General features: G+C 44.6%; 1 protein-coding gene, 1 long non-coding RNA gene and 2 pseudogenes across 2 annotated transcripts; 2 read left to right on the forward strand and 2 right to left on the reverse strand.

The window, feature by feature from the left end:
- The first annotated feature begins 19,322 nt into the window (after nt 1-19,322).
- Nucleotides 19,323-45,894, forward strand: LOC147186586 (uncharacterized). The gene is made up of 3 exons (XR_015098963.1): nt 19,323-19,409; nt 33,819-33,918; nt 45,775-45,894. It is a non-coding gene; the product is annotated as an uncharacterized LOC147186586 (long non-coding RNA).
- A 22,663-nt stretch (nt 45,895-68,557) lies between these two features.
- LOC147186587 (uncharacterized) lies at nt 68,558-69,298 on the reverse strand (annotated as a pseudogene).
- A 7,309-nt stretch (nt 69,299-76,607) lies between these two features.
- LOC147186588 (phospholipid-transporting ATPase ABCA1-like) lies at nt 76,608-119,976 on the forward strand. The gene is made up of 18 exons (XM_086102246.1): nt 76,608-76,778; nt 77,023-77,113; nt 80,688-80,830; nt 83,536-83,615; nt 83,912-84,086; nt 89,966-90,081; nt 90,233-90,377; nt 90,546-90,639; nt 94,494-94,659; nt 94,821-94,947; nt 95,094-95,156; nt 98,378-98,484; nt 103,382-103,523; nt 103,702-103,836; nt 114,878-114,981; nt 115,122-115,214; nt 116,949-117,195; nt 119,511-119,976. Exons 1-18 carry the CDS (start codon nt 76,632-76,634, stop codon nt 119,733-119,735), a joined length of 2,400 nt encoding a protein of 799 aa, XP_085958372.1. The 5' UTR covers nt 76,608-76,631; the 3' UTR covers nt 119,736-119,976.
- LOC147186589 (uncharacterized) lies at nt 107,597-111,920 on the reverse strand (annotated as a pseudogene).
- Nucleotides 119,977-130,495: the final 10,519 nt, after the last annotated feature.

Raw genomic sequence — 130,495 nt, forward strand, 5'->3', positions numbered from 1 at the left:
AAAGTTTTTATCCATTGAGTTAACAGGTGTATTTTTTGTTTTTGTTTTGTTGCGCAGTTATTTTTGAGACTGAAAAGCCCCGTGACTTCATCTATCCCTCCCGCAATACTGTGTTGCAGGTAATGCTTCTTTCCTTTTGGTTGTACTGTATATAGTTTTTCGTGTCGTTTTTCATTTGGCTATTAGTGTGGCTGGCGTGTAGCCCGCGCGGTTCGTCGCGGCCGCCATTATTGTACATTGCGCAGCCGTTCTGCTGCCTGTGATGCGTTCAGCGGCATCACATAAATACCAGTGGAAGTGTGTTTTTTTCCCCCTTTTTTTGTAAATAGTTAATATACGATCACCTATGTTGTATATTTTGTTTTGTTGTGCATTTAGTTTTCTTATGGATGATGTTTAGTTCAGGGAGAGCTACCAGGGAAGTCACAGATTATTTTTGAGACTGAAAAGCCCCGTGACTTCATCTATCCCTCCCGCCATACTGTGTTGCAGGCAATAAAAAAAAGAGAGAAAAGCCACATCCTAGTGTCTGGTATTCTTGAGGCGGCAGCGACGTGGAGCTCGAGACCATCATAGTTGTGACCTCGTCACACTAGTTTACCTTAGATGTGCACTTTATAATTTTATATTGCTCTGTTTTGATTCCCTAAAAAGACCTGCCAAAGGAGCTGTTGTGTGCCAAAATATTTTTTTCACTGTTGTTGATGGACAGTAATATGGTGTGAGAAATTATGTGTGAATAACTGCTCCAAGTGAAAAATGTTCATGTAAATTGAAAATCGAAATTGTTGTTTCAGTAAATATTAGCATTTTGCACACACACACACACACACACACACACACACACACACACACACACATATATATATATATATATATATATATATGGAGAGCAGTGGCGGATGCTGGTCTGTCAAGGAGGGGAAGCTCAATTTCGGCCTAAATCATAAAATGTGTCCGTTTATTTATCCATGAATTCTACTCTCCGTTCCTTTTCAAGAAAATGATCTGTGACCTGTGGTGATATAAGTCAGTCTGCGAACACAAGCAACTACAATAAAACTCACCAGAAATAAAAGATTAATTCATCGCTAGTCATTTTCAACAAAGAGAGTGTCGCTAAGACGATTTGAAGAAGGCTCCAGTTCAACTTAGAACAGAATGAGAATAGAAAGATGCTCCCACGGATGCCTCCACCAAAAGATCGGTGATTGGTTAATTTTGCTGTCAATCAAAAAGAGATTCAGCCTCAGACAGAGCATCCAATCATCATGCAGAATAGCTCAGCATCCGGGCCAGCCAATACACGCCCACTGTCCAAAGACTCCCAGAGGCGCTGAGCGTCCCATGGGCGGGACAAAACCAGCATTTATCCAATGACTCGTCTCGTTTCAATGCATTGGGACAACCTACACTGAACTCTCTAGACCAGGGGTGGCCAACCCGCGGCTCGCGAGCCGCATGCGGCTCTTTGGCTGGTTCAATGCGGCTCCCGGGCTCTCACACGACAAGCATCGAAACATTCAACCATTCAAATAAGGCGCCAACTTCACAGAACGTACTCCGTCAGCCTATCATCAATCCCGTTACTTGATTGACATAGAGAGCAACCAATCAGATGACTGCATCACCGCTCATGCGCAAACAACGGCGCTAAGTGCTAAGCTAGTCCGCGAATTACCTTAGATTTTAAGGCAGGGGTGCCCAATACGTCGATCAGAATCGACCGGGAGCCAGCGAACTGGTCCCAAGTCGACCGCAAGGGGTGGAAGGAGGAAATGTGTGTGGAAAAAAAAAGATTTGTTTGTTTGTATCTTGCGCTTTCATTCATTTTCGGCCCTTTCCGACTGTTGCTCATCGTGGTGTGCGTGCATATTTGCGTGAGTGCACTGGTGAGCACCTGCGTGAGTGCGTAGCGTGCGTGTGTGTGTGTGTGTGTGTGTGTGTGTGTGTGTGTGTGTGTGTGTGTGTGTGTGTGTCTATGCTTGCACGTGCACGATCGGGTTGTTCGTGAGAAGTTGGTCGCTTCAGAAGTCGATCTTTGGCCAAAAAGTGTGTGTGTGCACGCGCGTGCGCGAGGAAGAGTATGATGTGGCTCTTTGCAGTAACTCAGTAAAAAAAATTGGCTCTTCGTCTGTGACTGGTTGGCCACCCCTGCTCTAGACGCCCAGCGTCAGCGCGGTCGACGCTCAGCATCCACGCAGTTTAAAGCACAGTGAGGCTGCAGGAATGAATGAGAAGAGAGTCGCGTCATAACCAGTAATAAGAAGTGGATTTGGAACAAAAGTTCAGCGCGTTGTAGCGCATATTTAGTCAATGACATGTACACACAATTGTATGTACACACATATATTTGATCACTTACTTTTTGACATTTTAGGGCAAGCTGAGTGTCCCTTGCAGTCTGAGAGCAATCGCCTCTGATGGAGAGAGAGAGCGAGAGATCTACTCCTTAAGACCTTCTATGACTCTGTGGTGGCCTTGGCCATCCATTATAATAATAATAATAATAATAGATTTTATTTATAAGCGCCTTTCAAGACACCCAAGGACACTTTACAATAACAAAAAACACAAAACAATACGGGTTGAGCAGCGGCAGCCAAAACGCGCCAGCGTTCACTCAACCCGAAAGTCAGAAAGAAACAAGGGAGGGAGAGGGGGAGAAAAAAAACAACACGCTCGAACTACCCTCATTTGAGGATAATTTGAGTGAGGCAAAAAACTCCTGCACAAGCATATGACAGTTACAACAGGTCACAAGACATAAATAATTCGCGCATTAGTCAAGAAACAGCATCGTGAACAGATTTGAAATTATGGCATTGTCTGCCGGTCAGGCAGCATCTTGGCCCGGGACAGATAGAGACTGGAGCGACTGGTCAGGAAGGCCAGTTCTGTCCTGGGCTGCGACCTCGACACTCTGGAGGAGGTGGGCAACAGGAGGATGCTAGCTAGGCTAAAAGCTATGATGGACAGTCCCTCCCACACCCTCCAGCCCGGGCCTGACAGCACTGGGTAGCTCCTTCAGCCAGAGACTGTTACACCCATGCTGCAAGAAGGAGAGATACCGGCGCTCATTCTTACCGACTGCTGTCAGCCTGCTCAATAAACACACATGAAAACCCATCCATACATTGTAAATAGCACAGCCACCTTACGCAGCATACATGCATTTGCATATCTGCTTATATCTATATTTTATTTTATATTGCATTCTGTACTGTGTACAGTTCTTTTTTCTGGAACATTTATTTTGTGCATGCAATAGTTTGTTTTTCTTTCAACCCCCCCCCCCCCCCCCCCACCTTCAATTCTGCTGCTGAAGATTGCAAATTTCCACATTGTGGGACAAATAAAGGGTTTCTTATCTTATCTTATCTATACGAAGATATTCAGATTCAGAAAACTTTATTTATCCCCGTGGGCAATTAGAGTTCTGCGAGAGCGGCTTATTATAGAGACAGTCAGAAAACAGGATGAGAGTGGGCCTGGAAGCTTAGCACTTGAGGTCTTGAGGTAGTGGTTCTAGCAGCAAAATAGTATTGCACATCAAGCAGTATTGCACAGTAAAGACAGTATTGCACGGTGAAAAAAGTATTGCATCGTGATAAACAGTATTGCACTTCAAAGTATTGCACCGTAAACCCGTATTGCACAATGTATGGTTGGGGGGGTGGGGTGTCAGGGTTCCTTGGAATAAGAGTTTAAGAGTTTAAGAGGAGAACAGCCTGGGGGACGAAGGTGGATATCCTCCTCGTTTCCTGAGCAGGTTTCTCTGGTGGCATTTTTTCAGGATCACCTCGGTGTTGGAGGAGAACCTCAGGTTATTGTCCAGGATGGTCCCCAGGTACTTGTATTCGGATACAGTTTCCACTGGAGTCCCCTGGATGATGGTGGGGATTGTCGAGGCCAGCTCTCTCTGTTTTCTGGAGAAGGTCACCAGCATGTCCTTGGTCTTGCTGATGATCAGTTCCAGCCGGGAGGCGTCGCACCACTCGACGAACTGCTGCAGGGCGGGACCATGGTGGTGCGTGGAGCCGTAGAGCAGAGACAGTAGGAAAGTGTCGTCAGCGAACTTCACCAGGTGGCTGTTGGGGTGTGAGGACCTGCATTCATCCGTGTGCAGGATGAAGAGCAGTGGCGAGAGCACACAGCCCTGTGGGGAGCCTGTGGAGGTGGCGAGGAGGTCAGACAGGTTGTTGTTGATCCTGCCTCTCTGTGTTCTGTGTGTGAGGAAGTCCAAGATCCAGAGGATGAGTTGGTTGTTCAAGGAGAAGTTCTGGCCAGGGTGTTGGGGAATTCCATATGTTTGTGGATGGTGTCGATGATGAAGGCTTTGGCATCGTTGACACCTCTGCTTGCCTGGTATGCAATTTGGAGGGGGTCGAGGCGTGAGCTGGTCTTTGTGAGGATGTGCTGCTTGACAATCCTCTCCATGGCTTTCATCACATGGGAGGTGTGGTTCACATATAGATACACACTGATACCGCCATAGCCTCCAAAATGGTGGTTCATGACGTCACGATCACGCAGTGCAGGAGCCTTGTCGACGTGCTCAGTCAGTGTGATGAAACGCTTTTGTCATGTCCCCTTTTATTTGACAAAGCTCAAGAGTAATGTTGAAAGGACCAAGAGGATTTGAATGCACAAAATATTTTTTTCACTGTTGTTGATGGACAGTAATATTAAGTGAGAGATAATGTGTGAATAACTGCTCCAAATGAAAATGTTCGCATGTAAAATTGAAAATTTAAATTGTTGTTTCAGTAAATATTTGCATTTTGCACAAAGAAAACTGATCCATGATTCCATGTTGATGAGAGCATTAAAATGTGGAAAAATAGGACAAAAAAATATAAAAGGAAACTCAGAAACGATAAAAAATGTGTGAGTAATCAAGATTAATTAAGACAGTTGCATTTTTAATCACGATTAAATATTTTAATCGTTTGACAGCACTATAATAAACACATTTTTGTTTCTCGAACTTCTGTTGGTCTTCGTGTGTGGGATCCGCTCCAGTTCTGGACTAGTCTGGAACCTTAACAAGAAATGGTCAGATGGTTCAAGAAATATAAGATGGGGCCCTGAATCTTATCAATTTTGATTGCCTGAATGGAACACTGTCAGAGATTTTCTCGGACAAAGTTAAAGAAATGACTCGGCATACAGGAAAATTGTCTTCAATATCGGCGGAAGCGGAACATTCCCACCTCTTTATCATAATTAAAGTTTCGTCAAACGCCCAAGTGACATTGATATGCAATTGCACAGGTGGGAAGAAAAACTGTCATTGGGAGGGGGGGGGGGGGTGACAAATTCAGGACAGAAAACCCTTCCCGGGCAATGGCTATACATTAAATGAAAATCGAAATCTAATCTAAACATCAAACAGAGTAAGCCGACCCAAAACATCAAACATTCACATCTGCAATGCCTTTCTGTGAAGTCGTCATACGGGCTTACATAAGGTTCTCGTAAACCAATCATCGTCCTGTCAGTTTGTCGCCTCCTGCCTCCCAGCGTCGAATCCCATGAGGCAAGTTACTCCATTCGTGGGCCTGTGTGCCCACGGTGACCGCACCTAGGTCGATGATGTTGATGATGATGCTGATGATGCACAGGCAACGCGTGACTTCCTTCCTGTGGTCTTTCGGCGGCGCGCAAGGTCAGCGCACTGGTGTTTGGGTGCTGATTTTTCTTCCTGGGACTGGCGTCGCTAGGCCCCTCAACCTTGAACCAAAGGAGCTTGCACTGCGACTGGTGGATCCACCCGTTGCGTCCTTCGCCCTTGACCGCAGTTTTTGTTGCTGCAATCACTGGAAAGGGGCCATTCCAGCGTTCACTGTCCCAGAGAAGTCTTTTTACAGCACCTTGAAGAAGACCAGTCTCCAATTTGGACCTGGCAAGTCTGTGGAGCAGAACATCCTGGCAGGTCATTGTGCCTATGCATCACTTTCTGATCAGATAGTCTTTTCATGTGAGCCAAGGTGGAAGTGCCCATCGCCAGCAGCCAGAGAGCTTCCGCATAGCCATGTTGTTGCCTAGCAACCACCAGACGTGTTACGGGTATTTTACCGAAAATCGCGATCTAGTTCTGGGTTGTTATTCGAAACGAAACGTACCCGCGCCGAAGCAAACAATGACTATTATTTCGAACTGAAACAGTACGTACCCGCGCTGAGGTTTATATGGGATACGTTAACTGTCTTTTGGTATTCAACAACTCTTTGTTCCCAATTTGTTTATTCCCACTCTGTGATTGAATCTAGCCTTCGCCCCCCTTGCTTTGACGTGATTACTCAAGAAAAGGCCCTCCGCCCAAACGGCCGACACCTCTGCACTGAGCATGTCCAGACATGCCCAAATTAACCGAAACTTTAAACATGATACAATTTTGTTCGTAGATTTCTCTATCAAACACTCAAATTAATTGGTTAAAATGTTGGTTCAATAACCCAAATACAATCTGGTACTGTGTCACAAACGTTGCATTTAACAAAATACGTGGGTTAAAAATATTACTTCAATGTGATTTTGCAATGAACTGCCACTTAAATTGTCAGAGTTCCATCAGCAAATACCATTGTATTGGAAACGGTTTTATGTGCATAATTTATCACCACACTCCAATATAATATGGAACAGGTATCTACTCGACGGAAACAAGTCACTGTTCAATGCAGATTGGACGAATAAGAATGTCTGGTCGATTGTACATCTGATGAACACAGTGGGCTTCATGTTTTGAGCAATTCTGTGTCAAATATGACTTTTAATCCTCGTAGATCTGAATTTGAAAGAGTGTTTAAAGCACTGCCTAAAGAATGGATTTTTCTTACCAAAAATACAATTTAACACAAACCCATCAATCCACAATTGGGGAACATTGCTATTCAAGGGATTTCTCTCACTGACAAAAAAGTACCAGTAAATTAATTGTCTGACTGAGAATCTATTCTCTGGTAAAATAAAAAACAATAACATTAAAAAACAATCACTGACACGCTCAAAACAATTTATTTCAAACTTCCAATTCCACCAAAAGTCAAAGAGACATCCTACCAAAGAATGTAAACACCTTAAAATAGATGATACCGCATGCGCTTGTTGTGTGACTGAGGTAGAGACAAAGGACCACACCTTTTTTGAATGGACTAAAACTCAAATGTTTTGGAAGCGTGTGCAAGACTAGACATTTTAGGGGAAGCTGAGCTTCCCTTGCAGTCTGAGAACAATTGCCACTGATAGAGAGAGAAAGAGAGAGAGAGAGAGAGAGGGAGAGAGAGAGAGAGAGAGAGAGAGAGAGAGAGAGAGAGAGAGAGAGAGAGAGCGCTCTCTGTATATATATACTGTATATACACATTTCCCCCCCTCCCCCAAAAATTGTGTGGGGGGGGGGTGATTTAATAGTCTTTGTGAACAAAAACTTTGGCTGGACAGAATATCAAATGGTAACACAGTCCTTTGTTTTTTTTTGTGTGGAAGAAAAGTTCCAAATGTTACAATATGGGTGGGTATTCAAAATGTTTGTGAGTCTAGTCTTGCACACGCTTCCAAAACATTTGAGTTACATACAGTATACAGTATGCATATTAGAGAGCGAGCGAGAGAGAAGAGAGAGAGATCTATACGAAGATATTATCGATACCGCCATAGCCTCCAAAATGGTGGTTCATGACGTCACGATCACGCAATGCAGGAGGAGCCTTATTGACGTGCTCAGTCAGTGTGATGAAACGCTTTTGTCGCCTTTTATTTGACAAAGCTCAAGAGTAATGTCGAAAGGACCAAGAGGATTTGAATGCACCCACAGCTGATGAATTCTCTTGGGATCAGGAGCGTTTCGGGATAAACCGTAGGTATGTGCGTCAAACACCAACGATTAACATTCTTCGAAGCCAACATTATTAGACACACAATTTCAACACGAGCCCAGTGATATTAGGATTATTTTCCTGTTACAAATATTTATGTATTGTATATTGAAATATTCTGGCAAAATTAATACATCTGGAGATTTTATGTTTGACCTTTTTGTTGAATCCGAGAGTCAAATTTGCTTTCTCAATATATATGATCTGTATGGTTCCTTATTTTCCAAAGACCGCTGCTAATTGGAAATCTTGGTCACCATAGAAACAGACTACATACAACAATTTTGATCAGTAATTGGTGAGTTCAAGTAGTGGATCATATATAATTAGTCGACATTGGATTATAGTACAAACTGCCGAATTATATCGATTTTTCTAAATATTAATCATCCCGGACGAGATGACACGAGCAGCGGGATTTTGGGATTGTTGTCGGGTTTCGCGGACTCTTTAAGCGGCGGAGGTAATTTGAACAAGCGGGGCCACGAAAGCGGACGACGAAGCCGGCCGAATTGCCTCAGTTAAAAGCTAGCTACGCAGGACTACGCTTTCGAACCTCTCCCATGCCGGATCCGTAACAAACAAAACGGGTGATCTGGAAGTACAATTAGCGGGAAGCCGTTATATAGGGTTGTTGTATTTCCGAATAACAACATGGCTACGCTTCAGTGAACCTGTACCTGAGGCTAACCGCGACACAAGCTGAATTTTCGTCGCCAAATGAATATGCCCATTAATGTGCAGAATCCACCTTATGACAACTTAATTGAATGCTCGTGACCGTAGTTGTGTGAAACGTGCTTCAGAAAATTAATGGAAAACAAACATGACACTGAACTGTGTCATAATAATACTGTAGTCAATACATTTTGGAATACAAATGGCCACGGCTCGTTGAAGCGCAGCTATGGTGGTTGATCATTTGTTTTCATTTTGGTGCTTCAAAACATGCCATGAACAGTAAAATGTTCGGGGTTGTGCCTTTATTTTAAAAAAAATGTGTGCATGTTCAGTATGTGTGTGCAATTTGCAATGTATAAATGCCACTGCTTAACAAATTATTTTGCGAGTGATTTATTCTTGAAGCATTAATATTAAATATATATTCAGTGGGCGGCCCGGTGATCGAGTGAGTGGTGGTGGCGGACCCCAAAAAGCAGGCAAGATGGAGGAGCAGGGTGGACTCGACAAATTATATTGATAAAAAACACAGAAAACTACAGTAAATCCAAAACAAAGTAATAAGAACAAAAAAAGAATCCAATAGAAATTTTAAGATATGAAAGGTAAAAATACAGTATGGCCTGTTACTCGCAGCTTGTTGTTTTCTGAAAGCAACATACTCATAGCTGCTCTGCCATTGGCTATTACCAAGCAGCATCCTGGCATCCCTTTGGCTAAGAGGGACCTCTGACCGTATGTAGCGTCCTCGTCATTCGTCCCTCGGGCCATGAGGTGATCCGATGGTTTTACGAAAATGTGACTCACCCAGAAAAAGTGTTCACCAGTCGGGCGATCGCTCACTATGCTGATGCTTGCCTTGGACTTTTCGAAGGATTGTTAAAAGCCGATAAAAACAATACGGTATGCAAAAACCACTTCTGAGAGAGAACATGAACTAAAGAGGGCAAAAAAACGAGGACAAAGTTAAAAGTAAAATAACCATCAGGTTTTATTCTTTATTCTTAGTTTTTGATGATGCACAACTCTTAATTTATTTCTTACATATTTTGATGCATTTCTTTATGCTTCATAAAGCAGTTATGTCAGAATTTTCGGGGGCTTGGAACGGATAAGGACATTGACAGGGAAAACGCCTTTCTACTTCCAAAATGTTCGAAATAAGACATTTCTTCCAGAACATATCCATTTATAAGTAGAGGTACCGCTGTAATGTATGATACGTGTCTTCGGGCTGCATCTCTCACCATGTGTTCTGTTTTTAACAGTGATGGCTATTCCCCAGGCACTTTATGTCCTGCTCTGGAAGAAAATCACCCACTGCAAACGTAACAAGGTGCTGTTCTTTTTTGCTTTTGATTCTTCTGTTTAATTGTGTTCAGAAACAAGACTTTAACTCTCAAAGCTGATTTGCTGGGTTTCACACAGCAATTTTTTGGAACATTTTAAAATGTGATAGACCTCACATATCAAAGGGAAAAAGTCGACAATTTTGTGTGGTGTAAACCAGATGACCAACACACTTTGATTTTGCTCGCTGCGTGCGGTGGGGCCACTATGACCAAGCAGCTGCACAGGAAATGTTTAAAAAAAAAAACGGATGAGGGGGTGGGGACATGACAAACACAGCACACACAACACATATCTTCTCCGAGAACCATGAGGTGATACCCCTCTAAAAACACAATTCCAAAGAAGTTAATTACAAAAACATGGTATTTCATGTACAAACTAATGAAGATTATTGTTTTACGGGGAAGTTTTCTCATTGTGACGCTGCGAAAAAAAAGGGATGCCGGAAACAAAAGGCTGTGTAAGTTCAAGAATGCTTTGAAAACAAACAAAAAAACCCCCCAGCTGTTTGGAATGTTCTTTAGGTGAACAGGTTAATTAGAAACATGGATGGATGGGTATGAAAGGAGCATCCCCAAAAATCTTTGTTGGTTAGTTAAGTTAGCGTATTTTCACGACCATTCGACGCACCGTATGGTTGGGCGCAGTCTCATTAATGGGTGCTATTTCTGTATTTTACACATAGACAAAACGCACTGTATTATTGGGCGCAATTTTAAAGTGGTAAAACATACGCCAGCTTAAACATACGGCATGCATGCGTGCACGCTAAAAACACGTTAGCTTGTAGCATACGGTAGCATGCCAAGACATACAGATACAAGCTAAAAACACGTTTTTAAAAAGGCAACGGAAAACGGAGTTCCGTTGTATTTTATTTAGCCATCGTACAATGTACTCACGTTTTTCGATCAATCATCACCCAGAAATCCATCAAAGTCCTCATCCTCTGTATCAGAATTGAACAATTGTGCAAGTACCGGTAATCCATCAAAAACGCAGTGTTCCCTCTCGTTGTCAGTCCCTCTCATTGCCATGTGGCTCCACAGAAATGATGCCGGCTTTGCCAAAAACTCGAACAACAGTGCAAGCAGACACGTTCGTCCAAGCAGCCACAATCCATTCGCAAATTGTGGCGTAACTCGCCCGGCGCTGCCTCTCACTCTTTGTAAAGTTGTGTTTGCCATCGATCATTCATTGTTCCCACGCCGTTCGCAACTTTACTTTGAACGCCCGGTTGATGCCGATGTCCAGCGGTTGGAGTTCTTTAGTCAAGCCTCCGGGAATAACGGCAAGCTCAGAGTTCATTTGCTTGACTTGGTTTTTCACCGCTGCTGTGAGATGGGCACGCATGCCAAAAGCATAACCGATGGCTTGAAGTTTGAACTGAGCTTTGTAGGCGTGTCTCTTTGTAGAATTTATTTTCGGGGGTTCTTAGAAACCAAAACCGAAGTTGTTTTGCAACAATGCACATAGCCACACTCTATACAGGTGTTGGTACCTGCTTGTAGCGTCCCTTTAGCGTCCACTTACACGCCCACTCATTGGCGGACTTCTTCCCCGCATGCCTGTCACTCACGTCTTCCTTTTCGCTCTCTTTCTCTCCATATATGTATATATACACGCCCACCCTTCACTGATTGGCCGACTTCTTTGCCGCATGCCTGCCCACAGTCACTTCCGCCTTTTCTCTATATAAACAGCGTGTCGGCTGTCAGTCAGGTTTTGGAACTCAGCGCATAGACAAGACGCTCCGCATCATAAGGCGTCCTGTCCATTTTGGAGAAAATTTTTGACTTTTAATGGCGCCTTATAGTCGTGAAAATACGGTAGTTGTAGTTAAGATGGGGCCTGGGTCACCACAGTTTCAGAATTTTTTTTTCAAAGTAGAATTTGGAAGTCCTACATGGAGGTCAAAGTAGTCTGCGAAATTTATGGCAAGGTGCAGATTATTCCATTTCTATGCAATTTTTCATCCCGCATGCTAAATGTCATGGACGAACAGGCTTCCCTCACAGTGCAGCGCGTGATACCCAATTCAGATTTCTTTTTGTCTGATGTTTTGATGTTTTCTTTGACATTACACAAACAAATGCAACGTCAAATATTAACGGAATACATCTGTAATTTGCCACGCATGCGCACAAAGTCCGCCGTCATGTGACCTGCACAAAATAGATCACGCAGCAGTGTAGCTCTTTCATCCTTCTCTCATGGCCGCCTGCGACGTTTGGAGTAATTTATTCGGAATTTTTTTTATTATGGTTTGTATATATGTAAATGTAATTCAGAATTTGAAGATTACCACCATATCGAAATATTTAACTTTTTGACCCTTTCCTGGAAGGTAAATGAAGGATACATCCAAGAAAATATTTCTGACGACAACAGTACATTGTAATGCTAGATGAGCATTTTTAAAATGTTGCTTCCACCACTGATGAAACTTGTTTACCGGTGCGTGCGGGGGAACACAAAACAGATGGTGCATTTTGATTTGCATAATCAATTCAGTGCTGGTGGAGAATCTTGGGTTGACTGCACTATCCAGGATTACATGTAAAAAAATGATCAAACACAGAAGCGGGAGGGGATCTACGGAGGTGGTAGAATTGTTTTGTGGAAATGAGACGATGCGTTTCTCTTCAGACATCTACTATTGATGACATCACATTTCAGACATCACAAGACTCATCTCCCAAGGGAGGTTTTCCCTTTCAATGACTTGGATTTCGTCTGTCTGAATTGAAAATAATGCATAAAAACAGAAATGACAAAAATATTCTATGGCCCCCGTACAGAATTAATTTTGTTATTTCCTCGTTTGTGAATACAGTACACAACAATTTACTGACATCTGATCGTTGTTTTGCAGCTTCGCATCATACCCCTTCCTCGCGCGCGCCCCCCCCCCCCCCCCCCCACACACACACACACGCACACACATTTTTTTTGGCCAAAGATCGACTTTTGAAGCGGCCAACTTCCCACGAACTACCCGATCGCGCAAGTGCAAGCATACACACACATGCACACACACACGCACGCACACCTACACACACATACACACACACACACACACACACACACGTTCGCACGCACTCATGCCAGTCGGTGCCCACCAGTGCACGTGTGTGCGTATATATGCACACACGCCACGATGAGCAACAGTCGGAACGGGCTGAAAAAGAACAAAAGCAAAAGATACAAACAAACATCTTTTTTTCCCCCACCCATTTCTTCTTCCTACCCCTTGAGGTTGACTTGGGACCAGTTCGCTGGCTCCCAGTCGATTCTGATTGACGTATTGGCCACCTTTTAAAATCAGAGCTAATTCGCTGACTAGCATAGCGTCGTTGTTTGCGCATGAGTGGTGATGGAGTCATCTGATTGGTTGCCCTCTATGTCAATCAAGTAATGTGATTGATGATAGGCTGATGTAGTACATTCTGTGTAGTTAGCGCCTTCGTTTGAATGGCATCGCCACTGCCAAGGTGTTTTCGACGCTTGTCGTGTGAAAGCCCGGGAGCCGCATTGAACCAGCCCGAGTCGCATGCGGCTCGCGAGCCGCGGGTTGGCCATCCCTGATCTAATGGATGGATGCATTGTAGATTGCGCCTTATAGTCCAGTGCGTGCAATATATGAAAAAAATTACAAAATAGGCCATTCATTGAAGGTCAGTGTTGTGTCCAAGGACCGGGAAGCCAAGGCCAAGGACTTGGAAAATTTTCCGAGGCAAGGCCGAGGCCGAATTTCCCGCTCCCACACTCCGCCGAAATGAGGTGGTGCAGGGGGGTTAAAGTGGAACTTGATTTGTTGACGAGCAAGCCATTGCTGTAGAGTGGGTGCCATGTTGGCAAAGGCCTCTTGAAGTTCATGCTCCCCACCCTTGAACCACACCTCAGCAGGCGTTCCATGTTTGGCGATGAAACGGCGGAGAGCCATCAGGTATGCATCTGCGTCCATGGCTCTCAGGAGGTTATGAGACACTTGAAGATTATTCCCCAGTGTTTCTCATGACGTCGGGCCACCTTGATCAGAATTGGCCTGAAACAGTCCACCCCAGTGGAGTGGAAGGCTGGCTTGAATAATCGAAGGCGGGCAGCTGGTAGAGCCGCCATTTTGGGAATGGAAGGTTGAGCTCTCCAGCGTCGACAGTCTGCACAATGGTGCTGGTGTCTGCGGACTGCTTCTCTGCCTCTCAGGATCCAGAATGATCTTCGCAGTTCGGCATAGACCCGCTAGGGACCGGGGTGATGCAGGTCAATGTCGTACTTCTGGATGAGCAGCCGGGTTACCAAATGTGATGGGTCTCGGAAAACCGGCTACAAGGTGTAGTCGCTGAGTCTTTCTGAGCGTCACAACCGACCACCCACTCTTATTAGGTCAGCGGATCTATCAATTTCAGATGACAAGGTAAGTAAACAACTTTTGGACAAGACAGGTTTCCCTCTGGTTAGCAGCTTGTAGTCTTCGGGAAATGACTGTTGCTCTGCTTGCAACAACATTGCTATCTCCACTTTCTGATACTCTTCAGTGCTTGGAGAGGGGTTGGAGGAGCTTTGTCCCTGTAGTTCCTGTGCCTTGGCTTCAATTAAATCCTGCCTTGTGTCAAACACTGGATCCGTTGGGCTTGGAAGTGGGGCAACTGTCAGTGCACAGAAGATAGTCTTTCGTAGTTCAGCTGGGTCCTCAGCTGACTCGGTATTGGAATTCTCTGGCCACTTGCCTGGGCTTTGAAGTAGGAAGCAAGGTCCTTGGGACCATCTATTCGGGCCGGCAAGGTCTCTTAGGGATTTACCCTGTGTCAGGTTGTCAGCGAGATTGTTCACTGATCCTACGTAGCGCCAAGTACAGTTCTGGGTACGCTCTTGAATCTTGCCCACTCTGGTGGAAGATCTTGTAACAGCACGACTGTGATTGTAGCCAGGTCAAAACTGTCGTGGAGTCAGACCAGAACACCATTCAGGTTATTGGAAGGGTCAGTTCTTTCTTGAGGAACTGGGCAAGTTGTGCTGCTACGAGGGCAGCGCAGAGTTCCAGGCGTGGGATGGACTGCGCATGTTTGGGAGCTATACGTGAGCGGGCAAAGATAAAGGATACATGCACACGACCCTCATCGTCTTCGGTTCTTAGGTAAGCTACAGCCCCATAAGCTTTCTCCGAAGCGTCTGAGAAGATATGAACCTCGTACATAGCACTCTCCATCTGGGCACCTGTGAAAACAAGGGCAGGGGAGTGACCAGACAAACATTCTAATAATAATAAAATATCCTTTATTTGTCCCACACTGGGGAAATTTACAGTCTATTGCAGTCATTCTAGCTCTGCTTCCCAACTCGATCAGGCTTGCATCAGTTCTGAGGGGAGGTTCGTGTCATCCACCCACACTGCTTGTCCCACAGTTGTCTGACAATGAGCTTTGCTCGGGTGGTGAAGGGCAACCGGTAACCTCGGGGGTCGTATTGGGAGGCCAAGACTTTATAAATGTTCCTCAGGGTGGTTGCTTCATAGGCCACAGGTCTGTGTTTGTAGGTCAAGGAGTCGTTCTCCCAGTTCCAATTCAGGCCTCAAGTAGATTCTTGGGGAATGTATCACTCCTCCTGGTGGGGGGTCTCTAAGGTGACCTCATGCACTACATCTGACTCTATAAGTTACTGAATTTCTTTCTTGTAGGCATCAGCCTGTTCAGGATCTTTCAGGAGGCATCTCTTGGTGCTGCGCAGCAGCGGCATAACAGAATCCTTTGGGGCCATGTCTGGATGGCGAAGCAAGGGTGTAGCGTATCTTTGGGTGCCGCTCAGGTTTCACATTACTTTTCTTTCGGGACCGTGAGGGAGTCCATTTTCCACAGCCTCTCAACATGTTTGTGTTGAGCTCCTCAAGTTGTGGGGGAGAGAAGGTGATTAGGCACTGAACGGAGTTAGTAGGCCGCCACATGAACTGAACTGGGGCTTGGAGGGTCCACCCGAGTCTTGTGTGGACAGCGGCCGGACTACCTTGTGGACTGAGCCTGACATTTTCAACGGGTGTTACAAGGTGAGGCTGATTTGAGCCAATAAGGAGTGAAGGTTTCACAGCTTTTGTGAAGGCAGGGATGGGCAAGCCACGGAGGTGTCTGAACGTTTGCTGAAGACGTTCAATAGGATAGGTATACTTGACTAGGCTGAGACGGCTGGCTGTAAATGCACCTTCTATGTTGTAGCTCGTGCGAGGATTATTCACTGAGGAGACACGGAAGGTTACTGTGTAGCCAGGAAGTACTTCTATATCTTGTCTCACCATGTGCAGAGAAAGATCTTCGGGGATGCCTTTCATGCCCAAAGCTGGCTGCCTTTGGTCAGAGCATTGATCTTTCGTACCGATCATCAAGGATCGCGAAGGTTTTCAGTCTGTTCCCTACAGTAGATGATGATGGGAACGACCTTTCGCATAACTCTGTTCCTGATGCCTGGACGATCAAGGTAGAGAGAGTTGGTGGTCTGGCTGACTAAGCAACTCTCCTCCTTAACTGCTACTTTCTGGGGGGCCTTCCTTGTCCTCGTGTTCACCTCATGGAGGGCTAGGAGGTGCTTTTTGCAATTATGCGTATATAATATCTGTCGGGAAACAAAGACACATACCCCCAGTGGCACTCGGGGCCAACGGCGGCACCGATGCATTGATTTCCATGTTAGTACTCTTTTGAGGCCGCCATTGCTTCCTGACTCCAGAGTCTCCTAGGTTGTTTTTCTTCCATGGTCATGTCATGGGAATTTGACATCGTTCTTTAGTCCTGTTGAACTTCATGGCCCACAGAGCCAACCATAGCAACCAGGTCTCTCCATGTGGATCTGTTGTGGGCAAGATGTTGACCCTGTTCCAGGGTTACATTGCAGGCCCCAAGGTCCAAGGCTATTACGTCTAGCCAGCGAGTGCGGGGGGCACCTCTGGTCCACTGTGTCAAAAGCAGCCTTGAGGTCAATAAAAGCAATGAATAAGTTCTGAACTCCCAAGCCTTTTCTATCAGGAGTTGGAGAGCAGAGATGTGTTCGATGGTGGAAGTTTGGGCATGCTTGTTGTTGGCAGTGTCTGCTTCTGGTTAAGATAAGAAAACCTTTATTAGTCTCGCAATGGAGAAATTCCCGATTCACAGCAGGAAAGTTATAAGATAAGATAAGATATCCTTTATTTGTCCCACACTGGGGAAATTTACAGCCTCCAGCAGCAAATATGTAGGCAGAAAGAAGAAGAAAAAACAAACAAACACCGTTCAATTAAGTGCAATATAAATACAAAATAGATAAATCGCAGTGCTATTTACAGTCGTTTTCCACATCATTTAATTATTATTAATATTATTGTTGCAATTTTTTATTCAGCAGCCTGACAGCAGTTGGTAGGAACGAGCGTCGGTATCTCTCCTTCTTGCAGCGCGGGTGTAACAGTCTCTGGCTGAAGGAGCTACCTAGTGCTGTCAGGGCGGGCTGGAGAGGGTGGGAGGGACTGTCCATCATAGCTTTTAGCTTAGTTAGCATCCTTCTGTTGCCCACCTCCTCCAGAGTGTCAAGGGAGCAGCCCAGGACAGAACTGGCCCTCCTGACCAGTCGCTCCAGTCTCTTTCTGTCCCGGGCTGAGATGCTGCCTGACCAGCAGACAATGCCATAATGTATGGCCGAGGCCACCACCGAGTTCTAGAAAGTCTTAAGGAGCGACCCCTGAACCCCAAAATACCTCAGTTTCCTGAGTAGGAAGAGTCAGCTCTGTCCTTTCCTAATCAGGGTGTCCGTGTTTGTAGACCAGTCCAGTTTGTTGTTCAGAAGAACACCTAGGTACTTGTAGGAGGAGGTACTTCTATGTCCATACCCTGGATGTTCATTGGTGCTGGTGAGGACTGTTTCCTGCAGAAATCCACAACCAACTCCTTAGTTTTCCTAGGGTTGATCTGGAGGAGATTCTGCTGGCACCAGTCCACAAAGTGCTTTGTCATTCCCCTGTACTCCCCTCTGTAATGAGGCCAACAATTGCAGAGTCATCGGAGAACTTCTGAAGGTGGCAGTTTGGAGTGGCGTGTCTGAAGTCCGAGGTGTAGAGGATGAACAGGAATGGAGCCAGAACAGTCCCCTGCGGCGCTCCCCAAGAAATTCAAGAAGGAATGAGAGTGGCACAACCCAAGAAATTCAAGAAGGAATGAGAAAAATAGTGAATGAAATCCGTAGCAGTGATATGTCGCTAATGTATAATAATAATAATAATACATTTTATTTATAAGCGCCTTTCAAGACACCCAAGGACACTTTACAATAACAAAAAACACAAAACAATACGGGTTGAGCAGCGGCAGCCAAAACGCGCCAGCGTTCACTCAACCCGAAGGTCAGAAAGAAACCACAGGGGAGGGAGAGAGGGAGAAAAAAACCCCACGCTCGAACTACCCTCATTTTGAGGATAATTTGAGTGAGGCAAAAAAACTCCTGCACAAGCATATGACAGTTACAACAGGTCACAAGACATAAACAACGAAGACGGTGAATCAAGGGAATGTATGAGGGAGGGGGTGATGGTGGGGGACTAGCTTCCCTGCATATTTTCATTAGAGGAAGGTCAAGATAGCAGATGTTGTTTTGGTAGCAGGCTGCCCAAGAATTTAAGACAGCCTTGAGTCCATGGCTTATGTCTCTTTAGTGGCGTCGATCAGCCAAATCCATGATTTCAGTCAGTATTTGAGCATGGATTCCAGTTTTCTCCAAGTTGTTGTCCATCCTGCAGTGACGCTCCAAAACCGCAACAGTTTGTGGTTGAGCACAGTCTGAGTCTGAGTGTTGGACATCCGCGTTATGCCATCCTTAGACCGGCAGCCTCGTCCAATAGAGCCGCTCCCATCGGTTGAATTTTCGATAGATCAGGAAACTGCTCACACCAAACAGCAGCATACCTGTTATCGGAAGGCCAAAAATGTAGATGTCGTCCAAATCCTCAACGGACAGTGTTGACAGGCACACCATTCTCCGCTTCCTCCATGGATCTAGGGTGTACCCAGCAGCAAAAGTCCCCGAGGGGCAAGTAGGCTCCCCACTGCCTGCTCTTCTCATCGAGAAAATGTTGTCGATGGCATCGAGAGACCAGCCAACCAATTCCATGTTTGTTTTTAGGATGAAAATACGACAGGAGGCTAGGAAAAGTCAGACAAAGACAGCACAAGGACTGAGTGGCGAGCAGGGAAGGGTGGGGGTGGGGGACAGGAGCAGAAAGCAAAAGCGTCCGCCTTCGTCGAGAGCCAAGCAAGAAGAGAGATTATGAGAGAGAGAGTATGATTGCACATGCCTGATGCTGTACATTTATGTCGTGTTATTAAACTAGGTTTGGTGGAGGACACTCCTGCAGGTCACTCAGCATTCACCATTACCTATTTAGTCCTTCTTCTTTGCAGATTGGACTGTGTTTAGAGCTCTCCTGGCCACTCATCATCATTGGCGTCTTCACTTTGATTCTGCCTCAAGACCGATATCGATCAGGTGGGTCTTCGCATCAAAGTGATTATTTGGCCATCGCCTTGTGTTTTTTTTCATGACTAAAATACAACTTGCAAGTCGTGACACATCCATTAACACAGGTGTGGGCAAACTATTTGGCTCGGGGGCCACATTGATTTTCTAAAATTTGACAGGCGTGCCAGGTCAGCACAACATACGGTACATATAACATACTTTTTTTTAATGAGAACAGTGAAACAACTATATATCTGTCCTGTATGAACGTCCAAGTATGTTAACAACATACACGTGTGACAACACAAGCAACAAAGTGCAACAATATATTGCCCCAAAACTCTTTATAACGCAAAAAAACTGCAGTATACAGTACAGGTACAGTGAAATTCCTTTAGAACGAAACCTACATGGGCGAAAATACCCCCTTATGTGAAAAAATCCTCATGCATTCACACAATTCCCGTTCTCCTGCCCCCCATACGACGAAAACCCCCCTGATGCATTATACGAAATCCTTTTTCTCTGCTCCAGCCTCGCGAAGACATTCACAACAACAAAGTCTTATCCAACAGCGACCTCTACTGGTTCGTTCGGAAACGGCAACAGCCACCACCACACTGGTTTGCATAGTGAACGATGTTTATTTCGGTCACAGCTGCGAGTTTCCTGGACTCAACATACTCATAGCTGCTCTGCCATTGGCTTACTGAGCATCATCCTGGCCTCCGATTGGCAAAGAGGGACCTCACTGTCTATGTGTGTACATACTGAAGCTAGATCCGTAGCATCCGATTAGCTGCTTAGAGTAAATTGCTCATGGCTCAATGGACATTCAAATAAACTAACGTTTCCTCGAATGCTTTACTTGTTATCATGCTAAAAACAGCTACGGGACGCTTCGTAGTCTTCGATGGCCATAGTTAGCTCTCGAAGGCTAAAAACCTTACGCTAACTGGAGCGCTTCTCTCTCATTAGCGCTCCAGTTAGCGTAAGGTTTTGCATGCCAAACCCTGTCGAAGGCCTTCTTGAAATCGACGAATACGTGGTAGAGGTGTTGTTGGTGCTGAAAATATCTCGCAGATTATCCTCAGGTTGAAGATCTGTTCTGTGGTGCTTCTCTTCGCTCTGAAACCAGCCTGTTCTTCCGCAATGATGGTCTCAGCTTCGGGTTTCAGTCTGTTCAACAGTATCTTCTGCATCACTTTGCTTGAATGGCTGATCAAGCTGATGGTGCGGTAGTTGTTACAGTGCTGAAGGTTCCCTTTCTTGGGCAAAGTGATGATCAATGATGGTGTCCAAGAGGATGGCCATATCCCAGTGTTGCAGATGTTGCAAATGATGGTAAGAGCGGTGATGATTGCCTCTCCTCTTGCCTGCACTAATTCTGCAGGTATGTTGTCACTACCTGCTGATTTGCCTTGTTTCAGTGATTTTACTGCTGCTTCAACTTCTTCTCTAAGGATGGATTCTCTAAGGATGGATTGTGAGCCCTCTTCTGTTGTTGGCACAGGGCAATTCAGGACTGTTGGGTCTCTGTTTAGCTGGTGGGTATATATAAGGCATATACCTGCCTTGTCCTGGATACTCTTAGGTCTTCCTTGCTTCTCAGCGATAAGGTCTTTTATCACCTGGTAGGCCTTCTTGGTGTTGTTCCTTTTTAGGCCCTCCTCTATTTCCGTGCATTTTTGTTCAATCCAGGACTCCTTAGCTTTCTTCATCTCTCTCTTGACTTTATTGTTTGCTTCCCTGTGTTTCTTGGCTCCCTCTGGGTCTCTCTTCTCCTTCTTCAGTTCTCTTCTTTTGTCACACAATGCCAGGATCTCTGTTGTGACCCAGGGTTTCTTGGGGCACTGATGTTTTCCTAAGATTTTGCTTGCAGTTTCAACTACTACTGAGTTGAATGCCCCCACAGCTGCTTCTAGGTCGAGATCGTTCTCATAAAGGATCGTCAGTGGTGTGAACTTCCCTCCAATCATTGCCTGGTACTCCTCTTTTACTGTTGGGTCCTTCAGTTTCTCTACGTTGAACCGCAGCCTAGTGAATTTGGGCTTGTTGATCTTTTTCAAGCGCACTTTGAATGCCATCATCGCCAGATCGTGGTCGCTTCCAATATCAACACCAGGGAAAGTACGAGTGTGAGCAATGTTCACTCCAGCTCGAAAGCGTTTGGAGACCAGGATGTAGTAAATCTGGTTAAGATATTGGCCACCCGGGCTGTGCCAGGTCCACCTAGAAATCTTGTGCTCTCCAAGTGTGTTTGTTATGATCAGTTTGTTGGCAGCCGCAAACTCTAGGAGTTGGAGACCTCTGTCATTCGTCAGCTGGTTGCATGAGGGTCCGCATGTGCCCCTCCAGTTTATTTGTGCGTCTTCTCCAATTTGGGCATTCCAGTCACCTTGTACCACTAGGATGTCTTTTTTGGGTGTCTTATCAATGATATCCTGTAGCTGGTTGTAGAAGTTTTCAATAGGCTTGAATAAGTAGGCTTGAATAACCGTGATGTTAAAGGGGGATGCCTTTAGCCGGATGGTGATCAGTCTGCTTGAAACTGGGCGGCAACCCAAAACTATGTTCACAATGTCTTTGTGAACAAGGAAGCCGACGCCTTCTTTGTGTTTGTCTTGTTTTCCACTGTAGTACAGCTTGTTACCTTCCATTATAATTGTTTCGCCTATGCCTGTCCATCATGTTTTGCAGAGGCCCAGAAGGTTCCAGTGGTATCTGCTCATCTCATGAGTGAGCTCTTCAACTTTACCAGAGCGTTCTGGTGTTCCATGTGCCAATGACAATGTCCTCTCGGGCACATATCTTTGTCTTCACAGCACCAGTAGCATATTTGTCACCTCTGCCCTGGTGTACAGCAGCTGGCGCGGTCCTTGTTGACCCAGGCAATGACCGAGCCGGTATGGGGTCTCTGGTGGTCTTCTTCCTCATGACGAGCCTTGGGCATTCTGACCTGGCGGAGCCCATCCCTCTCCAGGTCGTAAGTCACGGCCGAGGTCACCTGTAACTGAGTGGACGCCCTGGCCCTGGAAACTTGGCCGTTGAGTTTGCTAGAAACCCTTCCGTCCTGGCCGTTGGCTGGAGATTCAGCTCATCCGCTCTGTATGGTGCAGTGACGACATCATCCCCTCACGTAGTTTAGCCCACCAGCTGAGACGGTGTGGCTGGGTGTGGCGCTTGGAGCCAGCACGCGAGAGCTTCAGGAGATAGATGAAGACCAGTGATGCCCGTCTACTCCTGAAGGAGCACCGCTGCAGACAACAAAGATAGTGCCTCTATCCAGACCCCCCTGAAATAAATAATAATCATCTTTGCTCTCATGAAGTTTATGCATGACACCACAACCTTCATGACAGAATCCCAAGTCAATACTTTGCAGCACAGTGCTTGCTGGTGTATTAGGCAGTGAATTTGAAACCCCGTTCTTCCATCTCCCAGTTCATGCACCCTATTAGACCCCCGAGATGCGCCCACCATACTCGGAGCCTCGTCAGTTGTGTTGCTGCCCAGCTTTGACCAGTCCAGGTCTAAGTCTTCCTTAGTTTGCCAAAAATATCCTCCCCCGTTTTAGTCCCTTTGAAATTTTGGAGGGCTGCCAGCTCCTCACACATCTCATAAGGGGTGTTCACACGGCAAGATTTGCTCCGGTGCTGCGCCAGCGCTGCCCCAGTTGAGCGTTCACACGTGCAAAGTTACGCCGGTGTAGCCCCGGAAAACAGCGTACTCCAGAGCAAATTTAACCCACTTCAGGGAGGTGGTTTAAATATTTGCTTTGGAGCAAATGCTCGTTCGCGGGGCAGCACCGATGTAAATTTGCACGTGTGAACTCTACAATTTGCTCCAGAGCAAATGCTCATTTGCGGGGGGGGGGGGGGGGGGGGGAGTAGCCTCTCTACGCATGAGAAGAGTTGATTACGTACAGCGAGAATGCATTGCTTTCGTGCTCTGTTGTACTTCCGTCATGTGTTTATACCCCTTGTATTACAATTTCTACAATTTTTGCATAGAATTTATTTTGTGATTTCCTCTCTTGATTTTTTGTTTGGCGCATTGTATGTTTGCTTTTCTGAGTGTCATTGAAGTCATCGTTGATTTACGTTTTTGGGGGCGGTCACTCTCAAGCAGAAGGTACGGAGACCGAGAAGGAGAAGGATGTGCCTGTACAGTAGTTGCTTGAGTCGTATGTTTTAAAAAGAACCAACACGACAGCTCTTTGTTTTCTATCGTTTTGCTCCGCTGCAGAAACTGCCGTGTGAACCCAACTGGGGCTGCACCAACGCTGCATCGGTACTAACACGCTCAGCGGCTTTGTACGTGTCACCGCTCCACAAAATTTGCTCCGGTGTAAAATATATCGCAACAAAATACATCGGTGCAGCACCGGAGCAAATGTGTGCCGTGTGAACACCCCTATAGTTTGGGCTAACTCCACAAATAAAAATTAGCAGTTGCGCCTTGTCCTGCACGTCCGTGATCAAATGTGTGCTGTGTGAACACCCCTATAGTTTGCGCTAACTCCACAAATAAAAATTAGCAGTTGCGCCTTGTCCTGCACATCCGTGATCTCATCCAGTGGTAATGAAAATAATTCTTTTGTCTTCTGCTGCAGCTGGGCATATTATACATTACCTACGATTTCTTCAACACGTCTGGTGATTGTGCTCACAGATAGACTCAAGCTATTGAAGACGTCTTTCTTCTCGGGACACACCTCCTCCGTGACAGCATTCATGCATTTCTTGACAAACACCATCAGTAAAAGGTTTACCGCTGCTTGCTATCAGTTGAGCAATATGAAAGCTAGCTCGAACAGATGACTGATTCAGCTAAGCTTGGCGTACAAGTGTATTTTGCTGAGCTAACATTCCACTTTTTAGTTTTGACAGTTTGCTCGCATTTGTCCTTGCAGTCTCTCGTATTTGTCGTTGTGTCGGAATTCATAGTGTCTCCACAGATTGTATTCTTTGAATGCGGCCATCGCCTCTTGACAGATGAGACAGACAGCCTTTTCTTTGCATTGAACAAAAAAATAACCGTTTGTCCACTTTGGGTTAAATACCCTGCATTCTGCATTGATTTTTCTTGTATCTAACCTTTTCGCCCTGATCCCGTTCTCTTCGAGAGGGGCGGTTTTAGGATTTGTTTCTGGGGTTGACCGATAACGGCTCAGACCGCAGAAAGATGCAACACATGTCACGTTATAGTATATGTATTTATGAACTAGTTACTAAGTAATAGTTAAAAATGAAAATAGTTCTAAGGAACATTTTATTGCAAAAGCCCAACTTTATTATCAAATACAATACATAGATGAAAAATAAATCAAAATACTCTGGTATTTTCAGGGGGGCCAGACCAAATGCAGAGACGGGCCGGATCCAGCCCACGGGCTGAAGTTTAGGGACCACTGTTTTACAGCATCCACATGAAGTTCTTCTACTTCATAATAATCTACTTCAGGGGTGGCCAACCTGCGGCTCGCGAGCTGCATGCGGCTCTTGCTGGTTCAAAGCGGCTCCCGAGCTTTCACATGACAAGCGTTGAAAACGCCTCAGCAGTGGCGATGCCATTCAAACAAGGCGCCAACTACACAGAACGTAATACGTTAGCCTGTCATCAATCCTGTTACTTGATTGACATAGAGGACAACCAATCAGATGACTGCATTACAACTCATGCGCAAAAAACGGCGCTAAGCTAGTCAGCGAATTACCTCTGATTTTAAGCACAAGATAATAATAATATAATAATAACAGATTTTATTTATAAGCGCCTTTCAAGACACCCAAGGACACTTTACAATAACAAATAACACAAAACAATACGGGTTGAGCAGCGGCAGCCAAAACGCGCCAGCGTTCACTCAACCCGAAGATGTCTGAATGGAGATCCTATTTTTGTTTGGTTGTCTCACTCCTTTCTTCACATCAGCGGTCTTGTCTTTGTAGAATCTGCATGCATCTTTTTCCACTGCATCCACATTGCAGCTAGCATCATTTAGCAACTCTTTAGCCTGTGATTTCATGGACTCAGTGACTCTACACAGGGCTAAAGCTTTCTCCAGGTCCAGATCTGATTCTCTGAGTAGTCTCTCTCTCAGATTATTATCTGTTATGCCACACACAATTCTTTCCTTGATCAGTGATTCTGTTAATCCACCAAACTCACGTGTCTTTGATCTGTTTCTGAGCTCATTTACATATTGGTCAATATTTTCTCCAACTGTCTGTACACATGTGAAGAACCTGTGCCTTTCAAACGTCACATTGCGTTTTGGAATGCAGCAAGCTTCAAACTTTTCCATTATTTTTGACAGCTTCATTTTATCATCGTCAGCAGCAAATGTGTAGTTGTTTTTAAACTCCCAAATGTCAAACTCCACATTTTAGAGCTTCATCTCCCACGATGTGTAAAAACACAGATTCTTTCATCTTTGCACTCCTTTCATCAGCTTCAATCGCAGACAAATACAGTTCAAAATGTTGCTTGAATCTCTTCCAGTTTTCAGCCACGTTACCTGTTAGCTGCAGAGCTGTGTGTTTTCAAAATAATTATTAAAATGTTTTTATTTTTTTATTTCATGCCCCAATCAGGTGCTGTCAGCCCCTGCATTCGACAGGAATATTTCTGTAATACGGCATTTGGAAAGAGGTCAAATATGACCTATGTGGGAAATTTGACTTGTGGATTTAGTATTAATTTGATTTTTATTCAAATTTGACATTAAAGACTGGTGTCTCAGCTTTTGTCTCTGTACTCAACTCGCAACTCAACTGTATTTGTAGAGCACTTTCAAACAGCCATCACTGCATATCCTCCTGACAACCAGGAAAAAAAAATGTTGTCCAATCACATTTATTTTGAAATTCCCCAATCTATGTGAAGTAATTGGACTACTGTAATCCCTCGTTTATCGCGGGGGTTACGTTCCGAAAACGACCCGCGATAAGTGAAATCCGCGAAATAGAAAACTTTTTTTTTTTTTTTACAATTAGCAACTATTACATGTATACAAATACAGTGACTCGCGTGTAGGCCGTTTCACTGCTCTTCAGACTGGGCCGCTGCATCCTGACTGCGCTCTGCAGTGTTCTCTTCTTCTGAAGCCCGCGGTGCAGGTGTGTTTGTTCGGGAGAAGAACATAGTGATAGGCAGTGTTGTCGCTCTTTTTTCTTCTTTGCAAAAAGATCCTTGTACACCGACATGCCACCATCGATTACGTTGGAGAACTGTAATGAACGGCTCATCAAAGGGTCCCATTCCTCAGCTACTCTCTTAAATTCAGTGGCCATTCGCACCATGGTTGCTAGGCGACCAAGCGTTAGTCCTTCCTCCTCATCTCTCGTGTCCTCTTCTCCCTCTTCTCTTTCATCGTCGCTTTGTGGCTTTGTCATTTCTGCCAGCTCTGCATCGGTCAACGGCTGTGCGTCTCCATCAATCAGGGCGTTTATGTCATCCGGACTCATGTCATTAAAGCCGTCTCCTCCAATCTGTTTAGCCAGATTCACAGCTGTTTCTACGGCAGAGTGGTGGACCTCGTCAAGCGAGCCTCCGGTTGCGTTTTGCACTGCCTCTGGCCATAGTTTTTTCCAGCAGGCCTTCAGAGTTTCCGTTTTCATTTCCTGAATGGCCCTCTGAATGTTTTGGAGACACGATGCGATGGTGTATCCACGCCAGTAGTCCTTCAGTGAGAAATCTTGATCCGAGTCCATAGCGTCAACAAGATGTTGCAGGGTGTTGCGCGTATAGAGAGCCTTGAAAGCACGGATGACTCCTTGGTCCATGGGCTGAATCAGGGATGTAGTGTTTGGCGGCAGAAATTCGATTTGCACACCATCATATGCCAAATCATTACCGTGACCTCCGGCGTTGTCAAGGAGCAGAAGCACTTTAAAGTCCAGTCCCTTTCCTCTCAAATAACACTTGACCTCCGAGATGAAACAGTTTTTGAACCAATCCAGATTGAGCGCTTTTGTCATCCAAGCCTTTGCATTGTACATCCAGTAAACAGGCAAATCATCGTTATTTTTGTTTTTCAGCGCCCTGGGATTTTTAGACCTGTAAATCAGCCCCGGTTTAATCATGAAACCTGCGGCATTTCTGCACATAGCCAGGGTCAAACGGTCTTTGTGAACTTTAAATCCTGGGGCTTTGGCTTCTTCCTGCATGATGAAGGTGCGGGAGGGCATTCGTTTCCAAAATAAGGCAGTCTCATCAATGTTAAAAACTTGTTCGGGCTTATATCCCCCCTCCTCAATGATCACCTTGAATTTATTGTTCACGAAGGCTTCTGCCTCAGCGGTATCCGCAGATGCCATCTCACCGTGCAGACAAACATTTTTAAGTCCAAAGCGTTTCTTAAACTTTTCAAACCAGCCCTTGCTTGCATTAAATGCACTTGGCACTTTGTCAGCAGCACTTGCTGGGCGCCCGGCATCCTCTCCCACTGTGTCAGCAGCACTTGCTGAGGGCCCGGCATCCTCTCCCTCTTCCCCGTCACTGACAGCAAAGTTTTCATACAGCATTCTCGCTTTTGTGCAGATAACGTTTGTATCCAGGGTTATGTTTTTTTTCCTGCAGTCATTAATCCACAGAGCTAATGCCGTCTCCATCCGTACCATGGTCTTGTTGCGGACAGTTACAACCCTTTTTGCATTCGTATTAAAATTGACTGCTGCTGTCGTCCTTATGTTTTTTTCCTCCTTCTTTATGTAACGAACGGAAGATTCATTGATTCCGTAATGGCGAGCAACGGCTGCATAGCTTTTACCTTCCCTTAGCATGTCCAGAAGTTTAACTTTATCTGAGATAGGTAGCATCTTCCGCCGTTTGGGCCCATCCGCAGGTGCTTTTGTCGGTCCAGGCCGTTTCGTCGACATTATGGGTTTAGGAGATGTTCGAAATTACAAGATAATTTGGCCAACTTAATGTAAATTTGCCAAGCTGTTTTATGTACGTACACATAACTGCACGAGACGACAAAATGATAGCACAATTCGTAGCATGTTTTGATACAAGAAGCGGGAGTGAGTTTTTAGCGAATCAGAATGCAGAACACAATGCACCCAAAAAAATAAATAAATAAAATAAAATAAAATAAAATAAAAAATAAAAAATGCATTATGAAAATCCGCGAAATAGCGAATCCGCGATAAGTGAACCGCGAAGTGGCGAGGGATCACTGTACTCCAAAAGACAGAAATTCTACTACATTTTTTAAACACTTGAATACTAGGCTCAAATACACTTAAAACAACACAAACAACACTTTAATGTGTTCATAATAGTCTTGTAAGTAAAATGCCAACAACATTTCAAGACAAAATGTGTTTGAAAAAAAGTATTAATTTTCCTCATACCATAAAAAGGGCTTGCACTGAGGGAAGCCATTTTCTTATATTGAGAAGTCAAAGTAACAAAGCCCCACCCCCTACAAATTTGGTATCATTGGAAAGCACTGAATGTCCTCTTTAGAGCACAAAAGGAGTTAATGCGATTGGATGCACTGGGTGGGAGATATTTAGGTTCACAAATGTCCTCTACAGAGGACAAATTTAAACTACTGGTAGTCAGGAGGATACAAAGTGCTGTACATGGAGCAAATAACATATAAAACAGTAAAGCAACAAATCGGTAACAAAGACGGTAGAACGCACCAAACAGCAAAAACCAAGAACAAATCTGAGTCATGCTGAGTCAAATGCCAAAGTGAGTTTTGAGGCGGCTTTTAAAGATGGGCAGCGAGGAGGCTTGCCGAATGTTCAGTGGGGGGCCATTCCAGAGAGGGACCAGGAACGGAAAAGATCCCCTCTGAACCTCCGTTTAGTTCTTGGTACTTCTAATAATGTCAGGTCCGCAGACCTGAGCCGCCGGGCAGGTGCGTAGGGGCGGATGAGCTCAGAGAGGTAAGGTGGCGCGAGGTCATTTAGAGATTTGAAAACAAATAATAGGATCTTGAAAATAACTCTAAAATGTATAGCGAGCCAGTGAAGGGATGCCAGAGTAGGAGTTATGTGCTCCCTCTTACGAGTACCAGTCAAGAGGCGAGCAGCGGCATTCTGTAAACTTTATTATAAAAGCAGAACAGGCGTTTGTCATTGTGAAGTCACTACAAGCCTCCTGGAGTAACTCTGTTAACTCATTGCTGCAGAGTGAGGTACAATACTTTCATTTACCTTTCTTTCCACCGCCAAAGCAAGGAGTCGTTTGGCTTCTGGTTGGACAATCTGTAATTTATAGAAGTTTGTACAATTACCACACTTTTATTTTTCTATTTTTTTATTGTTGCTTTCCACTTACATTTCAACATCTCTCACACACATACATTACATGCTCGCACACTGCTATTTACACCATTCATTCCACATTGTTCAGCATCCAATTGGAAATGAAATGGAATATGAATTCAACACTAGTGGTTTTAGCAGAGCTGAGCGGACCAAATGTGTCCTGTTTTTTTTTTTTTTTTTTTTAAACCTATGGCGACATGCAAGTCAGCGCATATTTTCATCCACATCTATGAGACGCATCAACCGTACATAAATGATTAGTGTTACTGGCAACTTCATAGTATAGCGGGGAATGTAGCGGTACATAAAAGTGACTGAGGAGGCATAAGAAGTGATGAAGTTTTGAATGGGAACTTGCAAGCGAGTCAGCAGTTACCTCCTCGTTCCAGCGGCTCTGGCGAGGACTCTCAGCTGCTTTCCGTTATGTCCGAAGGCACGTATTCGTCCGACATATCGGGATCCAAATCGCTCTCCAATTCATCGTCTTCGCCGTCGTCATTACGAGACGATTCCAGCGAATCGCTGACGTGTGCCCGGCGTCGGCCATGCGAAGCAATGCAGCCTCTTTGCCGTCATCGCTGGAAGTCGCCGGGGAGACGATTTGTGGGCGATGTGGGGCATCGGGAGGCACAAAATGCTCTGCCAAGCGATGGTCCCTGACGTGGAGCATGTTCATCTTCATCAGATGAACTCGAAACTCGGCATGAGCTATGCGGGCCGCGTGTAGCATGCCATGTTTGCGCAGGCTGACGTTCGTTTGACGGGTGCTGCTTTCGATTACGTGACCGAAGCGTCATCTTCTCTTCCACACAAACACCATCTCCTTTGTTGTTTTGTTTCGAGGACGCTTTTATACCGGAAAAAAAACAATCCTTTTTAGTTAGTTGTTTCCTTTTCTCCATCGTTGCTCGTTGCTAATGTTCCAATCCAGTATCCACATACGTCCCTCCTCCACTATAATAATAATAATAATAATACATTTTATTTATAAGCGCCTTTCAAGACACTCAAGGACACTTTACAAGAACAAAAAACACAAAACAATACGGGTTGAGCAGCGGCAGCCAAAACGCGCCAGCGTTCACTCAACCCGAAGGTCAGAAAGAAACCACAGGGGAGGGAGAGAGGGAGAAAAAAAAACACGCTCGAACTACCCTCATTTTGAGAATAATTTGAGTGAGGCAAAAAAACTCCTGCACAAGCATATGACAGTTACAACAGGTCACAAGACATAAACAACGAAGACGGTGAATCAAGGGAATGTATGAGGGAGGGGGTGATGGTGGGGGACTAGCTTCCGTGCATATTTTCATCAGGGGAAGGTCAAGATAGCGGATGTTGTTTTGGTAGCAGGCTGCCCAAGAATTTAAGACAGCCTTGAGTCCGTGGCTTATGTCTCTTTAGTGGCGTCGATCAGCCAAATCCATGATTTCAGTCAGTATTTGAGCACGGATTCCAGTTTTCTCCAAGTTGTTGTCCATCCTGCAGTGACGCTCCAAAACCGCAACAGTTTGTGGTTGAGCACAGTCTGAGTCTGAGTGTTGGACATCCGCGTTATGCCATCCTTAGACCGGCAGCCTCGTCCAATAGAGCGGCTCCCGTCGGTTGAATTTTCGATAGATCAGGAAACTGCTCACACCAAACAGCAGCATACCTGTTATCGGAAGGCCGAAAATGTAGATGTCGTCCAAATCCTCAACGGACAGTGTTGACAGGCACACCATTCTCCGCTTCCTCCAAGGATCTAGGGTGTACCCAGCAGCAAAAGTCCCCGAGGGGCAAGTAGGCTCCCCACTGCCTGCTCTTCTCATTGAGAAAATGTTGTCGATGGCATCGAGACCAGCCAACCAAGTTTGTTTTTAGGATGAAAATACGACAGGAGGCTAGGAAAAGTCAGACAAAGACAGCACAAGGACTGAGTGGCGAGCAGGGAAGGGTGGGGGTGGGGTGGGGGACAGGAGCAGAAAGCAAAAGCGTCCGCCTTCGTCGAGAGCCAAGCAAGAAAGCCCTTTCTACTACTTCTGCGGCGTGATCCTGGTGGATTTTTGCACCACTGCCACCTGATGGCCATTTTTTTGCTATTTAACATTGCCGTCAAGCCTAATCTTTTGGTGAGAAGTTGCATCGGACTCTCTTGCACCCTCTCCCATGAAAAAACGTGATTGACGTATTAATATGTCATGAGGAGGAAGCGGCTATGCGCTAATTGACGTATTTATACGTCAGGGTGTAAATGAGTTAATGGTGGGGGGCCCGCTTGTTCTTTGGCAAAATCCATACAATGGTAATTCTTAAATATGACATTTTTGTGTTTACATTGATAAATTAATCCATCCATCAATGTTCTACCGCTGATCTGGTGTTGTGTTACGGAGGCAACAACTTCAGCTGGGAAGCTCAGACTTCTCTTTCCCACATCATTCAACTCTTCCTGTAGGATGCCCAGGTGTTCCCATGTCAGCCGGCAGATATAGTCTTTTCAGCATGTCCTGGGTCATGCCCAGGGCCTCCTGCCAGTGGGACATGCACGGAATAACCCACCAGGGAATCTTTTGGGATCTTGCACATACTGAGAATGTGACTTCCAGAGTTGGCAGAGTGTAGGCATGTTTCATGGTTTGGGAGTTTAACTTCCTTGAATCAATGCAAATCCTTGTGGCACCATTCTTTTTTCAGTAAAACCATGGGCAAAATGAATGGAGAGACTGACTCTGTGATTGGATTAGATTGGATTGGATAAACTTTATTGTCAAATGTACTGTATGTGTAACATACAGCACAGATGAAATTTCTTCCCTCTCAACATGAAACAAGAGGAGCCGCTGCGGGTGTCCGCGCCGCCATCAAAAGAAGTTAACAAAAAATCACAAAATAATGAGACACAGACAATCGTACACTCTTAAGCACTTTCCTGCATACACTTTGTTGTCTGAAACAGTTATAGATGAAAGAGGAGCAAATCAAAGTGTCCTTTTCACCAGTGGATCAAAGACGCCATGCTGCAATGTGCACACGTCTGCTAAGCTAAGCTTGAAAGCAACAAGAAGCTGTAGCATCCATTAACGAAAAAGAGATTGGCTCTCTTCTGTCCAATGTAAGTCTGCTTCAATTCCAAGCCGCGACTCCCAGTTCCACATCTTTCCCAGTTTCACTCCTTTTTTCTCATCATCGGCTCCTCAATCCATGCATCCATCCAGCTGCAGACTGTCCATCAGCACCGACCTTTTCGCTGAACAAAGCGGGGCTGTGAAAATGCTGCCAACTTCAGGCGCAAGACACAAGCGCCCCGGGGATGTCCAGCAACGACAGTCAAATGGCGGCGACATTCCTCCCAATCAAGAAATCAGTGCTGGTACGCGTGTGCTGCCGAGAAGGCACAACCACCAAGCACAGATTCTTCTTTGATGAATGCCATGGCCAAAAATGCTGAAAACAGTCCACATCAGGTCCACACGATGTAACAACACCATGTGACAAAACAAGACAAAAACAACAAAAAACGCAAGGCTCTTGAAGCGCACTTGCCGATGGCTGCCTATCCGGGCGCCATCTTGAAAAAAAAATGATGATGCCTGAGTCCAATAATTCCTGTGGTGTTTGCTTCCTGACCACATCCACATCATGTGAATGAATGGACCTTGGAAGGGTGGTGAATAGAGTCTCATCACTCAGTCAGATTCAGTATTTTACTTCATAAGAGAGGCAGACTACATAGGGGCCTCCACGAAAACCTCCACCGTGACCCATTTCCTTTGGTGAACACAACTCGTATGGAAAAGCCCATCAACAACAGCAGTTTGACCAGCTGGTAACTCACTGGGATCATCGACGGGCACTCTCACATGGCCCAAGGTAGAAATGTCCGGTTCTCACTTTCTGCTTTTCCCTTCAAAGGTTGCCCCAGTGAATCAGGATTTAAACTAACGCACATTTCGACTTTTATGTGCAATCTGAAAGAGGGACACAGAATTGGAGCGCCTTAGCTGAATTTGCCCATGGGAGCATTAAAACATGCCCTCGCACTGTGCAACCGGTTAAAATTTTGATCAGCACACATTGATAAAATTAGAGCATTTGCTAGCATGATGTAAAATGTGGCATTCTATCATAATTGTCTATTTTTTTCTTTTATTTTTTCCAGATGATACCACAAGATCATCAACACCGCCCAGGATTCAAGTATTTAGCACCGACATCAGCAATCCCTATTTGAACGAAGTTGGCAACGTTGACAACTCTATGTAGGTTGACCAATTGCTTCAAGTGTGATTTTCCACATCTTCTACGAGTTCGCAACGAAGGCTCCTAGGCGCCTGTTCACCTTATACAAATCCAAGCATTCAGTGATCCATGTACGCGGCATCGAGTCATAGGCTTTCTTGTAATCAATCCAGGAAATGATGTTTGGCTCCTCTGGTATTTCTTCCAATGCCCTTCTGTGCTTTGCTCATGTATTGATCCATGTGTCTACTTAGCTGCAATGATGCCTGACATGAGCTTCCATGTTGTGGAGAGACAGGTTATTGGCCGATAGTTGGATGGGACTATACCCTTTGAGGGATCCTCCATGATCAGAACTGTTCACCCTTTGGCTAGCCATCCTGTTTTTGTTGCAGCTCCGAAAAAAAGAAATCTGCGGTGTTGTTGTTTTTTTTAAAACGCACTCTTTATGAATGTTTTTCACAGTCTCAACAAATACAGTATGTCTTTGTCCGTCTCCGTGCCTTCTCTTCTTCCGTTCGACTCGAGAGGCGTTCATGACCGCCTAAAAAAATTAACTATTCCTTCAATGAAACTACGAAAATTTAAAATAATGTATCAAAACAGAAAATCAAGCAAGGAAATCAGAAAATACATTCTATAGCCCCTCTGACCGAGTTTATATTGTGATTTCATCATTTGTGAATACACAAAGGAATAAATAACAAACACGACTGACAACTGATCGTTCTGTTGGTGCTACGCTCAAGGAAATGCCAATTCGTTTTTCAGAGGCGGTCATGAATGCCTCTCGAGTGGAAGGGAAGAAGAGAAGGCACGGAGACGGACAAAGACAGACCCGTATTTGTTGAAAAAAGGAGGGCTGTGGTGTTTTTTAAAATGCAGACTTTATTAATGATTTTCACAGTCTCAACAAATACAGCTACTGTACGTCTTTGTCCGTGCCTTCTCTTCCACTTGAGAGACGTTAATGGCCGCCTCCAAAAAAACATGAATTCAGAATCAGAATCAGAATCATCTTTATTGGCCAAGTATGTAGAACACACAAGGAATTTGTCTCCGGTATAACACGCTGCATTAGTATCATACAATACAATTCATGCTGATTTATAGAGCGCTTTTACAACAGTGGCAGCTGTAACAAAGCGCTTAAAAAACAGTTAACATAAAGTAAAATAATAAACACAACACACAACTTAAAACACGAACATAAAGTAAAATAATGAACACAACACATAACATAAAACACGGACAGTCGTGCAGTCCTAACCACTTTTCCCCTCATACGCTTTGTTTAAATCAGTTTGAGATGAAAGAGGAGATAATCAAAGTGTCCTTTATCCAGTGGATCAGAGACGTCATGCTCAAAATGTGCACACGTCGGCTACAAGCTAAGTTTCAAAGTCAACAAGAAGCTGTAGCATCCATTGACGAAAAAAGAGAATGGTTCACATCTCCTGTCCCATGTAAACCCATTCCAATTCCAAGCGGTGACTCTCAGTTCGCATCTGCGCCCCGCGCCGACGCTCCTCAGAGTAAGAATCGCTGAATGTTTTTCAAAGTCTCGTAGATTTGAGGCGTCTCCTGAATGTTTCGTACTTTGTTACCCGCTTCGTTTAATCAGATACATATAACTTTCCCTTCCGTGGTCATTACTCTCTCCCTCTTTCTTCGTCTTCCCCTCCCTCCTTGTGCTCTGCAACTTAAAGTAACTGCGCCACCTGGTGTTGAAATACCTGTCATTAGAAGTCCAAACGAAATGAATGCAATCAAACCTTAACTGTGCACCAATCTTCAGCGGGCCGGATTAAAAAGACCAACGGGCCGTAGTTTGCCCACCCCTGACCTAGGACCTCTGTATCGCTCTACTTCTACTGGTCTGATCACAACCCATCTGCAGCAATGCACAGGCTAAAATAGGTCAACAACACTGTTGTCATTTAAAAAAGTATATTAATACAGTACTTTCATGCTTTTGTTCTGTTGATGTTTGATATGGACTGTCAACAAATGCAGTTTTTTAATGTACCATAGCTCGTGCTGACCTGGCCCTTCTGTCAAATTTTAAAAGTCAATGCGGCCCCCGAGCCAAAAAGTTTGCCCACCCCTGATCTAGCCGCACCAACGCAGACTGTCCAACAGCGCCGACATCTCCACTGAACAAAACGGGGCTGTGAAAAATGCTGCCCATTACAGGCGCAAAAAACAAGCGCCCCCGGGGCTGTCCAGCACCTACAGTCAATGGCGCCGTCATTCCTCCCAATCAAAATCTGTGCTGGTACAAGCGTGCTGTCGAGAAGGCACAACCACCAAGCAAAGATTCTTCTCCTTTGACGAATGTTGTGGCCAAAAAACGCTGAAAACAGTCCACATCAGGTCCACACGACGAAACAACAAACAACATGTGACAAAACAAAAAGACGAAAACAACAAAAAAGAACAAAAAAGCAAGGCTCTTGAAGAGCACTTGCTGAAGGCTGCCTACTAAGGCGCCATCTTGGAAAGAAAAAAATAATCATAAACAAGGACACGACAAATAAGTGTGGAAGGACATTTCGTAATGTAAGTGAACCGTAGTGCGGTGGTACCACCCAGTGACAACTGTGAGACGATGTGCAAAGTATCAAGCAGAATTAAAGTGATCAGTGGTAGAATACCATACTATGACAGTTGTACAGTTGGTGTAGAAAATCATTGAACCATTTTAAAGTGACCAGTTGCAGTATTTGTTGTACAAGAAATGTGCAATAGTGTAGATGTCCTTGAGCGCTTTAAAGTGTCTGGTGCAGTGGAGTATACGTCAGTGACTGTTCAGGGAGTTAATGGCTAGAGAGAAGAAGCTGTTTAAGTGTCTGCTGGATTTGGTGCGCATGGATCTGTAGCGCCTGCCTGAGGGGAGTAGCTGGAAAAGGTGGTGGGCAGGGTGCGGTGGATCCAGTAGGATTTTCTGTGCCCTTGTTTTTATTCTTGCAGTGTGTAAGTCCTCAAGAGTGGGTAGGGCGGTACCAATGATTTTTTCCGCCGTCCTAACTCTCCGTTGAAGTCAGATTTTGTCCTTTTTTGTGGCAGCCCCAAACCAAACTGTGAAGGAAGAACACAGGATTGATTCGATGACTGCCGTGTAGAACTGACGTAGCACCTCCTGTGGCAGGCCATGCTTCCTCAGCACCCTCAGGAAGTACATCCTCTGCTGGGCCCTTTTCAGGATGGAGTTGGTGTTGACCTCCCACTTCATGTCCTGGGAGACTGTGATTCCCAGGAACTTGAAGGTCTCCACGGTTGACACGGGGCAGTTGGATTGTGTGAGGGGCAACTGTGGTTGAGGATGTTTCCTGAAGTCCACGATCATCTCTACAGTCTTGAGCGTGTTCAGGTTGTGTCAGTTGCACCAGAGCTCCAGCTGCTCCACTTGTTGTCGGTACGCAGACTCGTCGCCGTCTTTGATGAGACCGATGACCGTGGTGGCGTCTGCGAACTTTATGAGTTTGACAGCTGGACTTGTTGAGGTGCAATCGTTTGTGTAGAAGGAGAAGAGCAGTGGAGACTGTCACGTATCGGGCAAGCCGAATAAAGTTGGGATCCCAGAAGTGTAGACACCAGACAAGGTCTCCGTAGCAAAAAGGGTTTAATATACAAAAATCGCACTGCCAAAGAAGTAACAAAGTGCTGGTCAAAACAAGGACCAGAGGGCACAAAAACGAATAACAAAAAGCGCTTGCACAAAAGGCAAGGGAGGAAAATAAGAACCGCGAAGGCAAACAAAAAACAATGTAGCAAATACACGCAAGCGGAAGCCAAATCACAAAATAAAAACTTACAAAATACTTGGTACCAAGAGTTCAAAAGCGAGCGGTCTATAGCAAAAGCAGTCTATGGGCAAGGAAGTAGCAAGGCAAAGGCAATACTCCGACAACAGGTGCACAGCAGAGGGGTCCTTAAATACAGAGTGTACTAATCATAGATTGGCAGCAGGTGTGCACAGAAGTCCGCTCATGCCACCTGCTGGCCAGACCGAAAACAGAACCGTGACATTCCCCCCCCCCCCTCAACGGACACCTTCATGGTGGGCTGCAGCCTGAGCTTGACGGAGGGGGCTGACGATCGATTCCACCACGAACGGTCCCGTGAAGCAGGGCCCCAACTTGCTCGAGGTGCCGGCCAGACGCAGATCCCTCGTCGACAGCCACACCTCCTGGCCCACCTGATAGGCTGGCGCCGGGCGACGACGACGATCCGCGATCATCCGGTTCCTGGAGGCGGTGCGAGACAACGCGGCTCTGGTCTCCTTCCACATGCGATGAGCCCGTCTCAGATGAAGCTGCACCAACGGGACCTCCACCTGCCCTTCTTGTGACGGAAAAAGCGGCGGCTGATAGTCATAGGCAGACATAAAAGGAGACAGACCTGTGGCTGACGAGACGAGAGTGTTATGGGCATATTCCACCCAGGGCAGGTGAATAGACCATGACGAGGGACGATGGAGACACACGCAACGCAGAGCCGCCTCCAGGTCCTGGTTCATGCGCTCTGTCTGTCCGTTGGACTGTGGGTGGTAACCCGACGATAGACTTGCCGTGGCTCCCAGGGCCTGACAGACCCGCTTCCACACCCTGGAGACGAATTGGGGACCTCGGTCCGACACAATGTCCACTGGAATCCCATGGAGCCGGAAGACATGGCGAACGAGAAGGTCAGCGGTCTCCAGGGCAGACGGTAACTTGGACAAAAGAACAAAATGAGCAGATTTAGAGAAACGGTCCACAATGGTAAGAATAACGGACTTTCCCCGGGAAGGAGGGAGGCCAGTGACAAAGTCCATGGAGATGTGGGACCAGGGTCGAGGTGGAACGGGAAGGGGTTGAAGCAACCTTGCCGGAGGCTGGTGAGAGGCCTTACTACAGGCGCAGGTGGAGCAGGCCTTGACGAAATCTAGAATGTCCTTCTGCAGCTCTGGCCACCAAAACCGCTGAGAGACGAGATGCCGGGTCCGATTCATCCCAGGATGGCAAGCCACCTTTGACGAGTACCCCCACTGCAACACCTCCGAACGCAGAGGTGGGGGAACAAAGAGTTTCCCAGCAGGACAGCCAGCCGGGACTTGGGTTCTGTCTTGGGCCTTTTGGATCTTGTGCTCGATTTCCCACCTAAGCGCCCCCAAGATGCAGTGGTCCGGAAGAATGCTCCCTGGTTCGCTGCTCCTCTCAGCGGGGTCATGGATACGTGACAGGGCATCTGGTCTTATGTTCTTGGAACCTGGACAATAGGTGAGTGTAAAGTTGTAGCGCGTAAGTAGTAGCGGCCACCGGGCTTGACGTGAGTTCAGTCTCTTGGCAGAGTGAATGTATGCGAGGTTCTTGTGGTCGGTGTACACGGTGAAGGGCTCCCTAGTCCCCTCGAGCCAGTGCCTCCATTCTTGTAGAGCTGAAACGACGGCCAGCAGTTCACGATTTCCCACATCATAGTTGGTTTCTACGGGACTGAGACGACGAGAGAAGAAGGCGCAAGGGTGGAGTCTCTGGTCGACTGGGGAACGCTGTGACAATACCGCCCCCACTCCAGTCTCTGAAGCGTCCACATCTACCACAAAAGGATCTTCGGGGTTAGGATGTTGCAAAACAGGGGGGTTAGTGAAAGCCTTCTTTAATTCGGAAAACGCATTGTCGGCATCAGAGTCCCACCTAAAGGGGACCTTGACTGATGTCAACCGGGTTAACGGAAGGGCTCTCTGGCTATAGTTTTTGATGAATCGTCGGTAGAAGTTGGCGAAACCCAAGAAACGTTGTAGCTGTTTCCTAGTGGTGGGTGGCAGTCCACCACCGCCTTAGACTTGGCGGAATCAGCTCTCAGCTGACCCTTCTCAATGACAAAACCAAGAAACGTAACTGACTCCACACGAAACTCGCATTTCTCTGCTTTAACGAAGAGTCGATTCTCCAAGAGCCGCTGCAAGACGAGCCTGACGTGGTGTTGGTGCTCTTGAAGCGTACGAGAAAAAATCAATATGTCGTCCAGGTAAACAAAGCAAAACACGTTCAATAAATCTCTCAAAACGTCATTAATAAGACTCTGAAAAACGGCGGGTGCGTTGGTCAACCCAAAAGGCATGACTAAATACTCAAACTGTCCCAGTGGGGTCTTGAATGCAGTTTTCCATTCATCCCCCTCCCGTATGTGGACTAAATGGTAGGCACTACGTAGATCAAGTTTAGTGAAGATGGTTGCAGATCGGAGAGGGGCAAACGCGGAATCTAATAGCGGAAGTGGATATTTATTCTTGATGGTGATCTCATTAAGTCCCACACACGGACATAGTGATTTGTCTTTCTTTTCTATGAAAAAGAACCCGGCCCCCAAAGGAGATCTAGATGGTCTAATAAGGCCAGCAGAGAGTGAGCTGTCGATGTACTCCCTCAATGCTTCTTGTTCCTTGTGGGAAACCTGATACAAGCGAGAACTCGGAAGAGGGGTGTTAGCGAGCAAGTCGATGGCACAATCGTACGGCCGGTGTGGCGGCAAGGACTGAGCGCGGTCCTTACTAAACACTTGTCGCAAATCATGGTAGATGCTCGGGACTTTATCTAAACAAATAGACTCAGGCGGGTCATTACGAGGAAGCCCTCTACCCCCCGCAGCAGACTGCAAACAGTGAGCATAGCAAAACGGACTCTAATTCTCAATCGCGGGGCGTTCCCATGAGATGACTGGATTATGTGTCTTTAGCCAGGGTAACCCCAGGATTAATGGTACGGATCCGGACCGCATCAGATAAAACCTCCTATATTCGACGTGATTGCCCGATAACCTCAACATTAAAGGGCCTGTGATCTGTTTCACTTCCGCCAGGAGTCGCCCATCAAGATCATGAACCCTTTTGACCACATTTAACTCCTCTACCGGACAACGCAGTTCGTTAGCTATTTCAGTGTCAATGAAGCAATCGTCCGCCCCCGAATCCACCAATGCCCGAACCGGAAGAGCCAGTGATAGACCATAAAGAGTACCGTCCAGCTCGAGTCTCCTGGGAAGTCTTGCCCTGGACTCCTCGGGACCCAAACGTCCTCCTACCAGCTGCATAGGCTCCCCTTCTGCGACGACTGCCCCGGTTCCGGTGTGATGCTCTGATCCGGACGACCGTGATGACTCATCCGAAGCAAACTGGCCTTCAGCATGTCAGGGCTGGAAACGAACAGGACCCCCTTCGCTTCCGCATTCCCGCTGTCTTTCCCGCATACGATGGTCCATTACGATGGCCTGGTGGATGAGTTCCTCCAAGGTAGTGCTGTCATCGCGGGTTGCCAGTTCATCTTTCAAGGAAGAATTTAAACCGCGACGAAACAATCCACGAAGGGCGCGGTCCCCGTAACCACTTCGGGCAGCCAAAATACGAAAGGAAATAGAGTATTCGGCCACTGATTGCTTTCCTTGCCGATAATCTAATAACCGACCTTCGGCCTCTCTTCCCATAACTGGATGGTGGAAGACCCGTCGAAACTCTGCCACGAAATCAGGGAAGGAAGACCGAAGCCCGGGTTTAGCATTGCTCACTTCCAACGCCCATGACGCTGCCTGACCAGTCAACGGACTCATTATGAACGCCACCTTGGTTTTATCCTTTGCATAGCTGTATGGTTGTTGGTCGAACACCAACGAGCATTGGTGAAGAAATTGTCCACCGAGCCCAGGTTCACCCCCATAACGTGGTGGGTGTGGAATATTTGGTTCCCGCTCCCCGGTCAGGGGGAATGGTGTTCCTGTGGTAGCGTTTTGCTCCACTCGTGAACCCAAATTCTCGAGCCGATGAGCCAGCAGGGAGATCGTTCCCCTGAGTTCCGCGAGATCTTGTTCCTGCTGACCCACTAATTGTCCTTGGCTGGTCAAGGTGGTCATAATCTTGTTGGTGTCTACGAGATCCATGTTGGTCGGTGTATTCTGTCACGTTTCGGGCAAGCCGAATAAAGTTGGGATCCCAGAAGTGTAGACACCAGACAAGGTCTCCGTAGCAAAAAGGGTTTAATATACAAAAATCGCACTGCCAAAGAAGTAACATAAAGTGCTGGTCAAAACAAGGACCAGAGGGCACAAAAACGAATAACAAAAAGCGCTTGCACAAAAGGCAAGGGAGGAAAATAAGAACCGCGAAGGCAAACAAAAAACAATGTAGCAAAACATGCAAGCGGAAGCCAAATCACAAAATAAAAACCATACTTACAAAATACTTGGTACTGAGAGTTCAAAAGCGAAACACGAGCAGCAAGGGAAAGGCAATACTCCGACAACAGGTGCACAGCAGAGGGGTCCTTAAATACAGAGTGTACTAATCATAGATTGGCAGCAGGTGTGCACAGAAGTCCGCTCATGCCACCTGCTAGCCAGACCGAAAACAGAACCGTGACAGAGACAGGATACATCCCTGTGGGGCTCCAGTGCTAGTGGTGCGTGTTGATGATGTTGTTCTTCCCAGTCTCACCTGTTGTGTCCATCCCGTCAGGAAGCTGAGGATCCACTGGCAGATCGCAGGGGACACACCGAGCTGGAGAAGTATGGGGGTGAGGAGTTCCGGGATGATGGTGTTGAACGCAGAGCTGAAATCCACAAACAGGATCCTTGCGTAGGTCCCTGTGCTGTCAAGGTGCTCGAGGATGTAGTGCAGACCTATGTTGACTGCATCCTCCACAGACCTGTTTGCCCGGTTGGCAAACAGAAGAGGGTCCAGCAGGGGTCCGGTGACATTCTTTAGGTGGTTTAGCACAAGGCGTTCAAAGGACTTCATGACCACAGACGTCAGAGCGACAGGCCTATAGTCGTTCAGTTCCGATGTTGCCGATTTCTTGGGAACTGGGATGATGGTAGACCGTTTGAAGCAGGATGGGACCTCACACAGCTCCAGGGATCTGTTGAAGATTTGTGTGAAGACCGCAGCCAGCTGGTCAGCGCATACTTTCAGGCAGGAGGGGGACACTTTGTCGGGCCCCACAGCTTTCTTGATCTTCTGCTGCTTGAAGAGCCGTCTCACGTCCTGTTCGTATCTGTAGGGGAGAAAATGGGGGTAGGGGCGGGGAGGGGTAGATAGAGTAGTTTCTGGTAGAGGTGGGTGTATGTGGGAAATGGGGGTGTCCTTTTCAAATTGGCAGAAAAACATGTTGAGTTCATCAGCAAGATCCTTATTGTTCACTGTTTGGGGGGATGGCATTCTGTAGTTTGTGATTGCTTTCAGGCCATTCCACACAGATGCAGAGTCATTCGCAGAGAACTGTTTTTTCAGCCTCTCTGCATAGCTTCTCTTAGCGATGTTAATTTCCTTTGTCAATTGGTTTCGGGCGCGTTTGTACAGTGCTCGATCTCCACTTCTAAATGCGGCCTCTTTCTATTTCCTGAGTTGCCTGAGTTTGGGAGTGAACCATGGCTTGTTATTGTTGAAGGAGCGGAAGGACTTCGTTGGTACACACATGTCCTCACAGAAACTGATGTATGATGTTACAGTGTCTGTGTATTCATCCAGTGTGCCCGTTGAAGTTTCAAAGACACCCCAATCAGTTTCTGTCTGTATTTACAGTAGGTATTAAGTGTATTCAATTGTGGTCAGAAAGACCCAATGCTGCGCGGGCGATCGATCAGCATGAATTTTTGATTGTTGTAGCAGTGGTCTAGAATGTTGCCTTCTCTGGTGAAACAGTCGATGTGCTGCACGGTTAAGATGTGCTCCATTAAAATCGCCCAAAATGATCAGCGGTGACTCTGGGTATTTTAGGTCGAGTTTGTTTACTTGTTCAGCTAGCGTTTGTATCGCCGTGTTAGCGTTAGCTTGTGGCGCAATGTAAACACCGACAAGTAAAAAGGAGGTGAACTCACGTGGCGAGTAGAATGGATTGCAGTTTAAAGACAGCGACTCCAGGTCCGGGCGGCAGTAATTCATGATTACTTCAATGAAACAATGAAAAAAAACAATAATAATAATAACAATAAGAAGAATAATACATTTTATTTTTAAGTGCCTTTCAAGACACCCAAGGACACTTTACAATAACAAAAACAATAAAAAACAATACGGGTTGAGCAGCAGCAGCCAAATGCGCCAGCGTTCACTCAGCCCGGAAGTCAGAAAGAAACCACAACGGAAGGTGAGGGGGAGAAAAAAAACCACACTCGAACTATCCTCATTTTGAGGATAATTTGAGTGAGGCAAAAAAAAAACCTGCACAAGGGTATGACTGTTACAACAGGTCACAAGACACAAACGAAGACGATGATACAAGGGAATGTATGCGCCAGTGATTGTCTGGTTGTGTGTGCGTGTCACGCCGCAGCTGGTACGTCAATTTCTTCTCGTGGAGACAGTCCTGGCGTATCAGTCTATGGCCGAGAAGGAGGGGGTGATGGGGGACTAGCTTCCATGCGTACTTTCATCAGGGAAGGTCGAGATAGCAGATGTTGTTTTGGTAGCAGGCTGCCCAACAATTTAAGACAGCCTTGAGTCCGTGGCTTTTGTCTCTTAAGTGACGTCGATCAGCCAAATCCGCGATTTCTTTCAATATTTGAGCACGGATTACAGTTTCTCCAAGTTGTTGTCCATCTTGCAGTGACGCTCCAAAACCGTAACATTTTGTGGTTAAGCACAGTCTGAGTCTGAGTGTTGGACATCCGCACTATGCCATCCTTAGACCGGCAGCCTCTTCACTTTCAATAGAGCCGCTCCTGTCGGTTGAATTATGATAGATAGATAGATCAGGAAACTGCTAACACCAAACAGCAGCATACCTGTTATCAGAAGGCTGATCATGTAGATGTCATCCATATCCTCAACGGACAGTGTTGACAGGCACACCATTCTCCGCTTCCTCCAGGGATCTAGGGTGTACCCAGCAGCAAAAGTCCCTGAGGGGCAAGTAGGCTCCCCACTGCTTGCTCTTCTCGTCGAGAAAATTTTGTCGATGGCATCGAGAGACCAGCCAACCAATTCCATGTTTGTTTTTAGGATGAAAATTCGACAGGAGGCTAGGAAAAGTCAGACAAAGACACAACATGGACTGAGTGGCGAGCAGGGGAAGGGTGGGGGTGGGGGACAGAGCAGAAAGCAGAAGCGTCCGCCTTCATCGAGAGCCAAGCAAGAACCGAGGAAATCACTAAATAAATTCTATATCCCACCCCTACAGAATTTATTTTGTGATTTCCTCGCTTGATTTTCTCTTTTATTGCATAATTTTCAATGTTCGTAGTTTCATTGACGTAATAGTTAACTTACTTTTTTTTCAGAGGCGGTCTTGAACGCCTCTCGAGCTGAACGGACACCTTTCGAGTTGAACGGAAGGAGTGTGGCTTCATCTAGTGGAGGCATGTAGATTACGCCCAATGTATGAATTTTTTTTTATAATAGCAATTCATTGAAGGTGCGCCTCTAATCCAGTGCACCTTTTAGTGCGGAAAATACGGTATATAAAAATAAATGAACAAATAAGTCCTTACAGCATTGACTCGAGGAGCAGTCAGGTTTTTCTTGTAAGACTCAATGTCTTGTTGTCTACACAGATGAAAAAACGAGCATTAGCATCTTCCCAGCATTTGCTTTCCATTGGAGTGCTGGAATTTTCATGCATACACTAGTCTGTGTGTGGGTCCTGTGTACATGGTGTTTCAGGCTTGCAGAGTCTAATACTCCTTACGTTTTCAAACATGTACAGTATAAGGTATTTACAACACAAATCTCTGTATTCATTTTACAGGGTTCTTTAACAATATTGTCACAAATGTTTATTTATGTATTTTTGTGACTTTTTGTATTTTCCCCTAAATTGTGTGTGGCAAAAACAAATTTTTTTTTCAATTCCTCTGCATGCTCACTGCTTTTTTTGTTGTTGTTTGTTGGATTTCTTTTTCTACAGACTTTGGGATTACAATCCAGTAACTGACACAAACAGCTTTGCGTCTGTTCAGGACATGGTGGGGATGGCACAATCCCAGATTTTGCCACAAGATAGGCAGCCACAGGAGATTCCCAACAAGTAAGTCATGTAGTATCAAAGTACAGTATGATGCAATTTGAACCCAATCTTGCATTTGTTTTGAGTTGAAAAGCTCATATATATCAACCAGCATCTGCCACAACATTATGACAATCTAACTGCATCTAAATAATACCTTTGCAGGTGTAACACACATGGATAAAATTGTTGTTACCACTCTGTTAATGAAAGGAAAATAAACTAAATAAAAGAAAGAAGTATGAGTTTTCAATCAATCGTAATGAAAATGAACCAATAAAATCAGTCTTTGCATTTAAATTGTACTTCATCAGTTATTTTCAACAAACCCAACTCAGTTGAACTGAATTCATAGAGCACCTTAAAACAACCACTGTATACAATGTTCTGTAAATTGAGAAAAAGACTTCATACATCAATAAAACAATGAATTAATAATTAAGACAATAAAAATCACAAAACCAGTTAAACTAAAATCAAGTTCTATGCTGAGTCAAAACCCAAAGAATAAAAATGAGTTGAGACGCGTTTTAAAGATGGGATGGATTTGGCTGTATGTTTATCTCTATTTGTGCTGCGATTGACTGACAACCAGTCCAGTCTGGAGTCTGTCTTCCACCTGAAGTCAGCTGGGGGTAGGCTCTTGCATCCTGTGACCCTGTTCAGGATAAGTCATTTGAAAATTTACGAGTTTCGGTCAGGAGGCAAGCAGAAGCCTTTTGGACCAAAGAGAGATGCTTGGTGGAAGACTGATGGACTCCAAAATAAAGTGCATTACAGGTATCCAGCCCCTCTCCGTGAGCCGTCACCTTACCGTGGTGGAGGGGTTTGTGTGTCCCAATGATCCTAGGAGCTAAGTTGTCTGGGGCTTTATGCCCCTGGCAGGGTCACCCATGGCAAACAGGTCCTAGGTGAGGGACCAGACAAAGCACGGCTCACAAAGCCCCTTATGATAGATAAAATCGATGGCACTCAGTTTCCCTTGCCCGGACGCGGGTCACCGGGGCCCCCCTCTGGAGCCAGGCCTGGAGGTGGGGCTCGTTGGCGAGCGCCTGGTGGCCGGGCCTACACCCATGGGGCCCGGCCGGGCTCAGCCCGAAGAGGCAACGTGGATCCCCCTTCTCATGGTCTCACCACCCGTGGGAGGGGTCAAAGGGGTCGGGTGCAATGCGAGCTGGGCGGCAGCCAAAGGCGGGGACCCTGGCGGTCCGATCCTCGGCTGCAGAAGCTAGCTCTTGGGACATGGAATGTCACCTCTCTGGCAGGGAAGGAGCCCGAGCTGGTGTGTGAGGTAGAGAAGTTCCGACTGGATATAGTCGGACTTGCCTCCACACACAGCCTGGGTTCTGGTACTAGTTCTCTCGAGAGGGGTTGGACTCTCTTCCACTCTGGAGTTGCTCATGGTGAGAGGCGCAGAGCAGGTGTGGGCATACTCATTGCCCCCCGGCTCAGTGCCTGTACATTGGGGTTCACACCGGTAGACGAGAGGGTTGCTTCCCTCCGCCTTCGGGTGGGGGGACGGGTCCTGACTGTTGTTTGTGCATATGCACCAAACGGCAGCTCAGCATACCCACCCTTTTTGGAGTCCTTGGAGGGTGTGCTGGAGAGTACTCCTGCTGGGGACTCCCTTGTTCTGCTGGGGGACTTCAATGCTCACGTGGGCAATGACAGTGAGACCTGGAGGGGCGTGATTGGGAGGAACGGCCCCCCCGATCAGAACTCGAGTGGTGTTTTGTTATTGGACTTCTGTGCTCGTCACGGACTGTCCATAACGAACACCTTGTTCAAACATAAGGGTGTCCATATGTGCACTTGGCACCAGGACACCCTGGGCCGTAGTTCGATGATCGACCTTGTGGTTGTATCGTCGGATTTGCGGCCGCATGTTTTGGACACTCGGGTGAAGAGAGGGGCGGAGCTGTCAACTGATCACCACCTGGTGGTGAGTAGGCTCCGATGGTGGGGGAAGATGCCGGTCCGTCCTGGCAGACCCAAACGTATTGTGAGGGTTTGTTGGGAGCGTCTGGCGGAATCCCCTGTCAGAAGGAGTTTCAACTCCCACCTCCGACAGAACTTTTCCCATGTTCCGGGGGAGACGGGGGACATTGAGTCCGAGTGGACCATGTTCCGTGCCTCTATTGTTGAGGCGGCCAATCTGAGTTGTGGCCGTAAGGTGGTTGGTGCCTGTCGTGGCGGCAACCCCCGTACTCGCTGGTGGACACCAGCAGTAAGGGATGCCGTCAAGCTGAAGAAGGAGTCCTATCGAGCCTTTATGGCCTGTGGGACCCCAGAGGCAGCTGACGGGTATCGACTGGCCAAGCGGAACGCAGCTTCGGTGGTCGCCGAGGCAAAAACCCGAGCGTGGGAAGAGTTCGGTGAGGCCATGGAAGCCGACTTCCGGACGGCTTCGAGGAAATTCTGGTCCACCATCCGACGTCTCAGGAGGGGGAAGCAGTGCACCACTAACACTGTGTACAGTGGGGATGGGGCACTGCTGACTTCGACTCGGGACGTTGTGAACCGGTGGGCAGAGTACTTCGAAGACTTCCTCAACTCCACCAACACGTCTTCCTTGGAGGAAGCAGAGTCTGAGGACCCTGAGGTGGGCTCTCCTATCTCTGTGGTTGAAGTCACCGATGTGGTTAAAAAGCTCCTCGGTGGCAGGGCCCCAGGGGTGGATGAGATCCGCCCGGAGTTCCTCAAGGCTCTGGATGTTGTGGGGCTGTCCTGGTTGACACGCCTCTGCAACATCGCGTGGTCAACGGGGAGAGTGCCTCTGGATTGGCAGACCGGGGTGGTAGTCCCTCTTTTTAAAAAGGGGGACCGGAGGGTGTGTTCCAACTACAGAGGGATCACACTCCTCAGCCTCCCTGGTAAGGTCTATTCAGGGGTGCTGGAGAGGAGGGTCCGTCAGGAAGTCGAGCCTCAGATTGAGGAGGAGCAGTGTGGTTTTCGTCCCGGCCGTGGAACAGTGGACCAGCTCTACACCCTTAGCAGGGTCCTCGAGGGTATGTGGGAATTCGCCCAACCAGTCTACATGTGTTTTGTGGACTTGGAGAAGGCGTTTGACCGTGTCCCTCGGGGGTCTGTGGGGAGTGCTTCGTGGGTATGGGGTACCGAACCCCCTGATACGGGCTATTCGGTCACTATACCACCGATGTCAGAGTTTGGTTCGCATTGCCGGCAGTAAGTCGGAATCGTTTCCAGTGAGGGTAGGACTCCGCCAAGGCTGCCCTTTGTCGCCGATTCTGTTCATAATCTTTATGGACAGAATTTCTAGGCGCAGCCGAAGCGTTGAGGGCGTCCGTTTTGGTGGCCTCAGTATTGCATCCCTGCTTTTTGCAGATGATGTGGTGCTGTTGGCTCCTTCAAACGGGGCTCTCCAACTCTCACTGGAGCGTTTCGCAGCCGAGTGTGAAGCGGTTGGGATGAAAATCAGCACCTCCAAATCTGAAACCATGGTCCTCAGTCGGAAAAGGGTGGAGTGCCCCCTCCGGGTCGTGGGAGAGATCTTGCCCCAAGTGGAGGAGTTTAAGTATCTTGGGGTCTTGTTCACGAGTGAGGGCAGGAGGGAGCGAGAGATCGACAGGCGGATCGGTGCAGCGTCTGCTGTGATGCGGACGTTGTATCGGTCTGTCGTGGTGAAGAAGGAGCTGAGCCAAAGGGCGAAGCTCTCAATTTACCGGTCGATCTACGTTCCAACCCTCATCTATGGTCACGAGCTATGGGTCGTGACCGAAAGAACGAGATCCCGGATACAAGCGGCCGAAATGAGTTTTCTCCGCAGGGTGTCCGGGCTCTCCCTTAGAGATAAGGTGAGAAGCTCGGTCATCCGGGAGGGGCTCAGAGTCGAGCCGCTTCTCCTCCACATCGAGAGGAGCCAGATGAGGTGGCTTGGGCATCTGATTCGGATGCCTCCTGAACGCCTCCCTGGTGAGGTGTTCCGGGCATGTCCCACCGGGAGGAGACCCCGAGGAAGACCCAGGACACGCTGGAGTGACTATGTCACCCAGCTGGCCTGGGAACGCCTCGGGATCCCCCGGGGAGAGCTGGAAGAAGTAGCTAGGGAGAGGGAAGTCTGGGCTTCCCTGCTAAAGCTGTTGCCCCCGCGACCCGGCCCCGGATAAGCGGTAGAAGATGGATGGATGGATGGAGGTATCCAGCCAAGATGTGACAAAGCCGCGAAGAACTGTTTTAAAGTGCTATTGATAAAGGAGAGGCTTTACTTTAGCTGGCTTCCGAAGATGAAGGCAGCTAAGTTTAACAACAGCACCAATTTGCCAGTCCAATTTAAAATCACGGTCCAGTTTAAGACCTAGGTTGGAGACTATTAGCTTTAGATCAAGAGTCAGGAGCCCCACGTCAGCAGGACCAAACACCATCACATCTGTTTTCTTTTCATTGGAAATCAAATAATTTGATGCCATCCAGGTCCTGATTTCCTCCAGACAGGATAAAAGCGGTCTAAATGAAAAAGTATGAGTTTTTTGGGGTTTATTTATTTATTTTTATTTTTTGTGCAGCGGGACATATATCTGACAGTCATCTGCTGAGCGGTTGAAGCAGATACCGTATTTCCTGAGGATTAAACTCAAAGGGTGCCGATACAATTAAAACAGCAGAGGCCCCAAAATTTGGAACACCATGTGAAAATCGGGGAGTGTAGGATTCAGAACAACCAAGTCAAACATAAAAAGTTCTGTCAAGCTAAACAGGGTCATAACCACACAAGAGCGCCACCAAACGAGCCAATAGAAGACAGATCCCCCTTATGAAATGCTGCAGTTATATCTAACCAAACAAATGAAACTGCAGACTCTATGTACAGTCTGCAGTTTCATTTGCCAGGAGGATGTCATTAAAAACTTGGCTGACTCTGTGCTATGCATCATCTTAAAGCTATGCATCGTCTTAAAACCTGACTGCAAGACCCTCATGACGTTAAGGTTATCAAGGAAAGATATTTTAACTGCATGTGCACCACTTTTTCCAGAATCTTTTAAATAAAAGGCAGCTTGAACTGGGTCTAAAAATTGACAGTACATTTTGATCATTTCAGGTTTCTTGATCAAGTGTTGAACCACAGCACGTTTAAATTGTGGGGAGACTACACCAGAAAATAGGCTGCTGTTGATAATGGCCAACCGCCTTAAAGAAATGTAGACGAACAGAGTCATAATTGAAGCCAATGGGCTTAGTCTGGAGAACCACATCCTCTAAAAATGTCTGGGGAAACACCTTAAAAAGAATTTAACACTGTCACGGTAGATGGACGGAGGGAGTAAATGAGGTTAGCTGTTGAAACATTATCAATGAAAAACTGCAGGAATCTATTGCATAATACAGACTCAGGGGTATAAATACAGAATTAATAGTTTTGAATAGTAAACAGTCTTATGACAGTTAGCCTAAATTAGGTTTGATTAGTGCTGCCAAGAGATTAAAAAAATGAGATTAATTATGATCTGCAATCAATTGATCTAATTAATCTTGATTTTAATATCATCTAAAAATGGCTATTTTCATTTTAAATTCATTACATTATTGAGGCAGATCAAAAGATTGACATCACAAAAAAGTGGCATTATAAAGTCTTTTATTGTTGATTTGAACAGATGCAGTCCGAGCCATTTACGTTCTGCTGTATTTGAGACTACAGTAGAACTCCTTTTCAATGAAATCATGTTTGCGCCCAGAGGTTTTTCACAACAGGAGACTTTCAATATAGACTTTTCAATATAACATCTCAGATGTAAACACACACACACACACACGCACGCACACAAACAATTTATATGGGTACTCTTTATTTTTATTCCAATCGTTCATAAGTTTAGCATACACTTACTGTATTTGGTTTGTTTAACATTAACGTACATTTGTTTTAGATTAATTACTCCACTTTGTCTGTTGGTTTACAAAAGTCATTTGTACTCTTTTGCTTACCTTACATAAATTTCATGCATAATGTCTTACTTTTGCTTCCTCCATCTTTCATCTTTATGACCGTACTTTTATCCTGTTAAATGTTACATATGTTAAATCAAATGAAGCAACAATGTTATTGGAAATATAAATTATGACCACAAAGCAGGATAACTTCTTGCCACTGTCATTTTGTACAAACAGCAAAGGGTTGTAAAATATTCATCTTCATGCCAGTGTGTTTTTTTCAACACATCGACTAAGTTGAAATACTTTTTTAACTCATAAACTTTTGTTCCGGGAAAACAACACTTTGGCCTCTGACAACATAGTAAGTTACTCGAAGTGAAACAAGTGTGTCACAAGAACACATAATTCTACTCTTTGTACTGTAACTGCATTACTTAATGAATATTTTAGGAGAACATGACATATTATGGTAAAAATTAAACTTAACTCTTCTCGTTTAAAAGAAATGTGGTTGGAATTCCACTTTACAATTTCCCCTGCGTGTAAAAACATGACACAGTAAATGCAAATTTACAATTGATTTTTATTATTTTTTAACTTTTGTTTTAAGCAAGTTGTTTAAGTTCTGGTTGGTGTATTTTATTTAACTTATTTGGGCTATTTTTTAATTTGGTTTGTTTTTGTTTCCCGGTTGCATGTGCTGTTATATTAAACTAAAATTTGATCTGTTTCTCATAGAATGCGAATATTACACCCGGTACTTTTGCCAGTTGCCATGGCACTGGCCTGGATCTATCCTGTGATGAGGACCATTCGGGATGTGGTTTTCGAAAAGGAATCCAGGATGAAAGAAACCATGAAATTGATGGGTCTGAGTTCAGGAACACTGTGGCTCAGCTGGTTCATCACCTCTCTTGTACCTTCCCTGGTGTCTATTGTACCCCTGGCTGCTCTTCTCAAGGCAAGAACAATTGTCACTCAATGCATCAAATGTATTTGACAAAATAACAGACTGGAATTGAAATCTGAAATCCATAATCAACAAGATGTAGTCGTTTAATCCCTCTATTGAGTGTGTACGTCTGCCCATGCAGTCAACTTTTCTTTTAAATAACGTGTTTTCTTCTTGTTGTCTCTAGTGGGCTCGAATCGTGAAATTCACCAGTCTGGGTGTTTTGATTTTTTTCCTTGGGGCATTTTCTACCGCCAACATCATGCTGTGTTTCCTCATGAGTACTTTCTTCTCCAAGGCCAACCTGGCCGCTGTATGTGGGGGGCTGATATATTTAAGCCTCCACATACCACCCTTACTGTCTCTGAAGTTGATCACCACCACCAAGGCAGCAACAATTTTTGCTGTAAGTAATATGTCTTGTTTTTACAATGGGCGGCCCAGTGGTCCAGTGGTTCGCACGTTCACCCTCACAGTGCAGAGGTACCGGGTTCACTTCCAGCTCCCTGTGTGGAATATGCATGTTCTCCGGGTACTCCGGTTTCCTCCCACATTCCAAAGACATGCATGGCAGGCTGATTGAACACTCTAAATTGTCCCGAGGTATGAGTGAGGATTGTTGTTCGTCTCTGTGTGCCCTGCAATTGGCTGGCAACTGGTTCAAGGTGTCCCCCCGGCTGGCTGGGATAGGCTCCAGCACCCCCCGCAACCCTTGTGTGGATAAAGCAGAACAGAAAATGGATGGATGGATGGATGGATGGATGTTTTTACAACATAATGCATCACATTTACTCAAAAATACACCTTTTAACATTTTCTCTCACTACTTTCTCAGAGCTTTCTGTCTCCAGCGGCCTTTGGGTTTGCCTGTCAGTGTTTCTATTCTCCTGAATCGCAAGGCATTGGGATCCAGTGGAATAATATAGGGTCAAGTGTCAGTGAGAAAGTCTCACTGAACTTCGGAATATTTATCATGATGTTTTTTGTGGATGCCTTCATCTATGCTGCAGCAGCCTGGTACATTGAAGCTGTCTTTCCAGGTATGATTGCATTTTGCTCATTTCATCTGATTGACTCAAAATTTCGTCTGAACCAGCTCAAAATCTTGCAAAATAGACAATACTGTAATTTCTGGACTACAAGCTGCTGCTTTTGCCACACGCTTTCAGCTCTGCGGTTTATTTTATGATGCAGCCTGTTTAAAGATTTTTCCAATGGCCGCCAGCGTGCGCTCGAGCAGAAAAGCTAACAGTGAGACGCTATCATGTGTCACAGTGAACACAACCGGCCATGAGAGGGCGCACTTCACCTGTGTTTTGAGCTGGCCTGCAATCCAAAAGCATTTTCATGAAGGCTTTATACTGAACAGAAAATGGACAGCATTAATAAAATGAAAGACTGAGATATGTCAAATTGGACTAACAAATAGAAAAGTATACAAAAATGGACAACAAGCCTGGCTTGTGAGCACTTTACGGCATGTTGTATGTGCCCGAAACACGTGGAAAACTACTAATCTCCACTGCTTCACGGCTGTTCACATGACTCACCATGCGACGCTGTGCAAACTCCCAAACGGCGATATTTTACTATTAATATCAGCCTGGTTACAATGCCGATTGCAAATACATCAGGTCTGAACTAGGGATGTGAATCTCAGCACTGAGGACGATTCGATACACATCTCGATGCACTACCCGCGATGCGATACTTAAACGATACATGGAATTTTCTAGCGACACGATGCGATACGTTTCACTGTCTTCACGATGTGATACGACGCGATACACATTTAGTTCAAATCAATGCGATCCGATATGATACAATGCAATTTGTTGCGATATTGTGCAATTAAACATGATGCAAATAAGCAAAGAAAAAAAGTTTAAAAAAAGATGGAATTCAGTATGGTATTGCAAAAAGGATACCACTTTATTCCTTATAAACAGTAGAACGTGTAAAACAACCTATTTAAGACCTTTCACAATTGGGTTTTGTGCAAAGAAAATGTAAACAATTTGGCACCTGAGACTCACAGCTGTTGCTGTAGTGTAAACACAAACAGACTTATATGAAATATCCATCTTCATAGGACAGAAAAAAAAATACAATTTAAACAATGTGGCAGTCACAGCCTCAAAGCTGCTGTGTGTATTGCAGCGTACTGTAGAGGAGGGGGAGCTGTATATTTGCTTTTGGCCCTCCTTGGACACAGGTTCTTTTATCTCTCTATAAGGTGGAAGAAGACCCAACACCACGTTGTCTTTTCTTCAGTTTATCGCAACGCAACACAAATCGATTTGGGCTCCTGTGAGTCTCAGATTTCATCAGGAAGCCCCGACAAAATACAGTCACACGTTTATATAGGCGTACTATGGTAATGAGGGGCAGGCAGTCCTTCCCCTTATGTAAAAATCAGAAACAAAGAAAGGTCAATGCAGTTCGATGACAAAGTACAGACCATATATGCTCTGCACAAATTATGAGATTGGAGTTCCTTTCTCAGGGAACTTGACAGCTCTGAGGGGCTCAGCAGGGATGGAAGACCAGAAGAAGACACTTGGGGCTGTTAATCACTCAAGGGGAAACAGGATCTAAACTTCACACAACATTCTTTGTTTTAAGTACTTCAGCAGATGTTCAGGACAGAGACTAGTATCAATAGTTCTCATAACAAGGTGAAATTCCTCAACAATTTTCTACTACTACTTCTAGACGAATACTTCCTTAACACGTACACAGACCACTCTCACTGAGTGTCTCAAAATGAAATGTCCAAAAGAGTCATACATATATAGTTTTTCCTTGCGCGGTCACAGTGAGCTGCAAGGTGACCCCCAAAATAAGAGGCGATTTTTTTTCTGATCCTGACCCGGTTTGCCAAGAGTTTCTCCGGTGTCCGACGAGGAACTGGACGGGGAGGGAGGGGGCGGGAAACTTGGCAGTAATGGGGTACCATCGTTTCAAGTGGGTCTGCATATTTGTGGTGCTGCCGTTGTATGGCTTCTTAGTGCGACATTCTTTGCAAATTACGGAGGTTTTATCAAGCTTTCCATCTTTATTTTCGAAGCCGCAGTATTTCCAAACATAAGATCTGTATGCGGGTGCATTAAATATACTAGTTTCCTCACTGCTGCTTGCGCGAACTTACATCGTGTTTCGCTAGTAGTGTACTGCACTGTATGTGACTCACGGCTTCCGTCCGTATTCAACACAAAACGCAAAATAATGACGGTGCATTCATTGCGCCTAGGAAAGGGCAGCTAGGTGACGTTTAACGTGAATAAAACGGCGCTTGAATCAGATTTTACCGATACCCACCAATGCATCGTGATGAATCTAGATTTCACCGGTCAATTGGGTCATACCCAGTGAATGAGCCCATGCACTCGCATCGCGCACGTGCGCATCGATGCATCAATTAATATTGATTCTTTTCCACACCCTTAGTCTGAACAAGCATAGCTCAGCGTTCGTCTGCCTTCACTTTGTGGTCCAAGTCTCACGAGATTTCCCATGAGATTATCCGACGCTGCTTTTATAGTGATTGTGCTCCATTTATTAAATGAGGCAGCATTCACTACAACAATAGAGTATTGTTCACCTGGTTACATATGCCAAAAGAAAACATACCGAAAAACATTGTCGTGAATGTTGACATGAAAGCGTGCATGGTAGAAAGCCTCATGGAGGAATGGTTGATCGGTTATTACGGCAAGCTAGGATGTTTTCACGTTCAAACAAAGCATTACTCGACAGGGAACGGTACCATTTTTTTAAAGCCAGCTGTGTGAGTGCTCTTTTACTGCCGTGGAAAAAGAAACGTTAGGTATGTTATTAAACGTGGAAACCTCTTTCTATGTACCGTCTTTCTTTGCAAATATCTCCTGTTACAATATAGGCACCTGAAATTGGTTTTCAGGTGTTGCTATTGGGCTATGGCATGTCGGAAGTATAAATAAATATTTAGTCACGTGTATTAGTAACAAGCTTCAGTAGTAGCAACACACAAGTAGACTTGTATAATAATCATTACCTGCTAAAACCAAAACTGATTCAGAAGAAAAGTGGCATCTTAAACAATAACAAATCAAATTAAAATATGCTGTCACATGTTGGCTCCTTAATTTCTGATTATTTCTGACTGTTCCATGTCAGGTGCCAGAATCAAACCGAATGATGTTTTTCAATCCCAATCAATTCAGGCTCAGGCAAAACAAAAATACCGACAGAAAGCACTGGACAAAACGAGCCGGGAAAAGCAAACTCGACGCGCTTGCAAAAAGCAAGGTACAAGGAAAAACACTGAAGACACACAAACGAAATGTTCAGAGTCCAACAACACAAAACAAAAGACCAACAGCAAACCACATAAAATCCTTACAAAAAAGGAACCACGAAAAACGAGAGCGACTACGAATGATAGCGAGGTCTAAAAATCAAAGCTTGAGGTACAGCAGCGAGCAAGGTCAACTATCCGACAGCGACTTGGAAACTTGACAGTCCTTAAATGCTAGGTAGTAAGACTTGATTGAGAAACGCATTTGAAAAATGAATTTCCTGCCTAGTACTTGGACTATGGGACCCTGTTTTGAGTTCGCTGTCGGAAGCAATCCTCGTGGCGGCAGACTGGCCTGACATACTAAAACTGGAGCGCAATATTCAATTGCCTTTGTACTGTATGTGCAACTCGAATTTAGGCAAAAACTGATTTGACTTTGGTGTTATGACAATAACATACATGAGTGGATGTGCTTCAGGTCAATATGGCTTGCCCCTGCCGTGGAACTTCCTCTTTGATATCAACTATTGGAAGGGAATTCAAGTGGTGAAAAGCAGGCAGATTCCAGTTGCCCCTATGGAGGAGAATAAAGGTGAGACTTTCGGAATGCGGAACACAAACTGATCCGGCCGAAGCTTACGGGACAGCGTTCAGGGTTCGGCAACTACTTTTCCTGAGTGGCCAAATTTCGGCCACAGGTTATTGACCTAAATTTGAATCACAGTTGCACAATGTGGCAAGGTCAGAATTTGCAGCAGGTTGAAATGCACATTCACGCATGCTAAAGTCGATTTTTGGGTTTGAAGCAATTGAGACATAAAATTCAGTATATACTCAACATTTAGTTTTCCACAAATACTCAATTATAATTACATATATATATATTTTTTATCCTGGACTTAAATTATCCTCAGAAGAGGATAGTTCGGGCGTGGTTTTTTTTTCCCTCTCCCTACCCAGCGATTTCCTTTCTGAATTCTGACTGTAATTTCCCCATTGCGGGACAAATAAAGGGATATATTATCTTATATGAAGCAATAATTGGATCTGTATTTAAGGGAAAATTAGTGACTGGTGCAGGTAGAAGTCATTTGTTATAAGCCGGCTTGCATCCAAAAGTATAACTTGATATTTTGTGTTGACTAACTTGGACTGAAACTTAAGTCGCGACGGTCGCTTGTAGCACAATAGCTAGGAATAGAGGTACTAAGTCGTGCCATTTAAATCAGCCCGTCGAGGTTCGACATCAATTTGGGTGCACCGAGCAATTTGCGATATGACCTAGACTTGGCAGCTGGCAGCTGGTGGCATTTCCTTTGGAGGCACAACGGCATTGTGAACCATGGCAAAAAATTGTCAACTCATCCCGGAGTCAAGGGTGACCATATGGCAGGAAAGAAGGAAAGGGAAGTAGAATTGAAAAAACAGAAAAACAAAAAGTCATCATTCAGCACAATTTACATAATGAATTTCAAGTAATTGTATATTAATATGTCATTCATGTCATTCATTTCGCGTATCAATTTGACAAGAAAAGGAAAAAGTGTACATACAAATACTTTTTCACCCTTATTCGTGCTATACTTATATATTCCTGCAAGTTTTGTGTGTTTTTGTCAAGGACGACGTGAACACACTGGCAATGTCTTACATCACTTTTCTCTCATACTCATAATCAATATTCAGTTACATGACAGCTTTTTTTTGGATTTGACTTTTGAATCTGTTTTTGAACACAGCAAGCGAGTCACACATTTTCAGATCTGTTTCAAAATTATTCCACAAATTACACCTACCACAGAAACATACCTTTGCTGAATGTTTGTTCTCGTTTTGGATTTTTCGCTGAGGCAAGTACAGTGGTACATCTACTTACAAAATTAATTGGTTCTGAAAGAAATTTCTGAACCAGAAAATTTGTAACTAGAGACACGTTTTCCATGCAAATGCTCTAATCTGTTCCAAGCCCCCCCCCCCCCCCCCCCGCCAAATTCAGACCTAAATCTTTTCTAAAGCACAAAAGTGCATCAAAATATGTAATAAATACACATTACAATTAGATTATTGCACAGTAAATGAGAGGTGTGCAAAAGAATATAGTAAAGAATAAAAATGATGGTTATTCAACTTTTTATAACATAAAACAATGACCAACAGAGGGAGACAGAACAGGTATCCTGGCAGTTTGCTGTTAAGCGTCCTGAGATCATGGGTGGGCAAACTTTTTTGCTCGGAGACCACATTGATTTCTAAAATTTGACAGGTGGGCCGGGTCAGCACACGATATGTTACATAAAAAAACTGCATATGTTGACAGTCCATACCAAACAGCAACATAACAAAAGCATTAAAGTGTGAACTTACTCTTTTTGTTGTTGTTGTTTTTCATGAAAACAATGAAACAACTATGGTATATGTCCTGCATGAATGTCCAAGAACGTTAACAACATACTGTACATATGTGACAAAATATTGCTCCAAAACTGTAGCATACAGTACAGGTATATAAAAACTATAAAATAAAAAATATACAAAATATAACAAAGCTAGGACTATTTGCTACAAAATGAGATGAGTAAGAGACCTGGTGGCTTTTCTTTCCACTCACTCACTGTCTCTAACTTTACCTCCCCTAGATCACCACACATGACAACAACGTTGCTCAGCTGATGTTGGGCAAAGAACTTTTGAAGCCAGCCACGGGATGCTTCGAAGTCTTCGATGTTCATAGTTAGCGCAATGAAACTCGCCTCCTCTCTTATTAGCGGTCCAGTTTGCGGAATGTTTTTAACACGGTAACAGTCAACCCATTCCAGGAAAAATTCACGGACTACATAAACTTCTGTGAGGAGAACACCGTACCCACCAGAACTGTGCGGTGTTTTTCCAACAGCAAACCATGGATTAATCCCGACATAAAGGCCCTCCTGAAGGAGAAGAAGAGAGCTTTTTTGTCGAGAGACAGAGAGGAGCTGAAGGCCGTGCAGATTCGGCTGAGAAGAAAGATCAGGGAGGGGAAGAAGATATACAGGATGAAATTGGAGGACCAGTTGCAGGCCAACAATGTCACTGGTATCTGGAGGGGCCTGAGAACCATCTCAGGCCATGACAGCCCAAAGACATTGACTGAGAAGGACAAGAACTGGGCAGATGGACTGAACCGTTTTTTTCAACCGTTTCGACCAGTCGTCTGTCCCTTCCCCCAACCACCAACTGCAACCACTCTCACTGAGGACTTCTTCTCCTCCCCCTCCTCTTTCGATCAGCTCTCATCAACCCAGTCTGTCACCTGGTTCCTGCCTGTCCGTCACAACAGAGCAGGTGAGGAACCAACTGAGGAAGATGAATGTGAGGAAGGCAGCAGGTCCAGACAAGATCAGTTCCCGGCTCCTCAGGACCTGCTCTGACCAGCTGTGTGACATTGTCCAGCACATGTTCAACCTGAGCCTGAAGCTGGGCAGAGCTCCACAGCTGTGGAAAACTTCGTGCCTGGTCCCAGTGCCCAAGACCCCCCACCCTAAGGAGCTGAACAGCTACAGACCGGTGGCGCTGACGTCTCATCTGATGAAGACGCTGGAGAGACTCGTCCTCGCCCACCTTCGACCGCTGGTGAGCCCGGCCCTGGACCCGCTGCAGTTTGCTTATCAGCCTGGCATCGGCGTGGAAGACGCCATTATCTACCTCCTCCACTCAGTGCTGTCACACTTGGAGAAGGCTGGGAGCACTGTGAGAATCATGTTCTTTGATTTCTCCAGTGCCTTCAACACCATCCAGCCCAACTTGCTGTGAGGCAAACTGCAGAACGCCGGAGTGGACCACCATCAGCGCAGCAGGGGACTGTTCTGGCTCCATTCCTGTTCATCCTCTACACCTCGGACGTCAGACACGCCACTCCAAACTGCCACCTTCAGAAGTTCTCCGATGACTCTGCGATTGTTGGCCTCATTACAGAGGGGGACGATCGGGAGTACAGGGGAATGACGAAGGACTTTGTGGACTGGTGCCAGCAGAATCTCCTCCAGATCAACCCTAGGAAAACTAAGGAGTTGGTTGTGGATTTCTGCAGGAAACAGTCCTCACCAGCACCGATGAACATCCAGGGTATGGACATAGAGAGGGTGACCTCCTACAAGTACCTAGGTGTTCTTCTGAACAACAAACTGGACTGGGCTACAAACACGGACACCCTGATTAGGAAAGGACAGTTTCCCTACTCAGGAAACAGGTCTTTTGGGGTTCAGGGGTCGCTCCTTAAGACTTTCTATAACTCGGTGGTGGCCTCGGCCATACATTATGGCATTGTCTGCTGGTCAGGCAGCATCTCAGCCCGGGACAGAAAGAGACTGGAGCGACTGGTCAGGAAGGCCAGTTCTGTCCTGGGCTGCTCCCTTGACACTCTGGAGGAGGTGGGCAACAGAAGGATGCTAACTAAGCTAAAAGCTATGATGAACAGTCCCTCCCACCCTCTCCAGCCCGCCCTGACAGCACTAGGTAGCTCCTTCAGCCAGAGACTGTTACACCCGCGCTGCAAGAAGGAGAGATACCGACGCTCGTTCCTACCAACTGCTGTCAGGCTGCTGAATAAAAAATAGCAACAATAATATTAATAATAATTAAATAATGTGGAAAACAACTGTAAATAGCCCTGCGATTTATCCATTTTTGTTTTTATATTGCACTTAATTGAACGGTGTTTGTTTGTTTTTTCTTCTTCTTTCTGCCTACATTCTTGCTGCTGGAGACTGTAAATTTCCCCAGTGTGGGACAAATAAAGGATATCTTATCTTAAACGTTCATTTACTCGAGCTGCAAGCAATTCACTCTGAGCATGGAAATTGCCAGAATTGGACTGAGCAAGAATCGCTTCCTTGTTTTTCAAAGTCTCGTAGATTTGAGTCTTTCCGACTCCAAGCGTTTCCTGAGTGTTTCGTACTTTGTAACCCGCTTCGTTTATTCAGATACATATCACTTTCCCGTCCGCGGTCATTACTCTCTCCCTCTTTCTTCGTCTCCCTCTCCCTCCCTGTGCTCTGCAATATGAAATTATGTGATTACAAGTCCAAATGAAATTAATGCAATCATTCACATTGAACCTTAATGCGCACCAACCTTCGTCGGGCCGGATTAAAAAGACCAACGGGCCGGAGTTTTTCCACCTCTGTCTTAGATGTTAAAATAAAAACAAGGGGGGAACAAGACAGACTCTAACCATTCTCCTTAAATGGGAGTATGGTTTGAAACTGAGGGGAAAAAAAAACCCTTAGCACAAAGAGTGTGCATTTTAAAGACAAGTACAACGAATCTCAAGACTTAACATGGCGTGAACGGGGAGGATGGAATAAGGGGAAAGTGTCACAAGCAAGCTTTTGCAGTCCTGTCTTGTTGCATGGACTGATGAAACCTACTCATATGACAGACAAAATATCCTCCAAATGAAAGAGCAGTTAAATTGCAATAGTTTCAACACCCTTGAGCATACAGTATATTCTTATGATTTGGCAGTAGCCGACTCGCTTGAAACCCAGAAATGTCTTTTTTGAAAACGTGAACGTTCACACTGACAAAATTATCTTCCACGAAATATACCTCAGCGCAGTTCATTGTGGTTGCAAAGCGCTGAGAAGTTTCTCCAAAGACAAAATCATGCCATTTATTCCTCAACTCTTGAGACGTTGCCATGTGACACCAAAGTGTGCAGCAGTCGTTCAGGGTTTTTTCTTTAGTTACGTGGGCATGGAACAACATTTTGCTCCTTTTGCATTTCCAAAGTCTCATGTATATCAATGAAAACTAACATAGTTGACAAATTCATTCATCAAACTAATTTTGCCCTAGATTATGCACAACACCGTGCGGAAATCTTGGATTTTGATCATGGAGTAGGATCTTTAGCGAGAAAAGGTCAGAGCATATGATGTTAAAAGTATTATCATTTGAACATTTAGTGATATTTGTTGAGATCTGCAGTTGATAGTTTCTTCTTCGAAATGATGTCTATTTAGAGCTCATTGAAGCTGACCCAAGTAACCTGGTCCTTGGCGTCAGCATAAATAACCTGGTGAAAATCTACAAGAAAGGAGCCGTGATGGCTGTCGACCACCTCAACCTGAAGTTCTATGAGGGGCAGATCACCTCATTTCTGGGTCACAATGGAGCAGGAAAAACTACCACCATGTAGGAGCAGTTTCAGTTTTGCAACCTTTTACCAATGTTTGACTCAGATTTAAAGCTGCATCAGAAAGTGCCCCCTTTTCAACCCCTCCCTCCTGATATAATGCCCAAATGCTTAAGTTTGTATTTACTTGCTATGTGTTACAGTTAGTTTCATATCACAGATTGTTTTCATATCACAGAATTGATTTCATTTTTATTACATAATCTGCACTGACAAAAGTGTGTGTGTGTGTGTGTGTGTGTGTGTGTGTGTGTGTGTGTGTGCGTGCGTGCGTGCGTGCGTGCGTGTGTGTGTGTGTGTGTGTGTGTCAGATCTGTTATGACTGGTATGTTCCCGCCCACCTCGGGGACGGTCTACATCAACGGAATGGACGTCTGCTACCACTTGAACATCATCCGAAAGATCCTGGGCGTTTGTCCACAAGACAATGTCCTGTTTGACTTGTAAGGATTGTCTTGTTAGATTGATGCACTCACAAATCCCAAAAGTAGAATAAAATGGTCATGCACAATCTAAGAACCAATAAATGAGTTCATTCCATGATGAGAACCAAGATCTGAGACTAACTTGCACGGATGGGAAACCGCAAGCTTAATAATAAACTTATAAGCACCTCACTGACATAGTCAATGAAATCTAATCCATCTAAAAGATTGACTTTTAACGACAATAATAATATTACTTTTCATTTGAAAGCGCTTTTAATAGGACTGAAAAACATTCCAACAGGAATTAAGAGTTACGGGATAAAAACGTAGACTTCAAAGCAAAATATACACAAGTTGTAAAACGAATGTCAAGAAAAGAAAAATGAGAAACAAAGATTATAGGATGTTTAAAAAGTTGCGGAATGGGTTAGTTTTGAGGAATGAATGACGTGAAGGGAGGCCAGTACAGTTGCGGATGTATTGAAGAGAGTTGCAGTGGGTCGAGCGCCACTTGCCTTCCTCCGCTCAGGCTTGCTCGTTCTCTCTCGCCGCCCCTCACCTGCTCTCGCCATTCGTTGTCGTTTGCTAGTGCTATCTCTTGAGCATGGTAAGTTTTAGCTTCACTAATTACATTGGCCAGGGAGTGAAAATGCGGTAGATCTTAGGTACCGTAGTTGTGTATTTTGCAGAAATAATCAGAAGCCTGGGTGCTCAATAGCATGAGAAATAATGCTTAACTATTTCTAAAATGCATATTAATAATAATAATAAAAATGCATTTTATATATAAGCGCCTTTCAAGACACCCAAGGACACTTTACAATAACAAAAACAATGAAACACAATACGGGTTGAGCAGCGGCAGCCAAACGCGCCAGCGTTCACTCCCGGAAGTCAGAAAGAAACCACAAGGGAGGGTGATGGTAGGTCATGTACAAAACCCTCTTGAGTCATTCGGCATTTTTTTCTGAATACAGTATTTTGAAAAAAAAAAAAAGAAAAACGCGATCCAGTGAAGCCGCGATAAATGAAACACAATATAGCGAGGGATCACTGTCTGTCATAAGAAAATAACTGGGGGAAAGACGAACAAATAGTGAGAATATAATCGGATGAAATTACACAAAACAATAAAACAAAAATCTTCTTTCCTCTGTGTCTTTTTGCTGCAGTTTAACAGTGGGGGAGCATCTTTGGTTTTATGGATGTCTGAGGGGCAGGCCGAAAGACGAAGTGAGGTTGGAATGTGATTCTTGGCTTCAAGAGGTTGGACTTCTTTGTAAACGCCACGAACTTGTTAAAAACCTCTCTGGTGAGCTCTTACATTTGTAGTATGATAACCGTGATGGGAGAAAAATATTCCCTTGCTTCAGAGTTTCGACTAAATAGGGAGTTTTTAATCACGTACTGTCCGTCTGTCAGCTCATTGCTGCTTTAATGAATAGCTTTTTTTACTGTTTTATTTGTTTGGGGTTTTTTTTGTTAATTGCAACATACCCTTTAATCTCCTTTATGCTGTCCACAGGTGGTATGAAGAGGAAACTGTTGGTGATACTTGCTTTCGTTGGAGGCTCCAAGGTGGTTGTTTTGGATGAGCCTACAGCAGGAGTGGACCCATTCTCCCGTCGGTCCATTTGGGACTTGTTGCTGAAATATCGCAAGGGTGAACTCAGATTGTCGGTTTGAGGGGCATTCTATTATTCGTTTACTTTCGGAGATGGCCTAAAGTTCAATTATGTCAACACTTTCTATTGATTTTGTAAAACGCAAGAGGTCAAGTTCCATTAGTGTCACCATGATACTATCAATGCAGTTTTTTGTCTTTCAGGCCGAACTATAATCCTCTCTACGCACTACATGGACGAGGCAGAACTGCTTAGTGATCGTATTGCCATCATCTCCCAGGGAAAGCTGTGCTGCTGTGGCTCACCGCTTTTTCTTAAATCTAAACTGGGATCTGGCTACACCCTGACTGTGGTCAAAAAGGCATCAACACAATTTCCCTACCTAGCATTCTTCCACCTCTTTGTTTATTTATTTGTTTTTATTTTACTATTTAAAAATGTAACTACACGCTGTTCTGATCCGAAATGGGTGAAGTAAGAGCCACTTACCTAAAAATACAACCAGTGGGGGTGGGGTGATTCATGAAAATCATTTTCGCCAATCCCAGGAAAACTGGAAAAACTGAAATGGTTGAAAAAACAGTATACACCAGGGGTGCCCAATACATCGATCGCAATCAACCGCGAGCTTGCGGTCTGGTCCCAAGTCAATCGTGAGTTGAAGGGGGGAATGTGTGTGTGTTATTGATATGAGACATTTTTTTGTGTGAGTGGACACTGCACCCTAAGCATCCTGTCAGTTTCACATTAACAATAATAAAATAAAATTATAAAATTAAAATGGTCTAAAATAAAAACACAGGTCACCTTTAACTGACAGTGACTCAGGATGTGCATCACCGGAAGTTGTTAGTGGTCAATAGTCTGCATTTGGAGCTTGCGATCAGAGCTTTTGATATATATATATATATATATATATATATATATATATATATTAGAACTGTCAGTTTAGCGCCTTTTTATCGGCATTAATTTAAATGAATTTTAATGGGATTACATTTTTTCTCGCGAGATTAACGCGGCGCACGTAAATAAACCAAAAACAAAACAACAAGCGCGCTGCACAGGTCCACGCACATGTTTGTTTTGCTAGCCACGGCAGCGCGAGACACCGAAAACTGACACTTTTTTTCTTCTTTCTTCTTTCTACCCACAATCTTGCTGCTGTAGACTGTAAATTCCGAGCAAGAAGGACCAACATAATCGACATAGCCTGACTGCTGTGTTCAAAGCAAACTTGAGAAAACCGAAGTATGCAACTGTGGCTTAAATCCACGATAGGCTAAGTACTAGTTTATCTTAGATGTGAACTTTATAATGTTGTATTGCTCTGTTTTGATTCTCGAAAAGAGCTGTGATAGCAGCTGTTGTGTGACAAAATATTTTTTTCACTGTTGTTGATGGACAGTAATATTGTGTGAGATTATGTGTGAATAACTTCTCCAAGTGAAAAATGTTAATGTAAAATTGAAAATCGAAATTGTTATTTCATTCAATATTTGCATTTTGCAAACTGATTCATGATTCCATGTTGATGGGAGCATTAAAATGGGGAAAAATAGGACAAAAAATATAAAAGGAAACTCAGAAACGATAAAAATGTGTGAGTAATCACGATAAATTTTTAGTTAATTTGAGTTAATTATGTTAGTTGCTTTTTTAATTAGATTAAATATTTTAATCGTTTGACAGCTCTAATATATATATCTATATATCTATAGATATATAGATATATATATTAAATCCTCGTCTCACCCCTCGGGTGGTGTCCGTCCCCCATTCAGCTTGGGTCCTCTACCAGAGGCCAGGAAGCTTGAGGGTTCTGCGCAGTATCCTTGCTGTTCCCAGCACTGCACATTTCTGGACTGAGATGTCCGATGTTCTTCCCGGGATCTGTTGCAACCACTCATCTAGTTTGGGGGTCACTACCCCGAGTGCTCTGACCACTACAGGCACGACTGTCACCTTTACCTTCCAGGCTCTCTCCAGCTCCTCTCTGAGCCCTTGGTATTTCTCGAGTTTCTCGTGTTCCTTCTTTCTGATGTTTCCATCACTTGGGACTGCTACATCCACTACAATGGCTTTCCTCTGCCCTTTATCTATGATCACGATATCCGGTTGGTTCGCCATTACCATCTTGTCAGTCTGGATCTGGAAGTCCCACAGGATCTTCGCTCGGTCATTCTCCACCACCTTCGTAGTTGTTTCCCATTTTGACCTTGGGGTTTCCAGTCCATACTCCGCACAAATGTTTTGGTAGACTAATGCCAGCCACTTGGTTATGGCGTTCCATGTAGGCTTTCCCTGCCAGCATCTTACACCCTGCAGTTATGTGTTGGATCGTCTCAGGTGCCTCTTTGCACAACCTACACCTTGGGTCTTGTCTGGTGTGGTATTCTGGGCCTCTATGGCTCTAGTGCTCAGGGCCTGCTCCTGAGCAGCCAGGATGGTTCCTCTGTGCTGTCCTTCAGGCCAGCCCTCTCTAGCCACTGATAGGACTTCTCGAGATCAGCTACTTCAGTTATGGTCCGGTGGTACATCCCGTGTAGGGGCTGGTCCTCCCATGATGGTCCCTCTTTCAGCACCTCATCCTCTGTTCCCCATTGTCTGAGTCATTCTCTGAGTACGTCATTCATTGGAACCTTCTCCTTGATTTATTCATGGAACTTGAATGATTCATTCTGGACAGTGGATCTCACACTCACTAGTCCCCGGCCTCCTTCCTGACGTCTTGACTACAGTGTGTGCTAAGGTGGAACCCTCCATGCATGGTAAGGAGCTTTCTGGTCTTAACATCCGTGGTCTGAATCTCTTCCTTTGGCCACCTTATTATTCCTGCAGGGTATCTGATAAGATAAGATATCCTTTATTTGTCCCACACTGGGGAAATTTACAATCACTGGCAGGGCACAGCTGTTTATTGTCTTATTCTTGCCATTGAGCTAGCTTCTGAGGACTTGCCTCACCTGCTGGAGGTATTTGGCTGGAGCTGCTCTCCTTGTTGCCAGTTTGAGGTTGCCATTGGCTTATGGTACTGTATAACGAGGTACTTGTCGCTGTCCTCAAGGTCTGCTATTGTTCCTTCAGGGAGTGAGACCCCTTCCGTGTGGACTACCTTGCCTCTCTTAGTCACCATCCGACAGCATTTCTCAAGCCCGAATGACATCCCGATCTCACTGCTGTTGTTTGATGGGGCTGCACCCTTTGAGGAATCCTACATGATAAAGATCGTTCGCACTTGGTTAGCCATCCTGGGTGAGTCCCATCCATCAGCAGCTGGTTCATTTGTGCTGCTAGGAGCTCATGGAGTGCTGTGAGTTTCTTTCGCTAGCTGGTGTGGACCATGTCCGAGCCTGGTGCTGTCCGGTTTTTCATGTCTGAGACTCTTTCCTGAATATCTGCCACTGTTATGGTAACTGAGTTCTCTTCAGGGAGGTTGCTCGGCTCCTCTCTCAAGAGCCACCAGATATTGTGCACTGTTTTATGTGTGATTCTCCCATATGCCTTTCAGTTCCCACTCTTGGTGGGTCTGTGCTGCTCTTAGAACCCTGCCACTGAGCGTACACTTTCACAGGTTGGGTTGCGAACAGCCTGTTTATTCGTCTGGCCTCATTCTCTTTCGTGTATCTGTTTGGGCGACTGGACAAGGCTTGGAGCCTTTGTTTTGCAGTTTCGAGTGCTTCAGTTATGGTCATCTGGATGTACCTCTCGGGGTATCGGCCTTTTCATCACACCTCTCTGGGCTCTGTCAATTGACTCGCATCTTTCAGAGCTGCCTTGATCTTTTCCTACAGATGTCTTTTCCATGGGTAATGTATCTAATGGCTCCCATGGTTGCTTTTATAGCCAAGCATCTCTCGGTTCACTGATGCTGAAGCATATATCAGCTCATTGGTTTCCGTGATCACTATGGGAGGGATCACCCTCAGTGCTGCATTCAGTTTCCACGAGACTTTCGGGTGGTCCTTCACAGAGCCGTTGTAATCAGTTTCTAGTTTGCCAAGCTTTCATTCTCGCCATGATCTTAATTTACCGGTCAGTTGCATTCTCGCTCAGCATTTCATTCATTGGGGCTGGCCTCCCAATCTCATCAGTTGCATTCATTGGGGCTTGCCTCCCAATCTCTGGTCTCACCTCCTCCTCAGATCTCGCAGCCTGCAGCCCTTCAACATGAAATCTGTGTTGTACCTCATCAATCTCAAGTTGCGATAGCAATTGCCTTTGTGGATGTTTGAACACTGAGCTACTCGTTGTTTTGTGTTCAACCGTGACTGTGGGTTTCGAAATAACCATTCAGCCCACATTCTCTGCATGTTTGCACTGAGGATTGAGAGGAAGAAATTTCATCTATGTTGCATGTCAAACATAAAGCATATTTGACAACAAAGATGAACTTGACCTTGAACTTGATATAACCCCTCTTACGAGGGTTGCTTGAGTAGGAGCATTCCAACAGAGCATCTTGCCCATCTCCTCTTCGTTTCAGTAGCCCATTTTTCATCAAGGTGCTCTTGTTCCCCAGCACAAACTGCGCAATCATCACAAACTGGGTTGATACATGCAACTGGCTCGTGCTGCTTGCCGTATATCTGCATGTCGCAAATATAATGTTTAGCCAATTGAATAAGCGACCCTTTGTGCTTTATATATTTGTAAATGTGACACTAAAGGAGTCAGTGAATCACCAACCATGAACCTCACCGCACGCCACTGGTATGAGGTAGGAATTAGTGTGAAGGATCTTGCCCAAGGACCCACACTGAATGATGTTATGTGCATTGTCTCAAGCGGGAACCGAAACCCAGTTTTCCGTACACCAAACCGGTGCCTTACTAACTGAGCTATCCAGTCGCTTATATTATATATATACACTGTATGTATATATATTAGAGCTGCAAAACGATTAAAATATTTAATCATGATTAAAAATGCAACTGTCATAATTAACTAATAATAATTCATAATTAATCGTGATTATTCACATATTTTTTAATCATTTTTAAATTTACTTCAATATTTTTTTGTCCTATCTTTTCCCGTTTTAATGCTCTCATGACTATAGAATCATGGATCAGTTTTCTATGGACAAATGCAAATATTTACTGAAACAATTTAAATTTTCAATTTTACATGGTAGTCCAGTGATTAGCACGTCGACTTCACAGTTCAAAGGTACCGGGTTCAATTCCAGCTTCGGCCTCCCTGTGTGGAGTTTGCATGTTCTCCCCGGGCCTGCGTGGGTTTTCTCCGGGCACTCCGGTTTCCTCCCACATTCCAAAAACATGCATGGCAGGCTATTTGAACACTCTAAATTGTCCCTAGGTGTGAATGTGAGCGTGGATGGTTGTTCGTCTGTGTGTGCCCTGCGATTGGCTGGCAACTGGTTCAGGGTGTCCCCCGCCTACTGCCCGGAGACGGCTGGGAAAGGCTCCGGCACCCCCCGCGACCCTAGTGAGGATCAAGCGGTTCGGAAAATGGATGGATGGATTTTACATGGACCTTTTTCATTTGGAGCAGTTATTCACACAATCTCTCACACAATATTATTGTCCATCAACAACAGTGAAAAAATATTTTGTCACACAACAGCTCCTTTCATAGCTCTTTTGAGGGAATCAAAAAGAGCAATATAAAATTATAAAGTGCACATCTAAGGTAAACTCGGACACAGCCTACAGTGGATTTAAGTCATGGTTGCATACTTCGTTTTTCTCAAGTTTGCTTTGAACACAGCAGTCAGGCTATGTTGTTTCTGTTGGTCCTTCTTGCGCGGAAGTCTCTCTGTGGTTTTGTGTCGACATCATTTCGGATGATTAGACTTGATTCAAGGCACAACACTGGAGACGTTTTATTTTCAGTGTGCTCACTACCACTGCACCGCTGAACTCTTGAAGTGCCTCAGCGCACCGTCACTGTCAGACAAACACAGAGAAGCTCCGCCCCCTTTATTTATATGGGCACGGAACACGGTAACCTTCAACACAAAATAGTTCCAAACAACAACAATCGCGTCAGTGGCATACATCGTACTCAACAGGCAACCTCTTTATTCACCAGAGGCTCATCAACGTAGTCTCATATTTCTCTCCCGAAACAGTGTCTTCTGCCGCTTGGTGTACCTTAGCCTTCTCTGCTACGTACAATTTCTGTAGATAGCTTGTCATGGAGGCTCTCGTTGGCAATTCGTCGTGGAGTCGTTAGATGCAATGCAAATGATTTCAGCTTGAGTCTATCTATGGACAATGTTGACAGGCTTGCATGCAGTAGCCATACATTTAGCTATGGCTTCAGCAAATATGTTCTTCATGTTATCCATTTTCTTCGCTTTGAAATGATCCATAGCTGTCTGTCTTAGACGAGGGGGCAGAGTACTCACATCAGCTGTGTGCTTGGCCATTAACTGGCATTTCAGACTCGACAGGCTATGATGATAGCTCAGTTTACGACTGCAAAACATACAGGTAACTGTGGTCTTGTTAGTGGAACCATCTGGCAATTTTTTAAAAGTAAACTTCCTCTTCATAAACTCTTGAAGTATCCCTTTTCGGTGTCTCATGCTGCCATGGCTGGCAAAACAGACATGGACGTGGACCTGTGCAGCGCGCTGGTTGTTTTGTTTCCGTTTTTTTTATAGAGCAACGTAACATCCGCTGTGACATGTTGCCACATTAATCTTGCGATAAAAAAATGGAATCACGTGAAAATTGATTGAAATTAACGCCGATAATGCACTAAACTGACAGCTGTAATATATATACAGTGATTCCTTGCTATTTCGCAGTTCGTTTGTCGTGGCTTCAGTGCATCGTGGATTTTTTCAAACATTCATTAAAAAAAAAAGATATACCTGTATTAGTATACAGCATTAAGTCGTGTTAATTACTTTAAAATTTACTTCTACATGCATGTATACCATTAGATTTGGCTTTATAAATATGTACATGTACCTATATGGAGGGGTGGCGGCGCGACTTCGTGGATTTTCGTTTATCGCGGGTGGTTTTGGTCCCCATTAACTGCGATAAACGAGGGATTACTATACATACATATATATATAGAGAGAGAGAGAGAGAGAGAGCGGCTGGATAGCTCAGTTGGTAAGGCATCGGTTTGACGTACGGGAGACGGGGCAAAAATGAGCACATAACACCATCCAGTGTGGGTCCTTGGGCAAGATCCTTCACGCTCATGCCTACCTCATACAATGATGAGAGACAATAAAATGAATGACATGCCAGCTCAGACGTCGCCCGGCCAACAAGGTCTGCGTCAGGTGCTGGGGAACCAGAGCACCTTGATGAAAAATGGGCTACTGGAACAGAGCGGAGATGGGCGAGATGCGATAACATGGCTCTGTTGGAATGCTACTACTCAAGCAACCCTAGTCAGAGGGGTTACATGCAGAGAATGTGGGCTGAATGGTTACTTCGAAACCCACAGTCACGGTTGACCGCGAAACAACTAGTAACTCAGTGTTCGAACATCCACAAACGGCAACTGCTTTCACAACTTGAGATTGATGAGGTACAACGCAGGTTCCATTGTGAAGGGCCCCAGGCTGCCAGATCAGAGGAGGAGGTCATACCAGAGATTGGGAGGCAAGCCCCAATGAATGCAGATGATGAGATTGGGAGGCCAGCCCCAATGAATGAAATGCTGAGCGAGGCAGCAACTGACCTGAAAGCTAAGATCATGGCGAGAATGAAAGCTGGGCAACCTAGAAACCGATTACAACGGCTATGTGAAGTACCACCTGAAAGTCTCATGGAAAGTGTGAATGCAGCACTCTGAGGGCAATCCCTACCATAACGATCACGGAAACCAATGAGCTGATATACGCTTCAGCATCAGTGATCCTAGAGATGCTTGGCTATAAGAGCAACCATGGAAGCCATGAGATACGTTACCCACCATGGAAAAGACGGTTGGAGGCTAAGATCAAGGCGGCTCGGAAAGATGTGAGTCAATTGACGGAGGCCCAGAGAGGTGTGATGAAAAGGCCGATACCCGAAAGGTACATCCAGATGACCATACCCGAAGCACTCGAAACTGCCAAACAAAGGCTCCAAGCCTTGTCCAGTCGCCGAAAGAGGGACACGAAAGAGCATGAGGCAAGACGAATAAACGGGCTGTTCGCAACACAACCTGCGAAAGTGTACGCTCAGTGGCAGGGTCCTAACAACAGAGCTGACCCACCAAGACTGGAAACTGAAAGGTACTGGAAAGGCAGATGGGAGAAGGAGGTTGCACATAACAGCAGTGCACAATGGCTGGTGACCCTGAGAGAGGAGCACAGCAACCTCCCTGAACAGAACCCAGTTACAATAACAGTGGCAGGCATACAGGAAAGAGTCTCAGATAGGAAGAACTGGACAGCACCAGGCCTGGACATGGTCCACACCTACTGGGTAAAGAAACTCACAGCACTCCATGAGCGCCTAGCAGCACAAATGAACCAGCTGCTGAGGGATGGGACTCACCAAGGATGGCTAACGGAAGGGCGAACGATCCTGATCATGAAGGATCTCTCAAAACTATCCTGATCATGAAGGATCCCTCAAAGGGTGCAGTCCCATCCAACTATCGGCCAATAACCTGTCTCTCCACAACATGGAAGCTCATGTCAGGCATCATTGCGGCGAAGATAAGTGGACACACGGATCAATACTTGAGCGAAGCACAGAAGGGCATTGATAGAGATACCAGAGGAGCCAAACATCAGCTCCTGGTTGACAGAACAGTCGCATAAGACTGCAGGTCCCGACATACCAACCTGTGCACAGCCTGGGTTGATTACAAGAAAGCCTACGACTCGATGCCACATACATGGATCACTGAATGCTTGGAGTTATATAAGGCGAACAGGACCTTAAGGGCCTTCGTTGCGAACTCGATGAGGATGTGGAAAACCACACTTGAAGCCAATGGCAAGCCACTTACCCAAGTGTCCATCAAATGTGGCATATACCAAGGTGATGCACTCTCCCCACTGCTGTTCTCCACAGGACTGAACCCCCTAGGCCAAGTAATCTCCAAGACAGGCTATGGATACCGCCTCAGAAATGGAGCTGTCACCATCCATGTAGAGTCACCCCCTCTACATGGATGACCGAAAGCTGTACGCTAAGAGCGAAAGGGACATAGACTCCCTGATCCACACAACCAGGATCTACAGCAGCGACATCGGGATGTCATTCGGGCTTGAGAAATGTAGTCAGATGGTGACTAAGAGAGGAAAGGTAGTCCGCACTGAAGGGGTCTCACTCCCTGAAGGAACAAGAGCAAACATTGAGGACAGCTACAAGTACCTCGGTATACCTCAAGCCAATGGCAACCTCGAACTGGCAACAAGGAAAGCGGCTACGGCCAAATACCTCCAGCAAGTGAGGCAAGTCCTAAGAAGCCAGCTCAATGGCAAGAATAAGACCCGGGCAATAAACAGCTATGCCCTGCCAGTGATCAGATACCCTGCAGGAATAATAAAGTGGCCAAAGGAAGAGATTCAGACCACAGACGTTAAGACCCGAAAGCTCCTAACCATGCATGGAGGGTTCCATCCCAAATCCAGCACCCTGAGACTGTACGCAAGCCGAAAGGAAGGAGGCCGGGGACGAGTGAGTGTGAGAGCCACTGTCCAGGATGAAACATCCAAGCTCCATGAATACATCAAGGAGAAGGCTCCAACGGATGACGTACTCAGAGAATGTCTCAGACAATGGGGAACAGAGAATGAGGCGTTGGAAGAGGGACCATCATGGGAGGACAAGCCCCGACACGGGATGTACCACCGGACCATAACTGAAGTGGCTGATCTCAAGAAGTCCTATCAGTGGCTAGAGAGGGCTGGCCTGAAGGACAGCACAGAGGCACTCATCATGGCTGCTCAGGAGCAGGCCCTGAGCACCAGAGCCATTGAGGCCCAGATATACCACACCAGACAAGACCCAAGGTGTAGGTTGTGCAAAGAGGCACTTGAGACGATCCAACACATAACTGCAGGGTGTAAGATGCTGGCAGGGAAAGCCGACATGGAACGCCATAACCAGGTGGCTGGCATAGTCTACCGAAACATCTGTGCGGAGTATGGACTGGAAACCCCAAGGTCAAAATGGGAAACACCTCCGAAGGTGGTGGAGAATGACAGAGCGAAGATCCTGTGGGACTTCCAGATCCAGACTGACAAGATGGTAATGGCGAACCAACCAGATATCATGATCATAGATAAAGGGCAGAGGAAAGCCGTTGTAGTGGATGTAGCGGTCCCAAGTGATGGAAACATCAGAAAGAAGGAACACGAGAAACTCGAGAAATACCAAGGGCTCAGAGAGGAGCTGGAGAGAGCCTGGAAGGTAAAGGTGACAGTTGTGCTTGTGGTGGTCGGAGCACTCGGGGCAGTGACCCCCAAACTAGATGAGTGGTTGCAACAGATCCCGGGAACAACATCGGACATCTCAGTCCAGAAATGTGCAGTGCTGGGAACAGCAAGGATACTGCGCAGAACCCTCAAGCTTCCTGGCCTCTGGTAGAAGACCCGAGCTGAATGCGGGACGGACACCACCCGAGGGGGGGTGAGACGAGGATTTCTTTATAAAATATATATATATATAATTTCTTTTTTTTTTGTGGTCTTCTCATTCCAAGTTTGTCCATCTATCAGTGGATGGATCCTGGATCATGGTTCAGAAAATGCTTAACCGCTTTATCCTCGTTGTTGCGGTGGGTGCTGGAACCTATCCCAGCTGTCTTCAAGCAGGAGGCGGTTGCCTACCCTGAACGGTTGCCAGCCTCTTGCAGATTCCAAGTGTGTTTCATGTACAATTCACTGACCTCGACCACTGGGAGAAACATTTTTAAAACGATAGACGTGTGCGGTCGGGTCAGTTGCGGGAGGTTCGACACTTGAAAAGTAGATCTTTGGTCAAAAAAGTTTGGCCACCCCTGGTATACACTAAATCTCCATAATTGAGTACTACTCAGTTCCGTTTCTGGAGGTGTTTTCAACAGTTATCTCCGAACATGTATTTGAACAACAAATCTGTGATTCACTTTGCAGGGTCTTGAAGCTAACTACTGAAAATAATAACACGTACCTGAAAATCGTTTTTGAGTAGCTCGCAATGTTTCACGATATCAAAGCAGTGTAAATGTCATGTGTTTCAGGACAGCGATTCATCAGGGGATAGAGACGCACCCAGACAGGGTCATAGTCTGGATATTGTGGCCAATAGCTCGTGTGAGTGTTCTTTGTGAATCCAACTTGCTGGACGTGGTTAACAAGTAAATTTTGAATGATGGTTCAGGCACAGTGTGAGTATGATCTTGACTGGCCTCCACCTACACTGTAGCCATGGAAGCGCTGCTGGCTCTGGCACAGTGTCACTTTCCTAGTGCCAGCCTTGTGATGGAGTCCTTGCGTGAGGCAGTGATCAATATACCCCAGGAGGCCTCCATGAACAACCGCCTAGCTGACTTCCTTTCTGAACTGGATCAGAATCTGAGCCAAGTTGGAATTATCACCTATGGATTGTCTGACACTAAACTAGAGGATGTAAGCAAATCTTTGCCCTTATGAAAACACATTTGCAGGCTATCATTGAGATTTGAAAACCAACAGCTGTTACAATCACATGTATTCAAAATAATAAAAGAAAAAGTTCCATCCATACATGTTATGACATAGAGTTAAACTTTTTTTCATCAACATTTATTTCAACACAATCAGCTTCAAAAGTTGAATTTTTTACCAAATTCAAATATGATTTAAACGTGAAAATGTGTCATATCTTGTCCAGATCTTTCTACGAGTGGTGGAGGAAACTGAGTATCAGTTGGAATCAGAGCTGCATGCTGATCCTCCTCAGCAATCAACAGAGCAGAATGATGGTGAGAGCAGGATAGGGGCTGTGTGTGTGTGTGTGTGCGTGTTTGTGTGTGTGTGTGTGAGCACGTGCGTACGCAGTCAATGTCATGTTTGGTTATATTTACCAATACAAGTCATTCAACCCTGATGACAAACTTGAAGTTGCCTTATTCATGTACTTACGAGTGCAGTTATGGTATAGGCCAGGGGTCTTTTCTTTTTTTGGACAATATTTCAATAGCTTTAGAAAATATTCTTTCACAAGGCACAGATGAAGCTGGGTTGCAGAGAAATGCGAGTGCCAGTTTATATAAATTTGGGTAGGTATGGCCCAGTTTCATGGCTCTCCTTGCTCTCATGCAAGGCTCAAAAATACCTCAACATAGACAAGGTGCTATTGTTGTATAAGTTCCCTTGCACACAACAGACACTTCACCTGTGAAATAACAATAGTTAGACACAAGAACAAGCAAAAAACTGCATTGTCACATTTATATGAATGCAGTTTTTCTTCCTTACCTTATTGGAAGCAATCAAATCAAAATGTTCCCATACAGGGGATGATCAGCTTTTTCGCACAGGTTCCATCACAAGCAACGGACAAGGCTCGAAAAAAGATTGCACTAGTTGCACTGTTGTGCACAGGTGTAACAAGTACAGGAGCCCGAAATCCACAAAATGTGAGATAACAGGCGATCGCCATTGCATTTTGCAACCATTTATACCGTAGTCTGTACTCTGTTTGCAATGTGTGCCAAATGTCGGACCACTCACAAAGCGTATATGTGATTCAGCCGGCCCGCGAGGCTTCACACGTCGGCATTTCCGGGTCTTGCCGAAATGGCGCATGCCTCGATACAAGCTGCGTGGAAACTCCTCTCCCATTACTCGACACAAGCTTCGGAGCCTCGGCCCATTTTGTCCCATCACTAGCTTACGTGAGTTGGGTTCTTTCGTTTTGTTTGACTCTGATTAACTTCTTCCTTGCCTTTTGTGCAAGCGCTTTTGTTTGTTGTTGTTTTTTTTTTTTAAGATATCCTTTATTTGTCCCGCAATGGGGAAATTTACAGTCAGAGTTCAGAAAGGAAACCACTAGTTAGGGAGAGGGGAAAAAAAACACGCTCGAACTATCCTCTTCTGAGGATAATTTCAGTCCAGGATAAAAAAAGACCCTAGCACATAAATAAGCATATTACAGTTACAACAAGTCACACGACATAACATGTAATGAGGGGGCGGATGAAGGAGCCTTCGTTGAGAGCCAAGCAGAAAATTTATTTTTCCTGGTTCTTGTTTGACCAGCGCTTTATGTTTCTACTTTGTTGGTGCATTTTTTTGGGTTTTTTTGTATTAAACATTTTTGTTGCTAGTTTTTGCCTGGAGTCTACTATATTGAGAATCCCAAACTTTGGGCGAGACAGAACGGGAAGCGTGGCAGGTCGCTGTTAAGTGCCCTGATATCCTCGATGTGAAAGGAAAACAGTTGGGAAGAAGAGGAGCCGGGGAAAAAAAAACAATAGACTCCAACCATTCTTCTTGAATGGAAGAGCCAGAGGAAAAAAAACCAGCACATGTAGCGTACATTTGAAAATCCGTTGAACAATTCTCGAGACTTAACATGGAATGAACAGGATTGGGGAGGGAGGAAAATGGGAGAGCGTCACAATCTGTGAAACAAGTTGTAGACATTAGGTGCACTCAAGTCTCTCCAGTTGTGACGGGGGAGGGAGCGGAGTGAATAAGGATCCAGCAAAGACTTTTGAACCTGCAGCTGCAAGGCCAAAACCTGATCAGTCACAGGCTCAGGGAGGAGTTATGGAGAGAAGGAGATAGGAATACTCGCATCTGTGTGTTTTGTTTTTCCATCCCGGGGAAAGTCCAGATAATTGTTTTGAGAAGATGCCGTCAACAATTTCAGACAGCCTTGAATGTCTTTTAGCATGTGACGCTGAGCGACATTAATTTGCTGAGTACTTAATCAATCAGTCAATCAATTTTCATTGGTGTCAATGTTTGCAAAACACTTAATTACAACACACGTTACATTCACTCAAAAAATCATTTGAAATGTAAGAATTTTCAACAGATGGATACATGTCCGCATCGACATGAGATTGAATTAAATCGAATCGAATGGAAAAAAATGTAATCGAAGTGAACTCTCATGAATTGACATCGACACCCAACCCTACGAAATGCAGCACCAATATCTGCAGTATCTCCGATGGGCTTCACTTTGCCTAGTGGTGCTGTGAGTCATCATTTCATCCATGAGGTTTGGTGCAGTTCAGGGAAAATAAATAAGCATCACACAACCGAGTGGTAAGTGTGTCAACCTCACAGTGCAGGGGTCGTGGGTTTGATTCCAGGTCCTGTGTGGAGTTCGCATGTTCTCCCCGTGCCTGAGTGGGTTCTCTCCGTGTACCCCGGTTTCCTCCCACACTCCCAAAACATGCATGGCAGGCTGATTGAACACTCTAAATCAGTGGTCACCAAACACCAAACTACTAATGTGGAGGCGGGCCGGATCCACATTTGGTCCGGCCCCCCTGAACAATACCAGAGAGTCTTTTGATTTATTTTACATCTATGTATATTTGTATTTTATCATAAAATTTGGCTTTTGCAATAAAATATTCCTTAGTTATGAACTATTTTCATGATTAACTATTAGCTAGTAACAATTTCATAAACACATATAACGTGACATTTGTTCCATCCTTCTGCGGTCTGTGCCGTTATCTGGCAACCCCAGAAAAAAAAATGCTAAACCCGTCCCTCTCAAAGAGAACGTAATCATGGCGAAAAGGTGTGGTAAGAGAAAAAAAATTATTCGGAATACAGGGAATTTAACCCAAAATGGAGAAACAATTTTTTTTTTCAATGCAAAGAAAATATTGTCTGTCTCATCTGTCGGTGGCGGTATTCAAAGAATACAATCTGCGGAGACACTATGAATCCCGTCACGACAACAAGTACGATTTTTTGCATGGGCAAATGAGAGCAGACAAACTGTCAACGCTAAAAAGAGGAACGTTAGCTCAGCAAAATACATTTGTACGCCAAGCTGAGCTGAACCAGCCATCTGTTCGGGCTAGCTTTCGGTTTGCTCAACTGATTACAAGCAGTGGTAAGGAGAGTTTGTCAAGAAATGCATGAATGCTGTCGCGGAGGTGGTGTGTCCCTAGAAGAAAGACGTCTTTAATACCGCGAGTGTATCAAAAAAAGTTATTTGATTTTGTGTGGGTTTCTGGGAAACAATACATTTTTACGTCTAGGTACTCTTGCAGTCGCACTTTTGCTGTTACAAACTGACCCCGGCCCCCCCATCAGAGAAGCGAAAAGTTATGTGGCCCTCACAGGAAAAGGTTTGGGGACCACTAGGTGTGAGAGCGGATTATTGTTCGTCAATGTGTGCCATTGCGATTGGGTGGCAACCGGTTCAGGGTGTTCCCTGCCTACTAGACGACTGGAAAATATCCATCTATCCATCCATCCATCCATCCATCCATCCATCCATCCATCCATCCATCTATATCCACGCACACTGTTTATAGAACAATGTGCTGAACAAGATGCTGCAATGTGCTTTCACAGAATTTCAGGAGAAACATCTGCTGAGTGGATTTGGCCAAAGAGGCACCCTGACTCGATGGAGCATGACCTGCCAGCATCTGAGAGCTCTCTTTATCAAACGATGGCTGTATGCTCGCAGAAATACTCAAAGCTTCTTTGCTCAGGTGATGACACACTGCAAGTGAAAACAAGTGTCAGTATTAAGGACCTGGCACTCAGAAATGTAAAATATGTGCTCTTCCGCTATATTGCCTTTGATCAGAAATCATGTTTTTATTCATCCGTCCATCCATTTTCCGAACCGCTTAATCCTCACTAGGGTCGCGGGGGGTGCTGGAGCCTATCCCAGCTGTCTTCGGGCAGTAGGCGGGGGACACCCTGAATCGGTTGCCAGCCAATCGCAGTGTTTTTATTCATATAATTTTCAATTATAGAGGAGGGCTCCAGCTCTCGACGCTCATATGCAGTATTGTTGATGTCACATGCCACCTCAACAGGCCACACCTGAAAGGCACAGGCATACACACATTACAATGCACACAGTGTTTCACATTTCATGTGAGCAATTTTGTTTTGATAAAATACATTGGCAAATGCATTGAAGAAGTGATTTAACCCTCATATTATGTTGAAAAAAAATCACATTGATTATGTCGTGGGTCATTTTGACCCGTACTGTAAAAGTCCACACAAAATAGTCAAAAAACAGGTTACACCAGTAACAACTTTGTTTAAGATGATGTAAACATTCAGAAAAGAGACAGACAACAGATTTTTAATCCCAACAGTATATTTAAGAACTGTTTATGAAAGTTTTTCCATGTCACGTTTCTTTTTTTCATTTAACGTTTCTGAGATTTTCAGTGTTTTATCTGCAAAGTATTGCACTGGCAGTTGTATGTCTACTGTCAGATTGTCAAGCCCCCCTTTGGTGGAGTTGTAGGCCACTATCATTTGTGGTTTCATGTCTTCTCTTGTGCTCAGAGATGCATCTGTGTGCATTGCGTTCATTACAAGAACATTTTTGTTTTTCTTTGGGCAGTATGAAACAACTGCTGCTTTCTCAGTGAAAACAAACACTGAGGAATGCAGAGGTCTGCCCTGCATCTTCAGAATTTCACCGGGAATATCTGTCTTATTTCTTCTGACTGTTGCCAACATAGTCAGCTTTCTCTCCTGAACTTCATCACCAAGGCCGTACATTGTAAACAAGTTATGACTTTGCAGTCCTTTACTCATCTTCAGCACCACACACATCATCTGATTCTTCTCAGATGCTCCTTCAGGTAGCTTTCCAGGATGCACTTGCATATTCCATGCAAAACTAGATTTTGCATCACAGGCTGCCCACATTTTGATGCCATACTTGCCAGAAAGATCCTCTGTCTCTGAAAATGTCTTCCTCTGCATCACACTCCCAGTTCAAACTCTGTTATGAAGCTTCTTCAGCTGAAAATCTTCTTGAGCTCATTTTTGGTATGTTGGTGAAAGCAATGACATGAGAAGAGTGACGAGTCAAATGAGAGAAAGTTCCTGCTCTACACACACCTGGGTCTCTGGCAGTCACTGAGCAGTCAAAACAAAGTACATCAATTAGACATGTTTCTTTTGGATCTGAAAAGCTGCTTGCCCACATTAAAGTGCCTGGGTCAAAATGACCCCCAACATCATATTTTCTCTTTGAAGTCAAGATGGCGCCCGAGTAGGCAGCCGTCAGCAAGTGCTCTCATGAGCCTTGCTTTTTTTGTGTTTGTTTTGTCACTTTGTGTTTGTTGTTACGTCGTGTGGACCTGATGTGGACTTTTTTCAGCATTTTTTGGCCACAACATTCATCAAGGAGGAGACTCTGTGCTTGGTGGTTGCGTCTTCTCGGCAGCATGGGTATACCAGCACTGTTTTTGACTGGGAGGAATGTCTGCGCCATTTGACTGTCGTTGCTGGACAGTCCCGGGGCGCTTGTGTCTTGCGCCTGTAATGGGCAGCATTTTTCACAGCCCCGCTTTGTTCAGCGGAGAGATCGGTGCTGTTGAATGGTCTGCGGCTAGATAGATGTAAGTCTTGAGGAGCCGACGATGAGAAGAAAGGAGCGTTAGCGCGGAGCGCCGATGCGGATTTGGAGCTAGGAGTCGCGGTTTGGAGTTTGAAGCGGATTACGTGGGACAGGAGAAGTGAACTAATCTCTTTTCGTCAATGGACGCGACAGCTTCGTGTTTGCTTTCAAAACTTAGCTTGTAGCAGACGTGTGCACATTTTTAGCATGACGTCTCTGATCCACTGGAGAAAGGACACTTTGATCCTCTCCTCTTTCATCTATAACTGCTTCAGACAACAAAGTGTATGCAGAAAAGTGGTGAAGATTGCACGACTGTCTGTGTCCTATGTGTTGTGTTGTGTTATTTTTGTTATTTTGACTTCAAAATGGCGCCGCGAGAGTGGCTGCCTTTCCAGCAGCTCCTATATTTTGTTGTTCTACTTCTTCCTTTCATAACTTTGCTGCTGTGAATTGGGAATTTCTCCATTGCGAGACTAATAAAGGTTTTCTTATATTTGTATTCAAACTGTGCACAGACATCCCACTACACATCAGAGTGTCCAGATTTTACACACCAGTTCATGACCCTAGATGAGGAAAAGTCAATAAATTTCATGAAGAAAAAGAAAGGATATCCAGTGTTTTGGTCTACGCAAATACTGAAATGGGTCAAATTGACCCTTAACATCATATAAGTACAAGGACAGAAGTGATTTAATACAAGGACAGAGGTTACACCAGTAAAATATATTTTAATATGATCTCTATTGCAGGTGAGTCTGGGACCGATCCCTTGCGATAAAAGGCTCTTAACTGTAATGTATTTGTGTGCGACAGATTGGTCTTCCTGCGGGGCTTTTGCTGGGCTTTTTGGCAATCTCGGACCGAAACAAACCCCCTACTGACCAAGTGGAACTGTACGCTTGAATATTCATTCACTTTGTTCTGTACTTGCTTGCTTACTTTAATTTCAGAATTTTAAGTTTGTGGGGTTATCTTGTTGGATGAAATGACCGTGTGGAAAAATACATATATACAGTATCACACGTCCCATGTTATTTTAAGGCTGATGTCTACCGTTGATGAGGAGAGATCATCACTGTCAATGCTATTTCTACCCAATTTGATTCGCATGAATGTGCACTTTATAAAAATGAATTGATGGCATAAATTGTTGATATGATAATTTGGTAATTACTCTTTTTGTTTTTAGGTTGTTAACTGCAGGCATTGAAATACCTTTTATTTTGATTGTGGCTATTTCCTGTGTACCTTCCTGCTCCGTGCTTTTCCTGATTGAAGAAAGAGCCAGTAAAGCAACACACCTTCAGTTTGTCAGTGGGCTCCAGCCATTCCTCTACTGGGTGACAAACATTTGCTGGGATATGGTCAGTCCAGACACAAGCAGTATACTAACTAGACAAATGTATTATATACCTCATCTCTTGGAGCAAACAAGATGGCTGCACTTCATCGTTTGAGTGGGGGTGTCATGTTGCATGATGATAGAGGACCCAAAAAGGAAGGCAGGAGACGCAGGGTGGGCTGAACAAAATGTATTTACAAAACACTGGAAAAACTAAATCCAAAACAAACAAAATCCTAAAAACACCAAGAAACCAAAGTAACAAACCCATGGCAGAAGCAAAACCAATGTGACAGCAATACAGCCACCCGACACTGAGTGGTCGCTGAGGCAGTGATTCTAAAAGAACGAATGACTCCGGTGCCACCTGTTGCTCACAAAGAAAACAATCATGACAGTGTGGGGGTGGATGAATCGGAGCCTCTCCGATGCAACGGTTCATCCTCTTCACTCTGCTGTATCTGCACTCTTCCAAAAATATCAACATTCATTCATTCATTTTCCGATCCTCTTTATCGTCACAATGGTCGCGGGGGGTGCTGGAGTTTATCGCAGCCATCATTGGGCAGTAGGCGGGGGACACCCTGAACCGGTTGCCAGCCAATTGCAGGGCGCACAGAGACGAACAACAATCCAAGCTCACACTCACACTTAGGGACAATTTGGAGTGTTCAATCAGCCTGCCGTGCATGTTTTTCGGAATGTGGGAGGAAACTGGACGACCCGGAGAAAACCCGCACAGGCCCGGGGAGAACATGCAAACTCCACACAGGGAGGCCGGAGTGGGGATTGAATCCACAACCTCTGCACTGTGAGGTCAACGTGCCAACCACTGGACCACCGGGCCGTATGGCAAGCCATTTGAGCATTTATTCCAAATCCCTGATATCAGACATAAGTGTGTTACACTAGTTCGATCTCTTTCAGCACTAGTTCGACACTCAGCCACACTAGTGACACACTTTGTCGAACTAGTTGCAAACAAAGTCCAACTAGTCATTCATTTTCAGCAACATGTCAACTTGTCAATCATTATATTCTAATATGTGAACTTGTGACACGTGATTTCCTGCACGAGTAAACAAGTGCGAGCTAAAATACTCACTAGTTTACTAGTGGTGGATAAAACAGTAGCTAGTTTACTAGTTAAAGCCCCTTGACGCCTTGATATCGAACTAGTGAGTGTCAAAAATGTTACTTGTTCACTGGTTATGCCCCAAATATACACTAGTTGCATGCCGCACTAGTGCAACTAGTGAGGTCTAAAATGTTCACTAGTAGAACTAGTGGATGCCAACCTGCTCATTAGTAAGCTAGTTGCACAAAAATAATGAGGAGGTGGGGCAGAAATGTGGCTGCAGGATTCCTATTGGATCTGCAGTTAAAATACACCAATCGGGATTCAGATTTTGTCATAATCACACCCACTTCATTTGCATGTTTTACACTAGTTTACAAGTTGTCCTGAGGATTTGCAGCTAGTTCACGAGAGGATGCCCATTATTGGTTACATGTCGACGAGTGAATCCAGAAATCCAAACTAGTAAACTTGTTGCAATCGATTTGACCTTACACGTTAACTAGACGGTTTCAAAATGTGAACATGTTCACTAGTCAATGAACTAGTCAACTAGTCAACTAGTTACACTAGTTGGGCTCATTTTCACTTTACTTGGTAACTAGTGATACACAGCAATATACAGCAATTTTATTTAGCTCGTACGATGTACATGCCAGCTTGTATGCCAAAAACATGACCTAGTGCAACAAAAATCCCTACATGTTAGATATTTGTTGCACTTGTTGTGCACAGTCGCTCACTAGTGCTGATTAACACCAACAACTGAAAAGAAAAGCCCAACATGTAGGAAAAATGTCAAACGTGTTCAGTCAAATCTTGCACAGGTTTCTTGGTCTGACTAGTGAGACAAAATGCCTCCCACTAGTTAACTAGTTGAATGAACACAAGCATCTCTAGTGAACGAGTGGCTCACTCTGGACTCAACTAGTTTACTAGAAAGAAAACATGTGTTTCACTAGTTCACAAATGAGGTTGAAATGAGACCAACAAGTGCAACTAGTGGAAATTGTCGCTTTTACAAGTTAACTAGTGAACATTTTGAACCTCACTAGTCAGCTAGTAAGGTTTGGAAGATCCAACTAGCGGACATAATATGCCTTACTAGTGAGCTAGTGATCAGTTTTTAAACTGACAAGTTCACTGCTAAGGCCAGAACACCTTAACTAGTGTACCCAGTGGACATTTGGCCCTTACAAGTGAGCATGTCATCATTCATGTCTCAGTTGCAACTCAACCACCGACACGTTCACAAGTGGGCCGGATGCAAATGAAGAAGGCGGGACAAGAATTTTGATTGGTCAATATTCAGAGAATGAATATTCAGTCTTAAAGCTTTAACCCTTACGCGCCCGGCTCATAATACCTGAAGAAGAAAGTACAGTAGTGATTTTATAAAAACAATTCATACTTTTGATTAATCTTTCTGTCTCTCTCTATATACATATATATATATATATATATATTCTTCTGATCAGCTTCATTGAAGAACAGGAGGAGGAGAGGCACAACATTTGTCATCTGTGATATGTTTTGAGCCTTTTCTCCTAATAAAAAAAACTGTATATGTTTTGTTAAATTCTTGATATAGTTCTTGTATTTAAATATTTTAACAATCAAATATTTTTCAACTATGTTTTGGATATGAATTGTATGAAATAAATCAGTGAAGCCCCAATAAAATTCTACTCCATCTAATCTGCTCAATTACACTGCTGTCAACCTGCTGTAAATAATGCCTTCATTCATGATTGTAGAAACCTCCGAATGGTAAACGTGAATTATTTTATTTTAAAATATAAGAAGTCTATGTTTTTCAATTGTGCTCATTTTTGTTGTATTGCACGACAAATATAATAGATGAGCTGGTTTGGGGACATCATCAACCAAGCTGCTGCTCCAATTGCAATGCGATATATTGTCCTGCTCTCCTAAATTCGCATCTACACCACAAATTATAGCATCCTGAACTGATTTAGCAACAACTGAAAATTCACATCATCATTTCGGGAGAACATGTTGCAGAACTGTTGCATTATATGGTGCCGTATTCATTTTATTTCGTATAGCATACATATATAAACGTGGAAAGATACTGTAGAACTGTACCATTACCCTTTATCTCCGTGTACATTATAAATAAACATCACCTACAGATACATTGACTGGTAAAATTTGCTTGATTCCTTCTGTATACTGTAGATGTTACGCAAATGGCAGTAAATAATTGCGAAAGCTCAGAATCAGGCTTTACAGGGTTAATTTTTTGCTGGGTGGAGCTCTTATCAGGGAGCCAATAGGAGGTGTTCACTTCTGACACTGTCCTGCCTCCTGATTAGCATTTAGCGTAACTAGTGTGACCAGTGAGCCGTTAGTGTTTCACATGTTGTACGAGTGAACATTTTGCTGTCACTAGTTAACTAGTTAAATCAAAAGACCATTTAACTAGTTGACTAGTGAGTAGGGTGACATCCAGTAGTGCGACATTTTGACTTCACTAGTCGAACTAGTGAAGTCAAAATGTCGCACTAGTGGAACTAGTGGATATTTGGGGCATCACCGGTGAGCAAGTAACATTTTTGGACTCACTAGTTGGATATCAAGGCTTAAACGGTTTTAAACTAGTGCACTAGTCAATGTTTTATCCTCCACTAGTTAACTAGTGGATATTCCAGCTCCCACTAGTTAACTAGTGCAGGAAATCACAGGCCACTAGTTAACATGTTAGAACAATCCACATTTCACTAGTTAACATGTTAACACTTTAAATCTTACTAGTAAACTAGTAAGACTTTGAACCTCACTAGTTTGGTCTAGTGGGCCACTAGGGCATAAAAAAGCTGACTAGCTGGGAAGTTCCCTCTGCTTGTGTGCTTCCAGGTGTCACTAGTTAGAATTTTGTCAGCACTAGTTGGACAAAAGTGGCACTAGTTGCCAAAAATGAGTGGCTAGCGAGGATTTCTGTGCAACTAGTTCGACAAAGTGTGTCACGAGTGTGGCTGAGTGTCGAACATGTGCTGAAAGAGATTGAACTAGTGTAACACACTAATGTCTGATATCAGGGATTTGGAATAAATGCTCAAATGGCTTGCCATAGGGCCGCCAAAGTATCAATATCGCAAAAACAAATATCGTCTGTTCCTGTATGTTTTGGCCTCTTCGGTGCAGTGTGGTGTCATGTGGTGATGGAGTACACAGCAGAAGTTGTGATAGAAATCTATTAATGTTCCTCTAGTTTTTCACAGATTTAAAATGCATTCTTTTGAATAGGTTTATTTTACCTGTATCTGCTTCCACAGCCTCTGTGTGTGAATATTTATTATCTGAAGGAAAATCACTTCTCAAAGTCGATGATTTTCTTTCTCATTTATGAAAATAAGCAAAAGCTTCTCCACTTCCTCTCATATTTGTGGCCTTTGTTTGCTAAACACACAAGGTCCTTTAGCCAGATCAGTGACTTTAAGATGGTCTTTCTTTTTTTAGGATGCTGCTGATTGTCCATTTCAGCATGCCAAATTCCCCAGCCAACACAGACACATGTACACCGATTTCATATTTCGCTATCAAATTTTTCTTAAATCCAATAGTTTTGCGCACTATGTTCCTCTTTTTTTCCACCAGCTTTACTACTTCCACTTACTTTCTTTGGTGCCATGATTAGGAGCTGATACACAATGCAGAAATAACAGTCCGATTTGAGTAGATGTCAACAAAAAGAAAATCTTTATTGAACACGTGCGCTCACATTGGACGCTCTTTTTTTTAAATCTTTATTGAACACGTCTGCTCACAATGGAACGCTACACGAGGAAGCGTCACTTCCTCGTCTACCCGAGGAAGTGTGACTTCCTCGTGTAAGGAAGGCGAGAGTAGTCGAGTGGCACATTCAAGTGCGCTCAGTTTGGTTGAGAACCGATTTTCGGTCGTAATCTGAGGCATAAAAAACTCAATTTTTGAGCAAAAACCATTTGGTCGAGAACAGAGACGTTCGAAAACCGAGGTTTGACTGTAGATTAACAATTCTTTCTACGTTTGTACTTTTGACAGCAGTCAGGCTATTTCCTTCGTCGCTTCGGGTCCGAATATCTCATTTACAATGGCTTTGAAGGCGGGAAGTATAAAGTGCTCTGCCACTGGGACTTTTTTTGATTCAGCAAGACTCTTTCATTTACCTTTGCGGTTGTTCTCATCCACGTTGCTTGTTTCGCCGTATATTCACGCAGGCGAACAAAATTCTCCACATTTTTGTTTAGAAGTGAAGGGTGTTTTGTTTGGAGATAGAGTTTAAGCTTACTTCCGAGCATAGCGCTGTTGTCACCACATTCCAAGCACGACAGAGTCATAGCTTTCGCCTCGCGCCAGAAACTTCGCTGGTCTCGAAGTACAAGGTCATAAGCTCGCTGCTGCTGCTACCCACCGGTATGGAAGAGTACTTCATGATTACTCTGCCAGGCGATAGACCGCACAGGCATACAAATTGGATCATTTCCCACAGCACACCTGAAAATATCTCGTGGTACACTGGTGTGCGAATTTGAAAAATACTGTCGTAGTGACAGCATGGAACAGGTGGAGGAGAAACTCGAGCTGTGGAGGTTTGCCCTGGATAGGAGAGGAATGAAGGTTCATTGCAGCAAGCCGGAGTACATGTGTGTGAATGAGAGTGACCCAAGTACAAGAGTGAGGTTACAGGGAGAACAGAAAAAAAAAGGTCGAGGATTTTAAGTCACCTGCTGGACAATTCAATGTGAACGCAAACCATTATCAAGACCCGAGGATTAATCTTCTTTTTGCTTCTATTTTGCCATTTGCCATTGCTTCAGCTGAACTACGCCGTCACAGCCTTTCTAATGGTGCTCATCCTTATCGCGTTCAAGACGGAAGGATACACCTCTGACAGCATACTACGGGCTCTTATCCTCCTCCTCCTCTTTTATGGGTATGCTGAGGCAGTTTACGCTTTTCATTTAGATGCACCTTGTCTTAGTACAGAGTGTTTTGTCCCACTTCGCCAAGAGCATGACAATTGTCTACAAAAACGGTGTACCTGTATAAATGTTGTGTCTTGCAAATTTCACCCATCACTTTAGATGGTCCGTCATCCCCATGATGTACCCAGCAACCTTTGTTTTCTCCGATTCCACCACGGCCTACATTTTTTTTTCCTGTGTCAACCTCTTCAGTGGAATTATTTGCAGTGCAGCAACATATTTTCAGATCCTGTCTCAAACTGAGGTAAGATCAACAGTCACTTTTTCATATTTTGATTTCCATTCATCTTTCATTCAGCTCTGAACTGAACCTGTGTATGGCACTTCACATATTAGTAGTATGTCATGGAACTTACATTTCCAGTTCAAAAATATGGCCTGCATTTGAATTACTGGATGTTTGTCGTTCCAGGCCCCACCACACTGGACCTGGCATATCTTATTCATTTTACCTCATTACTCCTTGGGAAAAGGACTCGTGGACATGCAAATCCAACCGCAAATAAGTATGCTCATCTTTCACACCCCGAGCCCAATGAGCCGTGAACAATTGCGAGTGTTTTTGAAGACAGCAAACGTTGCGTTGACGCCAGAGTTCTTAGGGTTCGTTCAAGTTCGCAAATGTTAGCCCAAGCATTCTTAACCAGGCGGTCGGTCGCCTGTACTTTTCTTGTTGCAAGGAAATTTTGCGATCTTGTCTATGAAAATACAGGCTTTATTGCTTAGGAACCCATGACAACCGGTCGCAAACAGACATGGAACATATGCAGTGCTGTGGAAGAAAAATATTTGCCCCCTTCCTGATTACTATTTTCAAGCCCAAGGAAATACAAACTGCATTTTTCAAATGACAATTCAATTTATTAAGGCACAAAAATAAATGAAGACAGTTTTGGACCCTGTCACCGTCACCCACGACAGTTTTGGGAAAGATGAATTTAATTTTACAGGCAAGACCCTAGCTCTACATTCGTTGAATCAAGAAATCAAATAATTACAATCTGTCAGACAAAGTGAAGTAGGCTATAAAATCTCAAGAAAGAAACGATCCAAAGAAATTCAAGAAGACATTTGAAAGAAAGTTATTTAAATCTATGAAATAGTTACAAATCATTTTCCAAGACTCTGTGGCTTCAGCAAACCACTCTCCGAGCCATTATCCACAAATGGATAAAACTGGGAACAGTGTCAAACATTCCCAGCATTTGGTGACCTGCTAAAAACACTCTTAAGAGTGTGACGATGACTCATCCAGGAGGTTGCAAAACACCCCCCAAAAACAACATGCAAAGAACTCTAGAGCTTGCTGGGCTCAGTTCAGGTCAGTGTTGATGACTCTACCGTAAGATAGGCACTGGCCAAAAATGGCATCCATGGGAGAGCTCCCAGGTGAAAACCACTGCTCTCCAAAAAGAACACAAATGCTCATCTCACATTTGCCAGAAGACAGTTAGATGATCCTCAAGTTTTGGAAAATCGTTCTGTGGACTAATGAATCAAAAATTGAACTTTTTGGAAGATGTAGCCCATTACATGCAGGGTAAAAATAGCACAGCATTTGAAAAAAAGAACATAATACCAAAAATGAAGCATGGTGGTGGCAGTGTGATGGTCTGTGGCTGCTCTGCTACCTCAGGACTAGGACAACTTGTTGTGATTGATGTGACAATGAATTCTTCTGTCTACCAGAAAATCCTGAAATCCGATAATCAGTTTTTTCCCTCAAACTCAAACACCCTTGAATCAGGACAATGATCAGAAAAACACCAGCAAGTCCACTTTTGGATGGCTAAAAAAAAACAAAATTCAGGGTTTGGAGTGGGCAAGTCAAAGTCTGGATTTGAATCAGACTGATATGCCAAAATGGATAGGACGCCTTATAATGCAGAGCGTCTAGTGTATGTATGAGTTCCAAAGCATCACTGAGAGCGCTTCTGGGCGACCCGCTGTTTATATAGAGACAAGGCGGAGTGAGTGACGACAGGCATGCGGAAGTCTGCCAATGAGTGAAGGGTGGGCGTGTAAGAGGACGCTAAAGGCACGTCCCTAGCAGGTACCAGTCGCCAATGAGTGAAAGGTGGGCGTGTAAGACGACGCTAAAGGCACACCCCTAGCAGGTACTAGTCACCAATGAGTGATGGGTGGGCGTGTAAGAGGACGCTAAAGGCACGCCCCTAGCAGGTACCAGTCGCCAATGAGTGAAGGGTGAGCGTGTAAGAGGTGAAGAGCAAAACGTGAGTACATTGTAAAATGGCTAAATAAAGTACAACCAAACTCAGTTTTGCTTCCGTTGCCTTTTTAAAAACTTGTTTTTAGTGTGCGTGCATGCAATGCCGTATGTTTAAGCTGGCGTATGTTTTACCATGCCTGGCTGCGCCCAATAATACAGTGCGTTTTGTGTATGTGTCAAACACAGAAATAGCACCCATTGCTGAGACTGCGCCCGACAATACGGTGCGCCGAATGGTCGTGAAAATACGGTACAATTTATTCTCAAAAGACGAGATTAGGTCAACCAAATCAATACAGGGGCAAATTCCTTACTTCCCTCCACTCTGCAGGAAATAAGATTGTTGCTAACACACGATTATTGGTAAAATGAGGAGCACAGTGGTGTTGGTGCTATTTATTTTATTTTTTAGGAGTTGCTAGCATGCCAGCTGGAAACACTGAAGACCTGAACACAAGTTGTTGCTCTAATTGGCTTGCACTGCTGACACAGCACATCATAATAAAAACAGTGCATACCTGACGATTTAGTTTGACTTGCGAAAGTCAGAGACTGGGGACAAGCGGGATGTAACCCATGAGCCCTACTTGGCCTCGATGTGCTGTGAATGTTTTCATACATCCATGAGGTCAGTGTAAAATGAGTACCAAACAACATCCTGTGGTTCTCATCAGAGAACCACACCAAATCATTTCCCAGCCTACTGCCCGAAATCATGATTTCAAACAGCAGTAACACACAATCAGAAAAGTGACACAGTTGCAAGTTGACATTTTGAATTATCTAGCTTTATTTTGACAAAAGTTCAACATGTTTCAAGTTTGGCTGCTTGCATGGAAATGAGGTAATGCTTTCATGAAACCTGCCAGTCATTGCCGTTGTGCATGAATACCGTATTTTCCGCACTGTAAAGCGCTATCCAAAGTATAAGGCGCACCTTCAATGAATGGCATATTTTTAAAATCTGTTTTCATATATAGGACGCACCGCATTATAAGGCGCATAGAATAGAAGCAACAACAGTGGGTGAGGTTGCATTATGCATCCACAAGATGGAGCTACTCTAAGGGGAGTACATCACAATATAGCTTTTGTTCATATAGCGCTTTCACAACCGCTGCAGCTGTAACAAATACAGAGCATTTAAAATGCAACATCCAAGAAATCAGAATATTGACCCATTTATAAGGCGCATTGTTGGTCGGCTTTTGGGAAAATTGAATGCTTATAAGTGCGCCTTATAATGCGGAAAATACAGTACATTAAATCAAAAGTAGAACTGGACTTGTTTAAAGAAAGGGATGCGGTAAATGTTGACATTATTTGGAAGTCAAACATTTGCTGGTCTCCCATGACAACATTAGTTGCTGCTACAAATGTGAACCTACTGACTGTCCCTGTTGAGCAACATGCGCATACATGTTCAGTTTGATTACGTGCTGGAGGGTTACATTACGGTGTGTTTTGAGTTTAATTGGTTGCTATGTCTAGTCATGTATTTTTTTTATGAAGTGATGTTAGAGGTGAGGACCTCTAGGTTAGGAGGCTGCTGGATGACTGAGATAAACTAGCATAAAAACAACCACGAGAGTGCTAAGTTATGATCCATTTAGTCTACTCGTCCTTATTTTTATGAACTTTGACAACAATTTCAACTTTTCGTCTTCTGGCAAATTAAAATACAGACCTTAACCCTGGAGAACCCAAGAACCCTTTTCTTCTTTGGAAAATGATGAATATACATTAAATGACTGACATACAGTATGTTCACTGAACACCAAAATATATGTTTTGTCAAATATTTAATGCTTTAATCCTAATTTAGGATTTGGGCCAAATTTGACCCTTTGGGATTTAAGGGTAGCATTTGAGTAGCAGAATTTATAGGGGCCAATTCAAACCCCTGGGTTCTCCAGGGTTAAGGAAGGTATGTTTGGAAATATCTCAAAATCAACAATTTTGACCAAATGATGTACTAAAACTGATATGCTCAATTTGGTGAAGAAAAAAAATTCTTTGCATTTTCCCTATCCCCCACAATTAGCGGGCGTCAGTGGCACAATCAGCGTGTGTCCGTGGCAGTCTTAAAAGTTTCATGATTTAGTGGGGTTTTTTTCCCCCCTTCTACAGCCAACAGCACCATGGACCCTTTGGAGTGGAACTTTGTTGGGAAGAACCTCTTCGCTATGGCGGTACAGGGTGTATCTTTCTTTATAATCGCCTTAATACTGCAGTACACCTTTTTCAATGGTCACTGGAGTTTCCAAGACACTTGTCGTGGTCTGTCGTGCATCAGGTATGCTCTGTTTTCAGAGATCAATGTATCTGCTATGTTCACTCATTTTTAATAAAATTACAAAAAATTAATTCCTGCTGTCATGAAATTTGGTTGTACTTTTAATCAAGTCAATGTGCATTTGAGTCTTTGTGACAGCATTGTGATGTTTGTGTGTTCAGGCCATGGTGTGTTGGACCAAAGATTCTTCCTCTTGCCCCAGAGGATGAGGACGTGATCCGGGAAAGGGAGCATGTCAAAAGTGGCAACGCTGATTCGGACCTCATCACCATGATTGACTTGACCAAAGTGCCTATTTGTTATGTTAATAATCTTATAGCAGCATGTCTTTGAATTATTTCATATAAAATGGACAATGAGGGTTGAGCATTTATTGCACGGGCTTAAACAGATTTAATTCAGTACATTAAGTCATGTTGCTGTACATCTTTCAGATATACAAGGCTGGCGGGAAGCCAGCAGTTGATCAGCTCTGCCTGGGAATTCCTTCTGGTGAGGTGAGGACTATGTCGGAAGATGTTTAGACATTTTATGTTTATACATTTTCCTACAACAAACCACAGCATTAGGATCCCTGACATAGCTAAAATGATAATTAATACCCAATGTGCGTATGTGTGCGCGTGCGTGCGTTCAGTTCGGATGAACTTCTGTTTATTTTTATTAGTTTATTTGTTTTTCATGCTTTGTTCCCATTTAGTTTTTATTAGTTTTACAACCTCGCAACCCTTGTAAGGATAAGCAGATCAGAAAATGCACGGATGGATGCATAGTGTTACAATTGGGGTATTATTTTAGAAAAACATACAAAAGTCTCTCACGATTGTGTAATACGGCATAACTAAACTTCAATTCCCAAACGACATTTCGACCTTTCTTCTGTAGAGCCATACACCAATACATGTCAAAGATAATAAAACAAAAAACATTTGTGTTGAAATTAGGTTCCGAGTAGTGAATGTTACAAGGTCGCTATTGTTTTTGGAGAAATTATTATTATTAGGGACTAAGCCATGAACGCTGTGATCCCTCCAAGGTTTTCAAAATAATTTTTTATTATTTTGGGGTCCAAGCAATGAACGCTGCAAGGACCCTATTGTTTTTGTACAAATTATTCTTCTCATTATTATTTTGGACTCACTTTGACTGACAGCTATGATGAATATTGAGGGGCACATGTCGCACCCTCGGGTGTACAAAAAAGACTGGTATCCATCCCAACAAATACAGAAAGTGAGATATGAGGATTTAAATGTCCAATTTCTGCCCATTTACAATGGTGATGTTGTTGCCCCCCTTATCCAAGACGGTTAAACTGACTGACTTCAAAAGTGGGCTGTACCATCTCAACACCAGGGACAAAAACAGGGGAAAATATTTTCAGTTTTTGACATATGACACAAATTGGGGCAAGGGCAGCATCAAACTTTGTGTTTCATCATTCTTTCCTAATGACACATTTTCTGCCACAAACGTAAAACAAAATCCCAACAAAAAATATTTATTTGACAACAAAAGTGCACCGATAAAGTATAAATAGAAATCACAAGTCAAAACGAATTCCATAAAACAAAACATCAATAAACAGTGCTTGCAAAGGCAAGGAAATAGAAAATCCAAGATTTAGAAGATCCAAGTTATTCAATGCCTTTTAATTCGTTGCACGCTGTTGCCCTGGTGCTCAGGGCCTGCTCCCGAGCAGCCAGGATGAGTGCCTCTGTGCTGTCCTTCAGGCCAGCCCTCTCTAGCCACTGATAGGACTTCATGAGATCAGCCACTTCAGTTATGGTCCGGTGGTGCATCCCGTGTCGGGGCTTGTCCTCCCATGATGGTCCCTCTTCCAGCACCTCATCCTTCTGTTCCCCATTGTCTGAGACATTCTCTGAGTACGTCATCCGTTGGAGCCTTTTCCTTGATGTATTCATGACGCTTGGATGTTTCATCCTGGACAGTGGCTCTCACACTCACTCGTCCCCGGCCTCCTTCCTTTCGGCTTGCGTACAGTCTCAGGGTGCTGGATTTGGGATGGAACCCTCCATGCATGGTTAGGAGCTTTCGGGTCTTAACGTCTGTGGTCTGAATCTCTTCCTTTGGCCACCTCATTATTCCTGCAGGGTATCTGATCACTGGCAGGGCATAGCTGTTTATTGCCCGGGTCTTATTCTTGCCATTGAGCTGGCTTCTTAGGACTTGCCTCACTCTCTGGAGGTATTTGGCCGTAGCCGCTTTCCTTGTTGCCAGTTCGAGGTTGCCTTTGGCTTGAGGTATACCGAGGTACTTGTAGCTGTCCTCAATGTTTGCTCTTGTTCCTTCAGGGAGTGAGACCCCTTCAGTGCGGACTACCTTTCCTCTCTTAGTCACCATCCGACTACATTTCTCAAGCCCGAATGACATCCCAATGTCGCTGCTGTAGATCCTGGTTGTGTGGATCAGGGAGTCTATGTCCCTTTCGCTCTGAGCATACAGCTTTATGTCATCCATGTAGAGGAGGTGACTAATCGTAGCTCCATTTCTGAGGCGGTATCCGTAGCCTGTCTTGGTGATTACTTGGCTTAGCGGGTTCAAAACGCGCCAGCATTCACTCAACCCGGAAGTCAGAAAGAAACCACAAGGCAGGGAGAGGGGGAGAAAAAAAACTACGCTCGAACTACACACACAAGACATAAACAATGAAGACGGTGAAACAAGGGAATGTATGAAGGAGGGGGTGATGGTGGGGGACTAGCTTCCGTGCATACTTTCATCAGGGGAAGGTCGAGATAGCAGATGTTGTTTTGGTAGCAGGCTGCCCAAGAATTTAAAGTCCGTGGCTTATGTCTTTTTCGTGGCGTCGATCAGCCAAATCCGTGATTTCAGTCAATATTTGAGCACGGATTCCAGTTTCTCCAAGTTCTTGACCATCTTGCAGAGACGCTCCAAAACCGCAACATTTTGTGGTTGAGCACAGTCTGAGTCTGAGTGTTGGACATCGGCACTATGCCATCCTTAGACCAGCAGCCTCTTCACTTCCAATAGAGCCGCTCCCGTCGGTTGAATTTTGCGATAGATCAGATAACTGCTAACACCAAACAGCAGCATACCTGTTATCGGAAGGCCGATACTGTAGATGTCACCACATCCTCAACGGACAGTGTTGATAGTCACACCATTCTCCGCTTCCTCCAAAGATCTAGGGTGTACCCAGCAGCAAAAGTCCCCGAGGGGTAAGTCGGCTCCCCACTGCCTGCTCTTCTCATCGAGAAAATCTTGTCGATGGCATCGAGAGACCAGCCAACCAATTCCATGATTGTTTTTAGGATGAAAATACGACAGGAGGCTAGGAAAAGTCAGACAAAGACAGCACATGGACTGAGTGGCGAGCAGGGAAGGGTGGGGTGGGGGGACAGGAGTAGAAAGCAAAAGCGTCCGCCTTCGTCGAGAGCCAAGCAAGAATTATTTATTTTATAAAGTAGTTGTGTATATAGTATCATAGTTGAAAATATTTTTCAAGTCTCGTTTTAGTTTTTTCATTAATTTGACGTAACCATGAGCTGAAGAAGTTAACACCAGCTTTATTTTGGTATTTTATTGTACTTGATTGGATTGTGGTGGATTGTTCAAACTGTCATGGACGGGCACTGAATATAAAATGTTTGTATGGTCTTTATTGCTTTGAAAGCTCGGACCTCATGAAAACTAAGAAGTCTGATGTATATACTATAATGTGTTTGTCCTCCAGTGTTTTGGCCTGCTCGGTGTCAATGGCGCAGGGAAGACTTCTACATTTCGCATGCTGACGGGAGACCTGTCGATTACCTATGGAGAGGCCTTCCTTCAAAACCGCAGGTGCATATTGCTCAAAGAGTTATTAGTTACGTTGAAAAAGTTAATTAAATTGATTATGTGATTTAAACAATAACTTTCCTGATTGTTTGACTTAAAAAATAAATAGACCAGCAACCCCATAAAACATGATTTTCCTTTTTTTAAAATCTAAAAAAAACCCCCATTGTCCATAATTTATAGACCACATGCAGATCTTTGGGTTGCACAGTGCCTCAGGGGCAAGTGACTCTCCTTGGTTCCCAACTTTGCTGGGATATAAGGATGACACAGGTTACACATTTGTGGTCATCTGCTCCGCCCAACACTGCCAGCAAAATAAAAATAGGCTGAATAAATTTCTTGTTTTGCTCACAGTCCATGAGTTCAGTGATTATAAGCAGGGCAACACTCAGCAAATCAGGTGCCATGAATATATGTTGACAGCATTTAGACACATTAACAAAATCTAAAAAAAGCACTTAAATGTCAAGACATACAAGTTAGAGGTAAGATCGGGCCAAAAAAAAAATCCAGCCCTACCCGACCCGGCCCGCTAGTATTTAAGCCCGACCCATTGACGGAAAAATTCAAGGCCGTTCGTCATTTGATGGGTTAAAAATTGGGCCATTAACCGCAGCAGCAGTACGTCCTTAAGAATCTAGCGCGGCACTTTAAGAGAGAGAATTAGAGAGACAAAGAAAAACAATGACGGGAGGATAATAGACAGAGACAGGAAGGAGTTCTTTGAATTGTCATTGCAAGAGTTTAGTACAGTACGTGTTGTGATGAGGAGACTTCTGTTTTTTTGCGAACCACGGTCTCTCGTGGCCAAACCTCTTGATGGCCTCGAAACGAAAAAAAAAAATCTGTGAGAGAGAAGTCTGGCCCGACCTGACCCGAACCCGTAGCAATGACCGACATTTTAGGCCCGACCCGACCCGAATTTCAGGTCAGCTCGGGTCGGGCTCGATCTCGGGCCGCCCGATCTTACCTCTAATACAAGTGGGTTTCTGAAATAACAAATATAAATAACGAGAACCAAAAAAATGGAAATTGTTGAGAGCATCTTAATCAAATACATGAGAAAAAAGTTATTAACCTGGATTTAAAAGCATTTACAATGTTCAATGTTGTTAGTGGATATGTTCCACAAGGAGGATGTGAGTTGGAGGAGAAGGAACAATTTTGGTTGGACCTTGATGAAGTGATAGAGAACATCCCTCGAAGTGAAAGAGTTGCAATTGGTGCAGACTTCAATGGACATGTTGGCGCAGGAAAGAGAAATGATGTGGAGGTGAAGGGCAGGTTTGGACTCCAGACGAGGAACGCCGAAAGACAGATGACTTTGCTAAGAGGATGGAAATGGCTATTATGAATACTTTCTTCCAGAAGAGGCAGGAACATAGGGTAACCTATAAGAGTGGAGGCAGGAGTACACAGGAGTACAAAGTACTGTGTAAGATGGTGGTGTGTAAGATGACTGGTGGTGAGGAAGATGAAGAGAGCAAAAGCTGAGCAGAGCACAAAATGGTCGAAACTGAAAAGGGAAGAATGTCACATAACTTTTTGGAAGGATTTGAGACAAGCACTGGGTTGTCAGGAAGTGCTTCCAAATGACTAGACAACTACAGCTTATGTGATCAGGGAGACAGGTAGAAAAGTACTTGGTGTAACATCTGGAAGGAAAGTAGATCAGGAGACTTGGTGGTGGAATGAGGAGGTGCAGGAGTTTATACAGAGAAAGAGGTTAGGTAAGAAATGGGACACTGAGAGGACTGAAAAGAGTAGACAGGAGTACAGGGAGATGCGTCGCATGGTGAAAGTGGAGGTGGCATGTATGATGTCTGTAAGGCAGTGGTGAGGTGTGCTGTCAGTGTGACAGAGGAATTCAAACTCCATGGTTGGACTTCACCGGGGTCAGTTCTGAGCCCCTTCTAATTCCCTATGGTGATGGACAGGCTGGCAGATGAGGTTAGACAGTGATCTCCATGGACTCTGTTGTTTGCAGATGACATTGTCATCTGTAGTGAGAGCAGGGAACAGGTGGAGGAGAAACTAGAGGTGGAGGTTTGCCCTGGAAAGGAAAGGGAATGAAGGTCAGTCGCAGCAAGACGGAGTACACGTGTGTGAATGAGAGGGACCCAAATACAAGAGTGAGGTTACAGGGAGAAGAGATAAAGAAGGTGGAGGATTTTAAGGACTTGGGGTCAACTGTCCAGCGCAATAGATAATGTGCAAGAGGTGAAGAAGCGTGTGTGTGTGTGATAGAAGAGTTTCAGCTAAGATGAAGGGAAAGGTGTATAAAACTCTGGTGAGACCAGCCATGCTGTTTGGACTGGACACGGTGCCACTGAAGAAAAGACAGGAGGCAGAGCTGTAGGTAGCGAAGACGAAGATGTTGAAGTTCTTCTTTGGGAGTAACCAGGTTGGATCGGATCATGATGAGCCGCCTGTGTTTTTCTCGCCGTCCTGCTCTACCAAATCAGCTGCTTAGCGTCACTCTGGCCTGGGCTGACCAGTGACTCATGGCAGGGGCTCTCCTTGATTCAGAGGCTGATGAATGCTTTCTGGACTCTGAATTTGCTGCTCAGGCTTCCAGTTCGGAAGAGACATTAGAGAAGCCCCTGGAGGTTTTTGCACTATCCAGTGTCACTCAATGCACCAGCTCTACTAAGCCTAATCTTTTGGCCAGAGTAGAGGTAGAAGCTGGCCGTGAACTGGGCTTCTCGTTCGGCTGGAGTGAGTCATATGCATCCGAGCTGCATGGGTTCCTCCTCTGCTGTAGCCTGGGATGTTAAAGGCTAAGTCCCAGGAGTAGTGGAGAGAGTAGGACTGGCTGTTCTGTGGGTTCTTAATGTCTGGGAAGTGACCGGAGACTTTCTCAGGGCTCACTCACGCCTTCTCTCCCGGAGCCCTCCATGGATACGGATGGCGAGCATGATCAGTTCATCAAGGGAGGGAGGCTCTTCCTGGGTGGCCAGCTGGTCCTTGCCAATGTCGCTGAGGCCCCTCCGAAAGGTAACTCGTAGTGTCTGGTCATTGCAGCCACTCTCTGCTGCAGCCAGCCTGAACTCCACTGAGTAGTCCGTGACACTGCCGCTGCCCTGCTGGATACTGTTCAGTATCCTGACCGTGGATGGAATGATGGAATACCTTCCGTAACGCTGTCACAAAGTCCGTGTATGAATGTACTTCACGGGATGCCTACCAGAGGTCACTGTGGGTGCTTATGACACAAACTTGCACTGAGGACTGGTACGGGATCCAACCTATCCCAGCTCCAAACGAGCTGAATTGCTACAGGTGGGTGATAAGCTGGCAAACCTTAGGTGTGAGGTACAGAGCACTCTGGCTGAGAAGGCTGGCTGGCTGGCCCTTCCCGAACACTTCTGCTTCAAATTTGACTATTTGACAGGGGAGAGGGGGCAAACAACTCCCCAAAACGAGATTGTCCTGGTGTGAGTTTGGAACCTATTTAATCTTAAGCCACTTCCTATCTGCCCTCTTTTTTATGCTGCTCTCTTTTGTTCCTTCTCCGACAGATGACAGGCCTCTTTTGGCTTCTGACCTATTTTGTCCTCTCCTCTGGCCATGTGCCCACAGCTAGTCCCTGTCACTGGGGTCCCCTTTTTATCTTATTGGCCACAGTTCTTTTCGTTTCTTTTCTGTGATCTCAGGTTTCATGCAATTACCTTGCAAGGTCCAAGATGAAGACATAAAATACCCTCTGCTTTCAAGCCCCCCAATAATGTAGGCCACACAAGCTCGACCAGAATTCCCTTCAGTGCATTTCCAAAGAGGGCTGTCGACTTGAACAGCCAGGTGTACCACTGAAGAGGAATAAGTATATTTTATGTGTTTTTGATTTGTAGTAAGGTTTAGGCATGTTTTTGCTCAAGTACCAGGACCGAGTGTTCCCTGAGAGAAAGGAGTGCATGATTGTTTTGGTAAAACAATGTTGTTGGAAACAAATGTGCATTTCCTTTCGGAACGGGGTGTGGAATTGCTTGAGCAAAACATGATTATTTTGAGAGTCAGATGTGTATGACACCTGTTATCGAAGAAGAAGGCTGTTCGGTGACGCCAGAGAGTTTGGGCCGGCCACCCTCCCCTCTGTGGCACACGAACATTTGAGCGTAGAAAAGGAATCCGGAGCTAAACTCTGGTAGAGTCTGCTGCGGGTTGCGTACGGACACCCAGCTGGTTGGATGCACACTCTGCCGGGGATGTTGGCTCTCCTTCCCAGTGCATTACAGTGAGAGTTTGGTCGTACTTATTGCATTTAACCAACTTGTGATTGTATTGCTTGCTGTGCTGATTCTTTTTGGTGGAATAAATGATGCTCATATTCTAGCAAAGTTCAGTGTCTTGTGTTCATTTCTGTGTGTCTATTCTCAATGATCCTGCTTGAGTAAATAACAAAATATTGGAGTAACAAAATATTGTCAAAGTGTTTCAAAACAACCACACAGGGCCAGTCACATGAGAGAGCTTCCTCTCGTGATGTGAGAGCACATTTTTCTTTTTTTCATCTTTTTGGGGGGGGGGGGTTCATCCTTTTTCTCCCTGCAACGTCTTACTCCCATTTCCTGTCTTCACAATTTGGCCAGCTCAACTATGAGTCTCGAATCAAAACAAATTTCAAAGGCTAACTCTTCCTAAGACAATAAGTAAACTTAATTGTGTGCTGCATGTGTGTTTAAATGAAGGATAAAACAAACTCAAAACAAATCAAATACAGCAGCCCTCTAATTAATGACTTGTTTCAGAGGTTTTTAAGCTGTTTAAGCCTTTTAAATTTAATAAAGAAAAAACACTGTGGTGCGCATGGTGGCGGCTGAGTGTCCTGAAGGCATTAAATTCCAGTTGTCATTAATTAATTAAATTCTTCACATTATTGCGACATTGTCATCCACAGTGTCATCAGAGAGATGGACCGCGTTCATCAGCTGATGGGATACTGCCCACAATTTGATGCCATATTCAAACTACTGACTGGCACTGAGAATCTGGAGCTTCATGCCCGTCTTCGAGGAGTGCCTGAGGAGTCTGTCACCCAGGTAGCAAAAACAAAAATTTACCACTCATAAAAATAACAAATTGAAAAATTGGTAAAGATAAGTCAAATTTCATCTCGCATGTAGAGCCAAAATGTGTTCATGAAGATTGAATTTCACTGAAACCTAAACAAGTCTACTCAACAGGACGTCACACCTTTGTACATTGTGTGTCTTGTAGGTGGCTCTGTGGTGTTTGAAGAAAGTGGGACTTAGCCAGTATGCCAAGCAAGAGGCTGGAAACTACAGCGGAGGCAACAAGAGAAAACTGTCCACTGCGATTGCCCTCATCGGTGCTCCGCTTGTTTTATTTCTGGTGACTAACATGACACCTTGTCAACCAACATGGGCAGTGGGTGAAAGCACCCCAACACATGTGACATGAAAGTGTCTATAATTGACAATTACCTCAACAAACGTGGCTGCAGATGGACAGACTGTAATGTTACAAGTTTGTCCATGAAATACTGGAAGGGTCATTCCACAATCACGAAATGATTTAGGCACCGACGGTTTGTGAAATCAGGGCTTCTTTTATTTCAGGAAAAAAATGGTCACGTAATTAGATTTGTCTACATGACAAAATAAATCCCAATATATAAATAAGTCGGGCGGCCCGGTAGTCCAGTGGTTAGCACGTCGGCTTCACAGTGCGGAGGTACCGAGTTCGATTCCAGCTCCGGCCTCCCTGTGTGGAGTTTGCATGTTCTCCCCGGGCCTGCGTGGGTTTTCTCCGGGTGCTCCGGTTTCCTCCCACATTCCAAAACATGCATAGCAGGCTGATTGGACGCTCTAAATTGTCCCTAGGTGTGAGTGTGGGTGTGGATGGTTGTTCGTCTCTGTGTGCCCTGCGATTGGCTGGCAACTGATTCAGGGTGTCCCCCGCCTACTGCCCGAAGACAGCTGGGGTAGGCACCAGCATCCCCCGCGACCCTAGTGAGGATTAGGCGGTTCGGAAAATGGATGGATGGATGGATAAATAAGTCACAATAAAAGCAAACATTTATTTAAATGCTAATTTAATTTGGCAGGTACAGTAGTTACAATAACAGGGTTGCAAGCCACAGGTTTGCAAATCAACATTGAGTTTTTACAAAATGAGTACATGCTCGCTGTGTGAAATGGTTAGGGGAGATGATTGTTGCAGCCTGGATAAGGGAGATATCAATCACCACTCTGACACAGATGGTTCTTCTGGAATGCGCGCATCGGACCGGCGACTAATACCACGCAACGAGTGTTGGGGCGCTTTGCTCTGGGAAGACGCTGAAACAATGGCGAACGGCTCGCCAATTTCGCCGCCTCAAATTGCCTAGTCGTGACGAACACACGCTTCCAACACCCCCAACGTCAGCTAGTCACCTGGTACTCGAACGATGGGCGGACGACTCACCAGATTGACTACATTCTGGTTCAGTCATGATTGGCGAGTTCAGTCCTCAATGCTTAGGCGCAGACACGGGCAGCAAGAGCAGCTCCAACCACGCGCTTGTGCATGCTACCCTTTGCATCCGACTTAAAGTTAATTGCCCGCCAAAACGCACCACGCGGATTGATGTCGCGAAACTGTAGCTGGATGCGGGGAGGAATTTTCAAGTAGAGATCCAAAACCGACTACTACTACCGGCTTCCGATGAGCCGGAGCAGGAGTGGCGGGAACTCAAATCTACCATCGCTGCAGCTGCGCGCTCGCATCTCGGCTCCACCAAATGCCAGAACCGCGACTGGATCACTGCAAATATGCTGGCCCTTGCAGAACGATCCAGGCTTGCACAAGTCATGGCAGCAGCCAACTTCCGTGAACTCGCGACTTCCCACTCGGGTGATTCGGGCAGATCGAAATGCCTATTGGCACGACTTTGCCAATGAAACTGAGAGCCCCGCCGCGGCGGAAGATATACGCAAGCTTTACCAACTGGTAAAGAAGGCGATCCGGAAATCCACCCGAGTCAGCGAAAGGAACTGCGCAGAGGACGGTTCCGTGATTACCTCCTTAGAGAAACGTCTGCAACGTTGGCGCAAACACTTTTAAGTTCTACTTCATCACTCACCACCACCGTTAGCGCTTGTGCTTTCTGCAACTGACGAGGAGTACGACTGCAGCTCGGTTCCGCCTACGGTTGATAAAATTCGAGGGGTCGTGCATCAGCTCCAGAATAATGAAGCCCCGGGTGAAGATGGCATTCCAATCGGAAGTATACAAAAGCGATTTTGACGTCTTTGCAGCGTGGCTCCATTGTGTCTACAACACCGTGTGGATGTCCGAGACCATCCCGGATGACTGGAGCGAAGCAGTGTTACTACCCCTTTTCAAGAAGGGAGACAAAAAGCTATGCGCCAACGACAGAGGCATTAGCCTTCTTGATGTGGCTGCAAAAGCATTTTTAGTCCTGCTGAAACGCTTCCAGATGGCCCGTGACCACCGGATTCGCCCGACTCAGGGTGACTTTTACCCCGGAAGGGGATGTGTAGACCAGATCTTCAGTCTGCGTCACACCCTGGAGCAACGATCGGACTACCAACAACTGACAGTCGTGTGCTTCATCAACTTTGCAGCAGCATTTGATTCAGTCGACCGGGGTGCCTTGTGGAGGATCATGCAGGCTGACGGGATCACTGTGAAACTGCTTCGGCTCATCCAGGGGTACTCCCGGTCAACCCGAGTCCGAGTGCGGGCCTACGGCAGCGAATCAGAAGTCTTCGAGGTGCGGTCGGGTGTTCAACTACGCCATCGACCACATTCTCAACATTGCTCTCCATGGCTTTGAGGGTGTGAGTGTCGGCCGAGATGGTGCGGTGTCGGACCTGGCATACGCGGATGATATCGCTTGATTTGGAAACATGCTCGAGGAGGTTGAAAATGCGCTGATGAAAATCCATCGAATGGCCCTGCCAGTTGGAATGCGCATAAATGGCTCTAAGACCAAGATCATGTCCTCCCTCATCAACCCAGCTGACCAACGGTCACTGTCATTTGAGAGCGTGGACTTTGGGAAGATTGATTCCTTCACATATCTCGGCTCCTCTGTGGTTCTGTCGGGGCAAGGAGAAGCAGAAGTCGATCACCCCATTGGGGCCGCCAGATCTGCCTTTGTGCGCCTACAACACCATCTGTGGGGTCGACGCGAGATCTCGGGGTTGACGAAGGGGCGCGTCTAACATGCGATTGTGCCGACCATTCTCCTTTATGGCTGTGAGACTTGGCCTTTGAGGGTGGCCGACCAGCGTAAACTGGAAGTCTTCGACAACGATTGCCGCCGCCGTATCCTCAGCCACCGCCGATCGGACCGTGTCCCGACTGCTGTTCTTCGACGCTGCCTGCACCTTTGTCTCTTACCAGCGATTCTCCTGCAATGCCGACTCCGTTGGTTCGAACATGCGGCATGCCACCAGGAGCGCGAGCTGATCAGGGATGTTCTCCTTCGTGCTCCTATGCCAGCAAGGTGCAAGCGGCGTGGGGGACAAGTCAAGACCTGGGCCGCCATGCTGAAAGAAGACCTTGCGTACCTCTCCGGCCCCCAGGTGGTGGGTCTGCGATGGTGGAACCAGGACTGACTGAGGCTGTCAGTTGACCCGGCACAGGATCATCACGCTTGGGCCGCCATGATCAGGGACGTTGCGCATGCCAGGGAAGAAGCCAGCTCAACCCGCCCAGGGTGAAGTCTGTCGTAAAAAAAAAAAAAAAAATCCAGGGTTTTACATTTTGTTTATAAGCAAGGTCTCTACAGGAATAAGCGTCCGAGGGTTCATTGTAACTAAGGCCTTTTCACAATTTTGGGGGGAAAATCTGTTCCTCATCATGAACTTTACATTATAAAGATGTTCATTGCAATAGAAATCGATAAATTGAAAATGTATTTTGTGAAATTGAGATTTTAAAATATGAACATTATCGGAGTGGAAACATTGCAATTGGGCTATGTTGAAACGAAGTTCAACTGTAAGCTACAGCTTAAATGTCTGACATTCCTGAAAATCCAATTCCAATTGACAAGAACAATCTATGAACATATATTTCAAAAGTCTGTTATAGCATTCATAAAGTTACAAAAGTGTTCATAAAAAATATGAATAACTTAGACCACACCCATCAGCAGTCGCATTGGAGGAGCCTGGACACATCATGTGATGCCCTTTATCAATGATCACGATATCTGGTTGGTTCGCCATTACCATCTTGTTAGTCTGTATCTGGAAGTCCCACAGGCTCTTTGCTCAGTCATTCTCCACCACCTTTGAAGGTGTTTCCCATTTTGACCTTCCAGTCCACACTCCGCACAAATGTTTCGGTGCACTATGCCAACCACCTGGTGATAGCATTCCATGTAAGCTGTCCCTGCCGCATCTTACAACCTGCAGTTATGTGTTGGATCGTCTCAGGTGCCTCTTTGCACAACCTACACTTTGGGTCTTTGTCTGGTGTGGTATATCTGGGGCTCTCTGGCTATGGTGCTCAGGGCCTGCTCCTGAGCAGCATGGATGTCCTTCAGGCCAGCCCTCTCTAGCCACTGAGAGGACATCTTGAGATCAGCCACTTCAGTTGTGGTCCGGTGGTACATCCCGTGTAGGGGCTTGTCCTCCCATGATGGTCCCTCTTTCAGCACCTCATCCTCTGTTCCCCATTGTCTGAGACAGCCTCTGAGTACGTCATTCATTGGAACCTTCTCCTTGATTTATTCATGGAACTTGAATGATTCATTCTGGACAGTGGCTCTCACACTCACTAGTCCCCGGCCTCCTTCCTGACGTCTTGACTACAGTCCCAGGGTGCTAGGGTGGAACCCTCCATGCATGGGTAAGAGCTTTCGGGTCTTAACATCTGTCGTCTGAATCTCTTTCTTTGGCCACCTTATTATACCTGCAGGGTATCTGATCACTGGCAGGGCATAGCTCTTTATTGCCCGGGTCTTGTTCTAGCCATTGAGCTGGCTTCTTAGGTCTTGCCTCACCCGCTGGAGGTATTTGGACATAGCCACTTTCCTTGTTTCCAGTTCAAGGGTGCCATTGGTTTGTGGGATACCAAGGTACTTATCGCTGTCCTCAACGTTTGCGATTGTTCCTTCAGGGAATGAGACCCCTTCAGTGTGGACGACCTTGCCTCTCTTAATCACCATCCAACTACATTTCTCAAGCCCGAATGACATCCTGATGCCACTGCTGTCGATCCTGGTTGTGTGGATCAGGGAGTCTATGTCCCTTTTGCTCTTAGCATACAGCTTTATGTCATCCATGTAGAGGAGGTGACTGGTCATATTGTGTCCAAAGCCAGTTTTGATCAACAGTCTTGGTGATCACTTGGCTTAGGGGGGTCAGTCCTATGCAGAACAGCAGTGGGGAGAGTGCATCACCTTGGTGTATGCCACATTTGATGGACACTTGGCAAAGTGGCTTGCCATTGGCTTCCAAGTCTGGTTTTCCACATCCTCATCGAGTTCACAACGAATGCTCTTAGGGTCCTGTTCACCTTATACAACTCCAAGCATTCAGTGATCCATGTATGTGGCATCGAGTCAGAGGCTTTCTTGTAATCAATCCAGGCTGTGCACAGGTTGCTATGTCAGGACCTGCAGTGTGCGACTGATCTGTAAACCAGGAGCTGATGTTTGGCTCCTTTGGTATCTCTTCCAATACCCTTCTGTGCTTTGCTCATGTTTTGATCACTTATCTAAGCCGCAATGATGCCTGACATGAGCTTCCATGTTGTGTAAAGACAGGTAATTAATTGGCCAATAGTAGGATGGGGCTGCACCCTTTCAGGGATCCTTCATGATCAGGATCGCTCGTCATTTGGTTAGCCAGCCTGGGTGAGTCCCATCCCTCAGCAACTGGTTCATTTGTGCTGCTCAGCGCTCATGGAATGCTGTGAGTTTCTTTAGCCAGTAGGTGTGGCCCATGTCCGGGCCTGGTGCTGTCCAGTTTTTCATGTCTGAGACTCTTTCCTGTATGTCTGCCACTGTTATGGTAACTGGGTTCTGTTCAGTAAGGTTGCTGTGCTCCTCTCTCAGAGTCACCAGCCATTGTGCACTGGTGTTATGTGTCTCCTTCTCCCATCTGCCTTTCCAGTACATTTCAGTTTCCAGTCTTGGTTCTGCTCTGCTGTCAGAATTCTGCCACTGAGCGTACACTTTTGCAGGTTGTGTTGCGAACAGCCTGTTCATTCATCTGGCCTCATTCTCTTTCGTGTACCTCTTTAGGCAACTGGACAAAGCTTGGAGCATTTGTTTGGCAGGTTCGAGTGATTCAGGTATGGTCATCTGGATGTACCTCTCGGGTATCGGCCTTTTCATCACACCTCTCTGGGCCTCCGTCAATTGACTCACATCTTTCAGAGCCGCCTTGATCTTAGCCTCCAGCTATAAAATTGTGTTGCTTATATATATTCACCCCCCGTGACCCAAGTGAGGTCCATCCATCTATTTTCTGATCTGCTTTATCCTCACAAGGGCTGCGGGGGGTGCTGGAGCCTATCCCGGCTGTCCTCGGGCAGTAGGCGGGGGTACAACCTGAACCGACTGCCAGCCAATCACAGGGCACACAGAAATGAACAACCATTCGCACTGACACTCACACTCACACCTAGGGACAAGTCTCGGTGTTCAATCAGCCTGCCATGCATGTTTTTGGAACATGGGAGGAAACCAGAGGACCCAGAGAAAACCCACGCAGGCCCAGTTAGAACATGCAAACTCCACAGAGGGAGGCCAGAGCTCGAATTGAACCCGGTACCTCTGCACTGTGAAGGCGACGTGCTAACCACTGAACTACCGGCCCACCCCCATATATATATATATATATATATATATGTATATACACAGGTTACCCACCATGGAAAAGACGGTTGGAGGCTAAGATCAAGGCGGCTCGGAAAGATGTGAGTCAATTGACGGAGGCCCAGAGAGGTGTGATGAAAAGGCCGATACCCGAGAGGTACATCCAGATGACCATACCTGAAGCACTCGAAACTGCCAAACAAAGGCTAATTTTTTAATTATATAAAATAAAAATTCCTCGTCTCACCCCCCCTCGGGTGGTGTCCGTCCCTCATTCAGCTCGGGTCCTCTACCAGAGGCCAGGAAGCTTGAGGGTTCTGCGCAGTATCCTTGCTGTTCCCAGCACTGCACATTTCTGGACTGAGATGTCCGATGTTGTTCCCGGGATCTGTTGCAACCACTCATCTAGTTTGGGGGTCACTGCCCCGAGTGCTCCGACCACCACAAGCACAACTGTCACCTTTACCTTCCAGGCTCTCTCCAGCTCCTCTCTGAGCCCTTGGTATTTCTCGAGTTTCTCGTGTTCCTTCTTTCTGATGTTTCCATCACTTGGGACCGCTACATCCACTACAACGGCTTTCCTCTGCCCTTTATCTATGATCATGATATCTGGTTGGTTCGCCATTACCATCTTGTCAGTCTGGATCTGGAAGTCCCACAGGATCTTCGCTCTGTCATTCTCCACCACCTTCGGAGGTGTTTCCCATTTTGACCTTGGGGTTTCCAGTCCATACTCCGCACAGATGTTTCGGTAGACTATGCCAGCCACCTGGTTATGGCGTTCCATGTCGGCTTTCCCTGCCAGCATCTTACACCCTGCAGTTATGTGTTGGATCGTCTCAAGTGCCTCTTTGCACAACCTGCACCTTGGGTCTTGTCTGGTGTGGTATATCTGGGCCTCAATGGCTCTGGTGCTCAGGGCCTGCTCTTGAGCAGCCATGATGAGTGCCTCTGTGCTGTCCTTCAGGCCAGCCCTCTCTAGCCACTGATAGGACTTCTTGAGATCAGCCACTTCAGTTATGGTCTGGTGGTACATCCCGTGTCGGGGCTTGTCCTCCCATGATGGTCCCTCTTCCAACGCCTCATTCTCTGTTCCCCATTGTCTGAGACATTCTCTGAGTACGTCATCCGTTGGAGCCTTCTCCTTGATGTATTCATGGAGCTTGGATGTTTCATCCTGGACAGTGGCTCTCACACTCACTCGTCCCCGGCCTCCTTCCTTTCGGCTTGCGTACAGTCTCAGGATTAGGGATGTAACCCTCCATGCATGGTTAGGCGCTTTCGGGTCTTAACGTCCGTGGTCTGAATCTCTTCCTTTGGCCACCTTATTATTCCTGCAGGGTATCTGATCACTGGCAGGGCATAGCTGTTTATTGGTATACCGAGGTACTTGTAGCTGCCCTCAATGTCTGCTATTGTTCCTTCAGGGAGTGAGACCCCTTCAGTGCGGACTACCTTTCCTCTCTTAGTCACCATCCGACTACATTTCTCAAGCCCGAATGACATCCCGATGTCGCTGCTGTAGATCCTGGTTGTGTGGATCAGGGAGTCTATGTCCCTTTCGCTCTTAGCATACAGCTTTATGTCATCCATGTAGAGGAGGTGACTGATTGTAGCTCCATTTCTGAGGCGGTATCCATAGCCTGTCTTGGTGATTACTTGGCTCAGGGGGTTCAGTCCTATGCAGGACAGCAGTGGGGAGAGTGCATCACCTTGGTATATGCCACCTTTGATGGACACTTGGGTAAGTGGCTTGCCATTGGCTTCAAGTGTGGTTTTCCACATCCTCATCGAGTTCGCAACGAAGGCTCTTAGGGTCCTGTTCACCTTATACAACTCCAAGCATTCAGTGATCCATGTATGTGGCATCGAGTCATAGGCTTTCTTGTAATCAATCCAGGCTGTGCACAGGTTGGTACGTCGGGACCTGCAGTCTTGTGCGACTGTTCTGTCAACCAGGAGCTGATGTTTGGCTCCTCTGGTATCTCTACCCATGCCCTTCTGTGCTTCGCTCATGTATTGATCCATGTGTCCACTTATCTTAGCCGCAATGATGCCTGACATGAGCTTCCATGTTGTGGAGAGACAGGTTATTGGCCGATAGTTGGATGGGACTTTGAGGGATCGTTCATGATCAGGATCATTCGCCCTTTGGTTAGCCATCATGGGTGAGTCCCATCCCTCATTTGTGCTGCTAGGCGCTCATGGAGTGCTGTGAGTTTCTTTAGCCAGTAGGTGTGGACCATGTCCGGGCCTGGTGCTGTCCAGTTCTTCATATCTGCCACTGTTATGGTAACTCGGTTCTGTTCAGGGAGGTTGCTGTGCTCCTCTCTCAGGGTCACCAGCCATTGTGCACTGCTGTTATATATTTATAATATATATTATATTCTCCCATATGCCTTTCAGTTTCCAGTCTTGGTGGGTCAGCTCTGTTGTTAGGACCCTGCCACTGAGCGTACACTTTCGCAGGTTGTGTTGCAAACAGCCTGTTTATTCGTCTGGCCTCATTCTCTTTCGTGTACCGCTTTAGGCGGCTGGACAAGGCTTGGAGCCTTTGTTTGGTAGTTTCGAGTGCTTCAGGTATGGTCATCTGGATGTACCTCTCGGGTATCGGCCTTTTCATCACACCTCTCTGGGCCTCCGTCAATTGACTCACATCTTTCTGAGCCGCATTGATCTTAGCCTCCAACCGTCTTTTCCATGGTGGGTAACGTATCTCATGGCTCTTTGAGCCAAGCATCTCTAGGATCACTGATGCTGAAGCGTATATCAGCTCATTGGTTTCCGTGATCGTTATGGTAGGGATCGCCCTCAGAGTGCTGCATTCACACTTTCCATGAGACTTTCAGGTGGTACTTCACATAGCCGTTGTAATCGGTTTCTAGGTTGCCCAGCTTTCATTCTCGCCATGATCTTAGCTTTCAGGTCAGTTGCTGCCTCGCTCAGCATTTCATTCATTGGGGCTGGCCTCCCAATCTCATCATCTGCATTCATTGGGGCTTGCCTCCCAATCTCTGGTATGACCTCCTCCTCTGATCCCTTCACAATGGAACCTGCGTTTTACCTCATCAATCTCTTGTTTTACTCTTGTGACAGCAGTTGCCGTTTGTGGATGTTGGAACACTGAGTTACTAGTTGTTTCGCGGTCAACCGTGACTGTGGGTTTCGAAGTAACCATTCAGCCCACATTCTCTGCATGTAACCCCTCTGACTAGGGTTGCTTGAGTAGTAGCATTCCAACAGAGCCATGTTATCACATCTCGCCCATCTCCGCTCTGTTCCAGTAGCCCATTTTTTATCAAGGTGCTCTGGTTCCCCAGCACCTGACGCAGACCTTGTTTGGCCGGGCGACGTCTGAGCCGGCATGTCATTCATTTTATTGTCTCTCATCATTGTATGAGGTAGGCATTAGCGTGAAGGACCTTGCCCAAGGACCCATATTGGATGGTGTTATGTTTGGTGTATGTTATGAGCTATCCAGCCGCCTAATATATATATGTAAATATAATTGTGTTGATTCTAGAGAGAGAGAGAGAGAGAGAGATGTATGTTAAATTATACTTATTCCTGTGTTCCAGCTTTCCAACAAATTTCAAATGACCTCACCAAAACACATTGGCTCTTTTTGGAGGACAATAAACTGTTAATTGGCTGTCAAGCTACACACAATTTAATGTGCTGCACTGTACAGCACAGTAAAAAGACAAAGTCCCAGAATTGTCTTACCCCTCCCGAATGCCCAGAGGACAGCCAAATGGCTGTGTTGTCTAAAACCAACATCTGGCTGGAACACCAGCACACATTCTAAAATCGAGTCTGCATTCAGGAAAAAGGTATCAAATGGTAAACGTGCCGAACAAAGCTTTTGAAGATAAACTGCTACTGGAGTAAAATAAAACTATTTGTGGCCCTTGTTAAAATTGCCACATGCCTCTGGCATGAAATCTTTATATGTGGCCCGTCAGTGCTGTTAACCACAGTAGAAAATCTCACATGTACAAAAAAATCGATTAGATATTTCACCAGAAGATTGCAGCAAACCCATGGCCACGCTCTAATGTTCATTCGGAAACATGCAAATGACCACAAGGTGACTGGGAAAGAATGCCGTGGGAAAAGAAAACAACTGGAAGCTGAGTGGTTGATTCAGATGATTTCACTTCAGCCAATCTGGTCTTCTTTGCAAAATGTTTTGACACCCATTGAGCATTCTCAACGATATATCGATAGCCTTTTCTACCTCAAAATCATACACCCAAGCTAAGGCAGCCAAAGCAGCTTCATCATACGCTGAAAGCGAGAAAGACAAAAGGCTACACTGGAAGCTCGCGAATAAAAACTGGTTCTGATTTCAAATTCCATTGTTAAAAAGGCAAAGGTCATTGCTGCAGCTGCTAAGGAAGCAGCCCTTTTTGAGGAAGCTGAAAATCCTTTGATCTTCCTGTCCACACAGTAACATTTACATTTTATCTTCAGAAATGTGTACCTTTCACAAGCGATAGTTTTTTTTTCAGAAGTAGATTAGCAAATATGTTATCTTCTTGCATTCCAAAAACATCGCTTTCATTTTTTCATCTTTGCTCTCAGGATGAACCCACCAGTGGCATGGATGCAAAGGCAAAAAGGTTCATGTGGGACTGTTTCCGCAACTTCACCAAAAAGGGAAGAGCTGTCGTTCTGACCTCCCACAGGTAGAGGGACATGGGCATATCCATCAACATCATCAAATGTCATGAGACCACCACTATGATCAAGAAGTCATTTCATGTGACATGTTTAGTGGATGTATCATAAAAATGTGATTGTTTTTATGTTTCACTTGTGTGATCAGTATGGAGGAATGTGAGGCTCTCTGCTCCAGAATGGCCATCATGGTCAATGGTACGTTTAGATGTCTTGGCTCTGTGCAGCACTTGAAGAACAGGTAACTACAATCACCTGTGTGAATAAAATGCAGCTAATTTGTCTCAACCCCCCCAAAAATGCCCACATGGCCTGACCCCCATCCCCGTTCCTAATTAGGTCATCTCATTTTCCCCTCTGGCCTACCCCCGCCCCCACACACGCACACACACCATCAACAAAAATTCTCCTGATATGAGGAGATTCATTGTAGTTCAGTGGTACCTCTACTTACGAACGTCTCTTCATACGAAATTTTCAATTTACGAAATGCCTCAAGAGGAAAATATTGGCTCTTGGTCCAAAAGAAATTTCAAGATACGAAAGGTAAAAATACAGTATAGGGTGCTGCTCTCAGCTCAGAGTTTCTGGAACGCAACATAATTATAGATGCTCTGCCATTGGCCATTACCGAGCATCATCCTGGCATCCCATTGGCTAAGAGGGACTTCGACCATATGTGTCGAGGCAGCGTCCTCGTCATTTCGCTCCTCAGGCCATGAGGCGTTCCGATAGTTCTACGTACATGCGACTCACCCAGAAAAAGTGTTAACCAGTTGGGCGATAGCTCACTTTGCTTTGAAGGATTGTTAAAAGCCAACAAAAGCAAACATCCGGGGATCAGTTCTTAATTTATGCACAACTCTCATTTATTGTGCAATAATCTAATTGTAAGATGCATATGTTACATAGTTTGATGCATTTTTATGCTTTAGAAAATATTTATGTTTGAATTTTGGGGGGGCTTAGAACTGATTAGGGCATTTACATGGAAAGCGCATCTGTACTATTTAATTTGCGTCTGTACTAATTTTCTAGTGAAGAAAGTTCTTCCAGAACCAATTAATGTTGTAAGTAGAGGTACCACTGTACTTGGTTGGTGATTACAGGAAGATACCTTAAGATCTCCAAACGACAGTATTTTGTTCTGTTTAGTGGTCTACATAGTGGAAACAAGAAATTTCTTATTTTACATTTTAATTAATGTACCACACCGAGCCTATGGAACGAATCTAAATGAAAATTTCTCACAAAAGCCTCAAGACTTTGATCATACTCTCGTCCAAATATTGTGATTTTTTTTTTTTGACAGAGTGTGTAGCCATTATGGTCTTGCTTAAATTGAATAGTCACCGTGAAGTTTCTGTAACTAGACTCAGGTGATCATGTCTTCTCAAAGATTCTGAGATTTGATGATAGTCCAGACCTGATGACATCTACGCAGTTAGTCCTCATCAAGGTGGTAGCACCTCCTCGAGGAAATAGATATTTTCTTTGTTAATGTTCTACTCCTTGCGAGTTTAATAAGTGTATCTCATATTTGCTTAGATGAGTGGTTATACCTTCATGATGATAAAACACAAATTTGTGACATTTCATGAAATGCCATAGCCATGGCAATACACAGTTTGCCAGTTAAACAACAGTGACTGACACCACGCCTGTCAAAATTCTCAATATTTGCTATGTACAGTATATTGTGCGATTAAAAAAAAAAAATCTCAATAGCGGCCACGACAAAATTTTAACGACCCAGTCCCAGTTGTGTTTCGGAAATTTGGTGGTATATATATATATATACTGTATATATAACAGTCCAATCCCTACAAAAAAAAGTCTCTTGCTGAAGCTAACATGAAAGCCGCAATTTTGAATTACTTTAAATCTGGTACAATTTTTGTGCTTTTTAATGTGACTTCATGTCATCTTGGTGCAAAAAAAAGCTACAAGTCACCTTATTTTGCAAATGAAACAGATTTGGTGAGGGCTACACCATTGCCCTTCGTCTGGCAGAGAGTGAATCCACTCCAGACATGTGCCCTGTCAACAGCTATATGAAGAACTGCTTTCCAATGATCGATCTGAAGGAATGTCACCAAACCGTGCTCACGTACCAACTGCCAGAGCACGCCTGCAGCCTGGCTAAAATTTTTAAGGTGCTTGCCAATCATGAGGCACTAGGCATCAGCGCATTCTCTGTTTCACAGACCAACATGGACCAGGTGAGAACAAGACTGAAGCAAACTGAGAATTTGGTGTTAAGACGACATATGTCTATGAATGTGTTACAAGTTGAGAAGGGTAAACCATCAATCCACCCATTATCTGATCTACTTATCCTCAAGAGGGTTGCGGGCGTGCTGGAATCTTTCCCAGCTGTCTTCAGATCAGGTGTAAAGGTCGAAATTGCAGATATCACAGGCCTTTTATTTTGAAATGCAACATCAGGTCCGAATGAAAGTACTGTAGTTGGATAACTGGAATGGACTAGTTTTCCCGAACCCTCGTCTGATTGCGGGACAGCAAAAATTGATTTTTTTTAATCTGTGGTCATTTTCGTCATTGATGCAGAATGAACATTAACATCTGTTTCTATCTCAACTTCAAAATGTTTGTTGGTACAATTCAGACAATTTGCATTCTCCCTGGGTGAATTTATGTTTGCCTAACTGTAGAAAAGTTATTTTTTAGCATTATTTTAAATCCAAACCACTGAAGTGGCTGTATTAGTTTGGAGAGCTTTTATTAAGAATATTTGGCCAATACCACTTGCTGTCTACTGGTTACCAAAATGCACAGTATTAACAATTGCTGTGGAGGCCGGCTTGACCCCGGTCGAATTTCTCTTGCGAAAGCAAGAGTGTGAGAAAGGTTCCGAATGCTTTGTAACTACGTCTTTCGAGCAATGCCACTCGAGCGAAGCACGCCTCAGCAGTCGATAGTCCGCTGCTCTCTGCTGTGTGTGCGTCAGCGCGAACGTGTACGAGGCGCGCGTCTTTTGGTTTCAACCAATCAGCGCCAACGCAACTCACGTCACAGATCAAAGAAACTTTGATCTACCACAACAGCTAAGACAGCCTAGCCGAGACAACAGTTAAGCTAGCGAAGACAACATGACACTCAACGCCAGACGGACATGTTTTTCTGTAATCTGTGTGTTTTCTTTTTTTTACCTAAAAAAAAAAATATATATATTTTTTACCACACTAAAGTCTTATCCACGATGTATTTTTTCGTTCCACTGAGGATTAGCTAATCATAAAGGGATAGATAAGATAAGATAAGAAAACCTTTATTAGTCTCGCAATGGAGAAATTCCCAATTCACAGCAGCAAAGTTATGAAAGGAAGAAGTAGAACAACAAAATATAGGAGCTGCTGGAAAGGCAGCCACTCTCGCGGCGCCATTTTGAAGTCAAAATAACAAAAATAATACAACACAACACATAGGACACAGACCGTCGTGCAATCTTCACCAATTTTCTGCATACACTTTGTTGTCTGAAGCAGTTATAGATGAAAGAGGAGAGGATCAAAGTGTCCTTTCTCCAGTGGATCAGAGACGTCATGCTGAAAATGTGCACACGTCTGCTACAAGCTAAGGATGAGACTCTCTTTAGCTTCATTTAGCATTGTTTGGGGAAAAAAGCTTCTCCTGGTGTTTCTAATTTGGATAATGCTACATTTTAAAACATTGAGACCCGCAAATATTTGTTTGAAGAGGCTAATGTATGTATTTATGCATTTTTCTTCAATTGTTTTTGTGCTACTTTCTTGTGGGCGGCACGGTGTTCAACCAGTTAGCATGTCCGCCTCCCAGTGCTGAGAGGCAGGGTTCGATTCCGGCTCCGGGCTTCCTGTGTGGAGTTTGCATGTTCTCCCCGTGCCTGCAGGGATTTTTTTCCTCCTCCCATATTCCAAAACTATGCATGGCAGGTTAATGGAACATTCTAAATTGGCCCTACGTGTGATTGTAAGCATGAATGGGCATGAATGGTGGTTTGTCTGTGTGTTCCTTGCGATTGGCTAGCAAGCAGTTCAGGGTGTGCTTAAGCCTATCCTTGACCCTCACACACACACACACACACACACACACACACACCTACACAGAAATACATACACTTCAAGATGCTTATGAAAGGAGGCCCAGAATTTGGTGCTACACTCTTAGACAAGGGTCCATTATCGTTGCATCGGGCTGAATTTTTACAGCTTCGAAAGCTTCTCTATTCGGAGACCAAAGAAAATAAAAAATCTTCACATGTTCAACTGTTAACGTTGCATCGTGAAAGACATTCAATTGGTCAGTAATTTGTCAATATTGACAATTACAATTTAGATATTTAACCCTGTTGGGTGAAACCTGTGAATTAAAAAAAAGATATATTTATAATATGGATGAATGAAGAAAAAACAACATGTACAGGAGAAGGGCAGATGCTTGTGCACCATCTAGTGGCTGTACGCAAACATGCCCACTTGAACCCTCTCCCCAAAATGTAAATGACCCACAAAAACTATACTCTCCCATCACGTAGGTGTTTATCAACTTTGCAATGGAACAATCTGATGCTGAAGGGCCCACAAACATGATCGTCAATAACGGGACTCAACAGACCAACCTGACCACCCAGCCCAGTCAGATGGCGCGTGCAAGAATCCCACATGAGACACCAAATCCACTGCCACAAAGGACCATTGCCTCTGGCAGAAGAAGCAAGAAAGCCAGGAAAGCATCCAAATCTCAATTCAAAGTAATGTAGAAAAGGAGGACGAGCAGGAGCTTCAGTGTTCACGGCACAGAAGGAGAGCTATGTCATCCAATTAGAACAAAGCAGAACAACAAAGGTCCTCCTGTCTTTATGGTTGGCTCCAGCACAGAGGACACGGCACTGTGACATTTTCTTGTCCATTTCGAACGTGTCTTCGATTGAAGTATGAACCCATCATCAGCCTGGAATCCTCAATTATTGGCTTAAAAGCCAAAAGAGGTGTTCCTGTTTGCAATCCCATTCTTGTTTTGCATTAAAAATGAAAACCTCTCAAATTCTCTCAGGAATCTTCCAAGATTTGTAATTATCTTGTTCATTTCTGTCAATTATTTTTTGAAAACATTTATATTGCGTGAGATATCATTACTTTTTTAGTCTGACATAATGAATGGATGGATTTCTCATTGTTACAATACAATACATGCTGATTTATATGGCGCTTTCACAACAGCGGCAGCTGTAACAAAGCGCTTAACAAAACAGTTAACATAAAGTAAAATAATAAACACAACACATAACATAAAACACGGACAGTCGTGCAGTCCTAACCACTTTTCCGTCACATGCTAATTTGTTTGAAGCAGTTTGAGATGAAAGAGGAGAGAATCAAAAGTGTCCTTTAACCAGTGGATCAGAGACGTCATGCTCAAAATGTGCACACATCGGCTACAAGCTAAGTTTCAAAGTCAACAAGAAGCTGTAGCATCCATTGACGAAAAAAGAGATTGGTTCACTTCTCCTGTCCCATGGAAATCCATTTCAATTCCAAGCGGCGACTCTCGGTTTCAAATACGCATCGGCGCTCTGCGCCAACGCTCCTCTCTCCTCATCCTCAACTTCAGTAACCATTCATCCAGCCGCACCCACGTCGACTGTCCAACAGCGCCGACATCTCCACTGAACAAAACGAGGTTGTGAAAAATGCTGCCCATTACAGGTGCAAAAAACACAAGTGCCCCAGGTCTGTCCAGCACCGACAGTCAATGGCGCCGACATTCCCCCCAATCAAAATCTGTGCTGGTACAGGCGTGCTGCCGAGAAGGCGCAACCACCAAGCACAGATACTTATCCTTTGACGAATCGTGGCCAAAAAACGCTGAAAACAGTCCATATCAGGTCCACACGATGAAACAACAAACAACATGTGACAAAACAAAAGACAAAAACAACAAAAAAGAACAAAAAAGCAAGGCTCTTGAAGAGCACTTGCCGAAGGCTGCCTACTTGGGCGCCATCTTGGGGGAAAAAAAAAATCTTAAACATTAATTAATACATTGTGAATATGTTTGTTTTGTACAGCTCTGAAAACCTGGTTTGAGGACTGATGGAGGAATTTAGGGAAAAGATGATTCTGTTTAATTTTGCTTGCTGTGAATTTTTATTCAAAGAGTATTATTAGTAATGTGTGCTTGCAAGTGTTTATATGTGGCAAAGGTGATGAAGCCGGGAGACAACCAGCCAGAGACCACCGCGAGGGAGCCAGCGACGACCACAAGGGAGCCAGCGACGACCGCAAGGGAGCCAGAGACGACCGAGAGGAAGCCAGTGACGACTGCAGGGGAGCCAGCGACCGCGAGGGAGCCAGTGACGACCGCTAGGGAGTCGGCGACGCCCGCAAGGGAGTCAGCGACCACGAGGGACCCGGTAGGCGTCCAGCCAGCAACAGCGAGGGAGCCAGCGATGACAGCGAGAGAGCTAGCGACGACAGCGAGGGAACCAGTGACGACCGCGTGGGAGCCAGTGACGACCGCGAGGGAGCCAGTGACGACCGCGTGGGAGCGGGAAATTCACATCCCAAAAACATCGACTTCCAACCCTTTGAAGATACTGACTATAAGCCATTCGACCCCGAGAACAATTTGGACCCGGACAATAACTTCTTCAAGAACAAACAAAGGGTAACAAACTGACTATTACCTGGATGAACAATTCTACACTAATATAAAATTGGAAAATGCACTTTCAGTCATACACTTAAACAGTAGAAGTCTCTATAAAAACTTCACAAAAATCAAAGAATACCTGACTAAATTCAATAAATTTAAAATAATTGCCATATCAGAAACTTGGCTTGACAAAGATAAAACAAGTTAAATGGAAATAGAAGGTTATGAAATGTTTGCAACTAATAGGGAAAACAAAAAAGGAGGGGGGGGTTGCAATATATGTAGACAAAGCACTTAAATGCAGTAAAATCGAGAGATTGACAAACATAATAGAAAATCTAATGGAATGTCTAACCATTGAAATACATAATAAAAAGGCATCAAATATAATAAGTTGCATCTATAGGACACCAGGATCATGTATTGACACATTCAATAAAAAACTAACAGACATGCTCAGCTACTGCAACGATAAGAAAACACGAATAATGTGTGGTGACTTTAACATTGACTTATTAAACCCAAATGGACACAAAAAAACAACTGACTTCATAAATACTATGTACAGCAATAGCCTTTTCCCAGTAATCCTGAAACCTATCAGAATAACAGTTGACACGGCCACATTAATAGATAACATATTTATCAAAAAGATTGATCATAAAATGGAAAGTGGACTTCTCATTAATGATATAAGTGACCATCTACCTGTCTTTGCAGTTTTTCATAATTATTTTGATCGAAAAGCAAAGTCAACAACTCACATAACAGAAATAAGACAAAGAACCCAACGCTCCATCGATGCTTTTAAGCAAGACCTAGAAAAACAAAACTGGACCGAGGTCTACTCAAACGAAGACCCAAATACAGCGTTTGAAGTATTTCGGTCTACCATAATCTCCTTATATGATAAACATTTCCCATTAACTAAAGTCTCCAAAAAGTATAAAGACCCAAGTAAGCCATAGATAACGAAAGGCATAGAAAACGCATGTAAAAAGAAAAACTATTTATATAAATTATTTTTAAAATTAAGAACTGAAGAAGCAGAAAAAAAATATAAGACCTATAAAAATAAACTAGTAAATATTATAAGAACCAGTAAAAGAGATCATTATCATGCACTATTAGAGCAGAATAAAAGTAACACACAAGAAATATGGAAAATACTTAATCAAGTAATCAGAAATAGTCCTAAAAAAGTGGATTATCCAGAGTATTTTATCAAAGGCAAAAATACTATTTTGGGAAAAACTACAGAAATAGCAACTGAATTTAATGAGTATTTTGTCAACATCAGTAACCTAGCAAAAAAATTTCCTGAACCACCAAACGTGTTTGAAATAGATAGATACGTAGAAAAAAACTCCTCCACGATGTTCCTTACTGCTGTAAAACAAGAAGTATCAAATATTGTAAAACCTTTTAAAAATAAAAAGTCAACTGATTGCTTTAATATTGATATGACAATAATAAAGCAGATTATAGAATATGTAGTGCGACCTTTCACGCACATATGCAACCTGTCGTTCAAAGCTGGTATCTTTCCATCAAAAATGAAAATTGCTAGTTATTCCAATTTATAGAAGTGGAGAAAGACATCTGTTTACAAATTATAGACCAATATCACTACGACCACAATTTTCAAAAATATTAGAAAAACTATTTTCTCGCAGACTTGATAGCTTTATACAAAAACATGCGCTGTTAAGTGAGAATCAATATGGCTTCAGGGAAAAATGGACCACCTCAATGGCAATTATGGAGTTTGTGGAAGCAATAGCCACTAATATAGACAGCAAAGAATTTACTGTAGGGATTTTCCGAGATCTAAAAAAAAGGTTTTGACACAATAGATCACAGTATATTATTGAAAAAACTAGAAAGATATGGCATTAGAGGTGTAGCCTATAAATGGATAAAAAGTTATTTAGAAAACAGATATCAGTACGTGCAGCTCAACAATAAAAAGGCAAATCAACTGAAAATCACTCATGGAGTTCCTCAGGGGTCAGTGCTTGGTCCAAAACTATTCATCTTATATATAAATGATATCTGCAATGTCTCAAAACAATTTAAATGTATCCTATTTGATGATGATACAACTTTCTACTGTTCTGGAATAAATCTGAAACAGCTCCTGACAACCGTAGAAAACGAATTAAACAAATTAAAAAACTGGTTTGACAGAAATAAATTGTCACTTAACCCGAAAAAAATCGAAGTTCATTGTTTTTGGCACAAGACCAATCAAACAACAAGCTAAAATTATGGTAAACTCAATAGAGATAGAAAGAGCGTGTGAAACCAAGGTTCTCAGATTAGTAATAGACTCAAAACTATGTTGGAAGCCACATATCGATAACGTAAAAAGAAAAATAGCCAAATCCATTGGGATCCTCTACAAAACCAAGGAAGTGCTAAATAAGAGATCTTTGTACACATTATATTCTTCATTATTATTACCATATATGACCTACTGTGTGGAAATATGGGGAAATGCCTGCAAAACAAACACACTCCCAATTCTAAAACTACAAAAAAAAGCAATTCTAATTATTAATAGATCAAAATATACGGAATACACAAATCCACTATTTATCAATTTAAATATGATGAAATTTTATGACCTGGTTGACTTTAAAATTGCCCAATTAATGTACAAAGCACACAATAACCTGCTCTGCCAAAACATTCTGAAGTTTTTCGAAATTCGAGAAAGCAGCTATGATTTAAGAGGTACCAACTTATTCAAAAAACTCAAAACAAGAACAAACATCAAGCAAAGAAGTGTATCTATCAAAGGGGTTAATCTGTGGAATAATTTCGAAACGGACCTGGAAATGAGTAAATCGCTTGCTGAGTTCAAAAACAAATTCAAAAAAATAGTACAAACAACCAACATCAATCAGAGTTAAAATGATAAATTCTAAACATTAAATATAATGATAAATCAGAACTAAGTTGATAAATAGAGAAAGGTATTGAAATATCCATTATGAATACAAGAGAAAATTGATACGAGAGTGCCAGGGTGTGTATGTATAAAATCCCGATACAAACCAAAAGTAGTAAAAATATCACGGTTACGGGTAAAGTCTGAGCCTTAATGGAGACTTCTTTCTTCTTGTGTTCTTTCTTTTCTGATTGATATGAAAATGATTTATTAGATATAAACACATAACATGGGGTAGGACTAGATACGTTTTTTTACTTCTTCCTACTCCCTTGAACAGAATAACTGTGTTGAATGATGACTGATTTCTCTTTCCTTTTACTATTTTATTTACTTTATTTTTTGTTAAATTATGACTTTATATGTTTTATGTTCAATAAACAAACAAACAAACAGGAGAACCGAAACGTGCTGAACCCTCCTGGGCCCAGGAGATGACCAGATAACGGGAGGAGACCCTTCTGCATTTGTCAAGAAAGGCTGAATTGACGTATTAAAAGTGCTTTGGCAGATTAAAAAAGTGTTTATCAGGCTTGTGCATTTCCTAAAAAGGGCTTGATAAAATATTAGACATCATGTACAGTATTTGGAGTGAAAGTCAGGGTGTGGCCAGTTTTGCTGTTACCCCAAACTTCCCCTTCGTGGCCTCATCTACATGTAACCTAGTGACCTCAAGAGCATGTAAAAAGAGAGGGCATGGGGGGCGGGCTGTTTAGGACAGCTGAGAGAATTGTGAGCAGCATTCTTCCTATTTCCCTCCCACCAAAAAAAAAACAAAACCACAGAGACGTCTCCTCTCTTCCTTTTTGTAAGTGTATATTTGTCAATTTATATTTGTTATAAACCTGACATTTAATTGGTCCTTTGAGCAGGATCGCAAAATACCTGACGTTTCCAGACGAGGAGCCGACGACCAGTTAGACCGCGGCAAAGAAACTCCCTTTTTACAGGGCTGGACCTCAACTCCGTGCCCGGGAGCCAAGGGTTGATGAGAGCGAGAGCGAGAGAGTCTAAAAAATAGAGGGCCACGGTGGCCCCTTGCGCAATTAAACGCAGAAAAGAGACAGAGTAGTCTATAAAACTGGGAAAAACTTTGGGAATACTCATCCATGTCAAGTGATAAGGACAGACAGCGTAGTCTATAAAACTGTGAGGGTGGCTGTGTCCTGTACGTACTTAATCTCGGTGTTCAATCAGGAGCAACAAGCCGGAGCTTCCTACACAAATCAAACAAACAGCAGGAAGGCAGGTCCTCTCCAGCCTCTTCTGCTTCACAAAGGAACTGACACTTGTATCATATATCCCCAAAAAAGGGAAAATGTTCTTATGCTCAGCAACATTTGGCATTTGACTCAGCATGACTGAGATTTGATCTTGGTTTTGCTGTCCGGTGCTTTCTACCGTCTTTGTTACCGATTTGTTGCTTTACTGTTGTATATGTTAGTTGCTCCATGTACAGCACTTTGTATACAGCGATGGCTGTCTGAAAGTGCTCTATAAATACAGTTGAGTTGAGTTCATTATATCAATCTAAATAAAGAGTGAGTGTGTAAAGTGTGTGTGGGATGTTAGTTACCTCCATTGAACAGAGGATTTGCAAGTGATACCTGTTGAGGAAGCGAAGGCAAGAATTCCTCGCCACACCCGTGTCACACCTGTGTCGCACCTGTGTGGTAGAAGGCTGAGAATTACCTCAAACAGTGAATCATCACCCTGTTCAGAGAGTAAAAAGGTTGTATAGTCACCCCAGGTGAACCCCAACCTCCAAAATGGGTAATAAAAACACCCCAAAAAATCGAATAAAAAGGGTCCTAAACAAGAGTTATTCTGTAAGGATTGGAAATTTGTGGAAAGCAAACATCCATCAAAAGTTAAACACTTAAATTTATGGATAACAAAATACGACTTCGCCGGCCGGCTCAGCCCTGACTCAATTACTTGCTTCGCAAGATAAAATAAGGGCTAAAAAGAAATATAACCATAAGAAAATGAATAAAGAAGGTTATGAGGATACCGAAATTTGGTTGCATCTCGCGCAGAAGCAACGCACGGGAAAAATAAAAGAAAGAGAAAGTGGAAAAAAAGAGAGAGAGAGACCGCAACTCTGTTTCATAGAGAAGAAGATTATGAAACGAGGCCAGTGGGGGAAATACGCGAGGAAGGGGGTGATTAGAGAAGTGTAACGTTTGGGGAAAATGTTTTCTCTCGCAAATTCTAATTACTGCGAGAGTGGGGAAAACGAACATGATATCTTTCCCATGATCGAGGTAGCAACCCAAAGATAAATTATTACTCGCCCACGATCTTGGTTCAGAGAACCTGGACACAGGAAGATGTGAAAAAAGCTGTAGAAGGCATATCTCACAAAGTAGATGTTGAGGAATTTCTACAGCAAGTGGAAGACCTCAGAAGGTCTTATCACTTAAATGGTGTGGAAGTTCAGCAAGTGTGGATGACCGCACTTAAATGGAATTGGCACAGATTGAGGGGAGATTGGGACACAAAACAATGCAGTGATGTGTTAGAGCATGATAGCAGAGAGCTGACACATCGTGTTAGGGTTTTGATAGATCGAACTAGAGAGAAATTCAAGCGTAAGGCCAATGACACTGCTATTGTTCATGAGAAACAAAAGGATGATGAGCCGTTTGAAGAGTACCGAATAAGGATGACAGCCTGCTTTAGAGCAAACAGTGGCATTTCTGAGCATCACACTGCAGGCAGTGTGTATCAGGAACAATTGAAAAATACTCTCCATGCACATTCTAACAATGTGATTAAGCAATGGATAGATAAATATGATGTTAACAAACCCACTGGTAGTCTAGAGGGGTATGTTAACCATGCTCTGCATGCCGAGACAATGTTGCAAGGAAAAAAAGCGCAAGGATGACTCAGCGGCTTTGGGGGAAGAGAAGGGCATGTTTGGAGCACTGTGTAGAACTATCAGTGACTTTGGGGAGAAAAGACGAATTAGAGGGAGGTTTAAGCGACCAAACCAGAATTTTGGCCAGGGACAAATTCACGAGGATTCGGACAGAGTTGCTGTTGTGGAAAAAAAGGCCACATTTCACGAGATTGCCCGAGAGTGAGAAGGCAACAACAGGAGGCGCAAACCCGATGACTAGAGGCATCACATGTTAAAAATGATGTTCAGGATGGGGAGGTTGTGAATGAGGAAAAAATAGATGACACCGACAATTTAAATGTACATGGAGTCTTAGCTTTGGACAAAGTTAGACCTGAGGTTAAATTGTTTGTAAATGGCAAACGGATAACTTTTTTGTGTGACACGGGAGCGTGTAGAACAGGGGTGGCCAACCAGACAAAGATGAAGAGCCAAATTTTTTACCATGTTACTGCAAAGAGCCACATCATACACATGGGCATCCCTGATTGGTTGCCCTCTTTGTCAATCAACTAACGGGATTGATGATAGTACGTAGTACGTTCTGTGTCTTTAGCGCCTTTTTTGAATGGCAGCGCCACTGCCGAGGTGTTTTCGACGCTTGTCGTGTGAAGGCCCGGGAGCCGCATTGAACCGGCCAAAGAGCCGCATGCGGCTCGGGAGCCGCGAGTTTTCCACCCCTGGTGTAGAAAAACATGTAATGAGGTAGGTACGTCTGGGATGCGGCTTATCAGGAAGGATGGTACTTCTCAGGACAGCCGAAGGACGTGGTTCTCTTGTACCTGAAATGAAACCGTGATGGGTAGGAGATTCGTTGGGGGAATCATGCCAATTAACGATGTTATATGTTCCAGACTGTCCGATAAATTTGTTATGAAGGGATGGATTGGGCAAATTGGGGTACCGCTGCAAGCAGGGAGCATTGAAATAAAAAGGAGACGAGAATTGCGGGCAATGCAATTGAATGTGATAGAAAACCATGATCCAGCATTTTACTATGACACTCTCAATGTGCTTGATAAGCCGCCTACAAAAACAGGAAGTTGTCTAATGCAAACCGCTCGAGAAATGATAAAAAAAAAACAGGACCAGATGGACACTGATATGCCATATGTAACCATGTGGAATAAAACCACAAAGGGTCCTAATACAGACTATGAAGGGAAACTTGCGAAAGCGACACCTGCCAAAATGACCAAAGATGATTTATATTCGGATGGTATATCAACAGTTGTGGCAGGTGTCAAACTGACAATGGCATTGAGAGCATTACACAAAGGGTGGAAACCACCACATATTAACATTGAACAAAGTGCCCTGACAATTCCTGATTGGATAAAAGTAGAGCCTGATTTGGAATGCAGCGCACATGCCGGCTTGTACAGAAAACCATTCCATTGGTTGGTTCAAGTCCAAATGGGAGTGCATTTACACTGACTAAAGGATGTTGATATTGCTTTTATAGGACTCACGGAGTCAGAAGAAAAATTACTACAAAAAGTACCTGATAAATTGTGGTCACGGGACCCTTGGGATGTTGGCTTAATAAAAGGGGCATTACCTGTTAAAATTAGGCTGAAAACAGAACACAGGCCTTGCAAGAAACAGTATCCGTTAAGACCTCATTCTTTTGAAGGAATTCAACCAGTAATTGAGTAACTATTAAAAGCAGGGGTGTTAATTAAATGCCCAGATTCACCTTGCAATACACCCATCTTTCCAGTGAAAAAAGCCCCACCTTCCGTGGGTTGGAGGATGGTTCAAATTTACAAGCAGTAAACGCTGCTGTAATACAGAGAGCACCGTGTGTGCCTGATCCACATACCTTGCTGAATTCATTACGGCCTGATGCTGAAGTTTTTACCGTGGTAGACATTAGCAATGCGTTCTTTTCCATACCAGTAGACAAAGATAGCCAGTTTTGGTTTGCATTCACTTTTGAAAATACTAAATATACCTATACACGACTACCGCAGGGCTATTGTGAAATTCCAACAATTTATTGGCAAGCAATGACAGCAAGTTTGTCAACATTTGAGCCACCAGGGGGAATCAAGTTCTACTCTATGTAGACGATGTCTTGTTGGCAGGAGAAATTTGTGAAAAAGACTCAGTTGCATTACTGTGTCATTTGGCCAAAGAAGGTCACAAAGTAAGCAAAAATAAATTACAATTTTGCCAACAACAAGTAAAATATTTGGGACACACATTGAGCAAAGGGGAGAGAGAAATTTTAGAAAAAAGGACAGAAACCGTTGTGCATGCACTACGCCCAGTCACAAAAAAGCTATTGGTCTTTTTTGGGACTCACAAATTATTGCAGAGCATGGATTCCAAATTACGCCGAAATTATTGCTCCCCTTTCTAAATTGATATATGAGGAAAATTTGACAATGTCATCTCCTTTACAATGGACACCTGAATCCGAGAAGGCGTTTTGTGAAATAAAACAAGCTTTAGTCTCCACCACGGCTTTAGCTTGACCGGATTAGGAAACGGAGGTCTTTTGGGGTTCAGGGGTCACTCCTTAAGACTTTCTATAACTCTGTGGTGGCTTCGGCAATCCATTATGGCATTGTCTGCTGGTCAGGCAGCATCTCGGCCCGCGACAGGAAGAGGCTGGAGTGACTGGTCAGGAGGGCCAGTGCTGTCCTGGGCTGCTCTCTAGACACCCTGGAGGAGGTGGGCAACAGGAGCATGCTAGCTAAGCTTAAAGATGATACACAGTCCCTCCCACACCCTCCAGCCCGCCCTGACAGCACGAGGTAGCTCCTTCAGCCAGAGACTGTTACACCCGCGCTGCAAGAAGGGGAGATACCGCCGCTCGTTCCTACCGACTGCTGTCAGGCTGCTGAATAAAAAATGAAATGATGTGACAAACATTGGTAAATAGCACAGCCACCTTATCTTTATCTGTGAATGCAAAAAAAACAGCTGTTTTTTCTTTCTTCTTCAACCCACAATCTTGCTGCTGTAGACTTTAAATTTCTCCATTGTGGGA

The sequence above is a fragment of the Hippocampus guttulatus genome, chromosome 21 (genome assembly GCF_054856545.1).
Source record: "Hippocampus guttulatus isolate MCC_2025c chromosome 21, RoL_Hgut_1.0, whole genome shotgun sequence".
Lineage (NCBI taxonomy): Eukaryota > Metazoa > Chordata > Actinopteri > Syngnathiformes > Syngnathidae > Hippocampus > Hippocampus guttulatus.

Coding starts and splice junctions, on each gene's coding strand:
- LOC147186588 (XM_086102246.1), top strand. CDS start 76,632: ATGGAGTCCTTGCGTGAGGCAGTGATCAATATACCCCAGGAGGCCTCC. Junction 94,660..94,820: donor CGTGGTCTGTCGTGCATCAG/GTATGCTCTGTT, acceptor TTGTGTGTTCAG/GCCATGGTGTGTTGGACCAA. Junction 103,837..114,877: donor CTCCGCTTGTTTTATTTCTG/GTGACTAACATG, acceptor CTTTGCTCTCAG/GATGAACCCACCAGTGGCAT.